The following is a 126,964-nucleotide window of genomic DNA, read 5'->3' as shown; positions in this document are numbered from 1 at the left end:
ATAGAAGCCCAGATTGGGAAGCCACTGAGTCTCCCCAGAGTGGGAGGAGGGTGAAAGAAGGCTTTTTGAAAAAGAAAACAGTGGAGTTTCACAAAAGAGAGAGTGAGCAGCTCGTGGCGTTCTCCTTGGGCCTCTCCCTTATGAAGAGGATGCCAGAGTTATCCATGAGTCTCTGAGTTGCAGTTGAAACCGTGCTTTCTTCTGATGGCCTATATCTCTGAAAACCCTCTACAATAGGATTGAGACACAGAAAAGATAAGTTTCTCCTCCTCGTGGAGAAATAAAGAGAATTATTGTTGTCCCTTCCTTCTCCTTCACGCATATATTCCTCTATTCTTTTATGCTCTCAACAAACACTTATAGAATATCAATTAAGTACCAGGCGCTCTGCTAGATGCTAGGTATACAGAGAGACAAGAAACTCAGTTTAGTAAGAGAGACAAACAAGAAAATCAAAGATTATTTTTAAATTTTATTATAAATTTATTACTTTATATTTTAACATCTCATAAATATTAATTTATTTTTGAGAGCTGTATCAGAAGTATACTTGGGGGATTGGGAGAGCAGCATTAGGGTAACCAACCATCCCTGTGTACCTGCTACTGTCCCCATTTTAGCACTGAAAATCTTGCATCTTAGGAACCCCCTCAGTCCTGCACAAACTAGAGTGGTGGCTCACCCTAGCTCCAGGCACAGAGCAGGCTCTCCTAATGCAGCCTGGGATGGAGGTGGGAGCATGGTCATGTTAGAATTGATGTCCACTATAAACTTAATGAAATGCTATTTGGACGAGGACATCGGACATTTATTAAGCGGATGAATTTAGCACATGGGAACTAGATTACGTTGAATGCTTAGGAAAATCCCAGCAAGGTGCCCATGGTTCATGTTCAACGCTATTCCTAGAGCTGTCTGGAGATGAGGTGATTTAAATATTTTTGAGCATCCATTATCTGAAAAGATAATTCTGACAAAGTCACAGCTTGCAAGAAGCTAACAGTTCAGTAAAGGATAAAGCTATATATGCAAATCGTGATAAAATAAGCTAGAAAAATTACATGAAACTTTATCTGAAATTCAGTGAGTGTCTTAGAGGGCTCAAGGATGACTTCCTGGAATGACAGGGTAGGAGAACAAAGGAGAATCGCAGAGAGGATGGGAGAGAAGGCTCTCCGGTGGAGAAGCGAGAGCTCCTCCGTAGAAGCAAAGCAAAAGATCCACCTGACACCTCGGGCACAACTGAAGGTGTGGGACAGAGGCTCATCCCACAGTTTCTTTCAAGCTTGATTTTCTTGCCCTCGAAATGTCACTCCTGCAAAAGATTTCCCAGGAACTCCACAAAAATGTGCTCATTTGGAGTTAGCTCGACCATGGTTATGCTTTTTTTTGTAGAGTCAATATACCAATATTTTGTCACCCGAAAGCCTCTGTCAGAGCGCTAATGGGAGCTCAGATGAGCAGGCTGTGGACTCTCTACTAAGTGTTCCCAGCGTGTGTTTATTAACTACAGAGTTTACTTTTCAAGCAAACTCTGAATGATAATTGATGGCAAAATCCAAGTTTTGGGATTTGTTTTTCCCAGTTGCTGGTGCCTCCCACTTTCTTGCTCTGAACTCCCGTAAATCTGACCATACTGTTCATCCTGTTCCTCTCTCTCCTCCCCTCCTCCCACTTTGCTACCATAAAACACAGTGCTCACCATCTCATTTCTCAGCAAAATTATGAGATGTGTTGAGTGAATTCACATTAATAATATTTTAGCTAACAACACTTGGAAGGGTCTACGGACTGTGTACCAAGGAAACTAAATTATTTCAAGTAGTTGTGTCAAAGGAAATGAACCAAGTTTTTCCTGATGGAGTGGCCTAACATTTTATTGTGGCTATAAACACAACTTCCAGATCTCCAAAATTCAGTACTCCTTTGTAGGTTCTTTCTTCATTAGCGAGGGTAAAAAATGTTCCCCTATAGATTTTTCCATAACTTTTAGTGGTGAAATAGGGCATTTCTTTCCTAAAGTAATTCAAACTAATATGAAACTCTTTTCTAATATAAAAGTGTCTTTAGAACACCTTAAAGTTATTGCAAACGATAAGTAGAATTTATTAAGGTCATGAATCAAAGAGGAATGTTGTATGTTCTTATTGTCGTTTAAAAAAAAATTAGAGGTTAATCTTTTCCCCATTTTTGGGCTTAGCAATGAGTCTCTTTTCTGGTGGTTTTTTTTCTCTCCTAATATGTTCACTTTGGTTCCAAAGTATTCCCCGCTGCTGGGAGTCACAAATTCTGTCTGAATGGCAGGGTGACTTTTTCAGAGAGGAGCTAATGTTTGTAAGCTAAAATACAAAGGAAGAAGAAAAGTTTACTGAATGTGTGCTGGAAGACGAGAGCTCATTCAGAGCCGCCCTCCTCCACCCTCACTACGGCCACCAGTGTTCCAGCTCCTTCATCTCTCTGTTCCACCCGACCTTACCGGACTAGTAGAACTGCCCGCTACAAACATGGTAGTCCACTCAGGCTCTCTGATGTCTTTAAAATTCTGCCTCAGTGTCCGCTTGTCTCTTGCAGGGAGGAAGCAGCATCTGACATCTCAGTTCTGTGGGACATAGCTGACTGCTCCTGGGAAGGGGAGTCAAGCCACAGCCGACCTGCCTTAGGAAGGCAGGTGACCTGGGTTACTCCTACCCACTGCCAGTCACACAGATTACATTTTGTCTGGATATGACCAGATGTCGTCAATTCCCCAGGCCTGAATACGCTTAACCTTGCTTCTCCAAACTGCTTTGCATTCCTTACCCACCTCCTCCTCACCTCTATTCTGAGCTCTTAAAAAAATATCACAGACACTGCAGTTATCACTCGTCTTCTGACTCTTCATCATAGCTTTTCATACACCTTTCAAATATTTTTTTCCTTTCTCTCTCTTCTTTTTAACCTCATAATGTTGCTTTTTAGCAGCAAGCCAAAGATTTCTCCGTGTGACTTAAAAGAACTATTACAAGACAAACCCTCTCCTGGTACAACAACTACAGAATTATTTGCATATATAATCTCTTCCTATGCCTCCTGCTAGCATGGGCCTTTTTGTCTCCAATAGTCATGGTGTAACAAAAGAATAAATTATGGTACTACCGATAGAACATTAAACTGACAATCTTCTGAGGCACTAGCAGTTTTAATGGAAATCAAAGAAAACTCAAGATTACACATTTTCTTGTAAATGTATTTCTTTTCCTGTCTCTCCTCTCGCATATTATCAATTTCCTTGCCGCCTTATTATTCTGTTTCCTTGCCGCCTTATTGTTCCGTTTCCTATCTGCCGAGTAACAAACCTAAAGCTGTCTTGGAGCCAATCTCTCATCAATGGAACTGCACTTGCTGATAGAGAATTAAAGTATTGGCAAATTGATTACAATGTGTTTAGGCTTATAATTTAAAGATTTAGTTAAATTAACAAACTATAGCAATTTAAAAAAGACTAAATGGGTTACCTTGTCTAGTATTTTGCCTAACTACTTTGGGAAAAAGTGAAAGTAAAGGTGTTTATATAGTGCCATCTAGTGGCAGATACGTTGAAAGCTCTGTTTCATTTAGGTTCGGTTTAGATAAGCCCGGAAAAAAATCGCTGCTCTTAGGGTCTGGTTTGGAATCTCCAGGTTTAATTCCAGTTTTGTTTTACCTCCTATGGGGATAATCCATTCTGGGGGCTGTTTTTGGTGTCATTGAGAGTTTTAAGCTTTAATATGCTTTGTGGAGAACCAAAAAAGATGAAAATTCTGAAAATCCAGAGGAATTACTGCTTTGGTATTTTAACAAACTTAGACTTTTCCTTGCCACTCCACCTCCGTCTTGCTAAAATAAAATGCTAATTCTGCTGAGAATAGAAAAATGTTAATAATCTAAGAAAACTGCAATGATCATGCCGCTTAAAAAGTAACCCTGCTCCCCTCTTTCAACTCTTCCCACTTAAATCTATTGTTCTTGAGTTTTAAATATGTGAATATGCAGAAAGAAAGGTTTCTTAAATTATATTTATTAAAGAGACATATGTCTGTGAGGACAGGGCCAGAGTTTTAGAAGTAGGCCCACTGTTAGCAAAGTTTGAAATCAACAAATAGCCCTCCCCCTACACATATAGAAGGAAAAAAATGAGAAAAATAAGAGCCAAATCAGAAACTGCTGTCTAATTTGTTCGTGTTTCCAAGGATCAGCTTGCCCTTTCAAAGACTCATCTCTCACCCGTAGCGGAGCAGGCTTTGCTTTGACTGTGAGATGCTGCTGGGACCGAGTATCCATCCTGACCCCTGCTGACCAGCTCCTGCTTCCAAAGCACTTCCTCCTTTCTCAGCAGGGCTCTCCTCCCACACCAGCACTGAGAGGCTGATCAAATCTTCATGCATCCATCACCGCCTGCTTCCCAGCTGGCAACAGAAATGAGTTCTTACCATGTTTGCCTCGAGTTTCTCAGGACCTATTCCTGTTGTGCAGTCTTTCATTCCGTCGTGATCTTGTGGATAAACTAATAGACTGAAAGTGAATTGAAATATAAAACACACTGGGCAAGTCTAAAATGCTTTGAATAATAAGTGATAGTTAAAAGGATGACTCTCAGACCTCATATGATGCTTGCTGAGACATATCTGCTAAGTCAGGAGGCCAGAGCCCTAATTCCCCAGCACAACCCATCATCTGGAAATTTCTCCTTAAATAAATTTGATCTTCCTCCCATGGTTCCCTGACACTTGTGAAAGGGTTTCTTTGACCTTAATTTTTTCTTCATTAAGATACTCATAGTTGTGAAATGAACATAATTTTTCAGGCTGGCAGATTTTAGGATACTGTACTTTTATTGTGTTAATTAGAATGAAAGTAACCGAATGAGGTACATCTGTCTAAATCAGTTTCAATTAAAAAAACTCAAAATCTCTGTTCTGAATTTCAGCTAAACTACTGTAGAATTTTTCTTTCAGAAACAGGATAGTGATCTCTTGATCTCTGTGGCCTCAGTCTCCCCCACCCTGCTAATTCAGATGTTCCCACTTTATTGATGGCATTACCAGCGATTTCATCATTGGCATTAGAATTGACACGCAGTGAAGTTTAAATGGTTGTTGGGATCTTTATTGATTAAAGATTTTTAATTAAATACCAGTTTAGTATCTGGTGTTTTTTGAAAGGGCCAATCTTCCACAGCAGGAATCTTAGTGGAAGAATGCCAGAGCATGCTCGCTTCCCGTCTCACTTCCAACCCTCTCTAGTGGTGCCAAGTTTATTATGGGTTAGAAACTGGACAGGATCAGGGGGCCCGTCTCTAAAATGTAATCATTTAAGTTTCATAGAATTTTATGAAGGCAGTTTAATTATTTTATAATTATATAACCAGAACATGAAGTGATGCAAAATCATGATGAATATACTATCTTGAAACCGTAAATACAGCCCCCAAAAAATTTTAATCAAATCATATATCGAGATTCAATTAAAGTAATACATAGTCTGTGTTGGTATCTCTTTCTTTTCTTTCGTGGTGACATTAACTCAGAGTTTTTCTGGGGGTATAGTAAGAAAAGCTTTCCTTCTGTGTTATCTGTTTTCTCTTAGATCATGAGCTTTCTAGTAAGCTATAGGACACTATTTTGTGCTCTTCTTAAAAGTAGAATAATGAGACCCAATAATAAGATAGAATAGCAACCACACATGAGGGGACCCTCCTCTCACACTCTGCCTGCTCCTCTCTGCTCCACCCTCGTCAACAACGTGCAAATAGAGCAGCACAGATGCTGGGCCATGGGCTTCATGCCCTCATTTCAAAATGACCAATAAAGCACGTCTGTGATTTCAAAAAATATTTCCAGAACATCTAGTTTTCTTATGAAAATTTTATGGGGTTTCTGGACATAATTAAGAGGCAAAAGGACATTTCATCTTATGAGACAAACTCATACTCTGAGAACTCTAAGTTACCAATGACCCCTTGTATTACAGCTCTTCTTATCCTTAGAGGGATTCTTATGCTTCAGGTAGTAAGGAGAAGGTGACTGATAGGGATGAATGTAAACAAATATTTGTATCTTTATGGTCTAGAATCCACACTAAAGAGGCAATATAACTATATATTCCAAAAAAAGGGACAGGTGATTCCCATGTGTTAAAGAAGAGGCCTCCATGGGAGAGGCAGTGGAAGCGCGGCTGACAGCCTGGGCACCAGGGCTGTGGCACCAGGAGTCTACCTGAGGTGTCTGCGCTGAACACAGGTAGTGGGGAGGGGCTATACACCGACAGCAGACAGATTTGCATGTCTATGAACAGGAGTTAGCTGTGTTGCTTCTAGTTACCTACAAATTATAGAGTTGTAAAATAGTTCAAAGACAATGAAAGGCCCAGTGACCCTACAAAATCAGCTAATTCACCTAGTTTTCCATTGAAGTCACCCAGTAATCTTTTTGGTCTATTTCAAAGTCTTTCACAATTTTTCCCTACGTTGGCAATCATGAAAAGATAGATTGCTTTCAGATGCTCCACAAAATCCTATTCATCCCCAAATTCCTTCACAAATAACTCTATTTAGAAGTTTTTTCTGATCCCCTCAACCAATCTCTCTCTTGTGTAGCTCCATGATTCCCTTGTCTCTCTTCTGTGGCACTATTTCGTTTTACCATCAGTAGGAATTCTGTATCTATCTTGTTCCCCAAACTGGATTTCAAGTTTCTTTTTCTTTTAATCCTCTGCAGTAGCTACCAGAGTGCCTATATATGTAGTGTGCTCATAGATTCGTTTCACTGAATTTAATGTAATTCTTACATCCATTCAGCTAGTCCTGATTAACTTTGCTTCTAGGTAAAGATGGAGTCTTCCTGCAAAGATCCAAGGAGCTGATCTTTACATGGAGTCATCTTCCACAGCATTAAGACAAATTGAATAACTCCACACCTTGCTTGCTTTAGATCCAGTCTATTCCTAACTCTCTCCCTCTTGAACTGCTATGAGTGCCTAAAAACATTTCCACCATTGGGTTTACTAGTGAATTTATGAATTAAAGCATCACCTCTAAAAGTCTATTTCAGTGCCCCACTAACCATTAGCTCCCATTAATAGGTCAGCCCGGAGTAGTTTACCAACTTGACAGGTCTCAAAAGAATGGTAAAGAAAAAGAAGGGTTTTCCCCCCTTCCTTTTAAATGGTAAATGAAGAAATAGAGTACTTAGAAGTGGGCATATGCTAGGTCTACACTTATTGAAGATGAACAGATGTCCTTCCTGGTCATCCTTATGAGAACACTTTAACGCTATTTTCTCCAGTGAGATTAGAAGTTTAGAGAAATATTTTCATGAAAAGTGTGAATAAATTTTTTTTTTAACATTTTGAAGGATACCTCTTATTTTTTGAAGTGCAGGTTAGATCATGATCACCAGCTAATATTTGTGGGTTATTATTACACTGAAATCTTCTTTATGTCAGATTGAGGAAGTTTAAAACACTGCCTTCAAAACTAGAAATGATTGCATTGGGACCCAGAAAGAGTTGGCATCCTTGCATAAAAGACACTTGGGGGGCCAGTCCGGTGGCACAGTGGTTAAGTGAGCACATTCCACTTCTCAGCGGCCCGGGATTCGCCGGTTTGGATCCTGGGTACGGACATGGCACCGCTTGACACGCCATGCTGTGGTAGGTGTCCCACATATAAAGTAGAGGAAGATGGGCATGGATGTTAGCTCAGGGCCAGTCTTCCTCAGCAAAAAGAGGAGGATATGGCAGTAGTTAGCTCAGGGCTCATCTTCCTCAAAAAAAAAAAAAAAAAAAAAAACACTTGGTACCAATTATTTATCCACTAAATGAGTCCAGAACCTCAGATTAAATTACCTACAGTTTTGATTCAATTACCTTTTGATTCAGTGCCTATGTCTTTAATGACAAAGTTATTCCAGGAAAAGTTGAGCCCTGAAAAAGTTTTACCCAGCTGAGAGTCCCCTGAAGGGAGGATGTGAGTCACACAGTACTTACACTGGCAGATAAAACCACAGTGCATGTCTGCTCCCTGTGGATTTTAATTTGCAGCAACAATAAACTCAAAGTAATGGGCCTTAGGTTAAATGGTTGACTACAAAGTTCAAATCAGAATTGGGAGGTGTTGTCTTGAAAAGGTGAGATAAATGTCATAGGTCAAACGGTCTGAGAAGCCTTACATAAATGCCTCCCCTCTCACACCTAGCCTGGTTTTATCTCCCACTGCAGATATCTTCATATGAATATATTAGTTGTTTCAACTCAGGTTGCACCTTGCACTCACAACCCCAGGAGAAAGGGACACTGCATATGACTAGGAGAAAATTTTAAGCTGTCAAAGAATGAATTTCCCAATCAATACCTGCCCCTCAGGCACACTTTCATCTCCAAATATAAGGCTCACTGCTTTTGTCCCTTTTCATTTATTCATTAATTTATTCTTTCATTTTTACATTATTTTACTTATTCATTCATGTTTATTTATTTATCCCTTCAATAAACAAATACCTATTGAGAACCTATGGTGTTTCTCAATGGAGATGCTATTGGCATTTGGGGGAGATAATTCTTTGTGCAGTACTCTCCAGTATATTGCAAAAGACTTATTACCTCTAGGCCCCATCCACAAAGCAGTTCTCAATCTCTGAACAACCTAACTCCACTCTTCACTTCCATTTCCAAACATTACAGGAGAAGAACCCTGGGTATCACCCACTGCCAGACGATATCAGGATGAATGAGACAAGGTTGTGGACCTCAGGAAGTTGGTAGCCTCATAAAGAAAACAGGTAAGTAAATACAGTACCATGTGATATGTGCTATGAGAGAAATAAACACAAACTAATGACACCCGGAGATACTCAAGAAGGCTTCTCAGGGGACCAAATGCTTGAGCTAAGTCTTTAAGAACAAGTAAAAATTAATTAGATGAAGAAGATTTCCAGGCATCGGAAGAGGTCCAAAGGCCATGCCAGAGTTCCAAAAAATACTTTGGAAGAGCAGCAAGCACATTCATCAAGGCTGGCACATGGAATTGGAGTTGGGGAGGTGGTGACTAATAAGACAGGAGGTCTGACTGTAAGGCTAGGCTAAGATATTTAGACTTTATTTTTACAAATAGGGAGGCATGGAAGTGACGTGAGCAGATCTGAATTTTAAAAAGATCACTCTGGAAAGGACCCTGGGATGTAGATTAGAGGAAATAAGACTGAGGACAGGGAAAACCATTTTTGAGGATGTTGAAGTAATTCAGAAGAGAAATGAAGGATGCTTCAACGGATACAGTAAGGACTGCTAACACTGTCCAGCCAAAGACCACCAGGAATACAGCTTTAGTGGAACAAGTTGGTTTTATTACTCATTGCAAGGGCCTTGAGGAACTGAGGAGTGTTTCCCTAAGACGGTGTTAGGAAGAAGCTATTTACTGAATTTGAGCTTTACTTGGGCAATTTTGGGGAGAGATAGGGAAACAGGATTTACTCATGATGAGAAAGTGACAGCAATTGTATAATTGGGCATCTCAATAAATCTTATATAAAGGGAGGGCAGACTAGATGGAGGATTGGTAAAGAAGTAGTAATCTTTCATATTAGCTAAGTGAGGGTCAGGGTTGATATTTTCTGGTTTGCAGTGACCCTGTTTTTGTCACTTAATTATGGTTTACATTGTGTGTAGACTTCAAGTACTTGGCTATGAGGGAAGATAAAGAAGGTAATAACTAAGTGGCATTGGTTTGAGCGAGCTTTGTTCATTTTTATGAAGAGAAATATTTGATCAACTTAATAAACTGAGGAAAAGCATTTAGTAGAGAGTGAAATATAAGAGGGGAGAATAATTAATGTGACAAGAATCCTGCAGACATTGGAGATCACAAATTTTCATTTGTGCATTATACATGGTTTTTTAAAATTTCTTCTATTATTGCCCCTCAGCCAAGATAAAGGAAAGTAGAGAACATGTGTTAGTTATTTCTATAATACCTATTTCCTTCTTTCCAGTAGCTACTAATTTCCTTTTGAGATCCATTTGATCCCAGAGAAATTGATTTCATTTCCAGTTCTAATATGAGAACACAGAACAAAATTTAAGCTTATGAGTTTATCCAATTTACCTGCCCAGAGTGATTGGTTCAATGGTGGGCACATGACCTAGGACTTTTATTGTGAATACTGGAACATATGTTTGCTTTTCACTACTGGATATGAATGAAAAAGGATTATTTTGAAATTTTAGAACTCTAAGTTTTCTAAGAGAGAAAAATAAGTCACATACCAAGGACTGAGAATGAGAATGGCATCAGAATTCTCAATAGCGCTGCTGAAAAGCAGAAGGCGATGGAGCGATGCCTGGCCTGAGCATGAAGCCAACCTTGAGGAAGGCAGAGTAAAAAGACAAAAAGAAACAGTCTTGTTCACATCATTTGAGCTGCAAGATCAAGTCTCATTTGAAATCAGTTTTCACCTTTGGGTTTTTCAGTCCAAATCCACTTTATTATTTAAGCAAGTGTATGTTAATCTTTCTGTTGCTTGAAACCTGTGTCTAGCCTAACCAAGGTAAGGAGAGAAGAAGGCTGACTTGTAGGTTGATCCAGGGTTATGATTGAGGTGGGCACGTACAACCGCAAGGTCAAGGGAATTAAATGTCTTGGCAAAAGAATGATTAAAATGATGGTGATGGATGAAAGTACCTGGTCTACCTCCACTAAAATTTTCCTTTTCTCTATCTTATCTTCTTAATGTCAACGTCTGTATTTTCCATCCTGGCTATTATCTAATCTAATTAAATTCAAATAAAAAAATTTCTAAGCATTGCACTGTGCTAAATTTTGTGAGAATACAAAATTCTAGGTTCCTGTTTCTAATACTTATACTATATAATTAGAAAATTAAAACACACACACACACCATTCACCTATTCACTTATTAAACTCTTAAAAGTGAGACAAGGCAAAATATAAGGAGGAGCTCCAGCAAGTTTTACAGATGGCAAGTGCAATGGGATTTGAGAGGAAGTAAAAGGCAATCTGTGCTATTCAGCTAATGTGGGGTGATTAAAGGAAATTCCCCAGGGCTCTCCTTTCTCTCTTTTAATCTGTGAGCAACAGAGAAGGCAGTGGGCTTACTCTCTGTTTCTGATGTGAGCGGGGAGGGATCTTTTTACTTAGCTCTGTAACCTTGAGCAAGTCACTTAACCTCTTTGAGCATCATCTTCTTCAATTTAAACGTTTTTATAATAATTTAAGTCCCTATGTCTTCTCAGAATTGTTGTAGAGATTCAGAATCATAATGGGAAATGAAGGATGTTAAAGTACCTTCCAAACTGGAAACCACCAAAGAAAAGTAGACAATAATAATGGTAATATATGGTGGCCCTTGGTAGACCCAGAACTACTCCATCTTCCTTGTTTTTTGTCAAAAATCAAAATATCTAATGGTGGGAATTTTAGAAGCCGTAGAAAGAGCAATCCAACAAAGCTGTGAAGAAGAAGTTGTTACACAAGTCATCGCATATGTACCTCTGATGATCTTCTCTATCGTCTCCATTTTGGGGCAGCCCCATTGGGCAATTACATAAAATTTTGGAAAGTGCTATTCAACTACATTTTACCCACAAACATAAAATTGGGATCAAGAGGCAGATGTACTTTAAGACTGGCCTTTTCTCTTTGGGACCAAAGAAAAATTGCATTCAAATGTAGTTGTTCATGTGGTTCTGCTCTTGTACACTTTGTAAAATAATTACTTCATATTTAAACCTGAGGAAATTAGGTACAAAGTCCCAACACCAGCAAGGATCCAAACCCACATACACATTTAATAAAAAGCAGTAATAAGGGTAACGGGAACTATTGACTATAGGGTCTTTCAAGACCCTGCCCTGGCTTTTCCTCCTTCTTCTTTTACTCAGGCCGAGATAATTTCTGTGAGCCTTCGTCCTTTTTTCTGAACTACATGTTTCATTCTTTTCTCTTACTTTCTTCTCTAGTCCTTTGCCTGTCCTCTTGGCCAGTCCTGATCTTCTCACAATCTCGGGTAATTGTAAAGCTCTCAACATCCCCCTTTCAGAGCCCTCATTTAAGCTGTACTGAAAAGCAGGAGGATTTTCCAGATACAGTCTTCCCTCCGTCAAGGACCCAGGGTGGGCCACCCTTGGGGGTTTAGGGAGAGCAGTGTTGCATATCGTTAGTGAGGTGCAGAAGAAAAATCCATGTTCTGGGCACAGAACGACACACAAGAGTTCTGGTTTTGCAGGGATTTCAAAATATCAAAAACCTCAGGAAGTGAGGGCCATCTGTAATCGCAGAGCGGCATCAGCTCCAGCTCTCCCTGCTTTTAGAGGTAACCAAGCAGCTACAATCAGGCTCATAACAAAGAAATTCTTCAGGAGTATTGCTTATCTATTTATTACTTTCTAGCCTGATATCAATTTCTCAGTGGCTTCAGTGTGTAGAGTTATGTTTTAGGTTTACTCATCACTCCTTAAAATCCCTCAGAAAATTAAGATATGCAATTGAAACTATCAGAATAAATATCAGCCAGCATTCAAAGCTGCAAACAACAGAGCCCACATTCTCTAGTTTAAGCAGAAAAGAAGGAATGTATTAAGATGTTGGGCACCTTACCAATCTCTGAAAGGACCTTATAATCAGGATTACTGGCTTCATGGCCTGTAATAACTAGGCTCCTGGGATTTCCAGGGAAGACCCTATCCCTCTCACTTCTGGATGGAGGAACAGAAGCTTGAACTTCTGCATGGTCAGCACTGGATATGGGACTCAACTGCTAGGACCTTCACCCTAGCTAACTTTGAAATCTGCAGGCCTTTTTATTTTTAACATTATTTCCATTTCTTTACTCTTTAGAAAAACTTATTTTGCAATAATTATAGATTCCCAGGAAGTTACAAAAATAGTTGAGAGATACCTTGCACCCTACACCCAGTTTTCCTTAATAGTTTCATGTTACATAACTATAGCACAAATTCAAAACAAGGAAATTGATATTGGTACAATCCATAGACCTTATTCAGATTTCACTACTTTCACAAGAACTCATCTGTGTGTGTGCGTGTGTATCAGTGTGTACAGGTCTATGCAAATGTATAGATTCATGTAACTGCCATTACAATCAAGATACAAAACTGGTCCAGCACCACAAAGATCTTCTTTGTGCTACCCTTTTATAGTTATACCACTTCCTCCTGTCGCTAATCCCTGGCAACCATTAATCTATCTCCATTTCTATACTTTTGTCATTTCAAGAATGTTCTATGAATGGAATCATATATGATCTTTTGAGATCGGCTTTTTCACTCAGTATATTGTCCTTCAGATCCATCCAGGTTATCATGTGTATCAATAGTTAGTCCCTTTTCACTGTTGAGTAGTATTCCAAGGTATGGATATACCATAGCTGTTTAACTGTTCACCCATGGAAGGACATTCTGGTTGTTTCTAGTTTTGCTCTATTACAAATAAAGTTGATATGAATATTCATGTGCAGTTTCTCTTGTCAACTTTTAAACCAATGTCTCCCTCAGGTAGGTCTGCTTGACAGAGCCCAGGCCAGAGTTTGTGCCCAAGCCTCCTAACAGATCTCCTTTTATCATCGTTAGCCCCTACAGGTCATTTTCAGTATAATTTCTAATGTATACAAAGTAGACAGAAGTGTATAATGAACATGCATGTCCATCACTGAGCTTTAGCAATTATCATCATTCTGCCATTTTTTTCACCCATACCTCCACCTACACTCCCTACCAACACTTAATTATTTTGAAACAAATTTTAGCCAGGCGATATAACTTTATTGGTGGATATTTGAATATGTATCTCTAAAAATTAAGAACTTTAAAAAAAAAGACATAATTAAAATGCCATTATCCCAATGTCGTACTTTGTATTCCTCCAGAAGCTGATACTAAAACAAAGACTTGAATGAAAATATTCTATTTGACAGGGAAGACACCAATAGGGAAGTGGGAGGAGTGAGACAGAAAAGGGAAGGTTGTTAGTTAGACGTTGGCAGAAGGCTGCTCTGGCAAGCATTAACTCCTCAGCACTTGCAGATAAGCACATGAGCAGGAATTTCTGCAGGCAGAGAAAGCCCTTAGGCAAAGAAATGCAGGTGCTGGCAGCTGAATTCTGGGTAGCATGCCCTGAAGTGGTAGAGGTGAGGGACTATGGGGCGTGGGAACTGACAGCATCTCCTACACAGGCCTGAAAACAATTAACAAGTAAACAGTGCTCAGATTTCTCCTAGTGTCTCATAATGTTTTTTCATTTTTACAGTTTATGTGTCCAAACGTGATCCAAATAAAGTTCATACCTTGTAATTGATTTGTGTATTTTTTGTTGTTGTTGTTTGCTGAGGAAGATTCACCCTGAACTAATATCTGTGCCCAGTCTTCCTCTGTTGTGTATGTGGGTCACCGCCACAGCATGGCTGGTGAGTGGGGTAGGTCTATGCTTGGGGACTGAACTTGGGCCACTGAAGCAGAGCACACTGAACTTAACCACTAGCCCACTGGCCCCTTGAATTATACGTTTTTTAAGTCTCTTTTTCCTCCAACTTTTTATTTTGAAAATTTTAAACATACAACACATTTCGAAGAATTTTACTATGAATAATTATATATCCACCAAGATTATATCATTAACATTTTTAATATACTTGCTTCATCACATATCTACTATTCATCTATCCAAATTATGTTTCTTGATGAATTTCATAGTAAATTGCAGGTATCAATTTACACAAACACTGCAGCATAAAAATCATTGCTAAACTCGTATTGTTTACTGTTTTTTTCTTTTGAGGTAATTCACATACAACAAAATACACAAATTTTGAGTGTACATTTGTTAAGTTTTGACAATGCATACACCTATGTAACCCATGCCCCTGTCAAGATACAAAATATTTGTACCACCTCAGAAAGTTTCCTCATACCCTTTCCCAGTCAATCCCTATCCCCAACTCCTCAAAGGCAACCCACTGTTCTGATTTTTTAACCTGATGTTGTTTACAACCGTTCTCTTATTTTTCCTTCTAATGTCTGTAGGATCTGTAGTGATGACTACTCTTTCATTCCTGATATTGGTAATTGAGGTTCTCAACATTACCAATTGAGGTAATTGAGAGACAATTTTCCATGAGTCTCTTCATATTTCCGCACATCTTGTGAGCAGGCAACTGACAGCCTTTGTCCTCAACTATTTCTCAAGGATGTTGGTACAACAAATAGCTTTGGTATAGATAGTGGCTCCCTCCAGAGTAGAGGACAGGTTTGGTCATTGTCTAGCATAATAGATAATTTCTACCTCAGGGGTAAAAGTCAGACAAATTTGATTGAAGACTATTTTAAAATGTTAAGTTTCCTTAAGCTTGGTGTTCCTTAGCTGGGATGCCAACCCACTACATCTATAACACCTACCTGGTGACTCTGTCATTCTTGAGGGACTTTGGGGCCAAAAGGAAGTGATGCAAACGTAAAGCTCATGCTGCTTGCTGTGTCATGAGTAATAAAGTCCTGTCTCTGACCCAGGAATCTCATTTAGTCTGCCAGCATCCAAGAAACTGTGGCAGGCTGACTTGTTAGCTTTGCAAGTCGGGTATAATGTCAAACTCTTGAAACTCGTGACAAGTCTCAATTTTTATTTTTTTCTTGACAACTTACTCTATCAATTATAGTTTATCAGTTTTGTTGATCTTTTCAAAGAACAACTTTCAGCCTTGCTAATTTTCTTTATTGTTTGTCTATATTTGATTTAATTGATTTTTGCTCATCTTTATTATTTTCTCCCTTCTGCCCATTTTGAATTTACTTTGCTTTTTTTTCCTAACTTCTTAATGTGGAACTTTAAGTCATTGATTTTAGATCTCTCTTCTTTACTAACATAAGTATTTAAAGCTATAAATTTCTGTATATACGCACTGCTTTAGCTGCATCATACAAATGTTGATATGCTATATTTTAATTTTCATTCAGCATGAAATACTAACTTCCTTTGTGATTGCAATTTATTAAAACTTGTTTTAAGATCATATATGGTCTATCTTGCTGAATAGACCATGTGCACTTGAAAAGAATATGTATTCTGCAGTCATTGGATGTGGGGACCTATAAACATTAGTGAGGTTGTATTAGTGTTCTCTAGAGAAACAACCAGTAGAACAGAATATATATATATATGTATGTATTTAGAATATATATAATTTATTTTTATATATATGTATTTAGAATATATATATATAACTTATTTATATATATATATTTATTTATTATGAGGAATTGGCTCATGTGATTATTGAGGCTGATAAGTCCCAACATCTGCAACCAGCAAGCTGGAGACCCAGGAAAGCCAGCGGTATAGTTCCAGGTTCAGGCCCTGTCTGAAGGCCTAAGAATCAGGAGAGCAGATGGTGTAAGTTTAGATTGAAAGGAAGTAGGCCTGAGACTCAGGAAGAGCTGATGTTTCAGTTCAAGTCCAAAGGCAGGAAAAAAATCAATACCCCAGCTGTAAGGCAGTCAGGCAGGAGGAGTTCCCTCTTACTCAGCCTTTTTTGTTTTAGTCCTCCCTTCAAAGGATTAAATGAGGCCCACCCACATTAGAGATGACAATCTTTACTCAGTCTACTGGTCCAAATATTAATCTCATCCAGAAACACCCTCATAAACACACCCACAACGTTTGACCAAATGTCTGGGCACCCTATGGCCCAGTCAAGTTGACATGAAGTTAACCATCACAGAAGTCAAGGTGGTTGATTGTACTGTTCAAATCACCTAGGGGTTTCCTAATTTTTTTCTTTAATTGTTCAATCTATTGCTGAGAGATGGGTGTTAAAATCTCCTGCTATGATTATAAAACTGTCTATTTCTTCTTTTAGTGCTGTCAATTGTTTTTCATATCTTTTCAAGTTCTGTTATCAGGCACATAATATACATGATTAGGCACATATACATTCTTCCTGATAAATTGACCCTTTTATCATTGATAAATATCCTTCTTTATCTCTGATAATACTCTTTGTCTCAAAGTCTATTTGTTTGCTGTTACAGTAGCCACTCCTGCTTTATTATGCTTACAGTTTATCTTTTCCCATCCATTTCCTTTCAATCTGCCTCTTTATATTTAAAGTGAGTCTATTTTAGACAACATTTACTTGGGTCTTTTTTAAAATTAATTCTGAGAATCTCTGCCTTTCGGTTGGAGTGTTTAGTACTTAATCATTTAACGTAATTATTGATAAGGTTGGACTTATTTCTATCATTTTATTATTTATTTTCTATTTGATTTTTGTTATACTGTTTCTAGTTTCTTGCCCTTTTTTGATTATTTGAATATTTTTATGATTCCATTTTAATTCATGTATGGCTTTTTAGCTATACTTCTTTGCATTATTATTTATTTTTTTAAAAGCTGATTTAGAGATTACAATATGCATCACTAACTTTCCATGATCTACTTAAGTTTGTATTATACCAACTCATATGAAATGTAGAAAATTTGGCTTTGATTAGGTCCATGTACCTCCTTCATCCTGTCCTTTAAGCTATAGTTGTCATTTGTACTATGTCTACATACATAGTTTGTAGACATACAATGCAATATCATAGTTTTGCTTTGAAGCCATATGTATTTAAAGGCATTGGTAGGAAAATATAAACTTTTATATGCAGTGATTCTCATTATTTACAGTAGTTATAGTCTACAAAGTTGCCACAAACACAAAATTAGTGAATACTGAACCACCACTCCTCGGGGAAGTACAGGGTTAGTTTCCTGGGAGCCTGTGGTCACAGTATTTTTGGCAACTAATCAATATACAACCTTGTTTTATGTATATTTCTGTTTAAAGACAGCTTATTTAATGTATGTTGTTGATTCATTAACATTGAACTGATGGCCAATAGCACTGTAACTGATGCTTGAACTAAACTTATGTAACACACGTATTTTTCTCCATAAAGCATATTATAGCCTTCTCGGACTTCGGAACATAGACAGCACTTCAGCACTACATTTGGGGGCCATTTTAAAGAGTGAAATCATCAAGAAAAAGCACAAAAATAAAAAACTTTGGCAATAGATAGACCATGAAAAGACACCTGTTTGCATTATGAGAGCTGAAACAAGAAGGCAGAGCATTGCCTTGTTTGTACTCAGCTGGGAGCATGCTGGGGATATGTGTACTGGGCGACTCAAATTTTTCGCTGTTCTGCATACGTCCCTGAATGACTGTGAAAGCACTCTGAGTACTGATTTTGGGGTTACCAATACATTTTAGTGAGTAGGCAAATTCACAACAATGGAATCTGTGAATAATGAGAACTGACTGTATTTCCTTGAATGTTTTCCATTTCTTGTGTTCCTCCTTCCCTCCTGAAATTTTGAGTTTCCATCTGGCAGCATTTCCTTCAGGCTGAAGAACTTTCTTTAGCATTTCTTGTGAGGTAGTTCTGATGGCGACCTCTTCTCTTAGTTTTCGTTTCTCTGAAAATGTCTTCATGTGCCTTTATTATTGAGGGATATTTTCTGAGTTGACAGTTTCTTCTGCTCTTTAAAGATAGTGACCTACTATCATCTTCAGTCTCTGATGTGAAATCCATGGTGATTCAAATCATTCTTCCTTTTATGTAATATTCCATTTTTCTCTGAATGCTTTTATATTCTCCTTATCTTTGGTTTTCAGCAATTTTCCTATGATGTTTTCAAGCATAGTTATCTTTGTATTTATCCTGCCTGGGGTTTACTGATTCTCTTTGGATCTGTAAATTTATGTCTCTCAAGATATAGGCTTTCCTCAAATATTTGTTGATTCTTGGTTTTGTGCTCGTGTGTGTACTTGAGATTCTTTTCTTAAAATTGTTTATGCAAGAGGCTGTGTTTGTTGTATACTCACCCTGGGGGGGAGAAATAAGACCTGTGGCCTCTGCCTGAATACCTCTTTCTTCAGGGGCATGAGGAAGTGGTGGGCATGCTGCTGAACAGGAAGAGCTAGTAGCGAGTGTTCTGAGTGTAGGAGTTTCCTGATTGTTCTAGGTTTCACCAGTCACATGGACACTGTCCTATCTATTAAACCAAAAGTCCATATTCCACCTAGAGACAGATACCCCTATTGCTATCATGCATACTGTAATCTCTAAAGCACCTGGTAAAAAAAAAAAAATAATGCAAAGAAGTATAGCTAAAAAGCCATACATAAATTAAAATGGAGTCATAAAAAATATTCAAATAATAAAAAAAAGAAGGCAAGAAACCAGAAACAGTGCATGCATCTTTAACTTTCCACATTCTACTTAAGTTTGTATTATACCAACTCACCTGCTCCTGTTGTGATACTCCAATAATTACTTCATGATTTAGTCTGGACTCCTCCCTGCTGCTGATAGCCAACTCCAGATGTGCAACACTTTTGGTGCTGTTACTACCTTCTGCAGCAGCCCTGTCTTCTTGTTGTTTGGGGCTGTCACTCCTTTCTTCTGTCCAATCCAGCCTCCTATCCATCTTTCAGGGAATCCTCATGAGTTCTGGACCATCAATAGCTAAACTTCTTGTTTTCCAACTCATTTGTGAATTTGATTATTTTAAATATGTCTTTTCTGCCAGGTCTAGGGATTTGTGGCATTAAGAGAAGGCTGAAGTATGTGCCCAAGCTGCCATTTTAAATCAAACTTGCTTTTCTTCTTCTTCTTCATTTTTTTTTTAAGGAAGTATTGGTGACAACAGCCTACATTAATTATGTAGTTAGGTAAAGAAGGAACACAAGCAATTCTAAGTAAGATGGTCTGAGAAAGGAGCACCACAAATTCTCAGTCATAGTAAAGGGGAGAGAGAGTTTGGGAAGTTCAGATTGTTCTGATTATAAAACAACGCTAAGCTTGCAAAATTCATAGGTTTGATTTCTCACAAGTTTTGCTTGTTTCATGTAGGCTTTGAATTTGCCGTGAATGTCTCCAGCATTTTCCTTGAATATTTAGAATTGTTGGTAGCTTCTGCTTTCCAGCTTATCCGATTCTAAAGTTATATTCAAACACTATCTTGTGGGTCATTCCTTGCGTCTCCCCATCCCACCCCTCAAACTCTCTCATGGAAATATACCCATCCAGAAGAGTTCCAGTATGTTAACTTTTATTAAGCGCTAACAGCTGTACTAAGAGTTTTACATATATCATCTCTCTTAAACTTCATAAGGACTTGAAGGAAGTACTATTAATTCTGTGTTAGAGATGAGTAAAACTGAGGCCTAGAGGGTTTATAGAACTTGGTCTGAGGTCTCACTAGTAAGAATAGGAGTAAATTTTTATATCCCAAAAGGTTGCCTTCAGAGCCCTTGCTTTAACTGCATCCACATGTAAAACTAATAAATCTGAAAACAATACAGTGTGACATAAAGTCTGAATAAGTCACAGAAGCAGTAGAGAAGAGGGGATAACTGTTAGGAAAGGGCATTAGGGAAGGCTTCACAGATATGTGAGAAAGTGGTCTCCTCTGACTGAGGATTTGAAGGATAATCATTCCATAAGACAAATGCAGCTGGGACCGTATGCCCGAATCTAATAGTATAGGAACAACCTATAGTTGTCTATTGTTTGCCCGGCACCCTACCTTCTTTTGCGGAGCTACTCATCACTCTGCTGCAACCATATGACTCTAATAGAGGTTATCAATCATGGTGCCCTTGACTCCTCACCTACTCTAAGCCAATACGAGCACATGGGGGCCCCTGGAATTTTTGTGCTTGAAGCAGAGGGCTCAGTGCTATCTTCCCTAATGACAAAGCTGAGGTGTATATCCGAATGCTGCTTCTAGCCACTTGTTCTCACCTGGAAGACAGTTTGGAGTAGAAGAGAATAAGGCCAAACAATGAGGTTCCAGTCCTCTCTAGGCCAGCTGCACTGCTGATCTTCTTGTAGTCATAACCATTCTTGCAGAGCTTGCAGGTTTGGGTTTTAACCCATTGCAATCACACAAGTTCTAATATTCTCTCTTCTGTCACCAACTGAAGAAGGGGCAGCACTGGCCTTCCTTATCTCTACACAACTTGAACGACAGCATGATACATTTTCATTACGAAGGATAGCACTATTAATTTATTTTGGAAAAATGGCATCTAGGGGGTTTATTGCAAATAGTGTGGCTTAAAAACCTTTCTGCAGTGTTCTCTTCTTACTTCATCTTAAACTCTATTCCTGATGTCTAGTCTATTCTCCTATATCCCCTCATTTAAATCACTGCAGTCTTCTAAAGCAATCTCTAGATTTATTTCTTCCTTTAAGTTTACTTGAGGAATCCAGTCAATTATTTTTCTGAACTTTGATTTTTTTAATCAATCAAGTAACTTTTAATTATTGCAAAGGAAAAAAAAGGACAAAATTCAAAATGATAGAAATTAAGAATCACCCATAATCTCACTACACAGAGAGTATCATTGTTATTGATATATTTCTATCTCTTCTTTCTTGTATGTGCAAACACAAAATTTTTTAAAAAACCAAACAAAATGGCTTATTTGACCTCTTCCTCTCCCAGCCGTATCTACAATGCCTTTTTCATTTAATTGTATTTCATTTGTACTATTTCCTAATCACTTCAATATTCTGTCCTGCAAATAACCAGTATCTTCGAAGCTGCCTAATTTTCCAGTGAAATGGGGAGCAATTCCACATCCCTTGGCCTGGAATGTTCTTTCTGTCCTGGTTCATCTACTTATCTCCTACCATTCTTTCGATCTTAGTTCAAGAGTCACCTCTTTGGGAAATTAGATTAAATTTGTGGTAGTATTATTTGCAGTAGTTGTAAAAGTTATAATCCCTTCCTATGTTTGGGATAATCTGAGTCTATATGTGTTTTTGTTTACTACTGGATTCCCACTACTTACCTGAAGTGCCTGGCACTTAGCAATTGTTAAAATGAATGAATGACTACTTGGAATAATTCTGCTGCTTAGAAAATACTTCCTTAATTATAAAAAGTAACATCTACTATTTAAGAAGTATTATTGCATGCTAGGCACTCTGCTAAATGCTATATATCTCTATATAATTACATTTTCACAATCCTAAAATGCATTATTGCTCCTATTTTACAAATAAGGAAACTGAGGCTTCAGAAAAGCTAATTAACTTGTCCAGAGACAGAAAAAAGATTTGAACTCAGGTCAGTGCACTCATTTCCATTATTAGCTTCACTTGCGATTCCTGTCTTCTTTGTTCATGAATATAAAAGTCATCATATATAGTTTATTTTCACAATCACTCAAGTTTTACATTACAAACTTCTTTTTGTTACTACTTTTTCTCAAAGTAGGAAGCAGAGCACCTAGAATAAGGGGCAAAGAGACAGCATATTCTATTGGGAAGGGCAGCAGGAAAGGTAGGTATTCTCCCTTCCCCCTTCACTGACCAGCTGTGTGGCTCTGGGCTTCCACAAGGAAGGCTACAAAAAAAAAGAGTGAAGCTGAAGGGACCGCCCTTAAGAAAACATCTAGTCCAACTCTGGTTTCATAGCTGAGAGAGACTGAGTGGCTTGTATAACTGACAACGTGGCAGAGCTGCACAGCCAACTCCTGACTGCTCCTGTTGTTTGTTCTGAGTCACACGACCTCTCCTTGAACAAACATTTACTGAATGCCTGCTGTAGTAGGCATTCATCAGCAGCATGTTTCCCATTTGGTATTCTAGCATCGATTATCGGCTACTTTCGTTCCTCCCTAATTTTTTTCACTTGATCTCTTTTAAAACGGCCCTTGGATGAAGAGTTAAAAGGGGAAAAAGCGTAGTGCAAGCCTGGCATCAGGCACTGAGTGGCGTGACCTGGTGAGTGGCGTGACCGGCCGGCAGCTGGTCCCACAGTAGCGACCTAAGAAGGCAGTGACACCTTCCCAGGAAGGGAGGGACTCCCAGATAATCCGGGTGCAGGGGGCAGGGGAAGGGTGAGGCTGCGTCTCCGCGAGACAACGCCTGTGCCTTTCCAGTGACCCTACTGGTAGGGCGACGGGAGGAAACTCTCTTCTGTGCGAGTAGCCTAAGCATTTGGCTTCTGCTGCGTGGTGACCGGCTGCCCAAGGCATCCGGCCAGGTCTCCTGAGCTCTGTCTCGGCACCCGGGTTTATCCTGAATTCGTCTCCTGCTGCCAGGAGAGCGACGTTTCTACCTGGGCCACGGCTGACGCCAAAAGGGGCATTTCCACCACAGCTGGTGGCCTACAGTCCCCGGCCTCTGCCTTTCCCCGCCCCCGGCCCGCGCAGCCTGCCCCAAGGCCGGCAGGGTCGTGCTCCCTTCGTGCGCCAGGCTAACGCCACAGCTTAGGCGCTGCCACGCGAGGCCCGCTGGGCAGACAGCAGCCAATCGTCGTGAGGCATACACGAGCCCCAGCCAATCCACGCCCGCCTTCTTCCTGGGTACCGCCCGGGCCGGCCTCTCTCCAGCCCCTCTCCGGCGCGCATAGTCGCGGCTGTCGCTGCAGCCGCCTCCGGAGCTGACCCGTGTCTGGGGACCGGCCCCTCGTGGCGCCGCTCGTTTTCTCCTGTGGCCTTCACTAAGGATGAGTCCCTGCGCGCCTGTGTGCCCACCCCGCGGAGACTACTGGCGCACTTTCATCTAGCGACTGGTGAGGGAGGGCTCGGCGCGGCGGACCGTGCGGAGCGGGCGGAGACGACAGCGTCCCTTCAGCCCGGGGGCGACCGGACCGAATTCGCTTTCTGGAGGGTGCGGGTGACCGCGGCCGCCGGTGGCGCGTGTGGACGGCCCGGCGGCGCCTAGGCTGCCAGGCTTCGCGCGGGGCGGCGCGGGCCGGCCGAGTGGCCAGGTCCCCGCGGCCGCCTGCCCGCTGCCTCCCTCCGCTAATGAATGGTCTGTGCAGGCGACGTGCTGCGTCGCGGTCCTGCCTGACACGCCCTCCAGCGATGGCTCAGCTACTTTCAGAGTTGCCGGGTGTCGCTTCCCTTCGAGCCTTGAATCTGAAACCGTTTCTCGAGGCGTTATCCCCTTCGTGGGGTCACATAGTTTTAGTTCACTCCGGAGATGCTAACTGTGAAGTTTAGCGTGAATTGACTATTATGTGAAAAGGGACCGCTTCGTTTTGGGGGGATGGGGGAGATAGAAAGGATAGAGGACTTTTGTTCTTGCATCATGTCAGGTTCTAAAAAAGTTTAGTTCAGCAGTGAAATGGGTAAGCCTGGACATCCTTGACTCCTGTTTAAAGACGTACTTAAGAAAACTTAGTGTGTTAGTCAGACAAGAGGTTTTTCAGGAAGTAGAGACTGAAGAGGCATCTTTATTTTTTTCCTTCTCTCGAAGTAGGGTGTTGAAAATTGAAATTTATCAGAAATGCTGAAAGACTGTGACTTTTATGACTAGTAGTGTTTCTGGGCCCATGATGTATAAATTCACATCCTTGCATAGCCCCTTCTTGATTTTTTCACTTCTTTTACTATTTTGAGTTTCTTGATTTTTATTGGTTTTAGAAACTGATACTAGGGTAGATGAGAGCAGAAGGAGCTGTTTTCTAAAAATAATTTATTGCACACATTTGCAGGAACTTTAGTCAAAGTGGAGTTTACTTCAAGAAGTTTTAAAAAATGGCTGTTCCATTATTTAAAAAAATGTTTGAAAAACTTTTACTGAGGGCTTTCGGTATGCTAAATTCTATATAAGGAATTTATTACGTCTTTAACTGTCATTACGCTTCAGGACGGTGAATTTCAATAGACCGTGAATGAAGGTACCTGTTACATAAAGGAGCTCAGGATTACTTGGTTAATTACTATAAATGATATCAGAGTTAGTTTACTGTCCTTGGTAGGGCAATAATTCTCTGCTCCATCTAGAGATGTGCTTGCCCCCTAAAATTTGGGAAATTTTTCTATTGTGAAACTGGGTATTGTACCCATTAAGTTTTGAATTGAAGATTCTGTCTCTTATACCAAGAGAATATTTGAGGAGACATTAGAATAGCATACAGTATTGACAAAGGCTAAATCATTAATTTTCTAAAGTAGTAAGTGCTATGCTTATGTTTTAAAATTATGTGAACTATTTTTAAGACTTACAGAAGGAATTTAAAATTTTTAAAAATTCTTTCATTACGAGTCACTATAATTTGTAGCTTTGTAACAGTTATTGAATTTAATATAGATACAAATTTATAGGGAAGATATTTTGGTTTTAGAGAGCACTTAAAAAAAAAAACCTACTTATTGGATACATGTTATATTTTGTGAGAAATATGAAGCAGTATAGAATTCACCCCTCTCTTGTCCCTTAAAGAGCTTGCAATCTTTATGTGTAGGCAAGGTACACACTTGCAAGGCAGGTTATCATTTTGTAGATGAAGAAATTGAAGATTAGGGAAATTAAGTTACTTGGCCAAAGTTTTGGATAGTAGGAACCCAATTCTTATGACTACAAATAAGGGTGCTTTTTTTTTTTCTACTACGCTATTCTACTTCTTGTTGAAGATTTCCCCACTGCATTTTGAGAGAGCAGTTTGGGCAGAGTAGACTGGGTAGAATCTAGAGTACACTTTTCTATCTGTGTGGTTTTGGATAGGCTAAACTTGCACATCAGCTTCCTTGTGTAAATTGAAGGTAGTGGTATATACAGGGGCAATAATGAGGCTGAAAAGAGGATTAAATTAGTTAATTTATGTAAAGCACTTTACTTATTCATATGAAAGTTCAAAAGATGGTAGATATTATGGTTGTAAGTGCTGGACAAGTTAGCCGCCTTGTAAAGTTTTAGGTGAAAAGCATTCCAAGCAGAAAGGACTCTAATACAGTTATACCATTCTCTGATCTTTATACCAGTATGTCCCTTTTCCTCCCTTTTTAACATTTGTTGGATGCTTACATGTGAATGAATTGTCTCACTTATTTTTTAGAACTATTCAGGAGATAAATAGTTGTTATCCCCTTTGTACAAGTGAGGGAATTGAAGCTTAGGAAATTAAATGATATGTCCAGGGTCATTTAGTTGTTAGTGGTGTACCTGGGTTACTAGCTCAGGTGTTCTGAATTTAGAGTCTGAATTTGATATGCCACATGGTCACCAGGCCTAACTGGCATCCTTTTCCTGAGGTCACAAAGCTATTCTTAACACATGAAATATAGATACTGGTTCATTTTGGGCTTGGATATGTCAGAGAATAGCATGATCAGATTTGTGTTTAGGAAGAAAACTCTTAACCAAGGATAAGTAGAAGGATTTGAGCCATTTTTGAGGTTTGCACTCTACTGGCTGACACCTTTGTGGTGGGCCAGTTTTCAAGGTTGAACAGTTGCCACTCTAGCTACACTCCTGCAAATCAGTTTCCCATTATCACTTAATATAGTCATCACATAAAACAAATTTTCACCTTTAATTTTTATTTGTTCCTTAAAGTTTGTTTTGCTTTTTGTGATTTTCAAATTGTTTACCCCTTATTCTTCTTCCCAGCTGCCCTATCTGTAATCAAGCCAAAAACCTGGGAGTTACCACCACATCTTGTCCATTCAAGATTCTAGATAGAACTCTGAATTGCCCACTTTCTTTATCCCTAAAGGACGACACGTAAGACTGTCAATAATCTAGTCTGTCCTTCCGTATCTATTAGGCTTCACTCATTTCCGTCTTCTGAATTACTTGGAATTTTCAAAATAGACCAAGATGATTTTAGCACTTTTATATTTACCGTTCCTTCTGCCGCGAATCCCCACCTACCCTGAATTTGTCGGGCAAACATATACTCATCTTAAGTCTTAGTTTATACATCTCCTGTGGGAAATCTTCCCTATATCCCTCTTTTCATTCTCCATTCCTGTAAGTCACTTGTTCTATCTTTTCCATTGGTTTATAATCATGATATGTTTTTATTACTTGCTTAGATAAAATCAGTCTCCTGTACCTAATTGTGACCCTTTGATGGTAAAGACTGTGTAATAGATAAGTTTTTTTTCATTCAATACAGTTGATAAACATGCTATTTTTTCACTTAAGTATTATCCATGAACTTTTACTTTATCCTTTTATCTAAAATCTTTAAGTCCTGTTTATTTTTGTATCTCCAGCATCTTATGACCTATTGTGGATGCACTGGAGAGGCAGTGTAGTATAGTAGACATAGCTTGGACTTTGCTGTTAAGCAGATTTGTGTTTGAATTCTAACTCCTCTTTTATTGGTGCTATGATTTGGGTGGCTTACTTAACCCTCTCTATGATGTAAAATATACAGTATGTACTATGTGCTTAATAAATATTTATTTCCTTTGCTTTCTTTGCCTTCAGTAAGCATTAGTTGAATGCATAAATAAGGTTTACACTGGGCATTGGAAATATGGGTCTGGAATTTGGGAGAGATGTGGGGGCAAGAGACAGATTTGGGTATTATGAGCATGTAGGTTAAAGTTAAAAACATGCAAGAGATTGAAATTATCTGGGGAGAATATGAAGTAGAGAAGAAAAGAAGACTGAAGATGGACTGAGGGAAGCCCAACATTTGAATGTCAGGAGAAGGGATAATGTCTTTGGAAGAAGGGGTGGGAGAGAGAGCCCATGCTTAAATGCTTCAGTAGCTCCCTACTCTTCTTTTTTTCTTTTAGATTCCTTAGGAGAATGTGGTGTTAATGACTCAAAAGCAGGGAAGTCAAGTAAGATAAGAACTGGCAATTTGGAAGTTATTGGTAACAGTATATGTAGTTTAATTGGAGAAGTATGTATGGAAACTAGGGAGCAGAGACTTTGAAGCTCAACTTGAATTTTGGGATAAAAGTTTGTTACGTTTTTTGTTAACTGAAAAATAATAGTAATAAAAGCTGGTATTTGTTGAATGTGTATTTGCTGCCAGGCACCATGCTAAGCAGTTTCGTTTTATTGTTACAGTAATCCTGTGAGGTTGGTGGGATTGTCTCCATTTTCAGATGAAGAAATGAGAGTTTGGAGAGATTATGTAATTTTTAGAGTTACGTAACTGGTAACAGCTGGCATTGCTATATTTGAATCCAAATATGTAGGACTCTAAAAAACACTAGCTTCTAGTCACTTCAATATTTATGTTCAGTATTCCCTTGTGCTTCTCCATATATTATAGTGTGGTATCACTTTTATATTTAATATTGCCTTTTTTTCTCTTTAAATGTTTAAATATAGTAACAAATTAGAGAATTCTATTGTACCTTAATTCTTTCATGAATAGTTTGAGTGAGTCACCAGTAAGCAGTTCCTTTCAGGTATTATGAATACATTGAAAATACAAAGGTGGCAAAATTTTAGAGCCTCAAAAGAATGAAATTTACTGCATGTGACTATTTTGCCATATATCATGTTTTCCAGTTTTAACATTTTAAACTACTTGCGGCTTTGGTACCTTTTTCTTTGTGTCAGCTAATTACCAAACTCTTTGTTTGTTTTTTGGTTCAAATCAGTATTTTAAGGTGGGGATGATTTTTGTAAGGACTGTATCAAATCATAAAATGTATAGACTAGTAGAAACAGAACTGGAGCTAGAAAAGATTAGGAATCATCTAGTTCTGTGCTTCATTTCCAGATGGGGAAATCAGAATAGTTAAGAACTAGTTTAGGTTTAGGACTTCTGACTCTTAATGTGTTTGAAATGGAAGTGGAAAATGCAGATTTGGAATGTTTCATGTCTAGGTCTGGTGCCCAGAAGTTTCCCCTATGTATAATAAACTCATGTATGTTCCTCTGAATAGTTTTCTTATAACTGTTTTTATCTATCATTCAAAGTATATATTTTAAAAATGAAATTAAAAAATATTTTGGGGAATTTAAATATTTTAAAAAAATTTATTCAATTTACTTAAAGCAAGGAAAACAAACAGTTCACCCATTCCCCGCACCCCCCTTCTACCTCTGGCAACTACTAATCTGTTCTCTGTATCTGTGAGCTTGGTTTTTCTTTTAGATTCCACATATAAGAGAGATCATACGGTATTTGTCTTTCTCTGTCTGACTTATTTCACTTAGCATAATGCCCTCAAGGTCTATCCATGTTGTTGCAAATGGCAGGATTTCCTTCTTTTTTATGGTTGAATAATATTTCATTGTATATATATACCACCATTTCTTTATCCATTCATCCCTCGATGGGCACTTAGGTTGTTTCCACATCTGGGCTCTTGTAAGTAATGCTGCAAAGAACATAGGGGTACATATATCTTTTTGAATTAGTGTTTTCATTTTCTTTGGATAAATACCCAGAAGTGGAATTGCTGGATGTGGTAATTCTATTTTTAATTTTTTGAGGAACTTCCATATTGTTTTCCATAGTGGCTGCACCAGTTTACATTCCCAGCAACAGTGCACAAGGATTCCCTTTTCTCCCATGTGCTTGCCAATGCTCATGTGTTGTCTTTTTAGTAATGGCCGTTCTAACAGATGTAAGGTGATATCTCATTGTGGTTTTGATTTGCGTTTCCCTGATGGTTAATGATGTAGAGCATCTTTTCATGTACCTGTTGCCCATCTGTAAGTCTTTTTTGGAAAAATGTCTATTTGGATCTTCTGCCCTTTTTTTTTTTTGAGGAAGATTATACTTGAGCTAACATCTGCTGCCAATCCTCCTCTTTTTGCTAAGGAAGACTGGCCCTGAGCTAACATCCGTGCCCATGTTCCCCTACTTTATATGTAGGGCACCTGCCACAACATGGCTTGACAAGTGGTGCGTAGGTCTGCACCTGGGATCCAAACCGGCGAACCTTGGGCTGCTGAACCGGAACGTGTGAACTTAACTGCTGTGCCACCAGGGTGGCCCCTGCCCATTTTTTGATTGTGGTTTTTTTTGTTATTGTGTGAGTTCTTTATATATTTTGGATGTTAGCCCCTTATCGTATATATGATTTGCAAATATTTTCTTCCATTCAGTAGGCTGCCTTTTCATTTTCTTGTTTGTTTCTTTTGCTGTGCTGAGGCTTTTTAGTTTGATATAATCCCACTTGTTTTTGCATTTGTTGCCTTTGCTTTTGGTGTCAGATTCAAAAAGTCATTGCTAACACCTGTGTTAAGGAGCTTACTGCCTGTGTTTTTTTCTAGGATTTTTATGGTTTCTGGTCTTACATTCAAGTCTTTAATCCATTTTGAATTAATTTTTGTGTATGGTGTAAGAGAGTGGTCCAGTTTCCTTCTTTTGTATATGGCTGTCCAATTTTCCCAGCACCATGTATTGAAGAGGCTGTCCTTTCCCCATTATATATTCTTGGCTCCTTTGTCATAAATTAATTGACCACATCTATGTGGGTTTATTTCTGGAATCTCTCTTCTGTTCCATTGTTCTATGTATCTGTTTTTATGCCAATACATACTGTTATAGTTATGTAGCTTTGTAATATAGTTTGAAGTCAGGGAGCATGATGCCTCCAGTTTTGTTCTTCTTTCTCAAGATTCCTTTGGCTATTCAGGGTCTTTTGTGGTTCCATATAAATTTTAGGATTATTTGTTCTATTAAGTATTTGTGATAGTTTGATACCTGGGAGAAGGGAATTTACGTAGAATGTCTACTATAATAAAAGCTTTAGAATCTAGATATTATGAATGGATTGACTACTCATTTTAAATCCAGAGGACAAAAATACTGAAGGAAGATAAATAATTAGGAGACAGTAAATAAAAAGATGATGGAGAAATGCTTGGTGTAAAGTAGTCTGCTCTAGATGTAAGATTTCGAATATATTGGTGGTTAGTTTTCTAACAGGAGGTGAAAAAACAGAAGAATAGTAGCTGATCAAATAGTTGACAAATGCTATTTCATTTCTCTAGATCTGAATGCGGCAAAGCAGACAAGGTAGCCTATTGGAAAAAAGGAAGCTAGAGGCTCATATATAATGGTTGCATTTTCTATATTTTCTTACAGCCTCTCTAATAAATGTTAGTATTTATTTATAGTTTTTAGACATTTATTTTTGAATAGGTATGCATGCACATGGTAAAGCATGCAGAAGGGGTTTGTAGTAAAAAGTAAGTCTGCCTTCCATTCCTGTCTCCAACTATTGGTGCCCTTCCTCAGAGCAACCACTGTTAACCATTTTCTTGTGTATTATTCTAGACATCTTTCATGCATAGTCAAGCATAAACATGTACATACATATGTATTTTTCTCAAATTGTATTACAAATGCATCTCATTTTAAAAGACATTTTATAATATATCTTGCAGATTATTTCCAATCAGAAAATATATAGCTATTTTATTCCTTTTGATACATGAATAATATTCTGTTGCATGGACATACCATAATTACTTTTAACTAGATTTTTTCCATTCTTTACTTTTGCAAACAGTGATGCAGTGAATGTTCTTGTACTTATGCTGTTTCACACATAGATTTATTTTTACAGGATAAATTCCCAGAAGTAAAATTGGGTCTTAAAGGAATGTGTATTTTACATTTTGATAAATACTACTAAATTGTTCTCCATGGAGGTTGTACTAATTTATACTCTCACCACCGATGGAGTAGAGTTCCTATTTCCCTACAACCTTGTCCATATATAATAATATCAACCTTTTTGCTATTCTGATAGATAAAAAATGGTATCTCATTATAGTTATAATTTGCATTTCTTTTGAGTGATGTGAGCCCCCTTTCTTTTCAAAAGTCCAATTTCATTTTCTTACTTTTTGAGAAATGTCATATTCTTTGACTTTTATTTTGTCGATCTCTTAATGATTTGTAGAGACTTTATTAAGGAAGATTTTTCTCCTTTTTTGTCTTTGAAATTTTTTTTCATGTAGGTTTTAAACTGATTGAATTTATTATTCTTTTATAACTTTCGGATTTCAGATCATACTTAGAAAGAAAGGCCTTTTGTGCTTTGAGATTATAAAAGAGTCTTCTGTGTTTTCATTTAGTGCTTTTATGGTGTCATTTTTATGTTTGTCCTTGACTCATCTGGAATTTATATTGATGTAAGGTATAAAATAAGTATTTAAAGTTATTATTTTCCAGACAGCTGTCTAGTTGTTTTGATACCTGTTGTTTAATTATCATCTCCTCCTATGGTGAAGGACTGTCCAGACAGAGAGAACAATGTTAGCATAGTGCCTGGCTCTTAGTGAAAACTAAATGGTGAGAGTGTTGGTTACTGTGGTGGTCGTGGTGGGTGGTGGTCATGATGATGACGATGTAGTTTTAAGGAGTAAAGATTTGGGATGGGATTCCTGTAAATACGATAGATTTAAGTGTGTCTATAGTTTGTGGGGACATAGCTAGCAGAGTGTAAAAATACAGGGGGGAAGGAATGAAGGCTCTGGAAGGAAAGGTGGATTCCAGAGTACAGACACAGAGGTTACCCTTAAACATGAGACTGGAAAAAAAGAGGTGAGGATAACTAATGTAGATATAGAAAACTATAGATGTGAAGGTAAAAAGTTGACAGACTTTTTTTTGAAATAGGAATTGAGGAGACTTAAATATGGAGGTAGTTGTCTTCTAAGGTACTTGAGGAGAGTGAGAGATAAATTTTGTATTTTTTACTTTGTCTTCCTTTCCCCTTCTTTTGTAGGTCACCCTTGCAATTATGGATATTTAAAAGGAGCAGACAGTGTGGAGGGGGAGTTCCCCTCCTCACTCCCCCTTGGTGCTTGACTCCAGGAATAATTTATAAACTGTGGATAGTTTTTTTTTTTAAATAAAGAACTTGTATTTGATATAGACTTTATAGAGCTATTTATAATTTTTTGATTTAAGTGCCAAAATAAATTGTACAAAGATATATAGTTTTATATTATTGCCGTGAGGATTTAAATTATAATCCTAAACAGGCCATTTATTCTCTATAAATCTTTCTGAATAGCACCTTTGTGTCCTGGCTTTTTCATTTTTTAAAATTAGTCTTAACTGACTCTTCTGAAGAAGTAAGCGTATAAAAACAATCAGGATGAATTCTTCCATCCCTGACTGCACATCGAAGTGTCAATCCCTGAAGCATGCTTTGGATGTCCTTTCTGTGGTAACAAAGGGGAGTGAAAACCAAATTAAGGCCTTTCTCTCCAGTCACTGTTACAATGCTGCAACTATCAAGGATGCCTTTGGCAGAAATGCCCTCCACCTTGTTTCCTCCTGTGGAAAGAAAGGAGTCTTAGATTGGCTTATTGAGAAGGGAGTGGATCTGTTGGTGAAAGACAAGGAGTCAGGATGGACAGCTTTGCACAGAAGCATTTTTTATGGACACATTGATTGTGTTTGGTCTCTATTGAAGGTAAGTGTCATATGTTTGTCTAAAACTATTTGGTCTGAGAAACATATGTTTCTCTTAATCTTTTTCATACACCTCACTTAACTTGCCAAAAAAGGTTTGACTTTGTTCTTATCGATTGATACGTTTTACTATTGTAACTCATCTTTAGAATTCAAATCCTGTATTTTCTTTATGATGTAAAATTTTATACGTATACCAGTTTACAATATATGATGAATTATTAACCAGTTTTGTGTTATGTGTGTCCCCACTGACTTTCTCCATCTCTTATTATTTTGAAGTAAATCCTAGACATTTTATCATTTAATGAGCACTATGTATCTTTTAGTATTTTTAAGAAATATGGTTTACTTTTATGTAACTGTTATTAGCTACTTTAGAAGGACCCTTGTTATTGAAATACATCACTTAGGGACTATGTTTTTGAGTAGTGTGTTTATTTCTTGTTTGGCTAGGATAAAGTGTTTGTAGTTCTAAAAAAATTTATTAATTAGAATCAGCTTAATTTATTTGAAATTTCCCCATCAAGTAGATTAAATCTAGGTTTGTTGTACTGTATAGCCAAATAATGAAGTGTTTTGAGATATGCCCCAATGTCATTTCACTAATGAATGCAAATTAAAAACTCACTGTCAGAAGTCATGAGTTTTAAACTGAACAATTTTCTTTTGTATAGGCATTTTGTCATGTTTGTGGAGGACCCAGAAAAGAAGAAAATAGTTCCCATCTTCAAGGAACTTGTGGTCACATTAGGGAGCTTATCTTTGGTGTCTTCATCTATTTTTGACTTTTAAAAATTATTTACATAGTGGTCTTTACATAGTAATATTAACTGATGAAAATAATTTTCAATATATGTTAATGTAAAATATCCTTTTTGGAACTAAACTAGGTTTGTTGCTTAATGAGTTGTCTTGGACAAGTTGTTAAATCTTGAACCTCGGTTTCATTGATAAAAAGAGAATAATAATAGTACCTTCCTCATTTTTTTTTAGGGAGTTTCAGTGAAGAAAAAGCTTTTCTTAAGTTTAGTAGTTGTACTAGTAGTTCCTCTTATATCTAAAACCTTTGGCTATTGGTTTAATTCCCTGACTGTAATCTTTTTTATAGAGAAAGCTTGGTTAGCATAAGTTAAAGCATTTATCAGCTCTCACCCTTTCCCACCTCTAAAACTTCAGCTTTTTTCCAGTTTCCTGGAAAATTAGATGGCTGCCAATCCTGTCAAGCTTGAGAGGGTCCTTGGATTTTCTGCTATCCTAGGGGTTGCCATTCTGGTGTCAGGATTTGGGGCTTCAGTTTGAAATAGGGTCTGGCCTGAATTTTGGACCTTCTCTCACTTCTGAGTTTCATTTCCCTTTAGAAATCCTCAAGCATTCTTACCACTTTGACTAAGAGAAGCCAGGAAATTGTGCCTTGGGCCACCTTGCCCTTGGCTTGACTGTGTTTTATTACCATCAGAGTCCTACTGATTAATGAAAGATACCTAACATTGGATGTATTCCACTGATAAAATTTTCCCGCAGGAACCTCTTTGGTCCATTTAGTATTCACTTGTCATAAGCTATCTTCATTTGTTTGGCACATCCTTTTGTCCTTTGGCCTTTCAACACTCCTTTAATTGGAAGGGCTGCAGTGATAGAGGTGTTCATGTCAGTTCTACTTCTCATGAGAACTATAGCACTTAAAGTATTATGGATTGGCAGGAAGAGACCATACACAAATACACATTTTAAATGAATTGCATTTGATAAAAACTTTATAGCTATAACATTTTTAATTAAGTGCCAAAATATACACTAAATATGCACCCAAACTATCAGTTCCTGATAGCTAAAGATGAAAAAACCTTAACAGAAACTTGTTGTCTACCAAAAGCTGGAGTAGAGACAACATATCTTATGCAGCTTCTTTTTGGCTCCTTGATTCCATGACTGTGCATGCCTGGCAAAGACTTTTTATGCTTGTAGGGTCTTGCTGTATCTGTTATCACTATATCATTTTTTTTATTTTTGAGGAAGATTAGCCCTGAGCTAACTCTGCCAATCCTCCTCTTTTTGCTGAGGAAGACTGGCCCTGAGCTAACATCTGTGCCCATCTTCCTCTACTTTATATGTGGGATGCCTACCACAGCATGGCTTGCCAAGCGGTGCCATGTCCGCACCCAGGATCCAAACTGATGAAACCCGGGCTGTCGAAGCGGAATGTGCTCACTTAACCATTGTGCCACTGGGCCGGCCCCTATACCATTGTTCTTTAATACTGGTTTACTCACGTTAGTATTCTGGAAGAACTTACTTTCATTTTCCTCATTCCTTTAGAGTTTAAGGTGAGCATATTAGAAGGCATCTGAACCCACCATATCCAGGGAGCTCTAAAGGGAAAAAAAATGTCCATAGTCCTTTATGGAGTTGTGGCTACCTAGGATGATGCAAATGAATGTAGTCTTACTAGGGTCTAGTTGGTATATATAAAGTTTAGGGACAAATTTATAAAACTGGCAAAATAAACTTTCCAGGGATCTAAATTTCTGGGATCTCGTTTGTCAAATTTATAGCTTGGAACACTCTGCCCTGGGATCTGCCCTTCTTATTTCTTCTTATAAATGCCAAGTTCAGGTCTTCCCACATAGATTTATTATATCTAACTTTTTAAAAGTAGTAGGCAACATACAATTTTAAATTTGTTAAGATCTTAGATCACTTTAGATTTTTGTTTTACTTGGTAGCTCACTAAGTTGAGCATTTTTTGTCCTTTGACAGTCCTTGTGAAATCAAGTATTATAACCATGTGGAACATACTGAAGTTAGAATTGATTTTAGTTTATTAGGAATCCATTGTTACAAGATAAGAGGAGATTTCTCTTTCCTGAGTAACCCAAAACAGAGTATTCCAGCATATCACAGTTAGAATTTAAACTTTATGGTCCATCTCAGCCTGTAACTACTTAGGTAAAATATGTGTCGAGACAGGCAGTGATGACTTGTGCCAGTTAAAATAGAGATAAATATAAATAATTGTTGAGTGTCTTATTAAACTATCAGCAAATACTAAAAGTTATTCTTGAAAAGGAGTACATTTTGTATTTAAAAAACTTTAGTGAAGTAACAATAATATGAATTGAATATTGCTCTCTGTCCACCCCTGCACCCCATTATATTTTAAAAAACAAAAAATGTGGTGGTAGGGGTAGGGTGTGCACACTGCCTTCAATAAATGAGACATGTCTGAATTTAAATTGTGGAGATATAAAATTACAGATGACTTTAAATTCATCCTTGAAATAGACATACACACATTCTCAGATTTTTTTAAGATAACTATATGTGATTTATAAGAGGCCACAATTACACAGTGCTATAAAAATTTAAAGATGAAAAAAATATATATCACAAATAGAAATAAAAGAATAGGGACCTGGCCCCATGGCTGAGTGATTAAGTTTGCGTACTCTGCTTTGGCGGCCCAGGGTTTCGCCAGGTCAGATCCTGGGCATGGACATGGCACCGCTCATCAGGCCATGCTGAGGTGGCAGCCCACATAGCACAACCAGAAGGACCTACAGCTGGAATATATAGCTATGTACTGGCGGGCTTTGGGGAGAAGAAGTAAAAGAAAAAAAAAATAAAAGAATATAATTGTCTTAATATCAGTAATAGGTATAATAAAATTCAAGTCAGAAAGTGATGGGGCATAGGTGATCACATTATATTCATAAACAGTAAATCCCAGTAAAAGTTTTGTTTTGCCCTTGCCTTGAAATCTTTATGGCCCTTACCTGGACATGGAGTATGGCTCTTTAAATACAAAGAGTGTGTGGGTGTACACACGCACAATGTACACAGAACCAGAGCTAGGGCCTTCTAGGCAACCAGACCTGCCTTACCATGGAGAACTTTCACATCTAATTCATTTTGATTTTTTTAAAATTTTTTTTTATTAAGGTTATGAAAGTTAACATCCTTGTGAAATTACAGTTGTACGTCATTATTAGTTATGTTGTAGGTACACCACTTCGCCCCTAGTGCCCTCCCCCCACCCCCCTTTCCCCTGGCAACCACCGATCAGTTCTCTTTGTCCATATGTTAACTACCACCTATGAGTGGAATCATACAGAGTTCGTCTTTCTCTGTCTGGCTTATTTCACTCAACATAATACCCTCAAGGTCTATCCATGTTGTTGTGAATGGGACGACTTTGTCCTTTTTTATGGCTGAATAGTATTCCATTGTGTGTATGTATATATATATATATATATATATACACCACATCTTCTTTATCCAGTCATCAGTTGCTGGGCACTTAGGTTGGTTCCATGACTTGGCTGTTGTGAATAATGCTGCGATGAACATAGGGGTGCATGGAACTTTTGGAATTGCTGATTTCAGGTTCTTAGGATAGATACCCAGTAGTGGGATGGCTGGGTCATAAGGTATTTCTATTCTTAACTTTTTGAGGAATTTCCATACTGTTTTCCATAGTGGCTGCACCAGTTTGCATTCCCACCAACAGTGTATGAGGGTTCCCTTTTCTCCACAGCCTCTCCAACATTTGTCACTTTTGGTTTTGGATATTTTTGCCATTCTAACAGGTGTAAGGGTGTATCTTACTGTGGTTTTGATTTGTGTTTCCCTGATGATTAATGATGATGAGCATCTTTTCATGTGTCTATTGGCCATCCATATATCTTCTTTGGAGAAATGTCTATTCATGTCCCCTGCCCATTTTGTAATTGGGTTGTTTGGTTTTTTATTGTTGTGTGACTTCTTTGTATATTATGGAGATTTACCCTTTGTCAGATAAATAACTTGTGGATATTTTTTCCCAATTAGTGGGCTGTTTTTTTGTTTCAATCCTGTTTTCCCTTGCCTTGAGGAAGCTCTTTAGTCTGATGAAGTCCCATTTGTTTATTCTTTCTGTTGTTTCCCTCATGTGAGGGGTTATGGTGTCCAAAAAGATTCTTTTGAAGCTGATGTCAAAGAGTGTGCTGCCGATATTCTCTTCTAGAAGACTTATTGTTTCAGGCCTAATCTTTAGGTCTTTGATCCATTTTGAGTTTATTTTAGTAAATGGTGAAAAAGAATGGTTGATTTTCATTCTTTTACATGTGGCTGTCCAGTTTTCCCAGCACCATTTGTTGAAGAGACTTTCTTTCCTTCATTGTAGGCCCTCAGCTCCTTTGTCAAAGATTAGCTGTCCATAGATGTGTGGTTTTATTTCTGGGCTTTCAATTCTGTTCCATTGATCTGTGCACCTGTTTTTGTACCAGTACCATGCTGTTTTGATTACTGTAGCTTTATAGTATGTTTTGAAGACAGGGATTGTGATGCCTCCAGCTTTCTTCTTCTTTCTCAGGATTGCTTTAGCAATTCGGGGTCTTTTATTGCCCCATATGAATTTAGGATTCTTTGTTCAATTTCTGTAAAGAATGACATTGGAATTCTGATTGGGATAGCGTTGAATCTGTAGATTGCTTTAGGTAGTATGGACATTTTAACTATGTTTATTCTTCCAATCCATGTGCATGGAATGTCTTTCCATCTCTTTATGTTGTCTATTTCTTTCAAGAAGGTCTTGTAGTTTTCGTTGTATAGATCTTTCACTTCCTTGGTTAAATTTATCCCAAGGTATTTTATTCTTTTTGTTGTGATCGTGAATGGGATTGAGTTCTTGAGATCTTTTTCTGTTAGTTCATTGTTAGCATATAGAAATGCTACTGATTTATGTATGTTGATTTTATATTCTGCAACTTTGCTGTAGTTGTTGGTTGTTTCTAATAGTTTTTCTATGGATTCTTTGGGGTTTTCTATATATAAGATCATGTCATCTGCAAACACCAAGAGTTTTACTTCTTCGTTGCCTATTTGGATTCCTTTTATTTCTTTTTCCTGCCAAATTGCTCTGGCCAAAACCTCCAGTACTATGTTGAATAAGAGTGGTGAAAGTGGGCACCCTTGTCTTGTTCTGTTCTGAGAGGGATGGGTTTCAGCTTTTGTCTGTTGAGTATGATGTTGGCTGTGGGTTTGTCATATATGGCCTTTATTATGTTGAGGTACTTTCCTATTTTATTGTGGGTTTTTATCATAAATGGATGTTGGATCTTGTTGCATGCTTTCTCTGCATTTATTGAGGAGATCATGTGGTTTTTGTTTCTCATTTTGTTAATGTAGTGAATCACGTTGATTGACTTGCGGATGTTGAACCATCCCTGTGTCCCTGGTATAAATCCTACTTGATCATGGTGTATAGTCTTTTTGATATATTGCTGTGTTCGGTTTGCCAAAATTTTGTTGAAGATTTTTGCATCTATGTTTAATTCATTTTGATTTTAAATGTTATTTATTTTATTTTCTTATATTTTCTGGTCCTTCCTTATTCCACCAAGAATTGGATATTTGATTTCTCTTATTTGTTCTCTTCTGTCTGTGAGCATGGGAGATAATTATTATTAAATGTTTATTTTTTTTAATGTGTGTATTGGCTTGATCATCTGACTTTTTGATATATAAAAATAAGAAATTACTGATTATAGGTATATGGTTAAAATACACATGTATACACATACATGTTTTGTTTTTCTTTCTTTTTTTTTTTAGCATGGTGTTAGTCTGTATATTCAAGATAAAGAAGGCTTGACAGCTTTAGATCTTGTAATGAAGGATAGACCAACTCATGTAGTATTCAAAAATACTGGTAAGAAAATTCCACAAATATATTCCATTAAGGTACAGCTTAGAAAGTTTTAATGAAGTTTCATTCTTATTAAAATACCTGAGAAAATTTATTTGTGTGTGAATATCTGCAAATAACTTTTATTTTCGTATATGTTGGTTGATAATTTTGGTTTTCTATTCAGAACACTTTATTTTGTATTTTTCAGTTTCAATCTATAGTGTGTCTATAAGAGTAAATACACAGCCTAGGGAAGGCAGTTAGAATTGTACCTACTGTAAAGTAATTAGTGTGCATCCAGAAAGTAACATCAGCATTTGAGGTAGAGGGATAGAGGAAGTGATTCTTCTACCCACACATTCCTCTAATTTCACTTATCCCTCCAATTTGTTTGCCCTTTGGACTTTGGAAATGGAAATTGGTTAAAAGTAGAAGAGATTTAAATGGGGGCACTGTATAATTTGAGTTTACCTAGTGAGCAAGCTAAGTAAGGACACATTCTTCATTGTTATTTCTAATTTGGACCCTGTATTGCAGGTTACCATTATAATTCCATTCAAGAACTTTATAAGCCTTCCAAAATAAAAATGAAAATTTATATCATAGACTTAGCTGTGATTAAGTTTTATCCCAGTTTAGTGGGTGTTACCCTAATCACTAGTGTGATTTGCATCTATAGTTTGCAAGAGTGAACTATTGAAAGTTAACGTTTCTATAAGAACAGTAACCAATATCATGTTTGCTTCATTTAGAACTTTTATATGTATATATTAATAACATATTTAAATAACTATATTATTTTCATGAAAACTAAGAGGATATGGCTGGTGGTATTTACTCATTTGGCAGTTAAACTTTAGCTGCTAAAGAAACAAGGGACAAATGTTAGATTGCTTACATTGAGACAGGTGCTAATTTGGATTTTCTGATTTCTATTCCTAGAATTATGTAATATATTAATAGATTCATAATTTAAAAAACAACGTTGGTCTTAAACCAATAGACAGCCAGTTATTTCCCCAGCAAAATTGGTTTATTTGGGATTAGTAAAGAATTGCAGTTTGGGGGCTCTACAACCATGGTAAGCCACGTGTGTGAGTCCCCCACAACACAAGGAGGAGAAACTTTTATAGAGGAGGAGAGGAAGTTGAGAGGGCATTTGTAAACAAAGAGTTTGAGGTGTAGTGACTTTTTATTGGCTGAGTTGTGACAGTCTCTCATTGGCCAAGCTTTTTGCCAGTCAAGAAGAGGAAGTCTTTCTTTTTCCTGTTGGGATGTACTGTTGACTTGGGGCATGAGATCTACCCTGTTTGGCCCCCTGACTCCAGTTCATCAAAGTTTCTGTTTATTAATTTTCACGTTTTCCCTTTTTGATTGAGATCTTTCTCTGAAAATATCACTGATCAAGAGTCAGATTTTTCTTATTTCAGCAGCCTTTTGTCCCTCGATGCCAGGAAGGACCATTCTTGGGTGTTGTGTCTCACATTGGAGGGAAAGTGCACAGATTGGAAACCTGTTGTGGCCACATTTGAGTAACAAGGAGGGGTAGGCGGGAGAAGTCTCAGGCACTTTTTATGTAAATTCCATATGTTATCAAGATCATAGGCAGTAGAGATCATCTGGGGTGTTATATCATTAAAGGTTTGGCAGACAAACTTCCAATAGGCCTGGTCTGAACAGCTTAGGAAAGCTGTCTCAGCAGATATCTTCTGCTTCAGTTTTGGGAAATCTCTGCTTTCAGGTCACCAGATGATGTGCATGTCCAGTCAGGGTTTGGTGCTTTCCTTAAGTGTGTCACATGAATCCAAGAAACTATTCCCTGGAGTTTTGCGGCACAAGAGTTGGTTAACAGTACATGATAGGGGCCTTTTCAGTGAGGTTGAAGAGTCCTTCTGGAGGTGTCTTTTCCAATAGCTGAAATCTCCAGGTTGCAAAGTCTGATGCTTAAGGTCTTTGTCTTCCTGGAGCACACTGAGAAGATTGTTCTACCAAAACATGGTTATTTTTAATTGAAGCACTTGGGCCTTTGCAATTTTGGAATATATCTCCTTTTATCAGCTGTAGATCAGAAGAGGCAGGAGCCAAGTGCACTGGGCATCCTGTGACTGTCTCAGAGGGTGAGAGTTTGTGAATTCCAAAGGGAGTGGATGTGAGGTTTGGTAGGACTGATAGTAATGCTTTTGGCCAAGGTATTTGAAGGGTCTCTACAAATTTTCCCAATTGAGTATTAATAATGCCGTTAATGCATTCGACTAAACCAGAGGATTAAGGGTGGTAAGCACAGTGAAAATGTTGTAAAACTGGCCAGACAGTGCAGACTTGTCAAAGTCCCTGACCAGTAAAATGGATTCTTTGATCACTGTCAAGTTTGAGAGGAGTTTCCCAGGTAGGGATAGTCCTTCCCAAAAGGACTTCAGCCACGGTGAGGCAGTAGCCTGTCTGCAAGAGAAGGCTTCAGTTGAGTGAAAAAACATACAAACCACGACTAAAACATATTTTTATCCATGAGATGGGGGAAGTTGTATGAAATTCATTTACCAAACCTTGAATGGTCCATTGGGCAGTTAAAATGTTCAGGAGCAATACAAACAGGCTTCCCTGGATTGTATTTTGGACAAGTGAAGTAGGTACTTTTTGTGGCCTTGTTAATAATTCCCCACCAGTATTGATTCATGAATGTTATCATTTTGTCAGTAGATGAATGGTTAAATGCATGTACCGTGGTTAAGAGTGGAAATTTTAGAGTCTCTGGTAGGACTGGGTTATTTGGTCCATACCAGAGCTTTCGTTTTTTATCAAACCAACAATTGTTGAATTTCCAGTCTTGTTTTTCCTTTTCTGAGGCCCATTGTTGGGCTTCTCTAGTCAGTTTTTCTAAGTTATCGTCTGGAGAAATATCCCTTTGGAGCATGACAGAGGCTTGGCTGTTGTTGGTTGCTTTAAGGGCTGCATTTCTTGCGGAAATGTCAGCAAGGTGATTTTCTTGAGCTTCCTGAGAGTCAAGTTTAGAATGCCCCAGAATCTTAATAATAGCTAAAGCAACAGGTAAAAGTATAGCATCCAGGGGGCCAGCCCAGTTACATAGTGGTTAAGTTTGTGCGCTTTGCTTCTATGGCCTAGGGTTCACTGGTTCGGATCCTGGGTGCAGACCTATGTGCCACTCATCAAGCCCTGCTGTGGCAGGCATCCCACATATAAAATAGAGGAAGTTTTGCATGGATGTTAGCTCTGGGCTGATCTTGCTTAAAAAAAAAAAAAAGAAAAGAAAAAAGAAGAAAGTATGGCATCCAATAATTCCTGGATACAGGACTCATTTTTGATTTTATTTCTGCTGGAAGTAAGGAAGTCATGTTGCTTCCACAGCATTCCAAAATCATGAGCAATTCCTAAAGCATATCTACTATCAGTATTGGCAGTTTTGCCCTTGGCTAAAGTACAAGCCTGTGTAAGAGTGTACAGTTTATCGGTTGGGCTGAAGTAGCCGTAGGTAAAAAGTGCTGCCTCAGTGACATCAAAAGCAATTGTAATAGCACACACAATATAGATTTGCCATGGTCACTTTTTATATAAGGACCGTCAGTGAACCATAAAAGTTGCCATTAGCCAAAGGAGTTTCCTGCAGATCATCATGAGGAGTCAGGAGGTGATCTCTCCTTAAGCAGTCATGAGGGACTTCATCAGTAACAGAGGGAAGAAGAATAGCAGGGTTATGGTTATTATAACATAAAAGAGTTATGTGAGTAGCAGTTAACAAAAGGATTTTGTAGGAGGCGAAGTGGCTGGCTGAAATATATTGAGTAGGATGAGAATTCAGGAGGGCTTCCACTGCATAAGGTACAAAAATGGTTAAAGGGAATCCCACAGTGATTTTCTCGGTGGGCTTAACCAAAAAGGCAGTAATGGCTCTAAGGCAAGGGGGTATCCCTGTGCCACAGGGTCCAGCTGCTGACTGTAATTGTGGGTCAATGGTGGTCCCCGTGTTTTTGGATGAGTACCCCAAAGGCATTCTTTTCCTTTTCATATACAAAAAGGAAAAAGGGAATCTGATAATTGGGATGTCGAAGGGCATGTGGGTTCATCAGACTCTCGTTTAAGGCCTTAAAGGCTGTGTTGTCTGGTTCTTCCCGTAAAGTTGGGTCAGGGTTATTGTTCTTTAGTAAAATGTAGAGGTTTGGCTATAAGAGAGAAATTTGGAATCCAGTTTAGGCAATAATCAGCTAGCCCGAGAAAACCTGGCAGCTGGCACTTAGTTTTGGGTTTTGGGAAACTTAGGATACCATGAAGCCTATCTGGATCTAGGTATAGCCGTTGTTGTGATATCAGATCCCCTAAATATTGAAGCTGGGTTTGGGCAAACTTCAGTTTTCTTTGGCGACCTTATGTCCCTTTAAGGCTAAAAGTTTTAGAAAGTGGATGCTGTCTTCCTGTGAGGAGGCTTGGGAAAGAGAGCAAAGAAGCAAATTGTCCACAAGTTGCAACAAAGTAGAACCTCTAGGAAACTTTATATCATCCAGAGCCACCTTCAGGACTTGTGAAAAATAAGGGCTCTGAGTAAAACCTGGAGGCATTACTGTCCAGGTGAGTTGTTTTCTTTCCCAAGTGAAAGCAAAAAGGTATTGACTAGCTTCTTCAACTGGAATGCTAAAGAATGTACTGCATATATCAATTACTGTAAAGAATTTGCTTCCAATGGGAATTGATGCTAGTAGCACATGAGGGATAGGAACCAACAGGGTGTTGAGGGATAACAATGTTGTTTATTGCTTGGAGGTCCTGGACAGTCCTCTACCCTCGGCCCTTGGGTTTTCTCACAGGTAAAATAGGAATATTTCAGGGACTAGTACAAAGGATAATGAGGCCTTGAGCCTTGTAATCCTCTACTATGGGCTTTATACCTTGAAGGACTTCTTTATTTGTAGGGTATTGACTAATTCTGGGGAGGGGTTTTGAAGGATCTATTTGAATCTTGGTGAGAGGTGTGCTGTGAATTTTACCAGCATCAGTTGAAGATTTTGCCTAGAAGGAAGGTGGTAGTTGATTCAGTAGGGACAAATGATCAGTGTTTAGAGAATCAGCTCTAGTACCGTCAGAGACTGAGCAAATAAAAAGTGTAAGAGAGTCATTTAGTTCATCTGGTTGGCTGTTTTGATGGCTACTGTCAAATTCTAGAAGTGTTTTCCCTTTCAGGAGAAAGAAATTCAGGCATGATAGTTTTCCAAGCAGTCTTGGCCTAATAAGTGAATAGTGGCGGAGGAACTGAGGAGAAAAGGGTATGTGTCTCTCAAAGGGCCTAAACAAAAGGGAGTAGGTTCAGAGACAGGAACCTTTCGAGGTTTATTAGAAATCCCCACTATTTGAACTGTTTTAGTACTCCAGGGTAGGGGCTGCTTTATAGTAGTGGAGTTGAGTACTGAGTGTGTGGCTCCGGTGTCAATTAGGACAGAAAAAGATTCATCTTCAATCTAGAGAAATGTTTCTCCGAGCCAACAGAGAGGATTGGGTAAAGCTCGTGTAGTTTCTCAGAGCCCCGTCATTGAGAATTTGGAGGACATTTGGAAAGGCTGGTTACAGGGCTGAAGGTGCTTGAATTGCCTAAATTTTTAGCAGTCTCTTCTCCAATGTCCTGGCTTTTTGCAGTAACAGCAGAAACCAGGAGTTTTTTGGTTTCGTTTAGGGCCTTCATATGCTAGAGTTGAAGATTAAGAATTTTAGCGGTCTTTCTTTTAGGTGACTCGTCTGGAATGCGAGAGCGTTGGTTTGCCAGATTAACTAAATCTGGAGTGGATATACTTTTCCATTCCATCCTTATCCTTTTTACTAGAAGGGAAAGGTCCTGGTTCAGCCCATTAATAAACATAAGGTTAAAAGATATCTGGGTGGAATCAACATCTGAAAGAAGACCAGAATTTTTTTTAAAAAAAATCAGAAGTAAATTATAATAGTCATGAACAGGTTCATTGGGTTTTTGTGTACAAGCCCGAATTTTGTTCCAATTGACAGATTTTGGGAAATCCCTGTGGAATTGCCCAGGGAAGTCATCTGGTGATTGCCCAAGCCTGATCATACAGCAGGTCTGCAGCTTGGTCTCCTAGTTGTAATTCTAGAGACCTTTTAGGATTATCTCAGTTAGCAGTTTTTATCCAATGCTGGGTCTGGCCTTCACTGACAAGCATATGAACTAGTTGATATAAGTCAGAAACCAGGTTGATAAGTTTGAATCACTATGTTAAATTCTTGAGCAAATCTGTGAGGATCTTTGGTTTCTTTGGGGCAGTCTTTGACTGTGGCTCAAAGTTCAACTTTAGACCAGAGAGTATAAGAAATTAAGGGTTTAGCCTGCGGATCCTCAGAAGGCTTAATTTAAAGGGACAGGTTCTGATAGGTTCAGAGGAAGTGGGAGTGGGGAAAGGTTCAGGGAAAAGGGAGAAGTTTGGCAAGAAAGTTAGAACGGGGGAACTGAGAATATAGAGGAGGTGTAGGCAGTACAGGAAGGAAGGAGGAAGATGGTGCTGGAGGTAGGGCCTGAGCATGAGGAGCTGAGAGAGGAACACGATGGCGCCAGAGGCTGAGCCTGAGGCAAAGCCGGTAAAGAGGGACAGGAGGCTTCAGAAGCCATTTTATCTTTCTTTACTTCTTTGCCTCAGTTAACCTTAAAATTTTACTTTGCAAAGAAGCAATTTTAGACTCCTGATAACCTTTGGGAGCCTCAAAATACCAATTGAAATAGGTGTTCCATTCAGTTTTGGAAATTACAGAGTTATGGTTGTCCAATTTGGTTTTAAGAAAAGTTCCCCACAATGGCCATGATATTTTAAATTATTTTTGGTTAAATAGGTCCATTTATTTAAAAATGAGCATCAGGAATAACCTTGATTTTCAAACATAAAGTCAACTGGGGTCCCTGTAGGGGGGGCACTCTCAAAATATTTAGATAACTGGGATTCCATTTCTTAGAGATTTTTTCCTAGAGCGAAAGAATCCTCCTCAAATATCCTAAACAGCTCAAACAGCTTAAACAGCTTGAATAGCTCAAACAGCTAGCCCACAGGTGTAATACCAGCCAGTTCCAATAGAACAGTCCTATTTCAGCAAGGTGGACCGCAGGTTGACAACGTAGTTCCAAGGAACAGTGTGCTCCCGTGGGAGTCAGGCCAAAGGCTGGACCAGCACAGTTCCATCGAAAGAGTCCACAAGTTGGACCAAAACCTAGCACAGTTTCAGTAGAAACAGTCTGGTTCCAAAAAGAATCAGACCGAAGGCTAGCGCAGTTCCAAGAAACAGCCTGATTCAAAAAATCAGGCTGAAGTCCCGCCTGAGTACTTGCAGACAAACAAGACCTTAACTAGAAAAGGATGAAGCCTTAACATAGTGAATAAAGCCTGGAGAGCTTCAAAACACAAAGAGGGTGGAAGCTCCTCTGGCAGAAGCTTGGATTCAGGAGAAAGACTTAACCCTTAAAGTCCAGGGTTGGCGAGAAAAATAGCTAGCTCAATGGGCTCTGCTATGGGTCCTGTGCCTGTTTTGCTCACCAGCCTTGGAGTTGTTAGGGGTTTTTTCTGGATTCCCATATGGGCCACCAAAATGTTCATGTTAAGTAGACAGCCAGTTATTTCTCCCACAAAAATGGGTTTATTTGGAATCAGCAAAGAATTGCAATTTGAGGTCTGTAACCATGGCAAGCCCCCACAACAAAGAGAGGAGAAACTCTTTTATGGAGGGCAACAGGAAGTTGGGAGGGCTACTGTAAACGAAGAGTTGGAGGTGTAGTGGCTTTCCATTGGCTGAGTTGTGACAGTCTGTCATTGGCTGAGCTTCTTGCCAGTCAAGAAGAGGAAGTCTTTCTTTTTCCTGTTGGATTCTGCTATAGATATAGGCTCTGAAACCTCCCCCTTTTTGGTCTCCCAACTCTGATTTAATGAGGTTTGTGTTTATTAACTCTTCACAAGGGTGTTGGCATTATCTTTCTACATATGATAGTTAAATTAGTTCCAGTAAAGAGTTATATTTGAGGTAAACTACTTTATGGAGTATATCTGTAATTGATCTAAGCTGATATTTGTTTTAAAATATAAGAGTCTAAAAACTAATTTTCATTTTAGATCCTACAGATGTCTACACTTGGGGAGATAATACAAATTTCACCCTGGGTCATGGAAGCCAGAATAGCAAACATCATCCAGAGTTGGTGGATCTGTTCTCCAGGAGTGGGGTTTATATCAAGCAGGTATTTTGAAAGTACAATCTGAGTACTTTTAGAGATTAAAAAGAACTTTTGTGTTTGATAGCTCGTCTTTTCATTTGGATTATGTTAACTTTGTTGAAGGTATGATAACATATTTTAGTGAAGAAATTGATCAACAGAACTTTACTAATTTTGTTTTAGATTTTGTTAGCCTTAGTCATATTTAGATTGTGTAAAATACCATAAAAATATGAGGTATTTGTTTGCAAATAGAAATTAGAGGCACTATACAGATACTAAGTTAATTTTTGAAAGGTAGAACTTCTTTTGATTTTCTAGCTTTTGTTGCCATTTAACAAAAATTAGAGTTCTTCAGATTGTTTCTCAAGTGAATTTGTTTTGAAACTCAGTATTCTTAGTTTTAGGTAAGTAAACTTGAGTTCTTAAGTATAAGTAATTGTAAAATTTTAATTTATGTAATTGTAAAGGTTTGGTCTTTGGTCTTATATCATTATGCTGGATGATTATCTTCCACTGTCATGGATTTTGCTATTGTTGACCTACTCATATTTCTCTGTAATGCTTTGTGTGTGTGTGTATAATTTATATCTCTAGCCTCAGCCTTTCTCTTGAGCTTCCTTACAGTTGTACTCTGGACGTTCTTTCAAAGTATTTAAATTTAACATGTCTGAAGTGTTATTTTTGCCATTTGTAAACTTTCTTTACTTAATTTTTAAAGCTATAAATCTCAGTTTGTGACTCCTGAGAATGATACCTCAGAACACATCTTCTGAGTTCATCTTTGTCTGATTATTTTCCTGGTATAATGGTTAATATCATTTCCTTTCATTTCCAAAAATATTTCGATGATATTATATGGCCACTGTATTTAAGGCCTTGTAGAACACTATTTTTCCCACAAAAAGGTCATTACTAATGGATCACAACTAGCAGTTTTTAAAAAGTGAAATAAAAGAGTTAAACTCTAGAGAATATTCCATTTTGAGAGGCCAGGAACAAGAGCCCACATGGGAATGAAGAGTGACTAGAGAAGTAGGGAGTAGAGTGATGTGAAAGCCAGGAATCTGGTGGGCCATTTACACAGACCTGGAGGGAACTCAGGATAATGGAAGGACTTGGGATGGACAGGAGTCTCTAGCCCGATCTCCGAGTCTCTAGTACATGTAAGGGAGATGAGCAGCATGGTAAGCAGTTAGAGCAGGATGGCAAACATATGTGCTGCTCCTGCCCTCACCTAGTGCAGAGACGTTCATAGATATTGCTAATCAATCACAGCATGCTCACACACTCAGTTGTTCTTTCTTTCTCTCTGTATGTGTGTTTGTGGATGTGTGTTTTAAACTGAGCTTGAACAGGTCCTCAAAATCCTCCTTAAAGTGGTATTCTACCCATCAGCAGCCACTAATGATTGATTAGAGTTGGGGCACTTAAGAAAGATACCTCTTTTTCTTTTCTGAGTTAGTACTTGATATAGTCAGATTTCATGAGCTGAGATTTTTCAGGAGCAAGGATTTTTACACAAGAGTGAAGGAATAAATGGTGACATTAGGAAACAAGCGGCTGATTATACTTTTGGATCCTAAGATATAAGTGCTATAGAAGAATAGAGCTTATTTCACTTAGTAGGGTTATAGATGAAACAATACCCTCAAAGAGAAAGGTATATTTCAGTTAAGGCAAGAAAGTGAGTGTATTTTGTGAAGAGATTAAGGATGAAGGATTTTATGTACCACCCAATGAAGGTTGAAGCTAGCACTGTGTACAGGTTTGAGAGGAAGGAAATCAGTGTAAATTTGAGTCAGAAAAGAGGAAGCAAATTTATGGGAATATTTACTGAGCACCAGTTATAGAGAGTGCCTCATTAGTCACTGAAAAAGGGCTGATTTAGTACCAAATGAATTTACTACAGGACAGAGATTATTAATATTAGCATAATATATTCCAAAGAACTAAGATGAAAATCCATGATCAGTTATCTCCTTAAAAAATTCAGAGATTTCAAGTTGGTGGACTTAAACTATGGTGTTGGTTGTTTTATAGTAGAAGTCAGAAATTGTAGAGTGGTATTTTAGTATTGAATATAAAATTGAACAAAGTATATTATTTCTGGTTTTATAAAATGATTGTTCCCTTATAGATTCTTACTTTGTATTACAAACTAGAATATAATTTTGAGGGTTATTTTTGAGTTTTCAGGTATTTGTGGTACAGCTAAATGAGATAATGGCTTCTTGCATTACTTATGATAGGCACATGTATTCGCAGGACTTGGCAAGTGGTTTAAGGATATGTATAAATAGAGCTTGCAGTTCAACTTATAATTGTCTTATTTTCCAAAGGACCTCGACTTTCTGGAAAATAACTCTAGGATTTCTTTATTTCTTAATCATCTTTTTATATCCTAAGTTAGAAATATTCGTAGATGACATAAGAAATATAAATGCAAATAATGTTTAAAAGTAAGAAAAAAGAATTTTTAAGTAGTACAAGGGTAAAATGATATATTGAATGTTAGATGCATTGAAAAATAGCAAAATGTGGCCTGGGGATTTGGTATATAAATACATGTATATTTAAAACTGCTCTTCATTTCCTGTTATTGTCTTCTGCTGATGCAGTGAACCGTTTCAGTACCTTTGTCTTCTGGTAAGAGTCTATATGTGGCAGAAGGCAAGGAGGTAGTTGGGAAGGAGGCAGATAAGAAAGGAAGTGGGGAAGAGAAAAAAACTTGATAATAAATATGAAACTATTTAAAGACATATCATGATATTAAAGATGTATTAGGTAAATTCAGATTTATAAAAAGGACATACTATCTACCCCTCACTCCTCATGGATAGGTGATGTTATTTTTAAAAAATACTTGTAAGGCATTTCCACTATTTTCTTTAATAACATATCACTATTTTTAATCTTTATGTTTCATATTGCACTCTACTCAATTCTTGCTATTTGGATTTTGTGAAATTAGAAAACAACTGGCTACTACTTTTTGCAGTTGAAGACTTAAGATTTGCATTTTCTTTTCTTTACTCTTTTCTGTGGTAACACATACTTAATTCTTTCTTTGTTCTTTTTCCCACAGGTCAGTGTTTTTAGATATACTTTTAAAATAAAGCATAAATAGTTTTAATTTTTATTACAGAAAACTTCAAACATGTACAGTGTAGAGAGAATAGTATAATGAATCCCCATGTAAACATCATTCAGCTTAGACACTTGGCAATATCCTGTTATTTCTTTTTATAAAACAGGGTATTTTATTCAGAGCACTTTAATGATATTCTCTTCTTTCCTTTAGGTGGTGCTCTGTAAATTTCACTCAGTGTTCCTGTCTCAGAAAGGGCAGGTTTATACGTGTGGTCATGGTCTTGGAGGACGTTTAGGCCATGGAGATGAACAGACATGCTTGGTAATTGAAATGTCATTGCATAGTTTAGGTAACTGCAGTAAACTTTTGATGAACTGGAAGCTTCAGTTGACTAAAAGAAAAATTTTTTAACTAACTATAAAGAGAAAATAATATACTAATTAATAATAGATTTTAAAAAATTGATTTCTTTTGTGGTATATCATGTTTAAAGAATTTAGATATGCAAAATTCTGAAGCATCAAAGAAAAGTTATTTTTGCTTATATCAAATATTGAGTCAGGAGGGTCTATAAATAAACTTTAAAATATTTCCATAGTTGAAATAAAAAAAGTCAGACTAATTGTAAAACCCTTTTGCTGAGGCAGTCTAGGTTTTTATTTGCTTTTAATTTTTTGTTAAAGTATTTGTGGTCTAAAAATTGAGCCAGTGTTTTCATAGTATAATCACAAAATTAACTCTCATGCTGCTGAAAGCTAGTGCTAATTGGAAGAAACCTAGTAATCAATACATATAAGAAAATTGCCTCACTAGGTTATTTTTAAAGTAATTTTTCTTTGAAGGGACTACTGGTATATTTATCTTCTATTGAAAGATGCTTTAAAAAGGAGAGAGAGCTATGAAAATAGCTTCCATTTTCTGAGGGTTTATTATGTTCTAGGCTTTGTTCATGCTTTTCATGCAATATCATTACCTTATTTTAAGCCTCACAACAGCCCTAGGAGGTTAGAGGCATTACTATCCTCATTTTATACACAGTGACTAGTAATATCAGCAATCAGTTATTGATTGCTTACTCTGTGCTGGAGACTATGTTTTATACTTACCAGCTCATTTACTCCTTACACCAATCCTGTTATCATCTAAAATACTATTATTATTTTGTATTTAGGTGAAGAAAATGAGGTACAGAGAGGTTAAGAAGTTTGATTGAGATCAAATAGCTAGTAAGTGGCAGAATTAAGATTTGAACTCAGGACAGGTGACTCCAAAGGAATATGATATCATATGTTGGGTTATTCACTGAAGGATACATCGATTTCTGTATTTTTATTTATTTCTTCATTACACCAATGAATGCTTTGGCTGAAGAGTTTCCTTTATTCATACCAAACAACTTTATACTTGGTATTTGATAAGGACTCAGAAATCATTTGAATTGAGTTATTTTATTGCAATGTCTTATGTTTTTGTTATTTTACTCATAAACCAGAGTCCATATGCTATTAAACTCATTTGCCCCTTGCTGAATTGTAGAGTTTAGATGTGACACATACAGCCATATGTCAGTCATGTCATATTGGGTGTAGCATCATCAGATTCTATTTGCATTTCTAGGTAGATGGTAAATATATTATACTAAAGTTAATTTTATTTTGTAGGTCCCTAGGCTTGTGGAAGGACTGAGTGGTCATAATTGTTCCCAAGTGGCAGCTGCTAAGGATCATACTGTTGTATTAACTGAAGATGGATGTGTTTATACGTTTGGTCTAAATATTTTTCATCAATTAGGAATTGTTCCTCCACCTTCCAGTTGTAATGTACCCAGACAGGTAAACTTTGCTTTTTTAAACAATGAGGTTACTGTTTTCTATAAAACCTGTATGGACAAAGAGATAGAAAGTATTAACAGCAACTTATTTTACTTATATTCAGTGGTATGTATTTATTCATTGGTATATGCTTTATTTTTCACAGGAGAAATTAAGCATAGTACAAATGAACATTTGTTTGGAGTAAGAAAGAAAGCGTTTGGGAAATGAGGCACCAAACTGCCTTAGATCCAACTTTTAAGCATTCATAACCAGAGAGGAGGGATCCAGATTTTTTAGGTTTAGAACTTAAATGATTTTGAGGCCCTCCTTAAGAAAACGTATGAAGTTTATAAACACAAAATGGACCATGCAGGTGAGGTACCCAGAAGCCTAAACGTATTAACTTCATGGTAAATCTGCCTCTACACAGAAATCACACCTGGTGAGTTGATGTGAGGGGACATAGGTCCAAAAGCCACTGTTCTTTGTTCTACTTTCCCCCTTCCATTTGCACAGCTACCATCACAAGGTACCCTTTCCTCAATATCAGGGACCTAGTACACAGAACTGAGACTGGTGCTCTAAATTAATATATTAGGATCATTACCCATAACAAATGTGTTTTCAGCTCATAAAGTTTTACATTTCAGATACTAAATTTCTTCACTGGTTTAATCCTCTGCATTTAAAATTATTGTTAGATGTATGCTTTTTATTAATAAGCTTTTAAATCCAATGCTTTTCCATTATGGATGACTAATGAATCAATAGGAATTACCCAAAAATGATTAGAGGTAGTCTCCAGTCTGTGGTGCTTTTTAGAAGAGCTGTGTTCTCCAACCAACTGTGGAATCTGTGAATATTTAATCATTTTGTAGACTTCTATAGGAATGGTAGATTTTACTCGTGTTTTTATTCTCACAGGGTGGCTACCTTGGAGCTCTGGGTTGTTGTGGACATACCCAGTATTCTCAACTAGGGATCGTTTTGCCCTCCTCCCTCCCCCCCTGAACTATTTTGCAATGTGCAGAGACATTTTTAGTTGTCACAACTGAGGGTAGGAGTGGGAATGGTGCTATTGACATCTGGTGGATAGAGTTCAGGGATGCTGCTAGACCTCCTACAGTGTACGAGACAATCCCTCACATCAAAGAATCATCTGGCCCAAAATGTCAATAGTGCCAGTGTTGGGAGACTCTGGATATATCAAACTTAAAAGTACCATATTTTATAGTAAGAATGAGAATGCCTGTTTTGCATATTGCTTGTTAACAAAAGTTTAATGGTTTGGTTTTTATACTGTGTCAGTTTTTTATATGTTAAAATTTAATTTAAAGTGGCTGTGTCAAAATGTCTTGTGTCCTGAGAAGAGGCGGAGTCTCAGTATTAGTGCTGAGATCTGTTAGTGATGACTGGCATTAGCACTTGAGGAGGCCCTGCCGGCAAGTGTGCCATGTATTTGCTACCCTGGTCTACTGGATCTTTGTAAAATTGTACTAGTTCGTAGATTTATAATAAACTGCAGTCTTATTTGTGTGTTTTAATAGATGCAAGCAAAATATCTGAAAGGAAGGACAGTCATTGGAGTAGCAGCAGGCAGGTTTCATACAGTGCTATGGACTAGAGAAGCTGTTTACACTATGGGACTAAATGGTGGACAACTGGGTAAGAAATCTTTGATGACAATATCTGAAAAATAAATTGGATTATTTAAACAGATATTTTGTGGTTTGCTTATTTGTGTAATCTTTTAGGTTATTTACTAGATCCCAATGGAGAAAAGTTTGTAACTGCTCCTCGTCAAGTCTCTGCTCTTCATCATAAGGACATCACTCTGTCTTTGGTTGCTGCAAGTGATGGGGCCACAGTCTGTGTTACCACAAGGGGAGATATTTACTTACTTGCAGACTATCAGTGCAAGAAGATGGCTTCAAAGTATGTGTATTTCTGTGAAAGAAACATAACTTTAATAATGGTTTAACTCTTCCAGCAAATATCTGAGTATCAGCTTTATGCTATGCTCTGAAATGTCAAAGGGAGAAAACTGAATGGAGGGGAAGGTCAGAAGTTTTTGCCTTTGATGATCTTAGTCTTTTGGCAAGCATCCAGTGGAATATATGTGAAAGTTCTTTGTAAGTTGTAAAGCAATATTTCTGAATTATGTTTAGCATATAGTTAAATATAGCTTGTATGTTTCCTTATTTTGTGCTTCAGGTGCACAGAACCAAATTAATCATAATTCTTGGTTTGTGACACAATCATCATTGGTTCATGTGTAGCCTTTTTTATATTATGCACTTATGTATTTAAAAAAATAGTTACTCATGTACTGTGGACTCTCTACTCAGTCCACGTTTTCATACCTACTGGTAATTTTTTAATCTTTGTATTTGTGTAGCCTGTTGTTATCTGAAACATGTTAAAGTAGCATGCAGTAAACTGGCAGTTGGTTGGCTAATCAAAAAGTCACTTAAAACTGGGAATCATAAAACTAAACTTTAACTATGGTTAAGTCCACCAGTTGGAGTTCCCTGTCTTGCGTATAATCTCTACTCATAGTGTGTCACCTATGATTTCATTTTGAATGATTTAAGGAGCAAGTGCTTAAAAATAATTGTGAAGTGTGGAATCCTATATTTTTCATATTTTCAATCTTTTATAGTTAATCCATATCTGATTTGATAGCAATTTTTTTTTCTGCTTTATCTCCCCAAACCCCCCGTGTACACAATTGTATATCTTAGTTGCAGCTCCTTCTAATTGTGGGGATAGCAATTTTTTGCTACTCGTGTTTATTGTGTCATTCCAAAGTATTCGACTTTTATAGAAAAACATTCTTTTTAGACTAATATTTCATTGGTTATTTCATTATATAATATAATTATGGTAATGAATACAAGTAGAGAAATAGACCTTTGAACAAATAGCGTGATTCCTCATTTAGAGGAAGCAGTAGTATGTAGGAATTTTTGAGAGTGCCATCCAACTTTTAAAGCAATCAAGGATTTAAATTGAAATGCAATGGATGTGCATTTGCAAATGTGGGACTTAAGTAACTTCATGAACAAGTACCATCCATGAGGTTAGCTCATGAGCAGAAAATGTCAACCATCAATTTGTCACAACTTATCTTTTGTGTGTAGCAGTTGTGAGGTTATCAGTCGTAGGTCATCTTTCAGTTTTAAACATATGAAAATGTGAACATGTTTCTTAGACCTGACTAAATAGGGTTTTTACTGAGTATGAGGTGATTTCTAGGATGTTAGGTTTTATTTTTAGTTATTTGTAAAACTTGCTGTGATAACATTGTTACATAAATATCAATTACATCCAAGTTTTCACTAAGAAAATTCTTTTGTTACAGTTTGTTACAACATAGTTTTGAAAAGGAAAACGATTTTTTTTTTTTAATGCGGGCAAAATCTCTGAAGGGGAGTATCATTGGAATATCAGCGAGCAGGTTTCACATAATGCTATAGGCGAATCACATACGCAGATATAATGAAATGTGTAATGAAATGGGTAGTGGATGAGTTATTAGCAATACTGGTCATTTTCGTGGTAGCTATCTATTTAGGGTTGTCCCTATTTGAAATTAAGGATTTCTATTTCATTTACAGATTTAAAATTTTTCTTTTCTGTTAAAATGCAAATACACTTAGGAGGTTTTAGCCTTATCAGTTGTTTAAACTAGAGTGAACGTATGCATTAGCAAGTGGGGCTTTAGGTATTTAATGTGTGTGTCTGTGTGGGTAGAGACATTTGGGAGTGATGGACTTGCCGTAGAAAGAAACAGCCATCATGTAGGGGGAACTTATGGAAAGGGATTATGGATACCAAAGACCAAATCTTCTTACTTCGTCTTTCACAGTAATTGCCCTGGGTTATTGTTTGAATAGTAATTTCTTTAAAATTGAGCATGTGTATTTTAGAGAACATATTAATCTAGAATTTTTTTTCACTCAGACAACTAAACTTGAAAAAGGTTCTTGTATCTGGGGGGCGTATGGATTACAAGGTTTATCCTGAACATTTGAAAGAAAATGGGGGTCGAAATATTTGCATTCTTGCAATGGATGGAGCTGGAAGGGTGAGTACATGTTTATGCAAAATTGTAGTAATCTTGTTGTAGGGGACCTAATAACATGAAAATGCTGTGATAGTGACGATTCTTAGTGACTTTGTTTTCCTACTTATTTTAGACATCTAATACTAACTTGTATGGAGCTATTGTTTCAAAGAAAGTATGATGACATTTAACTGATGTTGCACAGTACTGCTTTGTGAAACTGTGGTTTAAAATTGCATTTACTCTGCTTAAAATAGAAATAAGTAAGGGATTGTGATGGGTTATTTGATATGTACAGCTAGTACTGATTGAATCGCTTAGATATGAGATATCTTATATAACCACTCTTAAAAAAAGTAAAAGCTGTGCAGGCAATGTTAAAAATTTGATGCGTAATTGGAAAAATTTCCCCAAATTTAGTTTTAAACAAATGTACACATAATATATACATGCAGAGATGATAGCTATCATATATGAGAGAATGTATTTCCAGATCGCTGCATAAAGAATCCTTTACCTCTTTTCATTTAAGTAAATCGATTTCTAATTTTAGTTCCCTCTGCAAACATACATTTCGCTAATAAAATTGTCAATTTAAAAATACACATTAGTAGCACTGAAAAATTTTACACTGGCTAGAAAATTTTACTCTGTGCTTTTTACCTTTTGCTTATAAAATAAAAACAGTAAGAATATTTTCTGAGGTTTATAAAGTGCTATAAAATTTCATGTTTTAGAAATAGAAGAATTAATCATAAAGCTCCCCCTACTGGTATATTATGGGGTAAATCTACTGTAGTTCATCATTTTAACGCAGGGAGCTATATTTAAGAATTAGAGCTGGAATTTGTACTAATGGAAGGAAGCAGAAGCGTAGGATTGCATAAAAAAGTTGAGTATAAAAAACTTATCTGACTTTGGGATGTATTTCATTTATCTTAATATGGACCTCGCTTATATCTCTAGTTATTTACAGCCCACAAAATTAGAATCTTAAATGTGAAAACCAAGCTCTGAAGGAAACAATCAGTACAGTCTTTTTTTTGTTTACATTAACTTTTGAGTGACTTTGACAGATACCCTTTTGTGCTTTAGTTTTCTTAATTATAAGGGGATTGAACTTTTGAAAATCAACAGTATTAATTTTTCAAGTGAAATCTTACTTGAAATGCCGATATGTGAAGGAGACAAAAGGGATTCTGCTCCAGATAAGGTGGATTGGGAAACCTAGCACCCCATGTGTCATTCTCTCCATCCCAGAGCAGCAGCCCCGAGCCATTTCCCAGAACACTAAGGTTTGCAGACCCACTTGGAAGCCTTTGAACTCTCTGATGATCCTTCTATCTCGAAGCCTTTGTTTTAGTTATATAATAGAGTTATGCATAGATCTTGTTTTTTTCTTTAGAGTAAAATTTGGATTTTCCTAGAGTGATTTTCATTCTCTTGTAAGTAAGTGGTACTACAACAAATCTAACGTCTAAGTTTTAGCTTTCACATTTTTGGTTTTTTGTAGTGTTGTAGCAAATCTATTTGCCCAAAACAAGTAGTATTGAAAATAACTTTTTCTTAAGAGGAGTGTCTTTGGAGCATTTTTAATGCTTCATGTTTGCTTGATGTACTTTTTCTGAAAGATAGTTATTTAAAACCAAATTGACTTTTATGATTATCAGTCTTTTTCTGTGGAAGAATAAACATTGAAGCATAATCAGAGCTTTTATTTTAGAGACATTATCTCGATTTCAGTTTTTGGTTGCTCAGATGCCATAAGCTTTATATTCCAATGTAATTTGATTTTATTTTAGGTATTTTGCTGGAGATCAGTAAGCAGTTCTCTGAAGCAGTGTCGATGGGCCTATCCACGCCAAGTCTTTATTTCTGACATTGCTTTAAACAGAAATGAAATTTTATTTGTCTCACAAGATGGAGAAGGATTTAGAGGGAAATGGTTTGAAGAGAAAAGAAAGAGTTCTGAAAAGAAAGGTCAGTTCATATATGTAAATGGCTTATCAAAGTACTTTTCGGTTAACCTTTAATTTCACAAGTGTTTATTATTAGGTTTAATTGACATGTTTAGTTTACATCTCTTCTTTTGATTTTGGTTTGTGTATGTGCAGGTAAACAGGGAGTTCAACCTGCTTAAATCTGAAGTTTTCAACCTTTTGTCTGTCTTAATATACCCTGAGGTCATGGTACCTTTCCATCAGTAAAGATGGCTCTCTATTAATGCTAGCCTTGATTCTATGGAATAGTAAAGTTTAAAAAAAAAAATCCTCCCAGATGGTTTTGAACCATCTTCCAAGCTCCCATTTTCTTTTTGTCCTTCAAATGGGTAATTGAGTGGCTTATGCTATATTTTTGTTTTATTTTTTACATACTTATGTTTATAAAATTAAAGTTTTAAAAGGTACGTCTCATGACTTAAAGAAAAAAATCACAGGAAGAATAAAGTTGTGTTCATTGAGAATATTAAAAAATACAAGTAGTTTTATTAAACAATTGCTGGTAATTGGAGAAGATTTCATTCCTTGATGAATATAAAGGATAGCTTTCATTAAAATGCCACCAGTAAAAATAGAAGTTATTTATTATTTACTTCATTCTTAATTATCTGATTATAAATTTATAAACTTGTGTATTACTTACCTTGTTTTTTGACTTGGGTTAGTGACTTTTTTCTTTCATTCATAATTAGTAATCTGTTTATTTTTTTCCAGAAAAACTAGAATTCCCTTACCTCTACATCTCATTGCTCCCACTTTAGCTCAAATCACATAGACTGCAATAAAAAAGGTTTTCTTATTTCCACTGTTGTTTCTTTTTATCTATTCACCACTGATTACCAGAGTGAGCTTTTAAGACCTCATTCTAATATTTCGTGTTTAAAAACTCTTTAATGATTTCCTCCCTTCCTAAACAAAGCCTGTGAGGCCTTGCTCTGAGCCCTGTCTATGTCTTGGAATTCATCCTGAGTTCTCTTCCTTTCACTTACCACTCTCCAGTCACGTTGACCTTCAGGTTTTTCGACCTTGTCTAGCTGTGATTAGTCCCAGGGCCTTTCCTAACTTTTCACATCTCAGCTTAATTTATACTTCATCAGAGGTGTTTTCACTGATCCCTCATTCTAAACTGAGTTACCCTGTTTCACTTCTAATATTCCCTTTGTATTTCATCATGTAACTTATTTTTACTTATCTTTGTGATTTTTTTATTGCTTGTTTCCTATTAGACTATAAGATGGCGAGGCCCATGACTGTTCACTATATCCTTAGCATTCAGCATGTTTCCTGGCTCATAGTAGTCCTTCATGAAGTCATTGGTTGAATGAATTAAATCAGTTATTTTATGCTAAAAATATATAAAAATTTATAATTACTCAAAAAATTATAAACATATTCTTCAAAATCATGAAGCCCACAAAGGAATGATTTTTGCATAATTGATTTGTTGTATTTCTTTCATTTCTTTATAGATTATTCAAGTCTGTAAACATTGAAGGTATATTTACTGTGTGCCAGATGTAGGGTTAGGTTATAATACAAAAATATATAAGATGGGCCTCTGTTCTCAGACACTCAGAAGTCTGTAGGGGAAATAGACATGTATTTAAATATTTGTAGTTCATCAAGACAAATACTAGTAAGCACGTAGTAAGTTTTTTGAGAGCACAGCAGTTGGAATAACTGTCAGAGGAGGATTAGCAAAGCTCCCTAAGACTGAAATAGAGTAAATTTGAGACAGTAACCAGAATGCAGGTTCAACTTGTAAATATTGTAAGTCCTCAGAATTGTGTCTTAGTCATATTTAGTGCTCTAAAATTGAATTCATGATGTCATGCTCCCACATCTGCTTTTAGTGTTTTCCATCGAAATAAATGGTTATCTTTGACACTCCGCATTTTCTCACCCCCTACATCCAATCAGCCACCAAGTTTTGTCACATCTGTCTCAAGTATTTCTGAAATCTTTCCATTTTTCTCCAGTTTCATTGCTACAGCCTCAATCTATGTTATTTATTCTTTTTCTGGACTATTAAAGTAGTTTCCTAGATGATCTCTTTGTCATTATTTTTATTTAAGCATTCTTTGTATAGGGGCCAGAATTATTTCTTTGCATGCAAATTTTATACGTTTCTTTTGTGGCCTTGATCTGACTTGTAAAGATATAATCATTTGTTTAACGTATCTCTTCTCTGTTAGATTTGGTACTCCAAGATGGTAGAGACATGCCTATCTTGTTCACTATGGTATCACTAGGAATAGACTGGTGATCACTATCACAGCACAGTGTGGTCACTCAGATATTTTCTGTGTAAATGGAAGAAAGGGGGAGGGGGGGCAGGGAGTAAATAAACAAGCAAGCAGATTATGAAGATGCTCAGTTTATATATTTTTAATGCAAGTTGAGGAATTTTAGAAGCTAGTATAAAACTAGATTTGGTTTTCAGAAACATAACTTCGGTTGTAGTGTAGAGGATGTGTTTGTTGAAAGGGATAAAATGACGGATGATTGAGAATTTATCCACCAAAATTTCCTGTATAATACAACCAATATTTAGTGTGCATATTGTCTTGAAGAGAGAGAGGATGTAGTTCTTCAAAAGGACTTAATACTTACGAAAGATATTTCCATATTCTCCTAATTGTTTTTCTATTCCATTTACTCCTAAATCATTTTAATAGCTTCAGTAAAGCCTTGAATAATGGAAGTTTATTTTTTTCTTTTTAGCAGAGATTTTATCAAACCTTCATAATTCCTCATCAGATGTGTCTTGTGTCTCTGATATAAATAGTGTATATGAAAGAATTCGACTTGAGAAACTTACTTTTGCCCATAGAGCCGTTAGTGTCAGCACAGATCCAAGTGGATGTAACTTTGCAATCCTGCAGTCAGATCCTAAAACAAGGTACATTTGTATGTATTAAATTTTATTTTTAGAAGGAACAATCACTGGGTTTTCTTTTGTTTTCATAAGCTCCTGGAGCAAATTTAATTGAGCTGTTGCCAAGTCTTGTAGAGACTTTAGACATGTTATCATGTTACGTGGATAACTCAAGGTGGAATTTGTTGTACTTAAATGATGACTGTTCCTTTTAGTTTGTAAACTGATATTTATTGAAAATACTGAAGATATATCTGTATCTCTACGCACACAGACAAAATGTATTTATATCTTTAGTACTTTATGATGTACTCTAAGTTCTCAGATTCTGAGAAATGTAAATGTTTGTTATGTAGTTTGCAAAAATTTCTGACCCTTGAATATGATGAGAATTGACAAAAAACAAGGTAGTATAGTCTGTACCATAGTGTGAATCTCAGTGCAAATCTTCTAAGTCATATTAGTAGAGAGATCACAGGTTAAGATAAACATCAAGGGTTGTATTGAAGAGGAAAGAAGTCATAGAAACAGGGTGACCATCCATCCTGGTTTGCCCAGGTCTGTCTCATATTTAGCACTAAAAGTCTCACCTCCTGGGAAACCCCTCAGTCCCAGCCAAACCAGGAGGGTTGGTCTCTCTACCTGGTAGGATGAAATGTAGGTTGGTGAAAGAACCATAGTTACAGACTGTTTGTATATCTTTGTATGTATTTATTTTTACTTCCTTAAGTTTCTGACCTATTCTGGGATCTGACTCGAAGTATTTGTGCAGTTTTCTGTGTGTTTGTTTTTCTGTACTTGTAAAATAAAAGGATATAAAAGAGAAAAAAGTTGAGTACTGTACTCTTTTTTGAATGTTTTTACTTATACGTTTAGTCATTTAAAAAATTTCTATGAAACAGTCGTTTGAATTTATGTTCTGGTGTTTCCTTAGAGAAATAGAAAACTGATTTCAAAGGAAAACTTAATTCTTGTCATTTTAGTTTAGGAGAAAAGACAAATATAAAAAGGAATACAAAAAATGCAAAGGGTAATACAGTATCCAAGACTGTGCAGTATTTTTATATTTTAAGAAATGCCAAATTTAAAATGTTCTACGTTTAATAAATAAAAAAGAAATTGCACTTTAAAAGAAGAATTGGCTAGGGATGCTTTTGTTTTTTTTGTCATTTTCTTGAAAGTAAAAATGATCTTTTTCATTTCTAGCCTTTATGAAATTCCAACTGTGTCCTCCTCATCTTTTTTTGAAGAGTTTGGGAAATTGTTGAGGGAAACGGATGAAATGGACAATATTCATGATGTGACATTTCAAGTTGGCAATAGAATCTTCCCTGCACATAAATACATTTTGGCAGTGCGTTCTGACTTTTTTCAGAAATTGTTTCTTTCAAATGGTACTACTTTAGACTTTACAGATGTTTACCGGAAAGATGAAGATTCTGCAGGATGCCATCTCTTTGTGTTAGAGAAGGTTCATCCTGACTTGTTTGAATACCTTTTACAATTTATATACACAGATACTTGTGACTTTTTAACTCATGGCTTCAAACCAAGAATAAACTTAAACAAAAAACCAGAAGAATATCAGGGCACTCTGAATTCTCATTTGAATAAAATGAATTGCCATGAAGATAATCAGAAGTCAGCATTTGAAGTTTACAAAAGTAATCAAGCTCATACAATTAATGAAAAGCAGAAAAGCAAACCCAAATCTTCCAAAAAAGGAAAAAGTGTTGGAGAAGATGATCCTGTAAAAATGTTGCAAAATATTGCAAAGAAATTTGGTTTCAGTAATTTGAGTAGTAGGTATGCAGTAGGTATCCTCCTTAATATCTATTCTCCTACCTTATTAGTGTTCTCCTTTTAAAAATTCTTCTTGTTTCTGTTCCTTTGCGTGGCTGCTCCTCCCCTCCCCTCCCATCCTCTCTGTCTGACGCTCCCCCTCTTTGGGCAGGGAGGTACATGGATACATTCTTCCTCCATTTTCTGCTAAAGCTATCTCTGTGGTACTCTCAGGATTAAAACATTAAAGGGTGGGAAGGCTGTTAGTGTATTTGAACTCTATGGTATTTCTGTAACAGGGATCTGAAATGGCAGGCAGTATGGTATGCTAGAAAGAGTACTATCTTTGAAGTTAGAAAGACCTGTTTATGCCTCTTTGCTCTAATATGACTAGCTGGTGCAAATTTCTTAGTTTTCTTGAACCTCAGTTTTTCAATATATAAAATGAGAGGGGTAATATTGATCTCATATTGTTGGTGTAGTTTTGTCATATAGCATATATAAAAATGCCTAACAATATTTGTCATATTATAAATCAGATTCTTTGGAATTTTCTCTTTTTATAGGGTATTTATATTGCTTGTGGCGGTATAACTTTAGTTGTAGGTTGGGAGCAGAGGAGGGTGTGTCATGTTTTCTAATTAAAAACAATGAAGGGCTTTATGTCATGGCTTTGATTTGCTTTTGTCAGTAATGATTTTTAATATATTTTGAATTCTAGGTAAAATGGAAGGCGAATGTATGGTGTTTCTTTATCACAGAGTGAGGGGTTTGTCAAGATACTTTTCTAGATGATATAAATAATATAATTATGTTCAGATGTAAGCTGATTTGTTGGAGTTTTGTTGTTATTTGTCTGTTGGTTTTGGTAGGGGAATATATCCACCAATTGTTAATTTTTTTTTCTCTCCTTGATAGGTTAGATGGAGTCAGATTTGAAAATGAAGAAATTAATGTTATTGCCAAGAATACTGGTAATAAACAAAAGCTAAATCAGAAAAAATGGTAAGTTAGGAAATGACGATAAATGTTTTATCTTTAGATTATGTGCCTTGTGTGGAAATGGAGCTCTTTTACTCACATCTGAAGCAAAATGTGTAGATAGATACCCTCTTACCTTTACTAGTCTTCATTTCTGGAAATGTTGGAGAGCTCTTCAGGTAAATGGATAAAATAATAATTGCTCAATAAGACACTGAAACAGTTCATTTTTTTCTGATTCCTTTCTAATCAAGAAAGGAATTTTTAATTTTTATTTTTCTCTGACTGAATTTTGTATTTTTTTAAGTAGGAAATGATGTTAACCCAGAAGCCAAACTAATTATACCTCTTCATCATGATGATTATTTAGTATAAATTTTTTCAATAATAACTATGCTATTCTAAATATGTTATTAAAAGTTTTACTTTTAGATATTTGCTTTGTAGGTGAAATGTTTTGGAGAAAGAGACTGTGGAGGTGTCTAGACTGTGCTTAGCACAGGATAGATTGTACAAATAAGTAAATTAAAGACCTTCGAATATAATGTCACTTACTTTATATTACTAACACCTGGCCTGTAATGAAAAAGGAAAATTAGAAGAAAGATTTTCTTTTCAAGATTGGCACCTGAGCTAACATCCGTTGCCAATCTCTTTTACTTTTTTCTTCTTCTCCCCAAAGTCCCCCAGTACATACCTCTACACTCTAGCTGTGAGTGCCTCTAGTTGTGCTCTGTGGGACGCTGCCTCAGCATGGCTTGATGAGTGGTGCTTGGTCCGTGCCCAGGATCTGAACCGGCGAAACCCTAGGCCACTGAAGTGGCGTGTGTGAACCCAACCACTGGGCCACCAGGCTGGCCCCAAGAAAGACTTTTTTTGAATATTTATCTGTATTCAGTTCCCTTTTCAAATACTATCTTTGTGGTAAGGCCCTTATTTAATTTTCCTTAGAGTGGGAGGAAATGAAGTACTTTATTTGTGTGTATATTTTCAATTTGTTTATTCTCTGCTACCTTTAAGAAAAATCAAAAGTTAAGCAATCCTATAATGTATTTTCTTACTTGCTAAACACTTTTTTTTTTTTCTTTTTTCAGTTCTTTTCTATGTGATGTGACCATGAAATCAGTGGATGGAAAGGAATTTCCTTGTCATAAATGTGTTCTTTGTGCTAGACTTGGTATGTACACTTTGCGTTAGTTCCTGATTTATTTGTGTTTAGTATTGTTTCGCTATTTGTACTAAACTGAACTTTTTTCTTTCAGAATACTTTCGTAGTATGCTGAGTAGCTCATGGATTGAGGTAAGATTTAAGTAGAAACCGTGTAGGCTAGTAACCATACTTTCTGTTTTTGGGAAATTATAGACTAAAGAAATTCAAAATGAGAACCTGATATTTTAACTCAGTTTTTCTTTTGTATTGAACTTTATTTATGCTTAAGCCTGTTGGAAAATAGCAATATTCAGAAATCAAAATCGTTGCAAAATCCTACTTAAATCAAAATATCCCCAGTATTATTTGGACATGTATTTAGAATACCAATGTGTTTCATTTTTCATCAAGTTTTCTTGATCCCTTTTCATGTTATAAGATGTATTAAAATTAATGTATGTCATTTTAGCTTTGTGTTTTGTAAATGTTAGGTTCTTTTGCATTTGATGTGATTTCTGTTCAGAGTTTTTTGTACCAATAACCTAAACTATAATACAGTAGTATTTTATAGTTTAAAATTATTTTGCTTTATTTCATTTTATTAAGGCTACCAGTTGTGCAGCTCTGGAGATGCCAATACATTCTGACATATTGAAAGTTATTTTGGACTACCTCTATACTGATGAAGCTGTGATGATAAAAGGTATTAATAAGAGGATACTTTAGATATAATTGAATAATGGTAAAATCAACATGAATTTTAATTTCTGTTCTAATTTTAATAAGCCATAAACAGGCTTAATTTGGAATAAGTGATAGGGATAATTACTAACAATAAAGGAGTGGAAAATTTTCATTACCTATTGAAAAATGAATTGTGTATAATGGTTAAGATTAGATTTAACAGTTTCGTACTCATCTGCTTCTATGATTGAGATGAAGAATTGACAGCAAGGAATATAGTTTTGACAAATACTCTGCAAAAATTCTTTCTTATCTATTTTTACGCTTGTGATAACATATCTAAAATGAAAGAAATAGATTAAGAATTGGACCAAAATTTATGAAGAGTATGCATTAATATACTTGTCAGACAGCATACCCATGTATTAGTTACCAATTGTCTTTAGTTAAGGGAGTGGTGTATTTCCATGTTCCATTGTATGTATACACCACATTTTTTTTATCCATTTGTCTTACAATGGACTTTTAAGCTGTTTCCATATCTTGACTATTATGAATAATCCTGCAGTGAACATGGGAGTGGAAGTATGTCTTCAAGATCCTTATTTCAGTTCCTTTGACAAAATACCCAGAAGTGGGATTGCTGTATCAAATGGTGGTTTTATTTTTAATTTTTTGAGGCATCTCCATGCTGTTTTCCATAGTTAGTATATCAATTTACGCTTCCACTGGCAAGGCACAAGGGTTCCCTTTCTTCACATCCTTGCCAACACTTGTTATCTTGTTTTTTTGATAGTAGTCATTCTAACAAGTCTAAGGTGACATCCCATTGTGGTTTTGATTTGCATTTCCCTGCTGATTAGTGACATTGAGCACTTTTTTGTATACCTAGGAGTTTTAGGGTTTCAGGTCTGTCTTTCAAGTGTTTTATCCATTTTGAGTTAATTTTTGTGTGTGGCAAAAGATAATGGTCTACTTTCATTCTTTTGTATGTGGCTGTCCAGTTTTGCTAACACCATTTATTGAAGAGACTTTCCTTTGTTTATTGTATGTTCTTAGCTCCTTTATTGAAGATTAGCTGTCCATAGGTGTGTGGTTTTATTTCTGGGCTTTCAGTTCTGTTCCATTGATCTGTCTGTTTTTGTACCAGTACCATGCTGTTTTGCTTACTTCAGCTTTGTAGTATATTTTGAAGTCAGGAATTGTGATGCCTCCAGCTTTGTTCTTTTTCCTCTGGATTGCCTTAGCTATTCGGGGTCTCTTCTTACCCCATGTGAATTTTAGGGTTCTTTGTTCTATTTCTGTGAAGAATGTCATTGGGATTCTGATTGGGACTGCCTTGAATCTGTAGATTGCTTTAGGTAGTATGGACATTTTAATTATATTTATTCTTCCAATCCATGTGCATGGAATATCTTTCCATTTCTTTATGTCATCATCGATTTCTTTCAGTAATGTCTTAGAGTTTTCATTGTATAGGTCTTTCACCTCCTTGGTTAAATTTATTCCTGAATATTTTATTTTTGTTGCAATTATAAATGGGATTATATTTTTGAGTTCTCTTTCTGTTAGTTCGTTATTAGAGTATAGAAATCAACTTACAAAGTTGCATTTTGTACCCTGCAACTTTGCTGTAGTTGTTGATTATTTCTAATAGTTTTCTGATGGATTCTGATGCAGTTTGTGTCTGCAAACAATGAGAGTTTTGTTTCTTCATTACCTATTTGGAATCCTTTTGTTTCTTTTTTCTTGCCTAATTGCTCTGGCCAAAACCTCCAGTACTATGTTGAATAAGAGTAGTGAGAGTGGGCCACCCTTGTCATGTTCTTGTTCTCAGAGGAATGTCTTTCAGTTTTTCCCCATTGAGTATGATGTTAGCTGTAGGTTTGTCATATATGGCCTTTACTATGTTGAGATACTTTCCTTCTATACCCATTTTACTGAGAGTTTTTATCATAAATGGATGTTGGATCCTGTCAAATGCTCTCTGCCTCTATTGAGATGATCATGTGGTTTTTATTCCACATTTTATTAATGTCGTGCATCACATTGATTGATTTGTGGATGTTGAACCATCCCTTGTGTCCCTGGTATAAATCCCATTTGATCATGATGCATGATCTTTTTAATCTATTGCTGTATTCGCTTTGCCAATATTTTCTTGAGGATTTTTGTATCTACATTCATCAGCAATATTGGCTGGTAATTTACCTTCTTTGTGTTGTCCTTATTTGGCTTTGCTATCAAGGTTATGTTGGCCTCCTAGAATGTGTTGGGAAGTGTTCTGCCTTTCTTAACTTTTTGGAATATTTGAGAAGGACGGGCATTGTATCTTCTTTGAATGTTCTTTGAATTCTCCAGAGAAGCCATCTGGTCCTGGACTTTTATTGTTTGGGAGGTTTTTGATTACTGTTTGAATCTCTTTACTTGTGATTAGTCTGTTCAGATTCTTTGTTTCTTCTTGGTTCAGTTTTGTGAGGCTGTATGAATCTAAGAATTTATCCATTTCTTGTAGATTGTCCAATTTGTTGGCATATAATTTTTCATAGTATTCTCTTATAATCCTTTGTATATTTCTCCTGGTTCATTGCTAATTTTATTTATTTAAGCCTTCTCTTTTTTTTCTTAGTCTGGCTAAGAGTTTGTCAGTTTTGTTTATCTTTTCAAAGAACCAGCTCTTTGTTTCATTGATCCTTTCTACTGTTTTTTTTAAATTTCAATTTCATTTATTTCTGCTCTAATTTTTATTATTCTCTCCTTCTGCTGACTTTGGGCTGTATTTTTGTTTTGCTAATTCTGTTAGGTGTAGTTTAAGATTGCTTATTTGAGATTTTTCTTGTTAGCATGCACCTGTATTGCTATGAATTTCCTTCTTATGACCATTGTAGCTGCATCCCATATGAGTTGGTATGGTGTATTTTCATTCTCCTTTGTCTCCAGATATTTTTTGATATCTCGTTTAATTTCTTCAGTGATCCATTGGTTGTTCAGTAGCATGTTATATAGTCCCCACATGTTTGTCACTTTCCCAGCTTTTTTTTGTAGTTGATCTAGTTTCATAGCATTATGGTGAGAAAAGCTATTTGATATGATTTCAATCTTCTTAAATTTATTGAGGCTTGCCTTGTTTCCAAACATATGGTCTATCCTTGAGAATGTTCCATGTGCACTTGAGAAGAATGTGTATTGTGTTGTTTTTGGAGGGAGTGTTCTATATATATTAAGTCCATCTGGTCTAGTTTTTTGTTTAAATCCAGTATTTCCTTGTTGACTTTTTGTGTGGATGATCTATCCATTGATGTAAGTGGTATGTTAAGGTCCCCTACTATTATTGTATTGTTAGTATCACCTTTTAGGTTTGTTAGTAGTTGCTTTATGTACTTTGGTGCTCTTGTGTTGGATGCATATGTATTTATAAGTGTTATGTCTTCTTGGTGGAGTGTCCCTTTTATCATTATTTATTGCCTGTCTTTGTCTCTCATTATCTGTTTTGTCTTGAAGTCTCCTTTGTCTGATATCAAAGTATGGCAATACCTGCTTTCTTTTGTTTGCCATTAACTTGCAGTATCATCTTCCATCCCTTCACCCTGAACCTGTGTTTGTCTTTAGAGTTGAGGTGTGTTTCCTGCAGGCAGCATATTGTTGGCTCTTGTTTTTTAAAAATCTGTCCCACCACTCTGTCTCTTTTGATTGGAGAATTCAATCCATTTACGTTTACAGTGATTATTGATGTATGAGGGCTTAATGTTGCCATTTTATTACTCATTTTCTGGTTCTTCTACATTTCCCTTGTTTCTCATCCCGTGTACTTCAGACTACCCATTCAATTTGTTAGTTCTCTGATGGTTTTCTTAGTTTTCTCTATTGTTTGTGTCTCTGTTCTGATGATTTGTTTAGTGGTTACCATGAGGCTTGTATAAAAAAATCCCGTAGATGAGATAAGTCCATTTTCTGATAGCCTTTTATTTCCTTAGACTGAGCTGATTCCATCCCTTGCCTCTTCCCCTTTTAAGTCATTATTTTTCCAACTTATTCCACCTTGTAGTGTAAGTTCGTGGTTAAAATGATGAGATTATATTTTTGATGTTTTACTTCACTTTATCTTTAGTGTTATAACTGTTTGCTAACATGTTCTGATAAAGAGCTGTAATTTTCTGATTTTGTCTACGTATTTATCTCTTTGCTCAAGACTTTATAACCCCTTTTTTTTTTTTCAGATATGAGGGCCTGCTTGAGTGTTTCTTGTAGTGGGGGTCTTGTGGCAATGAACTCCCTTAGTTTTTGTTTATTTTGGAAGGTTTTTATTTCTCCATCATATTTGAAGGATGATTTCTCTGGATACAGTATTCTTGGCTGAAAATTTTTGTCTTTCAGAATTTTGAATATATCATTCCTCTCTTTCCTAGCCTGTAAGGTTTCTGCTGAGAAATCTGCTGAAAGCTTGATGGGGGTTCCTTTGTACGTTATTTTCTTCTGCCTTGCTGCCCTTAATATTGTTTCTTTGTCATTGACTTCTGTCAGCTTTCCTACTGAAAGGCTTGGAGAATGTCTTTTTACATTTGTATTAATTAGGAGATCTTTTAGCTTCTTTCACTTGTATGTTTAGCTTCTTACCCAGGTTTGGGAATTTCTCAGCTATTATTTCTTTGGACAAGCTTTCTGCTCCATTCTCCTTCTCTTCTTCCTCTGGAATACCTATAGTCCTTATGATACATTTCCTAATGGAGTCGGAAATTTCTCGGAGAATTTCTTCATTTCTTTTAAGTCGTAGTTCTCTCTCCTCCTCCATCTGAAGCACTTCTATAGAAAAGTTCTCTAGACTGCTGATTCTCTCCTCCATAATATCAGCTCTATTGTGCAGGAAGTACAGATTTTTCTTATCATTGTGTTTTTTATCTCTAACATTTCTGATTGTTTTTTCTTTATAGTTTCTGTCTCTTTTTTGAAGAAGTTCCTGATATTGATTGAACTATCTGTTTTTTCTTGTAACTTGTTTGAGTTTTTTTATGATAGCTATTTTGAATTCTCTGTCATTTAGATTATAAATGTCTGTGTCTGCAGGATTGAATTCTGGGTGCTTGTTGTTTTCCTTCTGGTCTAGAGTATTAAAATATTTTTTCATATTGTTTGATGGCGTGGATTTGTGCCTCTGCATAGTGATATTATTTGGTCACAGGGTCCACCTGCTGCCACTGGCTGGGGGTCAAGACCTATATATTCTGAGCCCGCTGCAACCCTGGCTTGCTGGCTTGTAGCTGCTACTCTTCTACCCTAGGCACAGGTGCTCTGGCTGACTGGCAGAGCTGGGAGCACTGGATGGGAGGAGGGGCACTTTCTTTTGCCTGTGCTGTCCTGGGGGCATTTTCCCTCTGCCCTCACTATCTGCTCTCCTGGGGTGCTGGCTTGATGAAGACACCCTGGAAATAGCTTAGCCACCTCCGTATGGGGTTTTCCCACAGTCTATGAGGGAACTTGGAGAGCAAAGATGTTCCTGTGGAGGGCCTCCCCTACCCCCTCTCCTCTCAGAGCTGTGCCTGGTTCTGTGCCCTGGTTTGCTGCCATTCCGGGAGGGAGAAGAGATCCACTTACCTCCTTCCACTTCCTGTGGGATGTTCAGCACCTTCACCTGCAGACGTATGGCAGCCTAAGTCTCTGAGACGTCTTTTGTGTTGTGTGAAAGTTCTCTGTTGGTATATGAGTGTCCTTTCCGTTATATCTTAGGAGGGAGAGTCTAAGGTAATGAATCACTGCCACGATGCAGACGTCACTCGTCTCCTGTTTTCTCTTAGGAGTTTTACGGTTTTAGGTCTTAATGTTTAAGTTGTTAATCTATTTTGAGTTGATTTTTGTGTATGGTGTAAGATATGAATCTAGTTTCATTCTCCTGCATGTAGATATTCAGTTTTGCTAACATCCTTTGTTGAAGAGGCTGTCCTTTCCCCATTTTGTATTCTTGACGCTATTGCTGAAGATTAATTGACTGAGAGTTTATTTCTGGATTCTCTATTCCATTTCATTGGTCTCTGTGTCCTTTTCATGCAAATATGTTAGTATTTTCATTACCTGTAGTTTTGTAACATTGTTCAAAATCAGAAACTGTGATGCCTCCCCCTTTGTTCTTCTTTGTCAAGATTTCTTTGACTATTCACTCCTTTTGTGGTTCCATATGAATTTTAGGATTACTTTTTCTATTTCCGTGTAAAATGTTGTTGGAATTTTGATAAGATTTCCCTTAAACTGTAGATTGCTTGGGTAAAATGGTCATTTTAACAATATCGCTTCTTCCAGTCCATGAACATGGAATATCTTTCCATTTATTTGGGCCCTCAATTTCTTTCAGCCACGTTATATAGTTTTCAGTGTACATATCTTTCATCGACTTGTTTAAATTTATTCCTAAGTGTTTTATTCTTTTTGATGCAGTTGTAAATAGGATTCTTTTCTTAATTTTTTTTTGGATAGTTCATTGTTGATGCATAGAAAAACAACTGATTTTTGGTTTTGGTTTTGTATCCTGCAACTTTATTGAATTTGTTTATTACTTCTAATAGTTTTTTGGTGGAGTCTTTAGTGTTTTCTATGTATAAGATCTGTCATCTGCAAACAGACAATTTTACTTCTTCCTTTCCAATTTGGATGCTGTTTATTTCTCTTTCTTGCCTAATTGCTCTGGCTAGAACTTCTTGTACTATGTTGAATAAAAGTGGTGAGAGGACACATCCTTGTCTTGTTCCTGATCTTAGATGAACAGCTTTGAGGTTTTTAATGTTGAGTTTGATGGTAGCTGTGGGCTTGTCATATATAGCTTTTGTTATGTTGAGGTACTTTCCTTCTGTACCTAGTTTGTTGAGAGTTTTTATCATGAATGGATGTTGAATTTTATTATATGCTCCTTCTGCATCTCTTGAAATGATCGTATGATTTTTATTCTTCGTTCTGTTAATGTGATGTGTCATGTTTATTTATTTGCATATATGAACCATCCTTGCATCCTAGTCGTAAATTCTACTTGATTGTGGGGTATATATGATGTTGAATATAAACTTCCTTGTTAGAACTTCTTTTGCTGCATCCCATAAATTTTGATAATTTGTGTTTCTAGTTTTATTTGTCTCAAGATGTTTTTTTCTTTCTGTTTGATTTCTTTGACTTTTTGGTTGTTCAGGACTATGTTGTTTAATTTCCACTTATTTGTGAATTTTCCAATTTTCTGCATGTTATTCTAGGTTTATACCATTGTAGTTGTAGAAGATATTTTGTATCATTTCAGTCCTCTTAGATTGTTAAGACTTGTTTGGTGGCCTAACATTTGATCTTTCCTGGAGAATGTTTTTCATGCGCTTGAGAAGAATGTGTATTTTGCTGCTGTTGGATGGAATGTCCTATATTTGTCTGTTAGGTCCATTTGGTCTATAGTGTTGGTCAAGTCTGATGTTTCCTTACTGATTTTTCTGTCTGAATGATTTATCCCTATTTGAATATGGGTTATTGAAGTCTTGCATTATTATTATATTGTTGTCTGTTTCTGCTTTCAGTTATGTTAACATTTCCTTTATATATGCGAGTGCTTTGGTACTGTATGCATATATGTTTATGATTTTTATATCCTATTGATATATTGACCCCTTTATTATTATATAATGACATCGTTGTCTCTTGAGACTGATTTTGACTTAAAGCTTATTTTGTCTGATATAAGGATAGCCACTCCTGCTCTTCTTTGGTTACCATTTGCATGGAATATCCTTTTCCATCCTTTCACTTTCAGACTGTATGTGTCTGTAAACGTAAAATGAGGCTTTTGTAGGCAGCATATAGTTGGATCTTATTTTTTATCTGTTTAGCCACTTTTTCTGATTGTTGAATTTAATCCATTTACATTTAATTATTGATAGGTAAGGACTTACTATTGTCATTTTTTTCAGTTGTTTTCTGATTGTTTTGTGGTTTCTTTGTTCCTTTCTTCCTATCTTGCTGTCTTCCTTTGTGATTTAATGATCTTTTGTAGTGGTATGCTTTGATTATTTTCTGTTTATCTTTTGTGTATCTACTATAGGTTTTTCTTTTGTGGATACCATGAGGCTTACATACAGCATCTTCTATATAGTCATGCATTAGTTAACGATGGGGATACATTCTGAGAAATGTGTCGTTAGGCAATTTTATCATTCTTTGAATATTGTAGTGTGTCCTTACACAAATCTAGAAGGTATAGCTTATTACATACCTAAACTCTATGGTGCTAGTCTTATGGGACCACTGTCATATTTGCTGTCTGTTCTTGACCAAAATATCATTCTGTGTCACATGACTGTAGTTCTAACAGTCTATTTTAAACTAATCACAACTCAACTTCAATTGCATACAAAAACCTCTACACTTTTACATCACCTCTCCCTGCCATTATTTCTTCAAATATTCTTTGTGCCTTTTCTTCTTTTTCTTCTTCTGGGACTCTCATTTGTATCTTGTTATGCTTGATGGTGTTCCACAGGTCTCATTGCTCTGTTTATTTTTTATTCTTTTTTCTTTCTGTTCTTCAGATTGGATAGTCTCTATTGACCTATAATTTTTGTCTTTTTATTGATATTCTTAATTTTATGAGACATTATCCTCATACTTTCTTTCAGTTCTTTAGGAATGATTTCCTGTAGTTCTTTGGACATATTTATTTATTTTTTTTTTGTGAGGAATATTTGCCCTGAGCTAACATCTGTGCCAATCTTCCCCTATTTTGTATGTTGGTCGCCACCTCAGCATGGCTGACAAGTGGTATAGGTCCACGCCTGGGAACTGTACCGGCAAACCGGGGCCACTGAAGTGGAGTGCACTAGACTTAACCACTGCCTCTTTGGACATATTTAAAATAACTGTCTGATAGTTCAGCAACTTGGCTTCCTCAGGGACAATTTCTCTTACCTGTTTTTTTCCTGTATTTGGGCCAGACTTCTTTCTTTGCATCTTTTATATTTTTTTTTGGTTCAAAACTGGATATTTTAAATAGTATAATATGGCAGCTCTTCAAATTTGACTCTCCTCTCTCCCCAGGGTTTGTTATTTTTGCTGTTTGTTATTGACTTTTCTGAACTAATTCTGTAAAATCTGTATTCTTTGTCATATGTGACCAGTGAAGTCTCTGCTTGGTTAGCTTAATCATCAGCTAGTAATTAGACAGAAATTTCCTTAAATGCTTAAAGCCAGTAAATCTCTCAGCCTTTGCAGGAGCTCTTTGCGTATTTTGAGGCATGCCTTAATTTTTAGGCAGGCAGTTTACAACTCTTCCTTAGATTTTATTTCCTGCTTTTGCAGAGCTTCATCTTCAGCCAGAGGTAAGTGTTTTGGGCCTTCTTAAGTTTTTCCTGGGCATGTGTACAGCCCTCCATGTGTGTGGCCTTTTAGAGTCACAGGAATTGTTGGAACTTTTCATAACTCCTGTGGATATCTGTATTAGTCTGCTCAGGCTGCCATAACAAAATACCATGTACTGGGTGACTTAAACAACAGAAATCTATTTTTTTACGTTTCTGGAGTCTAGAAATCCCAGATCAGGGTCTGGTAAGGCTGGTTTCTGGTGAGGATTCTCTTTCTGGCTTGTACATGGCTGCCTCCTTCTTCTGTCCTCACATGGCCTTCCCTCCATGCTTGTGTAGTTGTATGTGTGTGGAGAGAGTGAAGGAGAGAGAGATATCTCTCTTTGATGTCTCTTAGAAGGACACTAATTCTGTTGGATCAGGGCCCTACCCTTATGACTTGATTTATCCTTAATTACTTCCTTACAGGCCCCATCTCCAAATACACAGACACCAAAAATAAGGGCTTCAACATGTAAATTTTCAGGGTTCATTAACATTCAGTCATAAAACCCTCTCTTTCCTCACTTATTTTTTTTGTTTTTTTTCCATCTACTTTTTTACCCCATCTGTTATCATTGTCTCAGTCAGTTTCAGTGTTAAACAATTGCTCCTGATCATTTTTAACAAATTCCCCTAGCATAGAGGCTGTTCACACTCGGCAAGCTTTGAGTCAGGTCAAAAAAAGACAAGCCATGCTAGTGGTGTTTCCAGGGAACTGCCAGACATGACAAATAATGACAGTTCTTTGCTAATGTTGCTCCACAACTGCTCTGTCTCCTGCAGTGGCTGTAGCTGCTTGTTTCCACTGTGATTGCAGAGTAGTTGTTTTCTAAGATTCCTATGGAGGAAGGGAGAGGAGGATCTAAATAAGAAAAACTACAGTGTCCCAAAGCTCTGTGTTCTTATCAAGATTCATCTGTTTTTCTTGAGTCAACACTCCCCAGATTGTTGTAAGTCTTTGGTTAATTTCTAGAATACCAAAAAAGTTGATTTTGACAATTTTTTGTAGTATTCTCATTGCTTTTGTGGAGGAGAGGAATTTTGGAATAGTCTTTATTCTGCCATTCCCAGTGACTTCACCTGTCTTTATTTTTTTCCTCCCCAAAGCCCCAATACATGGTTGTATATCCTAGTTGTAATTCATTCTAGTTCTTCTATGTGGGATACTGCCACACCATGGCTTGGTGAGCAATGTGTAGGTCTGTGCCCAGGATCCAAATCGGCATACCCCCAGGCCACCAAAGTGGAACATGCACACTTAACCACTCAGCCACAGGGCCAGCCCCCTCTCTCACTTTTTAAAATGTTTTTTCTATTTCATTTTTTCTTCTTAACTGTCTTTTCTTTCTTTCTTCTTATGGTGGTGTTATTTTATTTTTTGTGTGTTATTGTTCTGGCAGTGGCTCAGAGGCATTGCTTAATAGGCCATTAGTAGTACTCAGGACCAAGAAGCTTATTTTAAATCAAAGAACTTTTGTGATTAAAAAACAAAAATGTAGTCTTAGATGACTAATTTTGTTTTAAATAAGGAAGCCTAGGAGCATTATTCACCCCTCCATCCCTTTCTCTATGTTCTTAACATATATATGTTTTATGTATTTAACATATACTTATGTATTGTTTGGTTATGAGATTTGACTTTCTATTTATTAGTTTGAGAAATGTTTGTCTAACAACATGGGAGATTCTAAATAAGTCAGGCATTCTTGTAGCCCTCTAGACTAAAAGTATCAACTCAAGTTCCTTTTTTATTGTCCTAGTGTGAACCAGGGTATTTTGGTGTGTTTCTTTCCATACCAGATAGTGGTACCTTTCTAACCTAAAGGTAGAAATATTTTCATGTTATTACTATTTTTCCTAGTTGCCATTCTAACATCAAAAAAATAATCATTATAATTTTCTCTTTTAATTAGTTGAACTTTTCCCCTTAGGTATAATGTTTATCAAGTAATAAAGAGAGATACTTGTTTTTCTTCTTTTTAGAATCTCAAAATGTGGACTTTGTTTGTAGTGTTCTTGTGGTGGCTGATCAGCTTCTCATAACTCGACTGAAAGAGATTTGTGAAGTAGCATTAACTGAAAAACGTGAGTATTTTTGAATTAGAATATTAGTATTTTTTCACGTTGATCCAGGATCACTGTGTTTTATTGACTGTGATGCCATTTATAGTAAAATGCACCATTATTTTTTTGTATCATGAAAAATGTCAAAACATTTCAATTATTTTGTGTCATCATTTGTAAGCATATTCTTATTTCCGAGATGTTAATATGTAAAAATACATCTTAGAATTGAAATATTTTAATTTTTTTGAAATGTCAAGACTGAATAATAGAGATGGTGTGAAATTTATTTTGGAATTTCAAGGATGAGTGTTTGAAAGCATGAGGTGTTTGAAAGATGAGAGTTTTTTTACCCTTGCCAAGGGCTTGGCTGTAAATCTGTGTTTAGCTACCCATTCCTAATAGTTGCTGGAATTTTTTTTTTCCCCTGAGCAAGATTTGCCCTGAGCTAACATCCATTGCCAGTCTTCCTCTTCTTTTCTTTCATGTAAGCCACGGCCACAGGTTGGCCACTAACTTAGTGGTGTAGGTCTGTGCCTGGGATCTGAACCTGGGCTGCCAAAGTGGAGTGTGCCGAACTTAACCATTAGGCCACCAGGGCTGGCCCTGAAATTTTTATGTAACTGTTCCATTAATATGTTTGATCAAAACATCTCCCTTCTCAAACTCTGCTTTCTTTCTCTGTTCTTCATTTCAGTTAATTGTATGGCTGTCCTCCTGAACATTCAACTTTTTGAAACCCAGTTATTTTTTATTCGTTATTTTGTTCCTTATACCCACATTCCTTCAGTTGTCAAAATGGGTTCATCTAAGCTATGTTGGTCACATTTCCCCCACCTTTCTATTCTGTGACTATGCTAGTTGAGATACCTGTTTTCCATCCCTTCTGTGTAACATGACAGTAGTCTTTTAAGTCCTCTTTCTTTTCTTCTTCTCTTTTTTTAATCTTTCTATAGGAGAAGTAACTATGTTTTCCCCTGTTTAGCTATTTTTAATTGTTTACTCTCGGGTAAATGTTAAATTTCTTTAGTCTGTTATAAAAGTTTCTTTCTAATCTTACCTTTGTTCTCCTTCATTGCTACATTGCTGCTTCAGGAACTGTGAAGGCATTTCCTATCAATTTTTTCTTATTTGTACTTGCAAGTAGTTTGTCTTAGCTCTAGTGTCTTATTTAGTTACTTTTCTTGAGCTCTGTGGATATCTTCTCCTTGGTTTTCAAAAAGAACAACAGCTCTGATCTTTTAAGCAAGAAAAGGGAAATACATTAAAATAAAGGACATAACATATATAGGTATAAAGTATACGTATAGGTAATGTTTTCAGTTGTTTACGTGACTCTTCTGGCATTCCTTGGATTTTCTTTCTTGGCCCCTGCCTTTATTAATGAATTTCTTGTTCTTCCTAGAACATAGCAGGAGAAGGGTTCAACAGAAGTGTGGCCTCTGATTATTCGGCAATCCTTGTTCCCAGCTGAACACCTCTAAAGCTTTTATATGATCCATTTTTCTTTCTTTATAATGGGAGACTTTGGGTTCATCATTAGTTGAAACTCCAGGTTAGTCAGGAGTGAGGCAGAGACCATTATTGGCTGCAGTTCTAACTTTTGACAGAGTTACAAGGGAGAGAAAAAAAAAAGAAATGAAGGAAGCCACATGTAGAAAACAGTTGTATTTGTCTGTTGGTTGTAAATAAGAAGTAGAGTAAATAAGAAGAAGAACGGAGGGGTTCAGGAAGCCAAAGTTATATGCTAATTAGATAGTATACTCTGGGACGGTCTCTAGCAAAACAGTGCACTTTATATATAAAGTTACTGAGATTCTAACAAAACCCAGAATCTTTTGTATAGTATACCAGATTCTGCACTGGCATGAACAATAATATGGTAAGATTTAGATCCACTTATTTTCTAAATATATAGCGTGTGTATGTATTTATATATATAAATATACACACATAAATTCTGATACATTACTCAACATGTTTTATAGAATGGTTTCATCAGTTCTGTTAGCCTTAGTGTTTAGTTCTATAGTCCTTTTAGTTTTTTAATCTTATAGAAGTCTTTGTCTATTAGTTTTATAGAAGAGAGAATTGACTATTCTGTGCTGTGTGTAAATGAAAAGTTGTTTCTCACTTAAAGTTAGAAATATTCCAAAAATATTAGGTGGAAGATTGTTGATTATGTGTTTGCTTTTAGGTGACACTGTAATACATCTTCTGTATTTTCTTTTTTCCTTTTTTGAGGAAGATTAGCCCAGAGCTAACATCTGCTACCAATCCTCCTCTTTTTGCCGAGGAAGACTGGCCCTGAGCTAACATCGTACCCATCTTCCTCTACTTTATGTGTGGGATGCCTGCCACAACATGGCTTGACAAGTGGTGCCATGTCCACACCCAGGATCCAAACTGGCAAACCTGGGCCTCCAAAGCGGAATCTGTGAACTTAGCGCTGCACCACCGGGCCTGACCCTGTATTTTCTTTTGACTAAAATTCTTTTGTGTGTGCTTTTTTTTCCCTATAACCAATCATTTAAAATTACTTTGGCATATTATATGGGATGGAAAATGAGTTCTATATTTGCCCTAATATAACTCATTTTTGGCAAGAAACTACTTTGTTGTCTTTGTTCTAAATGTTCAAACCTGACACCTTTAGAAATAAGTATATTTTATTTGCTGTAGGAACATGGCTTTCATCTCATTTTGCATATCTTCCTTTGTAGTTACGCTTAAGAATGCTGCTACACTACTGGAATTTGCAGCAGTGTATAATGCTGAACAATTGAAACTGTCTTGTTTACAGTTTATAGGACTGAATATGGCAGCTTTACTTGAAGCAAGGTGGGTTGGGTGCATTCATTATATGACTGTTGCAGAAGCAATTATTTATAATAGCAGCTATGTTAGTAATTTAAATGAGAATGATGATAAATTCTAACTTTGTAGAGATGAAAATGTAATGAGATTCAATCATTCCATCAATATTTGAGTGCCTAATATATGCCAGCCATTGCCAAAGTACAGCAGTGAACAAAACAGACAAAATCCTTGCCCTTAAGGAAACTCACATTTCTGGTTAGAAAGTTGGGGAACAATATTATAAGTATATTTTTTATATGTATGCATATCTGTTTATTTAGGCTGATTTGCAACCATGTAATTGTTACCTTGGCTTTTGGAAACTAACTGTAATACTAATTAAGTCAGCATTTAATTACTTCACACGTAAGCATGCATAAAATTTGTTACTGGTTCACTTCTGTTTTCTTTTTCTATTTATTCTCTTTAAGATATTTCCTATACTACTTATTGATTCTTTGGTTAAACTTAGGCTACAGCAGAAAGCTGAAAAATTTAGTTGCTCTAGTTTGTTGCAAGCTGATATGTGTGTTGAAGGCTTTCTGTGGAAATCAGTGAGTAATGAAATGTTACTTATGAAAAATGACACGTTTTTTATAAAAAGAATTGACTAAATATATATACCCTGTTTTATAAGCTAATATTTCATATTAGCGATGTTTACCTGGATGGAAAGAATTTGATAAATGCTAATAATTTAGGAGTTATAGACATGTTAGAATTAGAAAGATCTTGGAAATTTCATCCCAATTTTTCCAACTGTTTTAGCAGTGGAATTTTTAGTGAAATAAATTTACAGATTTATTTTTAATGTAAGTCAAAATTTTATTACATTTACTCACTATGAAGTCAGTGGTGGGGAAAATAAGGTGCTTTTGTTAAACGTAGGAATTTGAGATTAGAGTTCTTGGTGTCATTTTGCATTTTTAAAGCTTCAATATCTAGTTTATTTCTGTATTTTGTTTTAATCATAGTAGTAATAACTAATACTTCCATAATAATAGTTACTAATATTAATAACTAATAATAATAGTGGTAATAATGGTAACTAATACTATGTGCCAGGTAGCATTCTAAAAGCGTTACATAGATTCAGTTGATTTTCATGAAAAACTTACAAAGTAGGTTTCTGTTTATATCCTCATACTACAGATGAGAAAACCCAGGAACCTTTTTTGTTTTTTTTGCAAAGAATCAAGAAAATCTTGATCTATATCATTTTTTATAAATGGTAATTTTTTTTGATAACTCACCTTTCAAAGTCAGGATGATCTATAATGAAACTAATTCCAAAACATGATTGAAATAAAAGTGTTCTACTAACAGATTGTTAATAATTGTCACGTAGAGTTCAATTTAGAGCAAATTCTTTTGGCAGTTTAATGCCTTGTTATTTTGTCAAAAAAGCTTTTTAAATGCAAATTAACATTATAGGATATTAGACAATGTCATTTTAAAATGCCTCTGGTATTTTAGTGTCAGAACTTGGCTAGGGTTTCAAAATAAATTTAATGTCTTTGCTGACATTACATTAGTAATTCTAATCATAGCAATTGTTTTTTACTTTGTATTGCCAAATTAAGCTCATTCAGTTTGTCAGTTAAGAATCAACCAAAATATAAAATAAGCACCAAATCTATCTAAAATATGATATTGGAAAATGATGTGTCACACTATTATTGTTCAATTATTATATTGTGACAAGTCTGTTAGCTGAATTAAGAATGGCTCATGTGCTGTGGTGATGTCTCTACTTGTATAACTTTACATAAGTAGATATACATAACTTGCATTAAAACAAAGATTTGTATAAATTTAACCATTCCTAACCGAATATGTGTTTGCGAGAAGTGTAAATAAATATATGCAGAGATGTTAAGAAAAGGAGGGCTGCACCAGAATTGACCTACATCACAAGTTAATTATCCTCAAAATGTTAATAACTGGTATGGTACAGCTTTGAATTTGCAAGTTGTTTTGTATTCATCGTAAAAATAGTTTAAAATATAAACTTTGATTTAAATTTTCACTGATACGTTAAAGTACCTCTTTGGAACCTGGGCGTTCTTTGAAATCTACTTTGAATACAGCTGATGTAATCCAGATAGCATTTTACACATGAAAATACTAAAGCCCAGGGAGGTAGTGAGTTGCTTAAGGTCATGCAGGTAATTGGTAGCATAATTCTAGAGAGAATTCAGGTATCCTGATAGTTTGGTCATTGTTCTATCAATATGGTAGTGCTTTTGTAATTAAAGATTATAATTTGTGGAAAACGAGGTTTGGAAAATGAATATTGCTATTTCGTTATGATAGAAAAAGGTTTTCTATCACTTATTTGTAAGAGTTGCGTGAGTTTTATTCAAGATATTTTGTCTATATATCTTGCTGTTTATTTGAAATATATACATACACATAATTACAAAAAGAATTTGTAGCAGTGGCATATTAATACTTTAAAAAACAACTTATTCAGCAATATAAAATGTCTCTACATATTTGAAAATCTTGACAGGTATTGGGTTCTTGAGTCTTAAGATAGAATTTTGTGTCTTATTTTTTAGGTCTCTTGATGTTTTAAGTGATGGTGTTTTGAAAGATCTTTCTGTGTTTTATAGAAAAATGGTAAGTTTTATGTTTTTTTCCTGATATTATCAACTAAAGCACTATATTAGGTCTGACTTCTCAATGGAATAATTTCCTAGTGAATTCTAATACATTAGGATCTTTAAAAATGAGAACAGAGGGCAGCCCGGTGGCGTAAGTGGTTAAGTTCGCATACTCTACTTTGACCGACCCACGCTCGTGGGTTTGGATCCCAGGTGCAGACCTATACACCACTTGTCAAGCCATGCTGTGGTGACATCCTGCATACAAAATAGAAGAAGATTGGCAAAGATGTTAGCTCGACAATCTTCCTCAAGCAAAAAGAGGAAAATTGGCAATAGATGTTAGCTCAGGGCCAATTTTCTTCACCAAAAGAAAAAAAGAGGACATAAGATTTCTTTACTGATCTCACAGTTAAGTATGATAATCAAAATTGAAAATATTTAATGAGAAAGTTATCTGTTTTAATTCCTTTATAAATGAAAGTTACTGGAAGCTTCAGAGTCTTTCATTGTTTGTTATTTACCAAAGGACAGGACAGTGCAAAAACATGGACTCACATGATCTCTAAGAAATGAATTACTTTGTATTTGATAGTAAAGTGGAGTTTTTTTGTCTAGTTTTTTATTTTCTTTTTTGAGTTTTATGGAATAAACTGTTTAATGAATCCAATCAATTTTTTACCCTGGTGTAAATTTAGGAAGTCATTAGACCTTCTAGACTTTTTTTCTAGTTAATGTCACCACATATTAAGACAAATGGGATATCGTAACTTTTAAAAAAAAAAAACTTTACAAATTTTGTATTTAAAAAGTGACATCTTTTTTTCTATAGGTTCCGGGAATGGATAGAAGAGTTATTACACCATATCAAGATGGACCAGATATTAGCTATTTGGAAGTAGAAGATGGAGATATCTTTTTGAAAGAAGAAATAAATATGGAACAAAATTATTTGTAAGCTCTGTTTCCGTTTTTTTCTTTTACTCCCTTCCTTCCTTCCTTCTCCCCTGACACCCCTGATCTTGGACACTACTGATACATTTGTATTGATATTGAAAGAAAATAATTGAGAAACCTGACATAAGAAGTATGTATTTATGTTCATTCTTAGCCTTGATAGAATACAAAGTAAATGCATAATTAATATTTGAGATATAGCAAAATTATGTATAAATGTGAAGGGAATGTAGCCTTCACGTTAAACATACTGAGCTGAATAAGTGCATTTGTCCTGGCTACCTTCCCAAACACTGCTGAGATTTTAATAAAGAAATAAAAAAGGTAAATTGTGCTAGAGCAAAGAGAACAGGAAAGGAGAAAACAACAGTCAGGAGATGTTAATAGTTTTGGAAGTTGGAAAGTGGTTGCTGAGCAGTAGTGACTTAGAACAGAAAAAACTAAAACAGAATTCTGGAAAGGCTTAATTAAGAATCAGAGATACCAGGTGTTTGAAGATCAGGGTGACTGGTTAGATTTGGAAAAGAACATTTTTTGAGATTCTTTCGAAGAACATTGATCTCTTCCTGAAGCCCCTTCAACCAAATGATTGTCCCTCCTCCATCTTGGCAGAAGACTAGAAATTTGCCCTCTGGAGAGGCTGAACCAGAGAGGAGTGTATCAGCCATTTCTCTAGATTATTCTCTGTAGAGAGCCTGGCTTGTTGAAGAGATATGACCTTCAGTGACTGACATTTCAGAGTCCTCCAACAAAACATCCCAGGTTTTATGCAGTCTCCCTGTAGTGGGGCCGACCATTTGTCAAGAGCTGCTCAGAATTTCCAATCCCTGTTTAAGGCTTACTAAGCAGCTTACAGAATTACTTTCCTTCTACTTGGTAAATGAACTGTTAAAATCTTTGGGTTTTCAAGTCATTTACTATATATATAGTAACCAACTATGTAGCTCACTGAAAAGCTGCTCTTGGGTTCCAGAGATGTTCTTTTTCTTAACCCTTTCTCTAGAATTTAGTAGCATTTGGAATACTTGAAGTTTGTAGTTATCTGGCATAGTTTTTAATATAATGCATGTCATACATCTATAATAAAATTATTAACATAAGTGTTATCCTTTACAAAGTAATAGTATTCACAGCTGGCCTGTGTAACTGCAGATGAATTATATAATGAGATCTATAATTTTTAGGTGAAACAAGACAGTTGTAGTACTCATAGATACTTTTATTTTCCCTTTCCTGATTAATAATACTCAATTCAGGGAATTAAGCATTCCCTGAAATGCTTTAAAAAGTTTCGCCAAATATTTCTAGTTTAAGATCATAGTTTGTAATAGCTTGTGTGTGAACATGTGCAGTATTTTACTTTTCAAAGTATTCCTATATACCGTCTTGTTTCTAACTTTCACAGACATGCTAGGGGTAGAACAAGGAATTGTATCACACAGAAGTTCAGTAAAATTGAGTGATTTGCTCTAGGCCACATAGATAAATGTGACTAGAACATGTATATCTTTTGTATTTTCTGTTTGACCAAAATGTTAAATACTGTTGCTTAAAATTCATAGTTCTGCTGTTTCATCTCTAACTTAATTTATTTTTAGGAAGTGACTTTTATGTTTGCTTTTTCTTAGGGAAAGTATATTCAAGAAGGCAAAAACGAAAGCAAAAAAGAAGCCACGTAAGCGTTCGGATAGTTCTGGAGGTTATAATCTTTCAGATATTATTCAGAGTCCACCATCTACAGGTTAGTGGAAAGTGTTTTAGGATATATTTCCGATCTAATCTTTCATGTCTCTATTCGTTATCTGATTCATTTAACATGTATTAAATACTATTATGTGCCATGTGCTGGGGCTACTGAAATAGAAAATAGTCCTTGTCTTAGGCAGGCTACAGAAAATGATAGTATATTGTGATACGTACTCTGACTGAAGTTTGCTCTAGGAGCACAAAAGAGGCACCCAAACTAGTCTGAGCAGATCAGGGAAGAACTCTTAAAGGAAAGTGATACCTGAGTTGGATCTTGAAGAATGAGGAGAAATTAGCCAAGAAAAGGAGGCCAATATGTTCCCAAACCTTGAGGCAGTAGCAAGAACTGTACATTTCTTGTGCATAAAGTTCAACATGGCTCGGCTGTACAGGGTATGTGCAGATAGGAGATAAGTTGGAGACGGTCAGATTTTGGAGGATATTGTATGCTTAACTAAGGAATTTGGATTTTATTTTGAACGCTATGGGTAGCTATTGATGGATTTTAAGATGGAGTGTAACTGTATAAGATTTATGTTTTTAGAAAGCCTGCTCTGTCCAGGAGCATAGAGGGTTAGAAGTGGGCAAAACATGACAGAGATACTATTATCACGTGGATTCAAATCCTAAATATCAGTACTCCAAGTGAGATGCCAAGTAAGATGCCATTCATGTGCAGAAGGAGACTATAATTCAGTAGAAGAATGCAAAACATTTTACATCTAGGCAGAATGTGAGCCTGTTTGAAAGTAATGGTTATGTAGTTTTTCTAAAATTTTTTTCCCAATTTTTTGTTTTGAAAATCTTTAACTTACTAAAAAGATGAAAGAAAAATGCCATGAACACCTATTTACCTTTCATCCAGATTTACAGTTAACCTCTTGCCACATTTGCTTTTCTTGCAGGCTTTCTAAAAAGTTGCCTATTCTCTTCCCTCATCCTCCACACACTTTTTACTGATCCACTTGGAAGTAAGTTATAGACATGACATTTTGGCCTCAACTTTAATATGAATCTCCTAAGAATAAGGATATTCTTCTACACAACCACAATACCATTATCACACCTAGGACAGTTAACATTAATTCATTAGTATTATCTAGTATTACAGTCTATATCTAGATTTCCTAATTGTCCAAAAATGTTTTTATAGCCTTTTTTTAACCTTAAAAAATACCTAGTATCCTATCGAGACTGACATTGCCTTTGCTTATTAATGTCTCTTTGGTCTCTTTTAACTAAAGCAGCACCCCTCACACCTTTTTATTTTGTTTTCAAAAGTTCAGGCCAGTAGTATTATAGACTATCCCACATTCTGGATTCATCTGATTAGATCCAGATTAAACTATCTAAATTTTAGTAGTTTCTTTAGCGAAAAATATGAAGTGAGACTATAAAATAATGAGAATACAGTATGGGTTTTAGAAATGGTAGGTGTGTCTGTAGCATAAGACATAAACTAGTACAATTTCTATCAGCAGTATTTTTATAGTCAGCCTTATACAAGCAACTTTGAAAAATACAAGTGCACATTGATTTGTGTCCCTGTGGAAAAAATAGCTATTATCCAGGGCAAAGAAGGAATACGTTTTTGTTTAATATATGAGGTATTTGACTTGTTTGATAAAGTTCAAAGGAGTAAATAATTTCAAGATTAATTGTTTTAGATAACACAAAAGATGTAAAAAAGATGGATAATATACCTAAATTGATTGAGGAAGCACTGAAGATAGGTCTTTTCTGTTTAGTACATCTCCTGACTTCTGTTCTAGGACCTTTCAAAATGTAAAATTCTGTGATTTTGTGTTTTCTGTGCTGTGTGAATTACCTCTACTCCTTGGAAGGAGGCATGGATGGACGGACAGAAGGATGAATAAACGGGTAGACAGACAGTCGTGAAACTAGGGATTTTCAGTCACTTAAAAGGTTTATGGAAAAAGCAGATATTTGGTTTGTTTTAACTAATGTTATTGTTAGCCCATGTGTTAGAGTCTTAGCATTTCAGAGCTGGAAGAGACGTTAGTAATGAACTAATAAACCTGAGGAAACAAACTCAGAAAACTTAAGTGATTGGAGGTAGTTTCAGATAGAAATAGAATTTATTTTCTTGATTCCAGTTCTGTATTCTTCCTTCTGTTCCACTCTTTCTGTGGCCAAAGTGGATAATGATTAAATGATTAAATTTAATTAGGAGCCAAAAAGACCTTTTCTGGAAGAAAATTTGAATGTGAGATAAATTTCATCAAAGATAGTTGTGTGGGGCCGGCCTGGTGACGCAGCAGTTAAGTTCGCATGTTCCACTTTGGCAACACGGGGTTCGCTGGTTCAGATCCCGGGTGCAGACATGGAACCACTTGGTAAGCCATGCTGTGGTAGGCATCCCACACATAAAGTAGAGGAAGAAGGTACGTATGTTAGCTCAGGGCCAGTCTTCCTCAGCAAAGAGAGGAGGATTGGCAGCAGTGAGCTCAGGGCTAATCTTCCTCAAAAAAACAAAAGATAGTTGTGTGAAGGCTTAACATTTATTTGTGTTGATCCTTAAAGTAAAGTTAGATGAAGGACGTTTGGTGAATATATTTTTTACCAAAAGTAATTGTTGGCCACTTTAATCATCCTCTTTATTCATTAGATTGATTTCTGATTGACTTTAGGGAGCATTCTAGTATTAAATATACTCTCTTAGGTAAAAATTTATTACTCTTAAAAATATTTTGAAAGATTGTGTGGGGAAAAAAAGTTTGAATGTTATTTTGAAATATATTTTAGCAGTGTTAACAAAAGAGGCATATATCTTGTCAAGGTGATTTATTATCTGTATAATAATAAATATAAGAGATGGTATGTTTTATTTATTTATGTATTTATTTTTTGGTCAGGAAGATTGGCCCTGAGCTGAAGTCTATTGCCAATCTTCCACTTTTTGCTTGAGGCAGATTGGCCCTGGGCTAACAGCTGTGTCAGTCTTCCTCTATTTTGTATGTGGGATGCTGCTACAGCATGGCTTGATGAATGATGTGTAGGTCCAGGCTCCGGATCTGAACCCGCAAACCCTGGTCCGCTGAAGCGGAGTGCACGAACTTAATGACTATGTCACTGGGCCAGCCCCTGTTTTATTTATTTTTAAATCAGTTGTACAACTTTTAGTTACAGCTCGTATAATGTGTTTATTTTGTTTATTTTGCTACTTCATTTAGATTCTACTGAATTTGAAATATGTGAAAATAAACACATGAACCTAAGCAAAAGTTTACTTTTTACTCTGTTTGTATTTGAAATCATTCTGGTCTGCTAGTGCACCTGGATACCAGGTGTGGCAGAGACAGGTATTTAGCTTGTCTAAGGGAAGAAATGGTATACACATTTTATAACAACTCTTTTGCTTTAGGTGACAAGCTAATTAAAAATAGCTCTGAATCCACAGATATTTTGCAGAAGGAACAATCCTCAAATAGGCTACAGTTGGCTTCAGCAAAGCCTCTGCTTACTGGGTTAATATCTTGACTAGATTAGAGGCAGAAAGGCTACCATGCTCCTCCCACACAGAGTGGGGCCATTCCTCTTCTGCGTGAGAACAGAGGTGCAGGGAGAAAGGTGGGAAAGGGGTCTGGAGTTTATTAATTTTGTCTTCCTTCTTTATGGGGAAAAAAGTTCTGAATCACTTCTTAAAGCAGATCCCAAAGAACTGTCTTCCTCAGGTTTATTGAATAATTGGTGTAATTGAAATGAATAAAACTGTTGTTTTAAAATCTCCTCCATTTCAGTTTTTCAGCTGATTTCTTTCTTCACTTAGCTTGAATTGCTAAGATTTTGGTACTGTGACTATAATTTAACGTTCTTAAACCTGGATAAATGGAAGCTTTTAGCTCTGGTTTGGTTTGGTGAATGTAATACATGTATGTTTGCTGTATATATGTTTAAATATTTTTAAAAATTTTGCATTTTAGGATTATTAAAGTCTGGTAAGACCACTTCTGTGGAATCTCTTCCAGAACTATTGACATCAGACTCTGAAGGAAGCTATGTAGGAGTGGGTAGTCCTAGAGATTTACAGTCCCCTGATTTCACAACAGGATTTCATTCAGATAAGATGGAGGTTTGTTTTTATTTGTTTATTAATGTACTGTTTTTTTTTAATTTCAAATTTTAGGTTTATAGACAGTTTATCTTTAGTTTTTCATCAGTTTTACTCTTACCTTTAAAACATTCTCCTGGCTGGTTTATAAGAAAATATAATTAATGACATGTATAGTATTAGTTTTCTGAAATTTGCTTAATGTTTCTGGTTTTAAAGATTTTAATGGCAGTTTTGAGCCCTTTACGACATTGTATTTCTGTTCTTTCTGCAACTAAAGTGTAGTGTTAATGTAAAATATAGCAACACTGTATAGACACATTGAAAAATATATTTTTAGCTAAATTACTTGAAATTATTTTGTGAAATGTCAGTTAATAGCAGCTAAAAATTGTCAAAGGAAAATTGTTTTGAAAGTAAGCCTAATTTCAAATTCTGCATAGTGTCTTTCCTCCATGGTGTAAACTGGAGCAGTACAATCTCGAATGGAGTTCTTCTCCTATTCTAGTACAGTCGACATTAAGGTACAGGATTCCTAGTCTGGTCAACTCTGAGGAGGCCTTTTTTTAGACATTTCTTAACATTTTATTCCATAATTGTTAATCTATAGGGAAGGAAAATGTCTAACCTATTAGATATAGAGTCATTTTTTCCTAACTCTGTACATCCACAAAACAGAACTTCTAGAAATTTGTGAGACAATGGAAAATTTACCCTCTCTTCTTCTAGGCCTCAAAGATTGATTAAAAAAAAAATTTTTTTAATGTAGGGTAGAAATTTAGGGGCAATTCATACTAAATCTAAGGTTGGTCTGGAAGACAGTTGAGGTTTAAAGGAAGGTTGGAGGCATGCTGTGAATGTCCAGCAGTAGTAGAAGAATCTCTTGTGGCAGTTGAAAGACTATTTTAGTAACTTTCTTGACCTATTGTAATAGCGATAGTTTGAGGGTTCCTTTTGAAGTGTCACTATTATTTGACTAATTTTATTCAAATTGAATTATATGACTTTTATAACAAACTTTCATTTTGTTTCATATTAAAGTCATGGACATTAATTTTAGTTACTGTTTCATATCTTATTTGAACAACTTTTATTTGTTAACTTTCTTTTTTTGAGGAAGATTAGCCCTGAGCTAACTGCTGCCAGTCCTCCTCTTTTTGCTGAGGAAGACAGGCCCTGAGCTAACATCCATGCTCATCTTTCTCTACTTTATAACTGGGACGCCTACCACAGCACGGCTTTTGCCAAGTGGTGCCATGTCCACACCTGGGATCAGAACCAGCGAACCCCGGGCCGCCAAAGTGGAACATGCGAATTTAACCACTGTGCCACTGGGCCGGCCCCCGTTTACGTTTTTAATGCCTACGTAAATAGGGATTTAATATGCAAACTTATTTCCCTAAACATTATTCCCAAAGCTCACAGTAATTGAGTTATAGTTACTGATATGGTCTGTGAATTGGTTAAGGTACTAAACTTTAGAAGAACTGAATTGAAAATGCTAGATGATGACTGTCATAAGATTTTACTCTTTGGTATAATTTAACCAATATTTATTAAGTACCAACTATGTGTTAGCTGTTGTGCTAGGTGCCTGCTATTACTCACTTTTTGTTTTTTATTTTTTTTACCCCCAGGGGAAAATTAAACCATATGTTAATGGTACACCTCCTGCATATTTTAGGGATGATTTAAAACCCTGGGAAAAATCACCAGTATTTAAAATATCTGCTCCACAGTCCATTCCCAGTAACAGAATTGATACTACAGGCTCTTCTAGTTGGGTTGCTGGTTATTTCAGGTAGGATTTTCATTTTGTTCTGTACCTGAGAAATATTCATTTTTAGTCAAATGAAAATTTTAAGGAAGCACAATTAAAAAACATTAATGTGAATGTCTAATACACAGAAAATTACCTAAGTGCGTACAAATTACTGCTACATACATACAAATTACAAACCTAAGAGCTAAAATAGGCTCTTTTTCCTAGATAAAAATTTAGTTATCTTTGTGTTGTCATCAGTGAATACTAGCAAATACTATTTAACACATGTGTGCATGCACATACACACACATATATAGTCACTTGATAGCAGCTTTTTTTTTGGTAGTATATATTACTCCCATTTGGTAGTATATAAAACTCCCATGCGGGAAGACCATTTCATCATCTGTAGGATTACTTTATCTTTTTTTTTAGCATATTAAGGGGTATTTAAGATCTCACAAAATATTGTTATTTACAGTAAATTTTCAGAGGATATTCACTTAATGTTATACTGTGCTGTTTTTTTTTAAAGATTGGCACCTGAGTTAACTGTTGCCAATCTTCTTTTTTTTTTTTTTTTCCTGCTGTTTCTCCCCAAAACCCCCAGGACATAGTTGTATATTCTAGTTGTAGGTCCCTCTGGTTGTGCTGTGTGGGATGCCACCTCAACATGGCCTAAGGAGCAGTGGCATGTCTGTGCCCAGGATCCAAACTGGTGAAACCCTGGACTGCCAAAGCTGAGCGCTTAAACTTAACCACTTGGCCTCAGGGCCGGCCCCCTATACTGTGCATTTAACTTACCTATATTTTATTCATATTTTTTTTATTTAGAAAAATCAGTTTTTAAAACTGGAGGAGTAGATATAATTAGAATGCAGTATTCTTTCAGCATGCTTATTGAATTTGTGCTTCATCTTTATATATCTACTCTGGTTTATAATAGGGTAAAACTCTTAATTGACTGACCAGTTATATTATCATCTGGACCATTTGTGTAATTATTTTGAAATATGCTGTATTTTGCACAGTTTGAATAAAGATTATGATGTCCCAGTTTATGTAGCTTCATGGTCTAAAGGTGGTTCAGAAGTTAATTTCAATATTTTTGGCCTTTTTAAGTAAACATATTTGTGGGAACAGACGGAAACATCTTCTAATTATTAATGTTAGACTATTTTATTAAACATATTTTAAGAATAGCTGGGTGTAAAGTCAGCAGGATAGATTGGCTATTTCTAAAGATTGTAGAATTTTTTTCTCATTATGCTACAACTCCCTTTGGTAGATCTCTAATTGTTGAGCATTCCTAAGTTTTTCCATTAAATCTTTCCTTTGTTAACATTAGGCAGTAGTAAGAATTTTGTTTGTTAAAAAAGAAAGAATGTAATTTTCAAGTTCCATTCATCTTAAAGGATAAGAATTTAAACAGAACTTTGAGTTCTTTTGCCTAAGTTAGATAAGATAAAAATCTTTCTGTTGCTTGGCTTTTTTTTCTTTAAGAGTTTCACTTATATCACTTGACATTATGACTTGGGATGCATTTTAGTTGTTAAGTATGTATGCGTATGTAACAGCAGCTTTCATTCAAAACGTCATTTTTGCAGTTTGCCACAGCTGACGAAATCGATCTAAATTATCCTCTCGTTATCGATCTTTATATACAATTTACAGTTTCAGTGAAGTTTGGGGGTTGGACTTTATGGATAAATAGCATTGTAAAGTAACTTTTGTGTGTCTTTTAGTCCCGTCAGCCCTCCTGTCGTGGATCTCAGAACCATCATGCAAATTGAAGAAAATAGACAAAAATGTGGAGCTACACCAAAAACAAATTTGGGGTTGGTTAAAAAAAATCATAAAAATGGAAAGACCCTGTTGTGTTTTGGTTCTACCCTAAAGAACTGGAAAGACCTACTGGACCTTTCGTATTATTTTTATGCATTTGATGTTAAAGTTAATTATAAGGGCTTTCCTAGATAAGTTAGCATCTGTAACATTATTTCTTAAATATACGCTAAAGATTAAGTTGGGTTGCCCAGCTCTTGTGGAATACAGTATTACATGCCAGAAACTTGCCTCTAAAATGATCATTGTGGACTATTTCTGATGCAAGTGTGATATATAAGTGTATTTTAGCAGGAGGGCTCATATGTAACTATTACTTGACCATTGATAGTATAAACTGATATTGTCACTGTTGAAACTTGTGGCCATTTTGATGCCACAGGTAATAGTAAAATCACATCAGAGAAACATAAAGCAATGTAATTACCTGTAACCTTCATTAAACAGTAATTAATGCTAATTGGTTTAATTTCTAGCAAAGTGATTTCTCATGGAATTAGACTTTCTCAGAAGCAGTGCAACTAATTGGTTTAACTTAATTTCTAGCAAAATGATTTCTCATGGAGTTAAACTTTCTCAGAAGCAACGAAAAATGATTGCACTGACTACCAAAGAAAATAATTCAGGAATGAATAGCATGGAAACTGTTTTAACTACTCCTTCCAAAACTCCAAAACCAGCGAATGCATGGTATGCTCTAATTTTTATTAAAATAAGCATAGATCTGTGCATTAGTTTTTAAGGTAGTTATTGGCTTCTGGGGTTGTTTCCCACCTGTCTCTTCACATACTTCATTTCCCTCTTTGCTTTTAAGTTAAATATTGGACCTTTGGAAATACTTTATTTTTTTTTTGTTTTGACAAGTGCATCATGGTTTTCAAAAACTTTCTATATGTAGATATAATTTCTTCTTGGTATTCTAATTGGTGTTTATTGCTTAAGCAATTTAAAGGAGCGTTCTTATGTTTTCATTTTTTGTAAGAAATAATATGTATCATAGAAATATTTGATAAAAGCAAGCATTAATTTTTTTTACCACCCTAATTTCTTTGTCTTTCTGTATGCATCATTAATATCTTTGTGTTGCTATAATCATAGCTTGTTATTGTCATGTTTTTAAGCAGGGCTATTTACTTAACATTATATCATGTAAGTTTTCTCCATTAGAATTTACTAATAATGGCAGCATTGGTAGGAATAATCTCCAAAGAAGTCAGATAGCAATTTTGAGATGTGTAAAATAGCTTGTATTTTCTGCTCCCCTCCCATCTTCCCTTTTCTTTATGACTGATGTCATAAGAATTGGAAACCAGTTGTAGAGGAAAAGTTCGTGGATGGTGTGAAGGGCAAGGAAGGGATCAGTAGGATCCCGTTTCTCTTACAAGCACTGAGGAGGGTTTTGGAGGCTTCCTTTGCCTTGGGGGAATCCCTTCATGGCTTCTAATGCCTCACTTTTCTGTTTGTACGAGGGAATATTTTTCCAAATTAACAGGTAAATTGTTTTAAGAGAGTGGCAACTCATTTTATTTTGAGTGCTATCATTGGGACTAAATCAATGTCTGTCAGAGCCATTAGTACATCTAAAGCATGATCACAGATAAAGTAAAACAGAGATGGGAAAACCCAAGAGAAAAAGAAAATAGTGTGAAACTTGAGAGAATGGGTTTAGTAGAATGTTTTAATTCATCAGTATTTGTTGTGTACCTTCTACGTGCAAGGTTCTCTTCCAGTCCTGGTGGTAAGGCAATATACAAGACTGATTTGAACATGGCCTCTGTAGGGTTTATGGAGTTGCTATTACAACAATGAGTTGTGTTTTCCCTAAATAAAAGTATGGCAAAGACTAAAAAAGCTCTTGGAATAGCTCTAAGGTACTAAATATATTGCAGTTTGCGAGAATTAACTAAGCTCATCAGGAAGCTTTGGGCTTAGTAATGTAGTTTTAGCTAGCCGTAGCATAGTCAGTTTCCTTATTTAAAAATGAAAAGTAAATGAACAAAAGAAGAAACAAAACAACGATTATCCAAATTAGGGAATCCAATTAATGGACAAATAGTGAATTTCTTGGTTCAGAATCTCTTTCAAACATAGTTCTTTCCAGCTCCAATAGAAAATGCTTTTTAATCAAATTAAAACCCAAACATAGTTTAAGAAATTTAATAGCATGGTGATAACTCCAAGGCTTTTAATAAAAGACAGCAGTCCCTGTCCCAAATCTGTCTCTTTTGTGACTTGTTAATTAAGATCACCACAGTCATATCTTATGATTTATTTCCTTTTTTTTACGCCTTTCTGGGTTTTTTTCCTAGAACAACTAATTCCCTCAATTTTTACCCTGCTACCTATGTGCTCATTACTAATTTTTCCCCCGAAACTCAACTAAAACATAGTTCTTTCCAATATCGTAAAGCATGCTAAGTAGTCTGTTTTGTTTTCTTGGAGGCATCTTCCTTAGAGCCCTGCCTTCTCTGCTCTGAACTGAGTCTTTTCCAGGCCTGCCGAATAGGTCATCTTGAGACTTCCCTTAGCTATCATCCTGGGAATTCCCTTTAGTTCCCTCCAGTGTTCGATCCCCAGTTTCCTAGGTCCTATGTTTTTCTATTTCTTGGTTTACCCCTTGTTTTGATATAGCACAACTCCAGTGGTTTTCTGAGAAAGGATGTATAAGACATAGATTTTTGGAGCTCTTAGATCTATCAAAATGTTTTTGTTCTCCCCTTCATTCTTAACTGATAGTTAGATTGGAACAGAATCCTAAATTGGAAACCATTTGTAGAATTTGTTTCTTTTTCTTGTTCATTGCTGTTGAGAATTCTAATGCCTTTCCAATTCCTGACTCTTTATGTTACCAGTTTCTCCCTCTCCCCCCCTTTGTTTTCTTGAAACTTAAAGGGCCTTTTATTTTCTTTCTTTTTTCTTTCTTTTTTTTTTTTGCTAGAGGAAGATTAGCCCTGATCTAACGTCTGTCCCAGTCTTCCTCTGCTTTGTATCTAGGATGCCTCTAGAGCATCCACACCCAGGAGCCAAACCCACAAACCTGGGCCGCCAAAGCAGAGTGTGCAGGACTTTAACCACTTAGCCATGGGGCCAGCCCCGAAAGGGTCTTTTCTTTATCCCCGTTGTGCTGTAATTTCACTGTGATGTGCCTTGTATGAGTTCTTGATACATTGTACTTGATGGGCTCTTTTAATTGGGAAAAGCATGTCTTTAAATTTTAGGGGCATCTTATGTACTATTTGATACCTTCTTCCTCACTGTTTTCTCTAGAATTCACGTCAGTTGGATGTTGCTCTTCCTGGACTTCTCTAATTTTCTTACTTTTGCTCCTCTATTGTCCATATAATTCTCTTTCTATTCTACTTTCTGGAACATTTTTCAGACTTTATTTTACAGCCCTTCTATTCAGTGTTTTATTTCATCTACTAAACTGTTTAATTGCCAAGAGCTCTTTCTTGTTTGCTGATATAGTGCCCTTTTTATAGTATCCTATTCAATATTCAAGTGTTAAGATACCTGTACTCTTTAAAGTTTTTCACTCTTTAATATATACCCAGCAAAAATATATGCCCTTGTGTACCAGGCAGCATTTATCAGAATGTTCATATCATCGTTACTTGTAAAAGCCAAAAACTGGAAACTAAATGCTAAGTGGAGACTATTGCTAAATGTCTGTAGCAGTAAATGGATAGATTATAGTTTATTTCTATTTTTATGGTAAAATACTGCACAATGAAAAAATGAATTATGACTAAATACGACTGCGTGGATGAGTTTCATCAATATAATATTGAGCAAAAGAAGCCAATTAGCAAAAAGAAAAAATCAAGTCTCTGATTCCATTTATGAAAGTTAAAAATAGTCAGTGATTTACCTTCATGTTTATTCACTCTTTCCTATGTATGTTTACTTCATTTTAACTATGGTTTGTTTTATTTGATTGTTTTAAATTTTGATTGGAAGCTCTGTGTGCGCGTGTGGTTGGACTATAGGATGACCTGGCAGTATCCTTAGAAGACCCCCCGTATGTCTGTGTCTCCTTGGTCTGTCAGTATCTCTAAAGAGGAAACTTTTAATTTTTCTATTTGCTTGCCAGCATTCTGGAAGCTGATTAGGCTAAGGAGATTAGGACTGGGACTGAGATTCTCAACATTTGGTATATATTTTCACATACCTCACCGGGAAGAAAAATGCCATAAAATTAGGCCAAAAATATTATCAGGGTATTTTTCTTTGAAAAATAATTTGGCGGCTATGAAATATAGTGATGTTTATTATACATGCATTTTATGAAAGGGTGATTTGAACATTTAAATACAAACAAATGAATAATGGGTTTTATGTATTTTAGGACACCAAGGAAATTTATCTAAGTGACCAATTATAGATAGTTTTATTCTGAATTATCGAAGTGAGATGTATCTGAATTGTCATACAGTTAATCTTTTATGCCCATTTTATGACTTCACAGATTTTATTGATAACTGAAGGATCTTTTAAAGTTCATTTCTGCTAAATTCTTTTGAATTTAGGTACTTACTTTTATTTGCACTCATTAAGCTGTGGGCTGAGGTAACTTAGTAATACGTATGTTATATATGTCAATATTTTATAATTACACATATATATAAAATAAGCATAATATAAAAATATATACATATAATTTGCTGTTTGGTTATGGAAATTTTATCCTAAATTAATGGATCAGAAAACATTTGTTAGAAATTTTAAGAACACATTTGCCTAAAATAGTTGATGCTTGGTATTCCTGAATTTTGATGCATGTTTAGTATAAATGGAAATTATTATTATTATTATTAGGTTGTTGAATAATTTTCTTTCTTGAATCCTTAGAAGGCTACAAGTTTAGTATATCATTTGATTTTTAACCAGATATACATACGGTGTAAATACATATAGTATATACTTGACGAAATTAAAAATGGAATAGATTTGTTTTCCTGAGAGTAGCCTTTGTAAATGTTGCTCTACAGAAAGTTGGTAGAATTTAAACTTTTCTCTGCTTTGAGAAAAATAGAAAATTGATCTGAAATTAGATTTTAATCTGATTTACAGATTGTATTTATAGAATGTATTCGTTACTATTGTTGAAATAAAAAAGAGACCAATCTTGAAAATCCCCTGAGCAGACAAAACCAGTTTAGTTATACAAGCAAAGCTTAATTTAGCTTATTTTCCAAAAACTAACTTGACTTAGGGTCATTTCTTGCTTATGTCTCTGGAAATCATAAGCAAACTTGAACTGTTTCCCCAAGGTTGATAAGAGGTAACCACTGACCAATTCCATGTCATTTAAGAAAAATCTAATGTAACCAAACACTGTGAAGAATAAACACTGCTTTCTCAGTAATTAAGCTGCTTTATGACAGTATACCCCTGAGCCTCATTCCATGTTTTGATTTGAGTGCTCCTGGTTTGGAAACTATCTTTTTGTGTACGCACAAAATTTTACTCATTACTACTTCGGTAATTCATTGGTTTTACTTCTGTTATTTATGAACTTTTGACATTTCATGGCATCAGAAATGGCATCCAAAGAAGACCCCCAATGACTCCAAGGCCGGTGAGCAACCAGGTGCTGGTACCCACAGAGCCCATTGAGCTAACTGCTTTCTCACCAACCCTGGAATTTGAGGATGTCTGTCTTGGATCCTAGCTCTGCTCTCTTTGCTTTTTGAGCTCTCCAACTTTATTGTGTATTGTGTTTGTTGAAGCATCTTGGTAAGTCACCCTCTTCTGTTCAAAAGGGGAGAAAACACGTGATTCCTTGTGTTTTGGAACAGCTGTTGGAAAACAGGGCTCCTAATAGTTGAGACATCTTAGGGAATCGAAAGGCAGAGATGGTTCCATCTGGTCTATGAACCAGGATCTTGTGCCTTTTTGGAAAATGGGTGAACTTTGGGGATTGTAGTGGCCACTTCAAGGAACTTTTTTAACTTAGATAAGTCCATGTTAAGGGGCACTCTTAGAAGAGAGAATCTCAAACTTCTCAGAGACAATGGAATGCATTCTTTGATTGGTATGCAGAAGCTTCTAAAAGACAAAATGACCCCAGAAATAGTTCTAAAAGCATCTTACGACATGCACATAAAAAATCTTTAGAAAAAGCTTTGGCTATCTGAGCAGGTAACCTTAATTTAGTTCATCTGCTAGAAACACAGTTTGGATCCAACTATTCTTTTGAGTTTTCTACTTGAGAAATGGCTAAAATTTTTAAAATAAACTGTAAGTTCTCTATGTCTGTATGTTTATATGGCTATGACTGTATGTTATAGACACATGATATTTTTTTATCTCTGGAAGGCATTGCCAAAATTAATTTGTAAAGAGCTCTACTTAATTGGCTTAAAGAAAATTAAGTGTTTATATAAACAAGTATACTCTCAGAAATATAGGAACTAACCCAGATGTTTTTTCAAGTTCACATGATCTGGGATAATCTTTGATAAGTAAAAGTTAGTTTTAAGTTTATTAGTTTAATAAAAATAGGCATGTCTTCAGAGTTATCAATATTAAATGTAATAAGTTTATTAGTTTAATAAAAATAGGCATGTCTTCAGAGTTATCAATATTAAATGTAATACATACTTGCAACTTTTTCTGTCTGGGTTTACCAATCAAATAAGCTCATGCTATCTCTGTGTTACAAAATTTGTCAACAAGTAAAATAACTTATGATGGTTAGCTGTTTAATGTCTGATTCAAACATAATTGTTTAAAGCAAGGAATTTAAATAAATGTAAACAAGATAGAAGTTTATACTAAATTAAACTAAGTAATGGATATTCACTGAATAGCTAAATCATTTCCGCATAAGATAAACAGTAAATGCTAAACATAAATAAATTTACCTACTTTTGGCTTTTTAACTTTTTAAAGAGAGAAAATATATTTAGGTCTGTTAATAAACATTTGTGCCCGGTGGCATAGTGGTTGGGTTTGCATGCTTCTTGTCAGCAGCCTGGGGTTTGCTGGTTCAGATCTCAGGCACCGATCTAGCATCGCTCATCAAGCCGCACTGTGGTGGCATCCTACATAAAATAGAGGAAGATTCACACAGATGTTAGCTTAGTGACAGTCTTCCTCAAGCAAAAAAGAGGAAGATTGGCAACAGATGTTAGCTCAGGGCCAATGTTCCTTACAAAAAAAACCCAAACAAACATGTTTTGTGCCATGTTGAAGATTTACTATGAGGAAGAATATAGTAGACATTATGAAATGTATTTCTAAATTGCTAATCTGCTAAAGGATGCTGACTTTCGAAGCATCACAATGGTCTGCTTCCTCGTTTTTAGGACTGGAAAGGAAAGATTACAAATAGTTAAAATTTATAATCAATATATAAAAATAAAACTACTAGAAATAATAAGGATGAGAGAGGACAAGTGTATATGAAAAAAAGATAATGAAAATAGGATGTGTTCTTTGAATAAGGAAAGATATTCAGGACATGGGTTTTTGTTTTTTGGGTTTTTTTTGATAAGGGAAAAAAGAAAGTAATTTTGTCCTAAATTAAAATATTTTTCCAGAGTAAGAAAGGAAAAAGATAGGACAAAACCTAAGTGGATATAGAAAGTTGTAGAAGATTTGTGGAAATGGAATCTTGAGAAAGGAATTTTATGTGTGGTTAAGCTGACTAAGATTGGAATGGATTTACTTAAAAAACAAAAAAAAGAGTTCTGATATCAAAAGTGTACTGGTACAAAATCAGAATTTGGTTATCTCTGTTAAAATCACAAAATTTTGTAGATTGTTGATTTGCTCTTAATAAGGAATTATAAACAAGGGTTTTTCTTTACTTTTAATGTAAACTGCTTAGGAAACAGATTCTGTGTCTTATAGAAATATTTCCTGTGCTGTACTTCATCAGGTCTTTGGTTACTTAGAAAAAAAGAAAAACAAAACTCTTCTCTATTAAAAGAGCTAGGGTTTTTCTGTACCACTATATAACTTTCTTTATTGGCAGAAGCAGCTAGTAAAGGAAATGGGGAATTATTCTTTAGTATTTGTAATTAATTTTTTTATGTTCTGTGTATGTATTTTGGGGAAAATTTTATGATAAAGTCAAAGGTAGGTTCCTTTTGAAGAATTATTTTTAACATGAATGCCTTAGTAGCTCATGTTTTTGATACAAATTTATAAAGAAAATTTTTCTCATACGATTTAAGATTTAGGATAAATGACTTTTCAATGTAGACACAGTAGTATAGTGATTAAGCCTGGGTTCTAGAGTGATCCTTTCCTGAGTTTAAATCGTGGATCTGATACTTGGTAGCAATGTGACCTTAGATCAGTTATTTAAGATTTCTCTGTCTTACTTTCTTTGTCTATAAATAGAGCTAAAAACAGTACCTCTTTCACAGGGGTATTGTGACAATTAAACTGAGTTAAATGGAACACATTTAGCATGGCACCTTCAACATTGTATAATCAAATACGTAAATATTAGCCATTATCATTTACTTAAATAAATTGTAACTTAATTTGTAATATGTTCACATGATTAACTGATTTCCTTAACATGTATTAAGTTTTTGGTGAATTTTTTTTAAGAAAAATCTTATGTAAAGTAGTTTGTCTTGATTTAACCTTTATTGTAAATAGGAATTTGGTAAAAATTTTTAGTTGATTTTATTATGAATGGATGCTTAGCTCATTTGCTAAGAAAATAAAGTGTGAATCATCATTATTTTCCTCTCGTCTGTGTTATCTTTGACACTTCATAAGGAGTGTTGTTGTCTTGATTTCCTATTGAAGGAAGTGGTAGAGTAGACGGCAAAGCATTGTGATCATTAAGAATTGGATTTGGATCTCAGTTCTGCGTTTTCTTTGGTGATTCTGTAGTCATTGAGATCCCTGAACTTTGCTTGGACTCTCCTTTTAAACATAGCTAGTGATGAAAATACTTATCTTTCAGGATTGATGTTGTAGGGATAAAACGAGATGATGCATGTAAAAGTGTTTTTTGCAAATATGGTATGGTGGTTAGGTCAGAGTCAGGTACAAATGAGCTATTCACACAAGATACAGTATTTTAGAAGGCCTTGCTTTTTTATGGGATACTCCAAATAGCTTATGAACTTAATCTGGGTGTGGATTTTATGGTTTCTTCAAAGTATGAATTTAACTTTTTGAGAAATTACCAGTTAGCATTTGTGTTCACTTAGTAACATGGCCACTTTATTTCTGAGTAAATAATTAAAATTGGATTAGGAAATTTTTACATTATTATTGTTCATAATTTTGACTGTTAAGGATTCTGAAAGCGATGCTAAGGATACAGTACAGATCTAGTGTACAAAATATTAACTAAAGGCTATCTTTTTGAATTAATTTTTCTAAATCAGTCAGACTTTACCTATTACTTGATTATATTTCTTCATATCAGAACTTCTATGTTCTCACTGTCTTCTTTTTCTCTTAAAATAAGTTAGTTTTGTTAAATGCTGTGAAAATAGTGGATAGTAGCCGACTTAGCTAGTATTTCTATGTATCAGATACTGTTTTAGATACTTTACTGTAAATTAACATTTCATCCTCATGACAGCTGTTATGATGAACAAGATGGTATTAGTATCTCCATGTTATTGATGAGGAAACTGAAGTATAGAGGCTGAGTAACTTGAACCCAAATGGTCTAGCAACAGAATCTGTATGCCTGACCCTGACTACTATCCTGTGAATCCTTTTTTCGTTCTTAATGGTAAAGTAAAATACTGATTGTTAAATCAAAAGATTCTGATACCATCAAAATCTTAGTATGAAATCTTTGGAAGCTAAATTAATCTTTATAGGTGATTTTTAATTTCTTGCTGTTTTTTGATTGATATTATTCTATAATACATTCCACTCTTAACTAATTCTCAAAGTATTACACCTATGTTGAGTATGATTCATTTTATGTGCTTTTAATTATTTAGATCAATTTAATTTTTATTTCCTCTATTCTGTCCAGGTTAGGTTTAAATTTCAATAGGTTTAAATTTTAAATGTTTTTATTGAATTGGAATGTGTAGGTTGTTGAATTTTCACAAATTGAACATGTCTTGTGCAACCAGCACTCAAATCAAGAAGTAACATTACCAGCATCTCAGAAGTCCCCTGATGCTACCCTTCCTTCCCCCGTCCACCGCACCAATCCACTATCCTGACTTCTGTCATCCACTATTCTAACTTCTATTTCCACTGATTAATGTCTCCTTTTTTTTTTTTTTGCTGAGGAAGATTCGCCCTGAGCTAACATCTGTGCCAGTCTTCCTCTATTTTTTAGTAGGAGGGCCACCAGCACAGCATGGCCGCTAACAGAGGGGTGTTGGTCTGTACCCAGGAACTGAATCCAGGACACTGAAGCGGAGCACGCTGAACTTATTAACCCCTTGGCCACTGGGGCTGGCCCTAATTTTTCCTTTTTTAATGTATATATAAATAGAATCATACAATGTTTCTGGCTTCTTTTGCTCAACATTATATTTATGAAATTCATTCATATTTTAAAGAGTACTAATATTCCATTGTAGAAATATACCGCAGTTATCATCCAGTTCATGTTGGCATTTGAATGGCTTCACTGTTTTACTCTTAGGATTAGGACATTCTAGTTCATGTTCTTGGTGAACATATATTTGCATGTCTCTTGGATTTATAGCTAGGAATAGAATTACTGGGTTGTAGGCTATGCATGTATTCATTTTAGTAGCTACCACTAAACATTCTCTCCAGCAGTATATGAGAGTTGCACTTTCTCCACCTCCTTACCAAAACTTGGCATTTTTCATCTTATTTTAGTCATTTGGGAAGGGGTACAGATTTTACTGTGTGTTCTGTTTGTTTGAAATACCTTAATAAAGTTACAATTTACATATAGTAAATGCACTAATTTTAAGTCTAGAGTTGGAGTTTTGACAAATGTATATACCTGCATAATCACTACCCCAATGAAGATAAAGAAAATATTTCCATTATCTAGCACCTTTTCTCAATCAGTCCCCACCCTCCACCCATGCCGCACACCATCATTGATGAAATTTCTAATAGTGTAGCTTAGTTTTTGTCTTTCCTATAACTTCATATGAATGGCATGTAAATACAGTATGCTTTCTTTTGTGTGTGGCTTCCTTCCTTCAACATAAAGTTTTGGAGCTTAATCCATGTTGTTACATGTATCATTAATTTCTTCCTTTTTTATTGTTGAGAAATACTGGGTTCTTTCCAGTTTATTTCTATGAAAAACGTTAAGATTTATGTACAAGTCTTTTAATAAACATATGTCTTTATTTCGCTTGAGTAAATACTTAGGAGTGGAATTGCTCGGTCATATGTTAAGTGAACGTTTGACTTTATAAGAATAGTACCAAACAGTTTTCCAAAATGGTCCTATCATTTTACACTTGGTTTAGATAATGTTTTTAATTTTAGCTATTCTATTAGATGTGGCTTATTTTGCATTTCTCAGGGGCTTATTGGCCATTTTTATATCTTTGGAATGTCTTTTCAGATCTTTTGCCTTTTTATTGGGCTGTTTATTTTCTTAATGTAGAATTGTAAGAGTTATAGTCTGGAAATAAGACCTTTGTTGGATATATGTTTTGTGAATATTCTCTTCCTTTGTAGTTTGGCTTTTCATTTTCTTAACATTGTCTTGAGGAGCAGAAGTTTTTAATTTTGATAAAATCCATTACGTCAATTTTTTGTTTTCGTTTAAAGTTAGAGCTTTTTGTGTCTTCAACTACTCTAAGGTTACAAAAATTTTGCTTTTGTTTTGATCTAGATGTTTTATAAGTTTAGCTTTTATGATTGGGTTTGTGATTCAGGTTTCTTTTTATATTCAGGGTAAGAAAGAGGTCAAGGTTTTAATTTCTTCTTTTTTCTCATACAGATACCTAGTTGTTCCAGCACAGTTTGTTGAAAAGATTGTTCTTTCCCCATTTTATTACTTGGCACTTTTGCTGGAAATCAGTTGACCATGTATGCGTGGGTCTAATTCTAAACTCTTCTCACTTCCATTTGTCCTCCATGTGTATGCTTATGCTGTACCATACTGACTTGATGATGATAGCTTTTATAGTTATTGAAATCAGATAGTATAATTTCTGACTTTATTTTTTTATTCAAAATTGTTTTTTGCATTTTAGGCTTTTTCCATGTTTATATAAATCTTAGATTTGACTTGTAAAAAAAAAAAAAACCTGCTATAATTTGTTTGGTGTTGCTTTGACTCTGTAGATGAATTGAAGAGGATTGACAGCTTATCAATATTGAGAGTCTCCCAATCATGAACATGGCATAAAGATCTTTTAGATCTTTAATTTCTCTCAGCAGTGTTTTGTATTTTTCAGTATATAAATCACACCCGTCCATGCTTTGTTAAATTTATCCCTAAATACTTCATATTTTTGATGCATCTATTGACTTGATCATAAGACTTTTCCATAGGATTTTTGTCCTTTATACTGTGAATGTGATGAATTGTATTGATTGAGTTTTTGAGTGGTAGACCAACCTTTCATTCCTGGAATAAACCCCACCTAGTCATTATTTATTATCTTTTTAATGATTTGCTGGGCATTATCACTATCCCAGAAAGTTTTCTTCAAAAAGTTCTCTTTAATCTTTGTCCCCATCTCACTCCAATGTCAATCACTGTTGTGAATTTTCCTTTTTTGACCATAGATTAGTTTTGCCTGTTTTAGAACTTTATATAATTAGAATGAAACATAATGTACTTTTTTCTGTCTGGCTTCTTTCGCTCAACATGTTTTTCACATTTATCTGGATTGTGAATACCAATAGTTTATTCCTTCCATTAGTATTTTTTATTCCTACTCAGTAGTTTATTCCTAAGTGTTCCTAAGTAGTTTATTCCTACTCAGTAGTATTCTAAGGTAAGAATATGTACCACAATTTGTGTTTACTTCTGTTGATAGACAGTTGGACTCTTTCCACCTAGACTCTTTTCCTTTTGGCTATTATAACTACATCTGTTATGAACATTCTTATTTAGGGCTTTTTATAGACATATATTTTAACTTCTCTTGGGTAAATACTACAGAGTAGAATTGCTGAGTTATACAGAAGATGTATATTTACTTTTTAAGAAACTGCCAGACCTTTACCCACAGCATTTGTACCATTTTATCCTCTCCCCCCAACAATGTATGAGAGTGTTGGTTGTTTTACATCCTTGCCAACATTTGGTACTGTCAGTTAATTTTACTCATTCTTCTGTGCATGTGGTGGTCTCTGATTATGGTTTTAATTTGTTTCTGGATGAATAATGAGCACGTTTTCATGTGCCTACTGAGTATTAGCATATCTTCCTTTGTGAATGTCTTTTCAGATCCTTTTTGCTTGCTTTTTGAAATTGCTTTGTCTTTTATTATTTATGTTTTTTATTTTTGAGTTCTAGGAATTCTTTTTAGAGTCTGGATCCAACCGAGTCCTTTGTCAGATACATGTTCTGCAAATGTTTTCTCTGTTTTCTTAAGAATGTCTTCTGATGAACAGAAGTTTTAAATTTTGGTTAAGTCTAATATATCATTTCTTTATTTGATGGTTATTGTTGTATATGTCCTGAGACACCTATGCCTAGCACCGGGTTATGAAGATAGTTTTCTGTTTCCTTCTGGGATACTTAACTTTTAAATTAGATCTATGATCCATCTGGAATTAATTTTGGGATGTGGTGTGAGATAAAGGTTATTTTTTTCTTCTATAAACCATTTGTTTATTATAGAAAACACTTTTCTCACTGAAATGCTTTGGAAATTCAGTTGTTGAAAGTAAAATGCCAGTATACATGAGGATCTATTTCTGAGCTCTCTCTTCTCTTCCCTTGGTCTGTTAATCCTTATGTCAGTACCGTACTGTCTTTCACTGTTACTTGTTTTATCTTCTTCCAACTTTTGTTTTCTTTTTTAAGAATACTTTGGCTAACGTAGGCTTTTTGTATTCCCATATAAATTTTAGAATCAATTTGTCAATTTCTATAATAAAAAAACTGGTGGGATTAATTCAGTTTTTAAAATAAATATAGGTCTATAGATTTTTCTGTTTCATTTTTTATCATCTTTAGTAAATTGTTTTTTCAAGATATCAGTTCATTTCATGTAAATTGTCAAATTTATTCACATAGAGCTATTTATAATATTTATTATCCTTTTAAGTCCTCTGGTATCTCGTATTAGGTTATCTATTGTTTTGTAACAAATTATCCCTAAACAGTGGCTTAAAACAACCAATGTTTATTGTCTCACTGTTCCTTTGGGTCAGGAATCTGGGTATAGCTTAGCTGGGTTATTTCTTAGGTGGGTTTCTCTGGTTCAAGGTCTCCCACATTACTGCCATCAAGGTTCCACTAGGACTGTAGTCATTTCAAAGCTTGAGTTGTAGAGGATACTTGTCCAAGCTCACTCATATGGATATAGAATTCTGGACTGACAGTTTTTTCCTCCTTTTTACTACATTAAAGATGTCATTACACTGTCTTTTGGCCTTCCTTGTTTCTATCAATAAGCTAGGAGTTTTCATACTGTGTTATATTTCTGGACTGCTTTCAAAGTTTTTTTTAATCTTTCTTTTTTAGCAGTTTGCCCATTATGTGCCAATGTGGTATTGTTTTGTATTTATCTTCTTTGGGGTTTGCAAAAATTCTTGAATCTTTAAATTTATGTCTTCCACCACATTTGGGGAATGTTTGCCATTGTTTCTTTGAATATTTTTGTCTGTCATATGCCTCTCCTCTCCTTCTGGGACTCCAATTACACTTATGGTAGACCTTTTGATATTATCTAGTAAGTCACACCATGGCTGACTTAAATCTTTTTCAGTCTTTTCCCTCTATTCTTCAGATTCAGAAATTTCTATTGATTTATCTTCAAGTTTACTGACTCTTTTCCAGTCTGCTGTTACATCCATCAAGTGAATTTTGTTTTTTAAATATTGTATTAAAAGTTTTGAATTTCTATTTTTTTCTTTTTCATAGTTTCTTGTCTTCTCCTGAGCTTAACTTATTCTTTAATTTATTCTGAGCATATTTTATTGTTGTTGTTACTTGAGGCATAAAAACAATAGCTGTTTTTAATATCATTGTTGCCAGTTTCAACATTTGGATTATTTCCAGTGTTGATCTCCATTGATTGTTTTTTTAATCACATAGTTTAGACTAATTCACAATTGACAGCAAGAATCCAACATCACATTGAAAACTGTAATTATATAATATCATTCTAAAATTTTTGTATACATTCTCTGTATTTTGCCCTGTGACTTCCAGCAACAAAATGGATGTTTTAACATGGTCTTTGTTGTCTTTTATAGGGCATCTTCACTACATTCAGTTTCATCCAAGTCATTCCGGGATTTCTCAGTAGAAGAAAAAAAATATATTACTGGCCATAGTTCAGGAGATCATGTTAAAAAAGTTTGTTTTAAAGGAACTGAAAATTCCCAGGCTCCAAAAGTTGTAAGGTAATGAAATAAGCATATATATTTCCTGCCTTAGAATGTTCTATGGTGGTTTTACGTTATCAAATAATCTTTAAAAATTTGAAGGTGATTTTTATACAGTCTTTTACATTCGCAATTAGCATGTGTATTTTTTTAAGCTTTATTTTGGTATAATTGGCTTACAACAAACTGTATATATTTAAAGTATACAGTTTGAAGTTTTGGCATATGTATATTCCTGTGTAACTATCATCACTAACCACATTCAAGACAGTGAATATATAGTTTCCTCATGCCCCTTCATAATCCTTTCCTTCCTTCCTCATCCTGCTCCCCATGCAACTACTAACCTGCTTCTGTCAGTTTAGACTAGCTTGTATATTTATATACAATGGAATACCATTTTATATCAATGGAATCATTTACTATGTCTTTTTTGTTTTGCTGAGGAAGATTTGCCCTGAGCTAACATCCACTGCCAATCCTCCTCTTTTTGTATGTCAGCCACCACCACAGCATGGCCTCTGACAGACGAATGGTGTAGTTCTGCACCTGGGAATTGAACCCGGGCCCCTGAAGCAGAGCATGCCCCAACTTAACCACTAGGCATCCGGGGCTGGCAGTGTACTTTCTTTTTTATCTTTTACTCAGCATTTATTTTGGGATTCATCCAAGTTGTTTCTGTATATGAATAGTTCATTCTATTTTATTGCTGAGTAGTATTTCATTGTATGGGTATGAAATAATCTATTTATCTGCATCTGTTGATGGACCTTTGATGTTTCCAGTTTTTTCTCTAGCTATTTTTGATACTGGTTTTTAAAGTGCAATATATTTTAAAGAGATGTTTCATATTTTAAATGCCTATGTGAAACGTGAAAATCTAAACATAATTTAAAAGCAATATTTTAATAAAAATAGCTTCCCCACCATGGTATGTAAATTCTCTTAATCATTGTTCAAAAGGGAGCATTCTTGGACATTAGATAGGTAAATGTTGGAACAAAAAGCCGTGTTTCAAGTTGGTTGATTAAATGGAGATTTTTTTCCTTATTTCTGCTAGTATCACATCTCCCAAAGATACTAATCCCTAGAGTGTTTTAGGCAAAACAAAAATGTAATTAAAAATGTCATTTGTGACTAGATTTATATTTTATTTTACATAACAATAAACCCTTTTTCAGTGGTTATCAAACCTGGTTTTTTTTTTCCCTAAACCTTTTTAAAAATGGAATTGTATATCCAATTTCAGTATATCAAACAGATAATATAAATTTCTCTGATTGAAGCATGGAGAGGAGTTTAGGAGCTATACTAGTTTAACCTCACCTTACCTGCCCCCCCGCCAGGCAGCTCCTGAGGAACTGTCAAAGTCTTCTAACACCATTGGAAATTGCTGGTTTAGATGAACTGTTTAAACATATTTTTATTGTTGATATTGTGACTGGCTTCCTTATTACAGACTGTACATTTGTGACCAAAGTTCTTGAGCCATTTACTTATAATACAAAAAATCAGAGATCAGAAAGGATCTGAAGAAGTCATCTGGTCTCTCTGACTTTTCAAATACTTTTAGCAGTGGAGTGATACCTTAAAATAAAAATCTTAAATGAAACTCAACCTATAAAGCAGATAAACCTTTTTATGTAATGTTTACTTATAATAAAGTGATAATATTAAGCCCGTTCTGATAGGCTCATAAATACAAAGTTGGGTGTAAGACATTTGTAGTCTTAAAATTGACATTTGCTTTGTATCAGACATTAACGCTAGGTACTATAAAACCTATCATTAGGTTTTTCTATTCCAGACAAATCTTTTTGAATTATAAAATTTTTTAAATTGGTTGTTATCCTCTGTAATGACCCTACATCTATTACAGTATTCTTAAAAACTTAATATAGTATAGTCTTTTTGATGTAAGAATACCATTGGTTTTCTAAGTTGTATGATGAGAGATGTCCCATAGAACGTGCTTTTAAATAGAAAGATATGTAAGTTCTTTATTTTCGTACTATGAGAAACACAAATCTGCCTCTGTTTGTATTCATCTTATCATCCTTTCTTGTTCTGCAATAGAAGAGTTATCCTTCGTATCTAAAGCTAGTATTTATACCTGTGCTTATATCTTAACTCCTTTCCAATTCAGAAACCTTAAACTATTAATTATCCCTCTCTTTTCTTGTGGATATTCAGTGTTTTTCTTTAAAGTAGATTCTTCTCATCTGGTTTTGAATATATTCAGGTCTCTCTCATGCAGCCTAGGTGGGGTGATCAGTCCCTTACTCAACACCCACACTTTCTTCTAGCACATGTCCTATCATTACCCATTCCCTACTCCCTTCACTTCCAGATTTCTCAAACGAGCTGTCAGTTCCCACTCGTTTCTTAATCCGTTTTGCCTTCCAGTCCCATTACTAAACTGAAGCAGTTCAGGCTAAGTTCAGCAGTGACCTCCATATTGCTAACACTGTGGACTTTTTATTTTTATTTTATTTTATTTTTATTATTACTTGAAGTTCAATTATAAGTCAGCTGCTCATTTCACTTTATATTCTTTCTATGCTGTCCATTTCATGAGTGTCTATGTCCAATTATCAGCCATACAGTGAAGACTCAAAGTTTATATTGCCTGCCCACATCTCTCTTGAGCTTCAGACTGGATTACCCAACTGCCTGCTTGATATCGCCATCCTATTTGGATGTTCGGAAACACCTTAAACTTTATGTCCAAAACCAAACTTAGTGTTTACCTCATACTCTTCTCATAAAACCAAAGTCAAACAATCATACAGACAAAACATAAAACAGCCCGGGGGCTGGCCCCGTGGCTGAGTGGTTAAGTTCGCGCGCTCCGCTGCAAGCGGCCCAGTGTTTCGTTGGTTCGAATCCTGGGCGCGGACATGGCGCTGCTCATCAAACCACGCTGAGGCAGCGTCCCACATGCCACAACTAGAAGGACCCACAACAAAGAATATACAACTATGTACTGGGGGGCTTTGGGGAGAAAAAGGAAAAAATAAAATCTTTAAAAAAAAAGCAAAACAAAACATAAAACAGCCCATTCTTCCTGATTTTTCTTCCTTGGTAAATGGCATTTACAAGTCTTTGACACATCCATCTTCCTCTCCAATACCCAGTCTGTCATCAGGACATGCCAGTTTTATCTGTTAAATATTTCTCAAATCCAGATACTAAACTTGATCTTCACTGCCATCACCCTCCTCAGACTACTGTGATCTTTCACCTGGGCCACCTGAGTAAGCCTCCTGACTGGTCTCACCATAGCCTTTCTTGCTTTCCTCCAGTATATTGAGCTGATATGTTGTGTTCTTTTTAAAATGCAGATCTTACTGCTTTTAGGATAAAAGGTAGAATTCTTTATGGCCTGCAAGGCCTACCTAGTCTGGCTCTTTCCAACCTCTTTAGGTTTATCTTTTAACATGATATCTATATTCTAGCTATTTTGGCCTTCTCTTCATTTCTCAGATGCCTTTTACTTCTTCTATCCACCTATCCTTTGACTAGTTGACTCTGACTCTTCTTTCAGTCTCTGTTCAGTCATCTTCTTGAACTCTGACTTCCCTTACTGGGTCAGTTTCCTGTTAACATGTTCTCATAGCACTTCTCACTCATTGTACTTTTCACAGCTATTATTAATGTGGTTCTTTGTTTAATATTTTCGACTACAAGTATTTTAATGTCTGTTTATTCAGTTATATGTTCAATGAGAGCAAGGCAGATTGATCTCTGCTCATCACTGCATCACCAATGCTTAAGATGTTTCCTAGCATGTAGTAGGTGCCCAGGGGGCTTTTGGTGAATGCTGGGATGCATAAATAAAATAAAATTGTAGCTTTGTTTCAAGTAACATTTATTTCTAATGTAGTAAGTTATATTGTATGCCTTAGATGTAATTTTAAGGTATGAAAATTAAGTTCATTTAAAAAATATTTTTATATTTTAAATATTAACACTATACATTGAAATTTTCTTATGTTCTTTGGATAAATATTTTTATTTGTCAAGGAACTCTTAAAATATTAAGGATCTGTGGTTTCATAGTTGATCACTAGAGTGTGCTATAACATCAGGACTCTTAATTGTGAAAAGTGTTCTGTGCTATTATACTGCTTTGGAAATTTTAGTTAAAGCAGTGTATGATAGTATAATATCATTCATAGCTAGAGTGGTAGGTGGAAGTTAATGTTTTAAATAGCTGTGTGTTATCACCTGATCACTGAGAAAGAAGACAGCTTGAATTTCATTTTTTGATTTCATCATAGAAAATATGTAATCATAAGAGAGCTTTTTTTAAAGTAAATAAAACATAACAGATAATGTAAAATATTTATTAATTCACCAAATATATGGGACGCCTGATATATGCACAACATTCTGCTGGCCTCTCTTGGGTATATATAAAAATATAATACACAGGCCTAGTCTTAAAGGTGTTTTGAAATCTAGTTGCTAAGTCTAAATATGCACACATTGAAGTAAAATGACAGAACAAGAATGAAATTACAGTACAACATAAGAGTATTAAAGAAGTCACAAAGCAATATGAGATCAAGTGCCAGATAAGTGGTTCAGAGAAGGGAAAAATGACCATGGCTAGAGTCGTCAGGGAAAACTTCATTGAAGAAGAAGGGCTTGAGTATTAGTTCATAAACATTTTTCATATCCAATCCCAAATATTTGGTCATTATATTAATGGCCATATGAATAATATTAGAAAAAATACTAATCCATTTCATTACTACAAGCTTTTGAACATAGGATGAGATTTATAAAAGAAGAGAAGAGCAAGGGCAGTTGTTTTAAACAAAGGAAATAGTAGGAATTAAAGCAAGAAGATAGGAATGTTTATGGTCCTTTAGGGAATTGAGGTGGTAGGAGTTGGGGGTCTCATCTCAAGAAATTCCACAAACTATACATTCATTATTTAATTGTAGAAAATGTGATATTCTTTTTACCCCAGCGCTAGGGAAATCCAAGAATGGCAGTATTATTTGGGGATGTTAAGATGTAGAAAAGAGGGATTTATGCAATTTCTGTTTGTTTATCGTTACTTATGCGTTCTTCTTCATTTTAATGTGTTTACTTTCATTTTCCTTTTGCTTAAATACCCCCTTATATAATACTGGGCAGAAAATGTAATCTTGTGTTTCTGATTAGTAAGAAAAACTACGTGAGGCAAAATCGTTATATCAGTTCTAATCTTATATAAAAATCTTTGTAATTAAGCTAATACAAAATCCTTTTAAAAAATAAAAAGCCAACTCTGAGCAAAAAGTAATTTAGTTGTTCTCTTAAGTCTAAATTCAGCAAGATTAATGTTTTTCAGTTTGAACAGATATCCTTGAAAGAAGATTTTAGCCAACCTTTCTATGTTGTTTTTATTTTCAGAAGGCTAAATTTTATACAGATTGTCTGTTGGGATGTCTATTTCTGTATTGCAAATATCGAAAGCTTAATGATGTTATATTTATTATCTGAAAGCTTAGAATGTTTTCGATATTTGTTTAATCATAGTTCTAATTTATTTAACAATTTTGCTTCATTATAAGATGAAGTTTTGACAGACTTTGAGTTATTTGAGTAAATTTTTAATTAATGAGATTATCCATTGACAAATCATTAGTGGAAAAAATTCTAGGATTATAATCCTGTGAAACAGATTTGAGTTTCAGGCTCATGCTTATAGTAGCCCTCTGTGAACCTTTCTGAACCTCAGTTTCATCATATACGAAATGAGAACAGTAATGCCTATCATACAGGTTTATTATAAGGCTTATATCAGATAATGTATATCAAAGTACTTTATAAACAGTAAAATGTTACATAGAAAAGTTGTTATACTTAAGCTTCAGTTGCTTAACTTTGATTTCACAAGGCCTGTATAAGGTACTTTAATTCTAATATTCTATTCTGTTAACCAATGACATGCCATTTTTGAAGACAGAGCTTTTAGCTGCTGCTTCTTACTTAGCAATTAAATAATAATTGGTTCTACATAATTTTGCATTTCTTGAAAGTGTCAGAACACTTTAGCTGATCCCCAGGATGATTTTGAGTGCGACTTAAGTTATTTGTGTTTGTTCTGTGTTACGCTTGAATGCCCTAGAAGGCCTCTAATCTCTAGCCTTGGACTGACTTTAGGACCTTTCAAGGAACTTACCTAAGGGAATTTGCCTTTACTCTCTGTCTAAATTACCTTATTCCAGCAGAATGTAGAATTTTTCCATTTATTTTATAGTCATTCCAGTCTAGATTCTCATCATCTCATAACAGGTTAACAGGTTTATCCCGACAGTTTTCTAGTTCATCTCCTTGGCTTCCTTTTTGTCCTGACCAGAAGCCTTCTTTTACTTCATCCTGGAGATTTCTCTTATTTTGGATGTCACAGGTCAGGTATCCAGCAGATTTCAAGTCATAGAACTTCATTAAAGCCGATAACCTTACAACTATACCTATTTTCATTTTATTTTGTCTATCAGTACCTACATCTGGAAGAAAAAAGTTACCAGTAATTCAAAGGAATAAGGAATTTTTAAAAAACCTCTGCTTTTATTTTATCCCATACTTAAAATCCTTTGGCTTTCTGCTTCAGTTATTTATTCTCTAATTATTTTTTCACAAACAGCTATGTACCAGGTGTTCTGCTGGACACTGAGATACAGAAATGAAGGAAACATAGTCCTGTACGTTGAGAGACTAGTATATCGATTAAGATAGATGTGTAAACAATGAGAACACGGTGTGTAAATCTCTATAATAGAAATTGAAGTGCTATAGGAGCAGGGAGAAGGTGATATTTGAGCTAGCCCTTAAAGAATGAGAAGACATTTGTAGTGAAATGTATTCTAGACTAAGGGGAATAGTAGAAATAAAGGCAGCTTTGTGATAATGGAAAAATACTGCACTCTGAATTAAAAAGGCCTGTATTTGAGTTCTCTCTCTGCTGCTTACTCAGTTTGTGAATCAAACAAATTAGGTAATATTCTTTGTGTCTTAGTTTCCTAATCAGTATAATGGAAATAATAAATGTTTTCTTCACAGACTATTACAAAGGTGAAATGAGATAATGTATATGAAAATACTCAGTAAATTTGTTTACCCACACGTCAGGTCTAACCATTTTAGCTTTCACTGCATTTTGTACTCTGGCCCTGCTGTTTCATTTTAACTTTATTTCCCCATTTAATCTCTTCCATATTCTTAATCCAGTCATTCTGTTTATTGAAGAGAACAGCCTCCTTTGACTTAAGCCACCAAAATCTTTTACCATTCCATGTATTTGTATAACCACAACCCTATCTCAGTGCCACTCTCCTGAGCTTTAATGTCGTTCCTCAGTGAAACCAACAGCAAAGGTCCTCTTCCATATTATGTTAGTTTCTCCTGTGACTCCATAGTACTATTTACAGATTGGTATAGATATCAGTTATAGTACTCTCACATTGTTTTATCACTGCTTAAATAGGTTTTTAAATCTCTCCTACCAGAGTTTCTTGAGGAGAGGGAACTGAGTTTTATAGCATGAGAATGCTGACACATATCCAATAAATATGAATAAATGAATTGGGATGTCAATGTTTTAGGCCCTTTCTGTTCACTCTCTGACTTTCTGTTGTTAACCCTGGCTAGGTCTGAATTTGCTCATTGCTGAGAGGGCACTGGATTACTCTAGATAATCTCTAGGTTCTTTCTAACTCTAAAATTCCACCGTTAGGCCAGTCTCTAGAGTATCTTAGTTAATTTTTCCCCTTACAAGAATGCATCCAACCCCCTCATCCTACGCCCCTTTTATTGTCCTTCCATGAGGCCCTCTCAAAAGACCAAATCTTTTTGATTTTTTTAGTCCTTACAGTCACTAGACCTCAGTTTGTCAGCTACTGTCTTGAAATTCTTTTCTGTCACATTCTATGTCATTTTGTATGTTGTTTCCACATCTAGTTTGTGCGTTCTTAGAAGATAGAGATCATGTTTTATATTTCTGTCCTATCTGTAATCCCTGGCTTATCAAAATATTCATTATATTTTAGTCACTCACAAAATTTGGCTGCTAATTATCTGGTTTCTACATATTTTGAAACTTAATACTAATTTGTCACTTTTATTCATAAAATATTATTAATGTAAAACATTCTTCACAAAATTGTATTTCCTAGTGTATGTTTGATTATAATATATGGTTATATGAATATTACTAGAAAACAATAGATCATTTATTGCAAGATCTTCCCCCGTGGTATTTTATACACAAGATTTTATAACTACCTATAGATTTTTTTATTTACTTGTAATTTTAATGGTAAGTCTGACTGCACACATTAATTTGTCTCCTCAGTCAGGGACTTAAAATTTCTTTTCTGTATTTCTATTAATAAGCAATTTTACTAACATTACTAGAAGCCTTAATCACCAATTTTGGCATTTGTTTTTCAGATGCTCTACTTATGGTACCCCAGGACCAGAAGGCAACCATATTTCAGATGTACCACTTCTGGACAGTCCCAAGTAAGATTAATTGATTAACTTTGGGGCCTCCAAAGTTGGGCTGTTGCTTAGCACTGAAAGGAGAAATTTTTTTTATATATAAATTTTTTTAATTAATTAGTTTTTTTATTGCACTAACATTGGATGATAACATTATATAACTTTCAGGTGTACATCATAATATATTTTGAATTCTCTCTAGATTACATCATGTTTACCACCCAAAAACTAATTATAATTCATCACCACACATGTGTGCCTAATCACCCCTTTGCCCTCCTCCTTCCCCTTGAAAGGAGAATATTAAGAAATTGGGAATAGTATGATATTGAATAAGATGTATTATCTGAATCCTCTCTGCTCCACAGTTTGAGTTACTGTTCTGTTTAGAAATATTGCTTTTGCTCCATCCCACTTTTTGGTGTTTTCCCTACAACACTGATCCAAATAAAATATTAATTCTCCTTTTTTCTGTTTCTCACCACGTCATTATGTAAATGGAGCACAAAAGCTTCCAAGTCCCCTTATATTATAGGTCACTGGGAAAAAATGTAACACTGTTAAAGAGTATTTCAGAGAAGATTTTGTGTGCAAAAATTTGAGAAGATCAATGAAAACTCATTATTACTATCCTTTCAGTCCCTGGCTATCTTCTTCATTGACTGCTCCTTCCCTGGTAGCCCCCGTCACTTTCGCGTCTATCGTAGAGGAAGAACTACAACAGGAAGCAGCTCTTATCAGAAGTCGGGAAAAACCCTTGGCTTTGATTCAGGTAAATTAACATGCCTTAAGAAAATTATGTTTGTTTGCTCTGCATAGGTACATATATTTATCACGTTAAAATGTAAATGCAATATGAAAGTAAACTGAGGCATTCAGCAGTTGAAGTATTGAAGGTATTCAGGATAATTAATTTAGAACTAATAAATTGTGATGAAGCTAATATTTTTAGCTCTGGTGATGCTTTGGACTGTTTTAGTTTTTAAAAGTGACCAGAAGAGCCAAAGCAATCTTGAGAAAGGAGAACAAAGCTGGAGGCATCACGCTTCCTGATTTCAAACTATATTACAAAGCTCTAGTAATCAAAACACTATGGTATTGGCATAAAACAGATACATAGACCAATGGAATAGAGTAGAGAGCCCAGAAATACCCTACACATATATAGTCAATTAATTTATGACAAAGGAGCCAAGAAATATACAATGGGGAAAGGACAGTCTCTTCAGTAAATGGGTTTTTGGAAAATTGGACAGCCACGTACAAAAGAATGAAACTTGACCACTATCTTATACCATAAAAATTAACTCAAAATGTATTAAAGGCTTGAATGTAAGACCGGAAACCATAAAAATTCTAGAAGAAAACATAGGCGGTAAGCTCCTTGACGTAGGCCTTGGCGATGGTTTTTTTAATCTAACAAAAAAAGCAAAAATAAACAATTGGGATTACATCAAACTAAAAACTTTCTGCACAGCAAAGGAAACCATCAACAAAATGAAAAGTCAACCTACTGAATGGGAGAATATATTTGCAGATTATTTGTCTGATAAGCTATATGCAAATCATATATATCCAAAATATATAAAGAATTCATACAACTCAATAGCAAAAAAACCAAACAGTTCTATTAAAAAATGGACGGAAGATCTGAATAGACATTTTTTCCAAAGAAGAAATACAGATGGCCAAGAAGTACATGAAAAGAAGCTCTAAATCGTTAATCATCAGGGAGATGCAAATCAAAACCACAATGAGATAATCACCTCATACCTTTTAGAATGACTGTTATCAAAAAGACAAGAAATAACAAGGGTTGGTAAGGATGTGGAGAAAAGGGAACCCTTGGGGTGCACTTTTGGTGGGAATGTAAATTGGTACAGCCACTATGGAAGAGTTTGGAGGTTTCTCAAAAAATTAAAAATAGAGCTACCTTATGATCCAGGAATTCCACTTCTGGGTATTTATCCAAAGAAAACAGAAACACTAACTTGAAAAGATATGTGCACCCCCATGTTCCTTATAGCAGTATTTAAAATAACCAAGATATGGAAACAACTTAAGTGTCCATTAAGTAAATTTAAAAAAACCAAGCTTCTAGATACAGAGAACAGATTGGTGGTTGCCGGAGGTGGAGTGTAAGGGGTGGGAGAAATGGGTGAACTGCTTTTGTTTTTTTCAGTTGAGATAAAGTCAATAAAAACAAAAAAAACAAGTAAATAGATCTTTCAAGATGCCTGACTAATAGCCATAGAAGAACTGGGTATGTCCTAGTGGGTGTTGATTGAAAGAGAAACTATTTTAAAGCAAGGGAACGAAAAAGCTAAGTGGCCAGTAGAGAACTTCACATTATCTAGTACTACATTGGGCTTCTGTATCAGTAAGAGTTCTTAAGTTGTGAGCAACAGACACGAACTCTGGCTAACTTAAAGAAAAGAGAATTTATTAGAGGGATGTTAAGATTTCACAGACTTAGCTGAAAGACCGGAGAGCCAGGCTTGGAAACAGACAAGACCCATAGTTGCCCTGGAGAGCTTAGAAACAAGAGTTAAAAGACTTGTACAATAACAGAAAGTATCTCACAGAGTGAGGCTATAGGAATGAATGGATTCCAACAACTATTTTCAGTTTCTTTTTCCTTCTGCTCAGAATTAAAATTCAAGAGAATGTGGCTATGATTATTGTAGCTTAGGCCTCAAGCCTTCTCCTTGCCAAGAGGGTAGCACGATACTTAATTTAATTCTGCTGTATTGTATTCATAGAAAGTGGTAGTTCTACAAAAGGAAATTGGAACGCTGATATAATTCTGCTTAGTTTGTAATTAAAAGAGTAAAGCAAGTCTTCTTGTTTTTCCTCCCTCCTTTCAGATTGAGGAGCACGCGATACAAGATTTATTGGTTTTCTATGAGGCATTCGGCAACCCTGATGAGTTTGTCATTGTTGAAAGGACACCGCAGGGACCACTGGCAGTACCTATGTGGAATAAGCATGGATGCTAGTTCGCCGTGGACTTGAGATGTATTTTTTATAAATCATGAAAGAAAAGCTGTGGAAAAGAGTTCTTACAAATTTGGTAACAGATCACTATAGATAGAATAAGAAAGGATCTAATTTCTTTGCTGCAGTTTAAGCATATAATGTTTGATTAAACAGAAATTCTTCAGAATTATGATTTTAGTAACTTTTTATGTAAAAATGTGTGAGAGGAAAAACTGACTAGGTTAAGTTTAAATAGAATTATTTCTTCTGAATAGTCTTAAAAGGAAATCATGAGTGATTGAAGTGTACAATTTAAGAGTGATCAATTAAAAATAACTTTCCATTTGAGAATGGGGATAAATAATTTAGAAAATTTTGCCAAATATGTGGCAAAATCTTGCTTTTTAATGTGACATTGATAAGCTTAAAGTAGGTGCATTAGCTATTATTTCTGATCCATTAATGGCCAAAATTCTGTATTTGCTTCAATAGTTATGTCTCCATTCTTGTGTGTTTTTTCATCAGGCTATGAATGTTCTAGGTCTGTTTAAAGCTTGAACTGCCATATTATTTCAGTTTGGACAGCACATTCTCCATTTTACATTAAACTGGAGTACAGTGGAAAGGAAATATGAACACCATTCTGAACAGCTTAGTCCAAGATAATAGTTCCTTTATAAGATTTGGAGTCATTGTTGGTGGTATTTTTGGTGAGGAAGGGAGACCGTATAAAAGCCTAATTGTGAGAGAATCAATATCTGAAAGTGTTAAAAGTTTTCTAAAATAAATGCTTAATTATACATACAGTAATGGAATAGTTTGGAAGAAGGTTGGGTTATAGTTACCTTTACAATATTATATAGTCAGTAATTCTCTGAGCCTGGGTTATCTGAATAGACATAATGTTTTCTTTACAGTATGCTGTTCAGTTTGTTTTGGAGTCATTAAATTCTTTAAAAATAAATGTTAAAATCCGTGCTCAGTACCTAGACAAATTGGGAAGGTTAATGTTCTAGTTTCTGGAACATAAGCCTAGGGGAACATACACGCAATTCATTGCTATAATTCAGTTGATGGAAATGTGGCTGAAACTAACTCAATACTTGAGGTTTAGCTCTACTCAAAAGGAGCAAACTTGTAAGCAAATGTGCAATAAAAAATAATCTTGATCCATTTCACTGCTAATGTCTTTTTGATATCTTGTAGTATGTCAACATCTATTATAGGAGGAATTACTGATTATTCCTCCTCGTATTATATACTATAGCCAGTGTTTAAGTTGATGCTGTATCTATTCTTTGCTTAAGAAAGGGCAGTTTTCCTAAAATGCATTTGTGAAAAGTTTAATATTCTATGTGTTTGAGTAAATTGAGAAGAAATTAACTTTATAATGTTTTACTGATGTTGCAGTAAAGAGGCCTTCTGCAGTAATTGATTTATTTCATTTGAAGCTTTGATTCTTCCATGCATATTGGCATCTTTAATATTTAAAGATGCTACAAAAGTGATGATTTTCATGGTGTACCCCATGCTGCCTGGGAAGCACCCAAAGGGCCTTTTTTTGGATGGGATGTGAAGGAGGGACAATGGCTGACTGAGTCTGTGGGGCTTTAGGTCATTACAAGCCTCAATCAGAGCAGTTGCACTTTATGACCTGTTTTATATAGTGAATATTATATAAAATTTCATTTGGAAAAAAATAATTATTTTGCTGGTAAGATGAAAAATAAGCACTGCTACAAACTATAATTCATAAATGATTCCATGAAGATAGCAAACTGATACATTGCCACCAAAAAGCCCAGGAAAGTGATGGGTTTTTTTCCTTAACAATACCATTATCCTGCCTGCAATAATTAATTCATCTTTAATCCTATGACTTCCAGAAAGACTTAATAGAATTGAAGAAAATCTATAAATGGCCACTTTAAAGGATTAGTGGGATGGAGATATTTTTAAGATTGACCAAAACAATTGTAGAACTCTTTAGCCTGGAAAGGTGATGGGTAGATGGAGAATTGGGGGCGGAGGGGGCAGTATGCAGGTGTCAGAGCTGAATATGCTTAAAATTGGAAAATCAAGAAGTCTACCAGTCAGGGTAAAGTCAAATTTGCTGACGAACTACTAGGATCCAGGACTTCTCTTAAAGTTTTAAAGAGGGGGCTTTTAAAATAAATTTAAGACGATCTTACTTTATATAGGAACAACAATGTCGATACACTCAGTTGAGAAAGGCATTGCTGGTTAATATCTGGGTTGATTCTGTAACTCTTTTGGAGATTGGAGAATATATGTTCATGGTAAGGGGGTTGATAGCCATTTCATAAAATTTTGGATCTGAGGAATCATTATAGATTAACCTCACATATTCTCTTCATTTTATAAATTGGAGAGAGTGTACTCCAGAGAAAGTGACTAATGAGAGTGAAGTCTTCTGTCTTTTCAGTATGGTTCCCCCACAACTTCACCAGGCTGCCTCTTAGAAATTTCTAATTGTCTGTAGCAATTTAGTCAAGACTAAGAAAGTATAAAAATCACTTAGTAAAAATAAATGTAACCCAGAAGCTTCCCGAATTGGCAGTATAAGAGATGTTTTCAGAAGACACTGCAACAGCCTTCCACCAAGGAACTGGGGGCAAGTGATTGACGATATATTACCATGAGGTAATGCTTAGATACATCTTTTTTGCTTGAGATGATGCTCAGTTATCTCAGATACCAAAACAACCTGGTCTTTCCTACAACATGAGCATCAAACTGTATCCTAACCCTTATATATTTCATTTTCTTATTTATCTCTACTTTGCTTGGCTGACATTTCATTTGTGTCAAAACTGAATTCTTGTCACCTCCAAACTCTGATCTTTTTGGTTTCCTTATCTCTTAATCTGTCATTCTCCCAAGTCCTTTAGGTTGAACTTTTGGATTCCTCTTTGTCTATTTCTGCATTTTGCCCCCACATTTATTGGTTGTCCACCTCCCATCAATTTTGTCTCTGCAATATCTTCTTTTAATCTTTTCCATCTCATTCTTATTACTACCACTGTTTTTTGTCCTTTCCAAAAATTCTCAAACTTTTTGGTCTCAGGATCCCTTTATACTAATGAAAATTATTGTGGACCCCAAAAGAGCTTTTGTTTATATGGATTGCATCTATCCGTATTTAGTGTATTCAAAATTGCAACAAACTTTAAAAATTTAATTTAAAAATGATAAACCATCACATTGCTAACATAAGTAACATTTTTAATGAAAATGTAACTATTTTGCAAAACAATTAGAAGAGTGAGATTGTTTTATATTTTTATATATAAAGATAAATAACAATATTTCCAGTTTAGGTCATTGCTGTCTGGTTTAATAGAGAATTCCTAGATTCTCTTATCTGCATCTGCATTCAGTCAGTTGCAACATCACATGTTATACAACATCTGGAACTTTGAAAGAGTGAGACTGAAAAAGGCAAATAACATGTTGTGAAAATGGTTTTGATCTCACTAACTCCTAAAAGGTTGAGAAACCTTTGGAAGGTAACACATTTAAAGGAGAATTAATGCCTATCCTTCTCAAACTGTTGCAAAAAGTAGAAGAGGTGGAAACACTCCACATCATTTTATGAGGCCAGTACTACCTGGATACCAAAACCAGACAAGGATGCCACAAAAAAACAAAACTACAGGCCAATATCCCTGGTGAACATAGATGTAAAAATCCTCAACAAAATATAGCAAACCAAATTTAACAATACATTAAAAAGGTCATACACCACGATCAAGTAGGATTTATTCCAGGGATGCAAGGAATTCAACATCCATAGATCAATCAAGGTGACACATCACATTAACAAAATGGATAAAAATCTTAGGAGCATCTCAATAGATGCGGAAAAAGCATTTGACGAAATTCAACATCCATTCATGATACAAACTCTTAACAGTGTGTATAGACGGAACATATCTCAACATAATAAAGGCCATATATGGGAAGCCTACAGCTAACATCATACTCAACGGTGAAAAGCTAAAATCTCTTCCTCTAAGATCAGGAACAAGACAAGGATGCTCACTCTCACCACTTGTGTTCACTATAGTATTCGAAGTCCTACCCAGAGCAATTAGGGAAGAAAAAGAAAGAAAAAGGCATTCAAATTGGAAAAGATGTAAAACTGTCACTGTTTGTAGATAGGATGATACTATATATAGAAAACCCTAAAGACTCCACCAAAGAACTGTTGGAACTAATAAACGAATTCAGTAAAGTTGAAGGATACAAAATCAATATCCAAAAATTTATTGTTTCTATACACTAATAATGAATTATCAGAAAGAGAAATTAAGAAAACAATCCCATTTGCAACTGCATCTAAAAGAAATATCTCCAAGAACACATTTAACCAAGGAGGTGAAAGACCTGTACACTGAAAACTATAAAACACTGATGAAAGAAATTGATGAGGACAAACGGAAAGAGATTCCATGTTTGTGGATTGGATGAATTAATATTAAATTAATGTTCATACTGCCCAAAGCAATCTACAGATTTGATTCAATCTCTATCAAAATTCTAATGGCATTTTTCACAGAAATAGAACAAACAATCCTAAAATTTCTATGGAACCACAACAGACCTTGAATGGCCAAAGCAATCGAGAAAGAAGAACAAAGCTGGAGGCCTCACACTTCGTGATTTCAAACTATACTACAAAGCGATAGTAATCAAAACAGTATGATATTAGCATAAAAACTGATACATAGACCAATGGAACAGAATTGAGAGCCCAGAAATAAACTCACACAGATATGGAAAATTTACAACAAAGGAGCTAAGATTATACAATGGAGAAAGGACGGTCTCTTTGATGAATGGTTCTGGGAAAGTTGGACAGCCACATGCAAAAAAATGAAAGTGGACTATCTTACACCATACACAAAAATAACTCAAAGTGGATTAAAGATTTGAACATAAGACTTGAAACCATAAAAATTCTAGAAGAAAACATAAGCAGTGAGCACCTTGACATTGGTCTTGGCAATGATTTTTTTGGATTTGACACCAAAAGCAAAGGTGGCAAAGGCAAAAATAAACAAGTGGGACTACTTCAAACTAAAAAGCTCCTGCAAAGCAAAGGAAACCATCAACGAAATGAAAAGGCAACCTGCAGAATGGGAGAAAATATTTCCCAATCATGTATCTGATAGGGGGTTAACATCCAAAATATATAAAGAACTCATACAACTCAATAGCACAAAAACAAAAGCAAAGCAGCAAACAAACCAACCCCAAACAATTCAGTTAAAAAATGAGTAGAGGATCTAAATAGACATTTTTCCAAAGAAGACATACAGATGGGCAACAGGTACATGAAAAGATGCTCAGTATCACTAATCATAAAGGAAATACAAATCAAAACCACAATGAGATATTACCTCACCTATTAGAATGGCTATTATCAAAAAAATAAGAAATAAGTGTTGGCAAGGATGTGGAGAAAAGGGAACCCTTGTGTGCTATTGGTGGGGGGGTGTAAATTGGTGCAACTACTGTGGAAAACAGTATGGAGTTTCTTGAAAAAAGTAAAACTAGAACTAACATATCCATCAATCCCACTTCTGGATATATATCCAGAAATGAAATGAAAACAAGATGTTGAAGAGATATCTACACTCCCATGTTCATTGCAGCGTTATTCACAATAGCCAGGATATGGAAACAACCTAAATGTCTTGTCAGTGGATGAATGCATAAAGAAATGGTGGTATATACACACAATGGAATATTATTCAGCCATAAAAAAGGAAATCTTGCCATTTGTGATAAAATGGATGGAGCTTGAAGGGATTATGCTAAGTGAAATAAGTCAGTGAGAGAAAGATGAATACCTTATGATCTCACTTATATGTGGAATCTAAAAAAACAAACAAAATGAAACACTGAGCTCATGGATACAGAGAACAGATTGGTGATTGCTGGGGTGGAGGGGAGGGTAATATAGGTGCATGGGTTCAAAAGATACAAACTTAGGGTTATAAGTGGGTCATGGGTTCATAATGTACAGCAGTGTTGTAAAAATTTTGTGACTATGGTGACATGTTAACTAGACTTATTGTGGTAATCATTTTGTAATATATACAAGTATTGAATCGTTATATACCTCAAATTAATGTTATATATCAATTATACCTCAGTTTTAAAAAAAGACAGTTTTCCTGTTCTCTGAAAACAAA

At 35.6% G+C, this 126,964-nt stretch overlaps 1 protein-coding gene across 12 annotated transcripts; it reads left to right on the top strand.

Moving 5' to 3' along the window:
* Window positions 1-23,295: 23,295 nt before the first annotated feature.
* IBTK (inhibitor of Bruton tyrosine kinase) lies at window positions 23,296-121,918 on the top strand. 12 transcript variants are annotated; one of them, XM_070559028.1, is made up of 30 exons: window positions 23,296-23,623; window positions 32,508-33,203; window positions 39,797-39,893; window positions 47,972-48,096; window positions 51,377-51,487; window positions 52,828-52,998; window positions 54,528-54,645; window positions 54,735-54,915; window positions 56,947-57,070; window positions 58,852-59,029; window positions 61,777-61,951; window positions 63,134-63,733; window positions 64,628-64,714; window positions 65,785-65,867; window positions 65,953-65,990; window positions 66,447-66,543; window positions 77,861-77,962; window positions 80,665-80,782; window positions 83,365-83,425; window positions 84,242-84,363; window positions 85,995-86,107; window positions 87,018-87,083; window positions 90,057-90,205; window positions 91,822-91,985; window positions 93,695-93,787; window positions 94,341-94,484; window positions 109,128-109,277; window positions 117,711-117,782; window positions 118,401-118,533; window positions 120,629-121,918. In XM_070559028.1, exons 2-30 carry the CDS (start codon window positions 32,883-32,885, stop codon window positions 120,758-120,760), a joined length of 4,125 nt encoding a protein of 1,374 aa, XP_070415129.1. In that variant the 5' UTR covers window positions 23,296-23,623; window positions 32,508-32,882; the 3' UTR covers window positions 120,761-121,918. The 12 variants fall into 12 exon arrangements, with proteins under 12 accessions (XP_070415129.1, XP_070415128.1, XP_070415131.1 ...); XM_070559027.1 differs by having other exon boundaries at window positions 61,774-61,951; XM_070559030.1 differs by lacking the exon at window positions 87,018-87,083.
* Window positions 121,919-126,964: the final 5,046 nt, after the last annotated feature.

Source organism: Equus przewalskii, chromosome 9, assembly GCF_037783145.1.
Source record: "Equus przewalskii isolate Varuska chromosome 9, EquPr2, whole genome shotgun sequence".
Lineage (NCBI taxonomy): Eukaryota > Metazoa > Chordata > Mammalia > Perissodactyla > Equidae > Equus > Equus przewalskii.
The sequence above is the reverse complement of the archived record's forward strand: the minus strand, read 5'-3'. Positions and strand labels throughout refer to the sequence as shown.

Excerpts from the sequence above, each read along its gene's own strand:
- IBTK (XM_070559027.1), top strand. The coding sequence starts at position 32,883 with ATGAATTCTTCCATCCCTGACTGCACATCGAAGTGTCAATCCCTGAAG. Across the intron at positions 86,108-87,017 it reads TCAGAGTCCACCATCTACAG|GCTTTCTAAAAAGTTGCCTA; the intron begins GTTAGTGGAAAG and ends CTTTTCTTGCAG. Across the intron at positions 90,206-91,821 it reads TTCATTCAGATAAGATGGAG|GGGAAAATTAAACCATATGT; the intron begins GTTTGTTTTTAT and ends TTTTACCCCCAG.